The sequence below is a fragment of the Mauremys reevesii genome, linkage group 19 (genome assembly GCF_016161935.1).
Source record: "Mauremys reevesii isolate NIE-2019 linkage group 19, ASM1616193v1, whole genome shotgun sequence".
In the NCBI taxonomy this organism is placed as follows: Eukaryota; Metazoa; Chordata; order Testudines; family Geoemydidae; genus Mauremys; species Mauremys reevesii.
In genome coordinates, this window is record NC_052641.1 from 22,178,238 (window position 1) to 22,320,553 (window position 142,316).

General features: G+C 47.5%; 5 protein-coding genes across 15 annotated transcripts; 2 read left to right on the plus strand and 3 right to left on the minus strand.

Moving 5' to 3' along the window:
* Window positions 1-5,050: 5,050 nt before the first annotated feature.
* NDUFA8 (NADH:ubiquinone oxidoreductase subunit A8) lies at window positions 5,051-10,471 on the minus strand. Its single transcript, XM_039506628.1, has 4 exons — window positions 10,291-10,471; window positions 9,516-9,679; window positions 7,437-7,602; window positions 5,051-5,295 (listed from the first exon to the last, which is right to left on the minus strand). Exons 1-4 carry the CDS (start codon window positions 10,426-10,428, stop codon window positions 5,158-5,160), a joined length of 606 nt encoding a protein of 201 aa, XP_039362562.1. The 5' UTR covers window positions 10,429-10,471; the 3' UTR covers window positions 5,051-5,157.
* Window positions 10,472-10,533: 62 nt separating this feature from the next.
* MORN5 (MORN repeat containing 5) lies at window positions 10,534-27,117 on the plus strand. Its single transcript, XM_039506629.1, has 5 exons — window positions 10,534-10,683; window positions 12,114-12,261; window positions 12,954-13,065; window positions 14,028-14,159; window positions 26,882-27,117. Exons 1-5 carry the CDS (start codon window positions 10,637-10,639, stop codon window positions 26,959-26,961), a joined length of 519 nt encoding a protein of 172 aa, XP_039362563.1. The 5' UTR covers window positions 10,534-10,636; the 3' UTR covers window positions 26,962-27,117.
* Window positions 27,118-27,862: 745 nt separating this feature from the next.
* Window positions 27,863-69,940, minus strand: LHX6 (LIM homeobox 6). Of its 7 annotated transcripts, none has more exons than XM_039506625.1 (10): window positions 69,922-69,940; window positions 67,461-67,532; window positions 66,717-66,908; window positions 66,449-66,570; window positions 47,568-47,788; window positions 38,583-38,683; window positions 38,391-38,486; window positions 35,652-35,826; window positions 33,633-33,736; window positions 27,863-31,710 (listed from the first exon to the last, which is right to left on the minus strand). In XM_039506625.1, exons 2-10 carry the CDS (start codon window positions 67,527-67,529, stop codon window positions 31,690-31,692), a joined length of 1,101 nt encoding a protein of 366 aa, XP_039362559.1. In that variant the 5' UTR covers window positions 67,530-67,532; window positions 69,922-69,940; the 3' UTR covers window positions 27,863-31,689. The 7 variants fall into 7 exon arrangements, with proteins under 7 accessions (XP_039362559.1, XP_039362560.1, XP_039362554.1 ...); XM_039506626.1 differs by lacking the exon at window positions 69,922-69,940 and adding an exon at window positions 68,898-69,069; XM_039506620.1 differs by lacking the exon at window positions 69,922-69,940 and adding an exon at window positions 68,427-68,870.
* A 6,792-nt stretch (window positions 69,941-76,732) lies between these two features.
* On the minus strand, window positions 76,733-94,898 carry RBM18 (RNA binding motif protein 18). Its single transcript, XM_039506617.1, has 6 exons — window positions 94,744-94,898; window positions 94,192-94,310; window positions 86,119-86,245; window positions 84,433-84,519; window positions 80,968-81,053; window positions 76,733-78,892 (listed from the first exon to the last, which is right to left on the minus strand). Exons 1-6 carry the CDS (start codon window positions 94,744-94,746, stop codon window positions 78,733-78,735), a joined length of 582 nt encoding a protein of 193 aa, XP_039362551.1. The 5' UTR covers window positions 94,747-94,898; the 3' UTR covers window positions 76,733-78,732.
* On the plus strand, window positions 94,845-113,159 carry MRRF (mitochondrial ribosome recycling factor). 5 transcript variants are annotated; one of them, XM_039506614.1, is made up of 8 exons: window positions 94,845-94,865; window positions 97,196-97,404; window positions 98,183-98,338; window positions 99,605-99,723; window positions 103,469-103,560; window positions 107,953-108,021; window positions 110,245-110,404; window positions 112,965-113,098. In XM_039506614.1, the coding sequence occupies exons 2-8, from the start codon at window positions 97,221-97,223 to the stop codon at window positions 113,040-113,042; spliced, it is 858 nt and encodes a 285-aa protein (XP_039362548.1). In that variant the 5' UTR covers window positions 94,845-94,865; window positions 97,196-97,220; the 3' UTR covers window positions 113,043-113,098. The 5 variants fall into 5 exon arrangements, with proteins under 5 accessions (XP_039362548.1, XP_039362546.1, XP_039362549.1 ...); XM_039506612.1 differs by having other exon boundaries at window positions 94,855-94,993; XM_039506613.1 differs by lacking the exon at window positions 94,845-94,865 and adding an exon at window positions 95,587-95,679.
* The last annotated feature ends 29,157 nt before the right edge of the window (window positions 113,160-142,316 follow it).

The window sequence follows — 142,316 nt, forward strand, 5'->3', positions numbered from 1 at the left end:
TGATAATTATTAAATATTCCTTTAAACCAAGATGCAGAGCCAGTGCCTTTCACCTGTAGACAATCGTAAAAATGCACCTCACCTTAATCTGCCAGCTCCGATAGAACGTGTTATACTGGGGGTGAGGTGGTGGTGGGGGGAAAGAGGAGTGGTAACAGCAACCACCACAATAAGTAACTTATATTCCACTCATGGAGATGGGGCAATAGTGATATTGTGCTTCAGGTTAGGGCACAGTTGCTCTCTCGTACCTATGCCCCTGCAGCTCAACCAGTGGCCATGTCTCAATCTACACTGCAGTTGGCTGAAGAGGAAGATGTCAAGACCATCTCCTTTCATACAAATCATGGTTTTCCAACATTTCAGACTTGCTCTTCTTATCCCCCCTATCTCCCTCTCTCTCATTTAGGAGAACTAATTTCTTCCCACTCCAGATAATTCCTGCCTTGGCTAACGGACATCGACACAGCTAAGGGAGACTATGTTATTTCCAGCACTTGCTCAGACAGGCAGCGTGCCTCCTTCCTAACCATGGCCTTTATAAGTGGAATGAATGATGTCCAGATGCTCACCCTCTTGGTCTGTAACGAATGCCTTCTAGCCCCTCTTCCAGTGTCTCAGGAGACACATTAACAGTATTGCTTCAGACTGATGAAAATCAAGTTGCAGACATTTTGAAGGTATAAAAGCAGAAGGCCTTGAGGAGGATGGTATTTCTAACTGCTGTGCTCTTCTCCTAGAAATTGCCCTACAATTTTACTTCTTTTATGCCAAGGTCTGAAAGAGTGCAGCAGCTTCTGCTTAATCCAGCATCTTGTGTGGCAAGCAACCATGACACTGGCTCGCAATTTTCCGACACTAATTGTTAATTTCATGCATGTGATTATGATCCCTGGCAAAGCTTACAGCCCACATTATATAACAAATAAGGCTTCTCACATTGCCAGCAGCAGAACCCTGTGCTGAATCTGCACAAGTCTGCTATCTGCCAAAGAAATGTCAGGATACGTCCCTGGAAGATGGTTTTATGGTCCTAACTCAATCTTGTTATTCACCTGTTCTACATTTTCCAAGAAAACATTACAGCTACAAGATGGTCCTGTGCTCAACTAGAGCAATGCAATTATTGACCAGATGCTGCTACAAACAGAACATTAATCCTGCAAGGTGGTGGAAGGGGGCAGGGGGTTCCGAGGAAAAGATACAGAGCCTTTCATTTCTAGCTCCTGCTGCACATCCAGCCCGTGTACATAGTGACCAAAGGTAGCTACCACTCATCAACTTATCTGAAATGAGTTAATGGTCTCAGTCCAGCTCCTTGTGTCAAGGAATCCACATTGTGCATTTCCGCAACAATTAACATCCCTCTTTGCACAAGCAGTCTGGAAGCTCAGGATTAAATCGGCATGGAGACTACACTACTCTCCCACGCCCAGAGTGGAACTCTCAAAGGTCAGGCACAACTACCTCAGCTAATTTCAAACAGAATGATAAAACAAGCTGGGTTTCAAAAGACCCAGTGTCCTAATTATGGGAAACAAATTGTGCTCATCTGCAATTCTGAGTTTTATTGAGGGAATACTATTAGGAAAGGCTGCCTTACTAAAATTCCCCCTCAGATTCTGCAGACTCCCGCAAATTGGCAGTGAAGTACGGTTATGCGGTACTTGGTAGCTTATCATAAACTACATCATACAGAGGTGTCTCTCTTTGTTGAGCCTTGCCTTTTAAGGTAGCGAGCAAGCTGCATACCAGAGCCAACCAAAAACAATTATGAAATTATGGGATATGAATTTATAAAGATACTTTAAGAACAGAAAGGAAATGAAGCATCTTAAATATTCCATTGGAAGTAAGTCACTCTTCTATCCCAAGATAATGTGTAAATTAAGAATTTTTAGTGAATCTGAATAAATTTTAAACATTCAAAAGTTATTCAAATCAAATGTAGCAGAAGTTATGCTGTAGTTCCAGCTCATAATACCAAATCAACTTCCATTTATTATATATTTCCTTTCAGCTCAAAACCTTTGCACCATAAAAGAGCTGAATTCATTAAGCCACACAAAAATGGCATGCATAGATCATTTGCACTAAACTATTAAATTGAAAAGGAACACATCTTGTAATTATATTTCCTTTGACTATACCCTAACCTGACCTCATCGTTTTTAACCCGAACAATTCTTGCACAACAGTTTCTGAATACCAACAGTACTGGAGGATGGAGATGGACAAGTTTTAGTCTTTTCATCTAAGAGATGAACCATGGACCTGAAGTTGATCAAACTTGCTAACTGCTGGTTTTAAAATAGGGCCATCTTGAAATTCAGCTCCAAATTGGTCAACAATATAGTTGGCCAAAAGATGATGCTCAATTTTGTCCTAATACTTTTTCTACCACCTTTTCAAAGCAGAATAGTTAAGGAGGCACTGCTCACGCCCCAAGGTATACGAAGCCTGGCTAGCCTAGCCACTCCTCTATCCTCATGGCCTTTTCGAATGATGGGCCAGGAAAGCTCTGCTGAATTCCTGTTGATTTAGTCACTTCATTTCCCTTCTTCCCTTGGACCTTCTAAAAAGAAAGATTGCAGAGATGTTATGGAGGTACACCACAGCTCAGTAACACATCCAGTGGGCTTCAAAAATAGGGTGATGTGTATAATAGGATGAAAACATGTATGGCCTGTTTCCCCTGGGTACCAGTCAACCTACTCAGGTTCATAGGCTGTACTGTACATAAACTGTTTGCAGGCGAAAATCTATAAAAAGTTCCCATAGCTCCATAGATTGTCCTGGTATGAGTCCCCCCTCAAATCACCCAGAGTTCTCACATGTATTGGGATAAGGACATAAGCCTTTAACAGGACTTTGAAGCAAAGTTATTTTTAAACTTGTTGGGTCCCACAGGTGCCAGCTAGCTTTTTGCATTTACCAAGTGCAACTTCATCCAGCTAGACCATTCAGAAACTCTGTCCTCTGCATCATGGTCCTCTTGAGCTGGCTCCTGTTGAGGTAACCTAGCATGCTACAGAAATAGTATGTCAAGTTCTCCTCTCAGAGTGGGAACAGAAGGCCTAATTCCGTCCTCAAGCACGTCACTGTAAATATGGAGTAAACCCATTAAGTGACTGGAGTTATTCCAGGTTTACATAGGTAGAACTGTAATCAGTCACTAAAGATAGGACCAAATTCTGAAGGATGCACTCAAAGAGTATATATCTCATTGAGGAGAATTAAGGTATTACATACATTAAGCAGCAGAGGAAATCTAGGTTTTTGTTTAGCAGAGGAAGGCTAGTATTAGTCCAAAGCTTCATAAAAAAAATTTGAAAAAAATCTTTATCCAATTATTCAAGACCTACATTATAAAAATGTAGCCAAAAGTGGCAGTGTCTATTCACATCTGTAGAATGTGCTATTTTCCCCCTGCAAACAGAAGATAAAGAAAGCACAAAGGAATCCAATTTGTAAAAGCTATAATCAGTTTGACTTTCCAATACAATATTGATATAAAAATTGGCAGATTCTGAGGCTTGGAAAGAATCCTTACGTAAGTGAATAAACCCATGCTTTACCCACGCTCTCAATGAATAAGGGCAAGATCATAGCCTATCCTGCACAAGGAAGTAGGGGGATGCAAGGTGCCTCTTACTCCCTTGCACTGGAGTTCTGTACCATCGCTTTCTGTGGGCCTGGGAAATCAGGCAATACATTCCTCCCCCCACATGCAGATGGGCAGGAGTGGCCAGTCTTGATTTCACCTCACCAACATATCAGAGCAGCAAGGAGCGTGTGCAGCACCTGTATAGACTCGCTGCAGCTTAATCCCTCTACAGAGGAGACTGTCACTTCAATTCACAGTTCCCCAATCTCCCTCCCAGTCTGCTCCAGCACCCTACCACCCTAGCCTTTCTATGGGCTAGATCGCAAAATGATAATCTAGCCCTAAATACACAATATGGCCTGAACTGTAGTTCTCTGGCTTTGGTACAGCAAGTTACTTTGATTTTCCTGACCCTTGTGTTGTCACAGTTACCATGTGTCTTGTCCCTTGGATGCTGCAAGAGGGAGCAATTAATGATTTTATAATAAGAGTTGGCTGGTGAAAGGAAATGAAGAGAGCTTCAGGTGCTGTCACAGTGAGGCTACAGGTAAGTCCTTGAAGTCAGGATCTCTACATAAAAAGGACTGTTTTGCTATGACACTTCGCACTGGGACGTCTTACATGAGTAGCCACAGGGACAAAAATGCACGTCAGAAAATAATTTTTGAAGGTTCAGCTGTATAGAATAGAATTCTCATGTAACAAATACACTCTCCCCAATGAAAAAGAGCTGATGAAGGATGGAAACAGATAAAAATGACATACATGAAACATGACCAGTCACTTGTGAATTTAAGTACACACATCTTGATATCTCAAGTAATATTGCATTTCTAGCCAGCAATCTTGGAAGCATGGACTAACTACTTAAAAAAAATTCATGTATCAAATCCCAAATTTGAGGTTGAGTCACCAGTTTTTACCTCTACAGATTAGTCACCTTCATAAGAGATTTGTCGGAACCACCACACAGACACACGCAGAGATCATCAGTAGCCTTGAGAATCTAAATTGGTGACCTGATTGGCTCCTATCTGGCTTGTTTGAACTGGAACCTCATAAGAAAGGAGGTGTGCTGGAAAGAAGATGGATACTTGGAGGCACAAGTATATAAGCCACCAATGCAAATTCTGGAAATCTGAACAGTGAAGAACTGGCTCAATTCATTTTGCATTCTCCCATTTTTTAATATTTAGTAAGAATGTAACAAAAGAACTGGACCATACTTACATACGCTGTTTGGCAAATCTTGGCATAAATCTTATATTCTTGTTGCTGAATGACGGACTTTAGAGACAGAACTGGCTGTGTTAAGTGGCTAAAAGGACATTATCTTTTAAGGCCACAAGATTCTAAAAAGCATTTTAAAAGGAAAAACACAATAGTATAGGGGACACTGTTCCTAAGCTCCTGTGATGTATATAGAAAAATCTACCACGCCAGGTGAATTATGGGTTTTTTAATCATTAAGGATTGCATCCAATACACATTGGACAAGATAATTTACATTTGCAAAGAACAGAGCTTACTACAGAGTTGTCGGTCTCATTTTACCAGGCCCAGAAAGCAAACCTGCTGCCAAATTTAGAAGGCTTCAAATCTTCTTCAATGGGCGGATTTGGCTCTGGTCTTGGTCTGGAATGATAGACATTCTCAGGGATAGGTCGGTCTGTCTGCACTTTTGTGACCTAGAAGGAAAAGTAGTACACTGGAATTTGTCTTGTAGTATTTAATAGACAAAAACTACATTAAGCCAACAGCTCAGAGGAGAAACAATAAAAGTGGCTTTAATGAGTCATGCAGCAGAAAAAGAAACCATCCATTAGTAGAATTAATCAAATGCTTACTAATTCGACACACATTGCTTGAAGACTCTGCAAGTATTTAGTAGAGCACCTTACAGTTTAGTGGGCCAAAGGATCATAGTGATAGACTGCCACAGATACATAGGGCACATTAAGGAAAGGACTCAGACACATTTCTATAATCTAGATTAGGATAAGAAAAGCAGGAAGCAGTGACATCACAGAGTGGTCAGGGAAGAGTAAGATGAAGCAAAAACAGTACAATAATGTGGTTACTTAGGAGAACAACGCATGTGTCAAAGGTTACATTATTATTATTATTATTTATTTTTTTAAACTCAATAGCTTAAGCACTTCCTTGAAGGTAAGCTTCTAATTTAAAGTCTAGCTCCCATTTACACCCAATACAACCCCCCTGACTTCAGTGGAGCTACACGCATGTGAGATAAGAATTTTGTCTGGTCAACAGTGGGCCAAAACCTCAGCACCTTTGAAAGCTGCTACTTTGCAAATAAAGCAAAAGTATGCACAAAAAGTTCCTGTTTTAGCTGTTTGAGGTTAAGCACCTGAACTGTCTCAAAAATCAAGTACAGAAAAAACTAACAGATGCTGTGTTGCCTAAACTTGTATTTTTGAAGGCAATTCTTAAGGATTATCCACACAACAAAATTAATATCAAATGTTTAGAAGAAGTGTCCATTTCAAACCCAGCACATCCTTTCCTCCAGTCCAAGGTCAAACATACAAAAGAACCAGCATAAGCAAATGAATGGAACAGTTGTGCGTACACTTCAGAGAACCATCCCCAGCCAAACATTTTTCCTGCAGCTATGGTACCAGGAATTTATTTTGTGTCATTCTGTTTTTTTTTTTAAACTTATTAAAAATTTAATTAATTGAAAATTTACTGAGTTCTGCTGTAAGCATTTTTGTTTTTAAAGCTTACAAGCACTCAAGTACTATTAGTAACAGATCAAGAACAGAACCTCTCACCAAAGCAAGCACACACTGTAGGAAAAAGAGTTCATAATAAAAGATTCTCCATCCCAGAGTGTGCTTAAAGGGCCTCTACAATTCTGCCACAGGCTTCAACAGAAGGTTGAGAGCTCATGAATAACTTGCAGTAGAAGTGGTAATTTGAGATGTAGCATACGATGGGAACATTAATAAAACAGACTGAAGAATCTGGCCATCCAGCTAAGGAAGAGTTGAAAGAGTGTCATGCAGTACACTGGAACATTTTTTCCAATACACTGAACTGACAAATGGAACACTGGTACATGAGAAAGGAAAGCCGAATTCAAGACAATATGAAAGCCACACAGGGACGCAGAAGCGGCCTCCTGGGTTGCCCAGTCAAATCCCTTGCTACACCTATTAAACCAGAAATAAATCCACTGTTATAGTGAAGTTATGAACTATGGAGCTGTATTTATTGCAACACAACATTCACACAGAGTATCCTAAAATGTTTTATGGAACTAAACATAACAGCTAGTTAAAAACAGTAGATAGAAAGAGATGAGGCATATGCAACAGAAAGATACATTTCAGACTAGATTTGAAATGAGACGAAGAAATACAGGGGGGTTATTCCAGATTATAAGAGTTGCAGAGAAAGTTCTTGTATCAAAAGTGCTGAGACTGTTAAAGCAACACACATCATCACTTGCAAATCTAGTCTGTTTAAAAGTAGTTTCAGCTATTATGCGTGAAGAGTGACAAGATGTGAGGCAAACTGGAACAAGTACATAGAATGCTTTCAAAACCTGACAGCACAATTCTGAACTAGTTTCTCAGATAAATGAGAAGCAGTAAATGCAATTCAAGACTACAATAAAGGGGACCATATAGGACCTGGTTGGATAAGGTAATGAACCTGTGTCTCTGTGAACATCAGAAAGCCAGCAGCAGCAGCACTCTGCACATACTGGGGAACAGGGACTTTATGAGGTCAGAGAGAAGGGAGCTGAAATAACTAGTGAGAAAGGAGATGAAGACATGGGGCAGGATTTCCTAATTACCTTAGACAGCTCTCCCAGATCAGGTCTCACCCAGCCCAAGTTCTCCAGCACACAATTATCAAATGCCAGCTGCTGTTTTCGGCAACGACGAAGCTCTTGAAGGTTGGTATAATCAATACAAGTCCAGTATTCAGTAAAAGGTTCTGCACAGTGTGCCTTAATCTTCCTATAAAACAAAGGATTTTAACTGTGTTATTTTGGAAAAGACAAGGTAGCTTATAAGAGCTACATTAGCAAAGCTGGCACTCTCCCATTCACTCCAGCCCAAAACACATGAACCAATTTCCAAATGGTTGCCATTCAGTAGTTATTTACAAAGTTTATCTTCCAGATGGTATTCATAAAATTGTTAAAGTCTGGTAATTTTGAAAGTAATAGATAAAAGAAAGATTAGTAATAAATAAAAAAAATTATGATACATATGCATGGCATTTCACAGAATACTACTCCTCCTTGTCAAGAAGAGCTTACAGTCTAAGCATATGAATTTATAATTCCACACTGATCTCAAGAGAGGTCTGTATTACCCTTTAAATAACTACAGTGCAATTATTAATATGATTGTTAAGCTCAGTCAGCTTTCAGACACCATTCTTACACCTCACTTAGTGCATGCTTATTTTAATAATATAATGTGAATGCTCTTTTCATGATATTTAACTGCTTCCAACTTCAGATTTTAGATTCTGTGACCTCTGACTTTTGCAATGGCTGGTGCCCGAGCTGGGGAGTCCCATGGCCATCAGCAGCAGTTTGGGTGTGTGGGAGGGGGCAGGGGCTTGGGGAATGCGTTGGGACGCTTACCTAGGGATGGGGAGCTCCCTGGGTGGCTCCCACTGGCATGGCCCCCCCCCCGCAGCTCATAGGCAGTCGTGGGGCCGCTTGTGGTGGGAGCAGCAGAGCCCCTGCCACCTAGGAGCTGCAGGGACACAGAGCCAGGTAGGAAGCCCCTGCCAGCCCGTCTCCCCCAGTGCCAGCTGGGGTCCCGGGCCACATCCCCCAGCACCTGTGGACTACCCTCCCCCCCACCCAATTTTAGTCAGGGTGGGTATTTTTAGTAAAGGTCATGGACAGGTCACAGGCCTGTGAATTTTATTATTATTTTTTTAACGACCTGTGACCTATTCATCGTTTTTACTAAAAATACCCATGACTAAAACATAGCCTTATCTATTATTAATATTTATAGTGTAATAGCACCCAGAGGCCTCAATCAGGATCGGGCCTCACCTTGCTGGGTGCTATACAAACACATACAAAGAGGTGCTCTGCCTCTAAGACTATGATCCTCCAAATATTTCTATGCACATGATTTCAGTCATGTGAGGAAAGTTTTGTACTTATTTAAATGTTTGCATCATTGTGCCCCAAGCTGACAAAGGATGGGGAAAGCAACTCACATAACAAATCTGACATTTTTTAAAGTATGGACAAGTTACTGAAGCCCAGATACGCCAGATCATCATCTTCAGACTCAAACAAAGCCAACTTGCCTTGTGGCTGAGCCCAAGCAAGAGAAGTCAATAGAACAGAAAGAGTGTGGGTCACTGTTTTCTGAACAACTGAAAACTATTGAATACTTTGCCTTCCAACCAGCAGAAAGTGTACACTGACACTCTCCATTGAGGAAGCACTGCCTCCAACCCTCAGGAGTTCAAGTCTAGGGAACAACAACAGTACCTCAACAAAAGTTTAAAAATAGCGTGATCATCTCAGCTATAACTAAAGAAAGTTGTTATTGTAATGCTTGTGTAAATGATACCACACAGGTAGAAGCTATACCGGCTGACACTTCAGGACAGATTATCTCCTCCTATGTAAATACCTTAAGCAGACAGGTAGCAACATACAGCACATGGTCACTTCATTACTATACTCTTTTGAAGCACTAATTAAAAATAAAGTGTGTACTGTGTCAAAGTGCTGAAGCATGAAATATATATATCATTTTAATACTTTAATCTTGGTTTTGATAGGGATCACATATGTTACAGGCTACTTCAATGTGAGTTTTGCCTAAGTAAGATGTGCATGATCCAGCCCTAAAACTGGATTTGAAAAGCCACCTGAGATTCTTACCTGAAAAACTCTAGTGCACATTGATTGACTTGCTTCCCTTCCTTTAAGCATTTCCGGGGGTCCTTCTCCTCCCAGCGGCACAGCATGAACTCCTTGTTGGGCTTGTCACACTGCGAGCCATAGTGATGGGCTGCAGCTTTCAGCACCGCGGAGCTGACGCTCACCTGAGGAGTTGGGGGAGGAAGTGTTCGCATCTGTACCAGTGCATAGCCCCAGGGCTGGGCCCATCACTAAGCACCTGGCAGGTGGGACTCAGGCACAGGGTTTCTGGCCCCCCTCTGTGTTCGGGGTCTGCTCTCTTGCACCCTGCTCGCACCACTCTAGGGCAAGTGACCCCACCATGAACAACCACCGCCGGCGCCTGAGATGGGGCGGCGGCAGAGGGCCCGGCCCCAAGTCCGAGCCGGGGGAAGGGCAGGGGATGAGAGGGCGGGCGGGGGCGGAGGCAGGGGGCGGAGACCGAGCCGGGGGCGGAGGATGCAGGGGCCGGGGGTGCGGGGGTGCGGAGGCAGGGGGCCCAGGCCCGGGGTGCAGGGGCCCGAGCCCGGGGTGCAGGGGCCCGAGCCCGGGAGTGCGGGCGGAGGCAGGGGGCCCGAGCCCGGGGGGTGCAGGGGGCCCGAGCCCGGGGGGTGCGGGCGGAGGCAGGGGGCCCGAGCCCGGGGGGTGCAGGGGGCCCGAGCCCGGGGGGTGCGGGCGGAGGCAGGGGGCCCTGGCCGGGGTGGGAGTCCCGGGTCGGGGGGCGCAGGGGCAGACCGCCTGCGGGCACAGCTCTCACCTCCTGCACATCGAGCTCCTCCAGCGAGGGCAAATCCAGCGAGCCCGGCATGGCGCGAGCCCGCGCCCCGGTCTCCTTGAGCTCCCCTTCCGCGCCCGCCCGGCACGGCACAGAGGCAGGCCCAGCGCCACTGCGCATGCGCCACCAGGTCTCACGGAACTAGTGCGCATGCGCCACCTCGGGGCCAGCGAGAAGCAGGTCTGCAGCGGGTGCCCTACGTGGGGGCGGAGCTTGTTCTCTGTCCCCGCCTGCTCCTCCTCCTCAGGCCCCGCCCACCGTCTTGTTACCATGGTGACCGTTTGCTGCCTAGCTGAGCCCAGGCCTGGGCGCGTGCCGGGCGGGCACCATGGAGGTCACGGGCAGCACCTACTTCGGGGACTATGTGCATGGCAGGTGGGGGCTGGGGCAGCCGTGGGGAGCGCGGGGGCAGGGCCGGGCCGTCCCCCCAGGGTGCTGGGCCATGACACTGTGAAATGCGGGGTCTGGCCGTGCCCCGGCGTGAGCCATCGGGCGGGGCGAATCCTGGCCCTGAGCATCCCTGGCTGCGAGAACCCGCCAGCGGGAAAGCCCCGAGAGGCACTGTCCTTGCGCGCCCGCTGGCTCGTGCCCGCAGAATTGCAGGAGCGGAAGTACAAGCCCGGGTTGGCAATTGGGACCCTTTATGCGAGAGCGGCACAGCCCAGGGTGGGGAGTGAGGCGTAGCTGAGGCCTAATCCTGCTCCTGAAACAGCTTCCAGTGGCCCTGGGAAAGTCACTTAGGGCCAGATTTCTAAAGGTGTTCTGGCACCTAGAGATGCACATAGGTGCCTAGTGGGATCTTCAAAAGTGCCTCATCAGCTGTCTCCCCACTCCCATTGAAATCAGTGGTAGTTAGGCATCGAGGTGCTTTTGAAGATCCCACTGGGCACCTGTCTGCATCTTTGGGAGCCTAAATATCTTTGAAAATCTGGGTCTTAACTTCTCTGCATCACTATCTGTAAAATGGGGCTAAAGTTACCATGCTGGGGGATGTGAGGATAGACCAACTTCATGTTATTCATCACTCAACCACACTGCCTTGTTGGAGACACTGGAGAGTGGTAGGAAGATCTAGGACATGTCCTATTAATAACTGTAAATAGTGTACAAACGCTGCAGGAAGGATATTGGTGATTCAGGAGATTACATGCTTCCTTCCAATGCCATAGCCTGCTGATAGAGGGTGCTTTGCTGCTGTCGTCGTTGTCACATTTTGGATGAGATGTAAACCTGACATCTTATGGTTATTAAAGATTCCATGGCAGGTGTTTTGTTTTGTTTTTTCAAAGCTTGGAGTGTTTGTCCTATTGTCCTGGCCAAATTCTTAAAGGCTGATTCAGTTTTGTCTCCCTAGCATTCCACTTGTAATTCCTGTTGCAAAAGGTGTTTTCACATCCTGTCCTAAACTTTTGGGTGATGTTGCTGGGACTGTTAAACCCCAGAAATGGCTGTGGTTAAATGGTGGGTACATTGATCCCTGTTTGTAAATCCAGTTTGAAATGCATTTAGTGGGGGTTGTTGGATGAAAGCTGCCTTGTAAATAACAGCCATTATGATTCACCCTTTCTCAGGGTGCTTAAAAATGGTCATCAGTTTTCTACTGTTCATAGCTTCTGATTTATATTAATTACTATCAACCTCCCCTTTCTTCCATTTGTACATTTTTAAAATTATTTTTATAGGTGCATCCCCTCTAAACCAGGTCAATTTTTTAACCAGTAAGGCCTTCTTCGTCAGTTGTGGGGTTTTGCCTTTTTGGACATCTAGCCAAGTGTTCTTAAACAATTCCTGATTATAATTCACAGGATTGAAGGGAAAGGCCGCTATACTCTCCCAACTGAAACCAAATATAATGGCACAATGAAAGATGGAATGTTTCATGGCAAAGGAACCTTGTATTTTCCTAATAGAAGCAAATATGAAGGAATCTGGGACTGTGGAATATCAAAAGAGGTATTATATCACTAGTCCTTTTGATGTGATGCTGAAGGCTTAGAAACATAGCAATAGAACACGAGGAGGTTGGAAGTTCACCTATGCCAACCCCCCACTGCAGTCATAGGAATCTGATTGGGTGGGAGTATGCCCTTCTTATCTAAAAGCTGATCCCTGCTCTGTACTCAAAAGAACGTTAAAACCCTTTTGCTCCCAAAGGTTACTGCCAATATGCTTTAGGGGAAATTCTCCCTGGTTCAAAGACTGTACATTCAGAAATGTTTGTATCATGAAATAAGTGAAAAAGAGTTCTGGGGCACCTTATAGACTAACAAACATATTGGAGCATGAGCTTTCATGGGTGAATACTCACTTTGACGATGCTTTTACAGATCCAGACTAACACGGCTACCCCTCTGATACATGAAATAAGTGGAAGCTTTCAAATCACCACCTTTCCCACTGGTGGCTTTTTGACTCTCAATGTTGGCTTCCCCTATTGTATGGACAATAGCTATTTCCTACTGAACAGGGAAATGATTTGGTTATGGAATGTGGTTCTTATGGACCTGCAGGCATTATTTCCACCTGCACTTAAATATATTATTTATTCTCAGATAACATGCATCCTTGGTAATGGATATAAAAAATTGTTATTCTTCACTCCATTCATCACACTTATTAGTTCGGTACTTGAATTTGTTTTGCAGGGGAAATACACCTTTGCAGATGGTCTTGAATTCAAAGATAAAAAATGGCATTATTGTGATGGCTATGACAGAAGATTTTATACAGAAATCTGTACCGGCCTAAAACCAGCAGGTACTGTGTTGCATTTGTGTCTGGAAGGATTTAAACCAACAACTGTGTTTATTAAGAGAGATTAATTCACCTACATGAGTAACTTGGAGCAAGAATATTCTGGTTTATTTCAGAACTCCATCCACATGACACTAACAAATGTGGTGAATAGTCTCTTCTTGAGTGATCATGTCATGAGGGCAGGACATTGTTACCTTGCAATTTCTGACATCTGATTAAGCTTTTTAATGGTTTCACATTCACTGCATTCTAGACATATTTTATTACAGAGAACTGGGACATAAAACAAAAAAAGATATATTACCTTGCACTCATAATTTTTCATAATGTTCTAAAGTACCTGAAAGAGTAACAGAAATCCACAAACAGCATGGTACATGAAATGTGTGGCTTGAAAATGACAAATTTTGAGTGGATATATACTTACTTTATGTCCAACCTATAAAATTTGTCTGTTAGACACATTTACTAGTTCATCTGTGACTAAAAGGTGAAAAAATTATGTGATAATCACTGAATAATATATTGGCATAGTGAACTGCAGTCTTACTATATAACATTTGAACAATGGCATGTCTCTTTAAGCCATGGCTAGACTTTCTTGGCTTTACTTTGGAGTTTTCGCTGCATGTTCATAGTATTAGTCTTATGGGCTAAATCACAGGACTGTGAGTAAGGGTAACCAAGATCTCTTCCTTTCTATGCTAAACATTTTCTGAGTGGGCCACTCTGTGCTTCAGTTTCTCCATCTGCAAAATGGTCATAATAATTACCTACCATAGGAGGGATGGAAATCCTAGTTTAGTAAAGTTTATAAAATGCTTTGAGATCTTGTGATGGAAAGTGCTATAGAGATATAAAATAATATATATTTCTTATCATTATTTATTTTGATAAAAGAGTACAGCTGTAAAAAAATGGGATTTTTTGTTTTTGTAATAAATTATACTGTGTCTTTTCAGGTATCTCTCAGCTTACAAATTTAGATCCTCCTAGAACGATTCCACAAGGCTGTTATGACTGTGGTGATGGATTCTATAATACTAATACCAGAGTTGTCATTGATTACAAACTCAGGTTTTTGAGGAATGCAGGTATGTGTTTTATTCATCTTGAAGTACAGTGTAAGTTGACTTTGTTTCACATACATTCTATCATGCATGATTATAGCTGAAATTTAAAAACCTATATTCAAGTTCTGGATTGTTTGTAACAATTAGTTAATTCTAAGGAAAGTTGTATAAACCATCCTGCACATTATATACAAAATTATAAGTGATGTTTTCACAAGCAGATACGAATAAATGCATTTGATTCATATTTAATAGCTTTTAAACCCAGGAAGACTCATTCTCCATTATGATGCCCAGCAAGACAGTGTTTTCAAGATATCTATCTATCTTTTCAATGGGCTCAGTCCCGCAAGGTGTCAAGCTCTCTGCCCTGATCAGTTAAGTATGTGCTTAACTTTAAGCACGGGAATAGTCCCTTTGATTGCAGTGAGACTGCTCACTTGCTTCAAATTAGGGACATATTTAAGTGCCTTGCTGGATTGTGTCAGTGCTAACACTGGCAGGATCATGTCCTGAGTGTGTTTACAAATCCGGATCTAGTGTTGTGGGAGGAGAGGAGGAAAGAGGGGAGACTAAATGAACTGGAGGTATCATCTGCTACAAAATATACCCTGTGGTACTTAGCCTGTTTCATAAATCCTCCATAAATACTGATTTAGATTATTACAAATGGCACTGATCCAAAATACTAGAGTGGGCCTACTGATGAGTAAGATAAGTAAAATGCTTTCCAAAAACACAGGAACCTGCACAGATTAGTACAGGCGGGAACGCCTAGGAATTCAATTTATTGTTTTTTAAATGTATGCTTTGAACTCATTGTCCTTAGCTACATTTATTTCTATAGCCTACAGATTGTATCAATCAATATTCACTAACATCACTTCATAGAATGCAGTCTAACAAGATAATTATAAGTAGAATATGCAGTAGATTATTCTGATCTCTTTTCTGTTAACATTCCTTTGAGAATCCAATACTAGCGTAAAGTTAAATTTGTCAACATGGGTGTGAAGGAGGAATGTATCATGTAGCCATACCCTTCCTCTAAGAACACGAACACAATTGAAAGATCCAGCACTTGTTCGACATCAGAGGAATGTTGACTTCCCCAAGAGAAATAATTCAGGGCACAAGGCCACTGCAGTTAAAAAAAAAAAAACAGCTGTAGGCAGAAGAAACTGAGGAAAGAGGCTGGAATGACAGGGAACAGATCCAGAACTATTCCTTTATAGGTTGGTCAGGAAAAAGCAGGAAAACCTCCAGGCTTCTGTCCAAGTCTTGAAAGCATCAAAAGCAGATGGTAGGAAGCATTCAGGAAGCTCTTACAACAGCTTGACAGGTTTAGCCAAATGACACCATCTTCCTCAGGTCTGGGAGTGGGATTTGAGGATACTCCAGCCCCAGCCTTTCACCCTTGTTTGTTGCGAAGCTGCTTGCTTCATTGCTGATTGAGCTAGCAGGGAAAGGAGGCACTCTGCCTTTAGCACTGACACTCCTGCCAAACAATCAATTAATCAAAACATCTTTCTAGCAAGGAAAAGAGAAGGCTCTATTTGAATTTGTTGCAATTTGCTTTTCTTTAATGCAATGTGTGTACACAGATTATCACAGAGATTCCTGCCTCCATTAGCAGGACTTCAGTTTCACAAATATCAAGGGCCTGTGGCTCATTTACATTAAGGCCCTCACTGCCAAGTGGTTCAACGGGGTCCTAGTGTAATTGAGACCAGGTCCAGGGTGCATAATGAAAACAATAGTTTCATTTCTCCTAGTGTTACTAGTCAAGGATTTCATTTTTTTTTTTAAAGATTTGCAATTATTTCGCAGTTTATAAACCATTTCTTCCTTGGGGATATATGGAAAATTCTGTAATCTGTTCATGTGCTTTTTGGATCTTTTCTTTTTTTTCCCAATATCATCTAATACACAAAATTACAGACATAAAAAGAACATGCTGAAATGCCTATTTGTGAGAAGAAATCCTGCTCACATTTTTCAATCGGTCATTTTGGAGTTAGACCCCGCTACTGCCACTAAAGGAGTATAGCCTTTGAGAACTCATACTCCTGACACCATTTTTATTGAGTGGCCAATACAAAGACCTGAAGATGAATATTCAGAGTTTTGCATCTTTAAATTAAAAGCATAAAATATGAGATTTTAGATTTGCTGTCAAATGGAGAGCAAATTCCAGGGTTAAAGGAGAGCTATGGCATTCTGGGAGTGTAGACACTAGACACTGTAGTTTTCAAAGAGAAATTACAGTTAGAAGAAGACGTCATTCTCTGCTGAGGGAGGTGATGTGAATAACTGAGTGTGACTAGCAGCTCTGCCCCACTGATATTACACCAAAGAGGTTTTTGGTGTAATATGCTTTCCTTCTGCTTCCATCCTCCTGATGCTAACTTACCTGGTGCAACCCCTGCTCCTGCTTCTTCTGGTCTGAGATTGATTCTTCTTTGCTACCTGTTCTTCATGCTCCTCCTCTAGGACTTAAATGGTGCATAGGCCTTGGGGTTGGCCCTCTGCATGTGGAATTGCACCTGATGTACCTTTGTCTCTTTATAGAACATTAGAGAGGAGGGCAGAGAGGAGACAGAGACAAATCCTTCTCTCATTTACACCACTGTAAATCCAGAGAAGGTTCATTGAAATCAGTACGTTAACTATGGATTCACACGTGTAACTAAGAGCACAATTTGGCCAAGGGACTCAAGACAGGCTATTATTTATTGAAAGGAAAGGTTTTTTTAATGCTGGACTCACAAAGCTGCCAATAATCAAGTTATGATTTCGACAAGCCTAGAATCTTGTGACTTAAAGGAAAAGTCCCAGAGTGCTCAAGTGCAGAGTTTCTGAGTAAATTATTACAACCAGCAGAGGTTGTAAGTCAGGAGTATTATTCTGTAGTTTAAACAGCTGTATTTTTAGAACATCAAGAGTTTAATTACGTCACTAATATGACTCTGTAGTGAGGGTTGAGATGGCACTTTGATTCTAAGCCTCAATAATCACATGCTTGCAGCTTCCTCCTAACATTACCCTTGGGACTGAAACTTCTCATGCTTGGTCTGAATGAACCTGGAAATGAGTCATCTTGGAAAATTTGAAGAAATTCCATTTATCTCTTCTGGATCATCCAAGGACAAAATCCATTCAATTATTGTGTAGAAGTGTGTGGCTATCCCTCCCTGTCAGTATCTGAGGGAGGCCATGCCCCCTGACAGTTGGGCCACTGTTCAGGCAAGGGTTACTGGGGAATTAGCAATCTCTGAGGCGCTAGCTCTCTCAGCAGGGCCAGACAGCAAGCCATCCGGGGCTCAGGCTCGGCAGGGCCACAAACAATCTTGGGGCTCAGGCCCTCAGACAGGGCGGAGCACCAAACCGTCTGACGTCCTAGCTTTGGCAGACAGCAGACAAACGCAGGCCTCTTGGCCTAAGGTAGGGAGGCTGTCATCCCAGAGGTGGGGTTGGCAGCAGGAGGTAGGGGGACCCGGGCCCACCCTACTCCACTGGGTGCCAGCCTAGGGCCCTAACAGTGGCAGATGGTTCCATCACTGAGTCAGCTGGGATCCAGCCAAAACACGCTGACCTGGATTCAGGCAACAACACAACTGGACTAAAGTCTGGTGTCCCTGGGCTATTTCCTACACTCCCATCATTGTGTACCTGTTGCTCGGGGTTGTCCTCTATCTCCCTGGGGTATACAGCCCCAAACAGCTCCTTGGCGTCCCTGTCAGCAGGTGGCTCTGGCAGCACCTCTAGGTCCTCGGTGCAGAGTAGGTCTCCGTCGGGCTCATGCCCCAGCGACAGGCGGGAGACATCCATCTCCTCTGTCGGCTCTCGCCCAACTGAGCTGCCTTTTATACTTCCTGTCCTGCCCCTCTGCTTCTGGCAGGTCAGACATGGGTGTCATGGCTCCACCCACCCAGAGGTAGGCATGGGTTCCTCCCCATCAGTCTCTGAGGAACGCTGTGCACTCTTCAGGGGTTTTGCCTTACAACTTAGATGTGGTGTGTACAGAGTACTCAGTGAGGAATGTGGGCTTTGCTTTGTCTGAAGAAATGTAGTTGAGAAATAAAGCCATCATTATCTGAAAATCATGTGTTACTCATGCACGGTGTATTACTTTCCATACTGCTCTTAGCAAGTACCAAATGTGAGCAGATGTTTGTGTGCTCATTCTCTGAGCCACTGGTGACATCAGAATTGGTAGAGGGGCGAGGACTTGGCAATCTTGCAGACCTACGGATCTTTCTAGATATGAGGCAGCAAGTTAAACTTAAAAAAATGTTCTACTGCAGGAAAAGAAGTACTGTACTTTCTGAACATCATTCTCCTCTGATGCTGCCCATTCTATTGATGCAGGTAGTGGGTGAATGCTCTGATTCCAGACTAGCCCCTAAATTTGCCTAAGAATCTGCAAACTCTTTTGGCAGATGCTCTTTGCAAAGGTACTGGAAGAGGAAAGCCCTTCACCACAAAAAAGATAATAATATTTTCATTCTGCGACTGAACTTAGGTTCCTAGTGATTTGAATGTCTACTTATAAGACTAGATTATTTAGTAATTTATATATTTGTTTCTTTTTTATTAGATTTAAGATTCTGAATGTAGATGAGCTCTAGCTCCAGTATGTTGAAACTCTTAAAAGCTCTTTGAATAATTGTTCTATGGATACTTGTTAATCTAAAGAAATCAGTTTTGATCGGCAATAAAAGTTCATGCTATTTCAAGTGCAATGCTACAGCTATTTGCTGTTGTATATTTAATCATTTTGAATTATATGTCATGTAAAAGATTTTAGCTCTGGGGCATTTGCCAGATGGCTGATTCTGCATTTCACACAACAAAAGAAATAATGTTTTTGTAAAGCTCTGAAAAATTGTTGGTAATCAGTATATTCTTCAAGGAATGGGATCCAGACCTGTTTAGAAAAAAATAAGCTTTTGCAGAAATTAATTTGAAGTGCTTAGTCTTTACCTCTGGCCTCTGAACAAAACAAATTGTGTCTATTGTTTGTGGATTTTTTTTTAATCAATTTGACAAATCCAGTGAATTTTAAATTTTACATATTTTTGTGACAAATGCAGTTTGTTTGCAATTCATTGATCTCTCTGCTTGGGGCTGGTAAACTTACTTCTCCAGAAAAACAAGCAAAGGCAGATGAAGAAAAAGTTGTGCTCAGGTCTGTACATAGATATAGGTACAAGCCTATAACCCTTGCTCACACAAGTAGTCCTTGTGAACCTGAGTAGCCTATTGCTTTTTTTCCCCAACAGCTAAAACAGTTGTCCTTGTCATCTCCTGCCTTGGCTGCTGCTCACTCCTCTTTCTGAACGATCTGATATTCCTATCATTCCAGTCTAATCCCGCCAAAATGCCATAGCAAAAGGCATTTTACTTGTCGGCCATCTGACCAAGTTGCTCCCCTTGCTTCCCTTGACCTCAAGGTCTTGCGTAGTTTTACTCCAAACTGTGTCTTTGTCTCCTATTATGTTCCCTGATGTCTCCTTTCCCCACCCTTCTTTTATTCCCACCATTTATCTTCTTCTGTGCTGCCCCATATTCATGCTAATCCCCAATGCCCCACTCCCCCACCTTCCAAAACCCCCACTTCTATGAAGGCCCCAGACAGAAAATATTAGATGAACAAGAGGGACAGAGTATTTGTTATTATAAACCCCTTCCTCTGGGTCTCCTAGTTCATCTCATCTTTCTGTGACTATCTTCTAAACTGTAAGCTTTTCGGGGCAGGGCTTGTCTTAAAGTCTGTCTTGTGCCTACCTGATAGACAGCATTTAACAAATAATGGATATCAATTGACTTTCCGTGGGATTTCGTACAGGAGTAAGAGTTGAGGAATACCACAATCACATCTTCTGCAATACAGGTCTGTCGCATCTTACGCGCATTTAACACGCACAATTTCAGCTTTACACGGTCGGCAAAAAAAAAAAAAAAAAGAGAGAGAAAAATAACAATGTTAATACTGTACCTGTAGCGAGGGTGATTCCGCCCGCCATTACACTCAATGTAATTTTGACTATAGGCGATTTTCGCTTTACGCGCTGACTGCGGAATGTAACCCCAGCGTAAGATGCGACAGACCTGTACTAGTAAGAAACTTACCAAGTAACATGTTTATTTAACTCACTTATTTACCTTAGGAACAAACTGCTCATTTGAGCGGTGAGAAGGAACCCAGACATAGGAGAGCGGGGAGAAGATTGCTGGGATTGATACTGGGGGCTGCTGTGGGGCCAAGTCAAGGGAGCTGAATGGGAAGACGGGGGGTGGGGAGGAATTCAGTGTGTTTAACTTAAAGAGAAAATACCCTTATCTCATATAATGAAGTAGCTGTGTGCCTGTCATCACCCTGATCACTTTGGTTGTATCCCTTCCCCCACCCTTCATTGGCATTGTCTTGTGAGATTGTATGCCCTGTGGTATAGGGACTGTGTCTTCCCTGTGAAAGCATCTAGCCCATATTGGACATGACTGCAAAATACATACTTATGTCTTCCTCACAGCAAAAGGCTGTGCAAGCTACAGCTATAATTGAGAGCTCTGTGCTATATAACCTAGAGAGCATTTTTAAAATTGAATCTGGCTTCTAAGTTTTACCAGTCAATTTACCCCATTCAATAAAGCATTTTATTAACCAGTATGAATGGCCCTCTCTACTGTAGCTAACATGGCTAACATGGTGTTAATATTAATACATGCATCACATTACTAAATTACTGCAATCATTTAAACAACTGTAGCCTTTGCTGATATATTGTTCATTGTGGTTTCCTGAGCCTAATATAATTGTCGCTTTGAAACTTGTGAAGGTTTAAATTCCAAATAGCAGCATGCCAAGAACAACAACTTTGTTTGTGTGTTAGCCATCCCACTGTGAATCCACTTAGAAAGTTTTGACCCAAACAGTATAGGAGCTTGTGTTCAGCTATACAGTATGTGTGAAAACAAATTTTGGAGGAGATGGAAAGTTCATTTTGAGGCCATTTTGGATTTACGCAATTAAATGGAAATGGAAGGGTGAGAGTTTGCGTGTGGAAGTAAAGGTTAATTGGATACATATTTTCCATTTTCTTGCCAACATTGATGTTGTTGAGGTTAGGTGTGGCAAGGAAGGGGGTGCTGGAGATTTTTGGGGAGGGGCAGTAGAGGTGATGGCTGTGATGCTATCACAGATGGCTATAATTGTGGAATGGAAGACCACAATAAATTGCACCATGGGTGATAGGAGGAGTCAGGTATGTGAGACAATGAACAGCTGTTATTTACGGACCACTGAGAATATGCTTGGCACTAACATAGATCAGAAGAAGACATAGTTTCTGTTCCAAGGAGCAGGCAATGCGAAGGCCCTCTTTTGCAACCTTTGCTCAAGGCAAGTAGCTCTTACTTTGCTAGTAGTCACGTTAGCTTCAGCAAGACAGCTCTTGTGGTTAAGGATTGCAAGATCAGGCCCTAACACAGATGCAGACAATCAAGTTCTAATATATAGGATGTATAAGGGAATAGTGCATGGCTTTCTCCGTGTAAGAGTCACCAAGTATTAACGCCTTGGGAGATTAGAGAAAGATCCAAATAGGGTTAGCAGAGTGGTGGAGGTCTGTTGTTGGCTTGTAGCAGACTGGAAGGTAGAGTGTTGCCATTTGGATGGAAACATAAAAAGGCACAGAAATAATTTAAAAGAATCAAATGATGTATTCCAGTGGCTCATCTAGCAAGACCTCAGTTTGCCTCAAGACTTCAACTGTATCTCATGCAAATTATCAGATTTCACAACTTTAGAACAACAGAGCATTTATTAAGCAAACTTGGCCGCCTTGGATTTTATCAATGTTTTCATACAAAGCAATTTCCTTTATTTTCAAAAGCTGAACATGAAAGTAGCCCGTTTTAGCAGAATATATTTCATGAATGAATATTCTACTGCGGCCGCTGAGGAAAATGGAGAAAGAATAACCTTTTAAAGATAAATGAGCTGAAACAAAATTCAACACACAATGTGAAGAACCGCATACTACCCAATTGTGCCCAGGATGATAATTTACAGTTGATTAAAGAGTTTGTGTTTAAAAAAAAAAAATTAAGGAAAATTACTTCTGAAGGTGAAGATGTGCTTGGACAATCATATTAACATATTCAAACAATCGCAGTTTGTAAAATAGTAATTACAACAAGCTATCTGGTAGCATTAATCAAACGTCAAGGTTTAATTCCATTTTAAATATTGATGAAATGTGATTCTCTAGTCTAACCCTGGTGTTGCGGGGTTATGGAAGCCGCCAGCGACAGAAAAAGGGGAACGTGTAGTTAACAAGCAGCTGCCACAAAGACGGATCGGCATCTGTGATTTAAATTGTTAGCTGCACAGTCAGGTAGAGTGTAAAAAGGGTAGTCAAGAGGCTGTTAAGTCCATTGCTGCCAATTATTAACAATCAGGGAGGAGCTTTAAGACTTGTTCAGTACAATAAACCCAGTTTGTCTTGTTTCAGGGGTTACTACTGAAGAGGTTGCAGCTGCACTGATTCAAATAGCCCTAAAACTACAGTAATTACCAACCAGTCTTCTTTAGTGTGGCAAAAGTATGTTTAACCACAGCTTAACTCTTTCCGTTCTAATATTTCTCTGCCTCCTTACACATAGCTAATCCCTGGAGCCATTCTGACCTATATTTCTGTGGTTCCTCTAGCTATCCTAAATAGGCTCCTTCATTTTCCCTTACCTCAGTCTAAGGAATATTTGTGTGGTGCCCACCAGTTGGATAATAGTCCTGGAGGTTCCAGATATTTTGCTCAAGGTTGTGGCTATGGAGTCCCTGTTCCTTTTTGTGGCTCCGAGTGCATTTTAACCACCTTCCAGGGCTGCAGCCTCATCAAAGACAATGATTAGAAGTCAGTGGGACAGTGAGCATGAGTGGAATTACGCAGACAGCGCGCTGCCAGCTCACTTCCACTTTCTTTTCCACTTGGGTTAGTTCTCAACTCCGTATGCAGTTTTCAGCAAGTTTTTCTCTTTTTAATTCAGCTCAGCTGTGAATAAAACATTAGGAGGCATAAGAAAATAATACTGAAAATATGCCAGCCTTGGGTAACATTTTCTTCTGGGTGAGGCTGTAAGTTCTGATCACCCAATCTCAAAAAAGAAAGAGGTGTCATCCGTGGATGAGTGCTGAATCTGATTAGAAATACAGAAAGGTTACAGTGGTTTTGTTTGGAGAAGAGACAAATAAGAGAGGACATGATAGAGACATACAAATAATGAGGTATAGGTAACGTAGATCAGTTGCTCCTATATATCCTTTTCCCATAATGCAAAGCATGGAGACATGCAATGAAACCGAAAGGCCACCAACTTAAAATAGCCAAAGAAATGCTTTTCTACACCATGCCTAGTTAACTGGGTGACCTCATTGCCACATGATGTTATTGCAGCCAAAAAGCTTAGGAGGATGCTAGGCATAAGTCAATCGCTAAATGAGAGTGGGTAGGAAGACGCTTTCCCTGTGTACAGATTATTGCATAATTCTTCACTATGGGGTTTCTTGTGTCTGCCACTGTCAGAGACTAAAACCTGGTTTTGTAAGCTCTTTGGGACAGAGACCAGCTTTTTGTTCTGTGTTTGTACAGCACCTTGCACAATGGGGTCCTGGGCCGTGACTTGGGCTCCTAGACACCACAGTAATACAGATAATAATAGATGGCTCATAGGTCAGCTCCAGTGGGGTAATTGCTATATTCCTCTGAACGAAGCAGGGAGTGCCCTAAGGTAGGGCAATGTGCTGTAGTCCCTTCACCAGACAGGCTCTTCTTTCAATTCAAAGTGTGAATTGGTAATAACTGACTCCATTGGGACGTCTCCTTACAATTCAGCCTCTGTGAAAACTGTATGAAGTCTTCCTCAGTGCTTAGTTGCTGATACTTACTGTGCATCGAATCAGATCACTGCATGAGCTGAGCGATGGTGGTGTTGGGCCTGGATGAGAGACTAAAATCCTTAGAAGAAAAGGCTTAGGTGCATGTCGTCTACTGGAAAATGTTTCCTTCTGCATCAAGCTGGATGGACCAGGCTCCTGTTTAAAACTCATGAACTGAAGTCAAAAACATCTTGTGCCTTTCATATTGGTCAGCTGAGCACCAGAATTACATGACCAATGCAGATTCGTTACCAGGAAGGCAGTTTGCTCACTTCATGGAACTCACCTGAGCAATACGATCCTTATCAAAGGAAGCAATGGATACAGGTGGTGTTTAGCACGTGGAGTTTTTGATTGATTACCTCATTTTGACAGAAACAGACAATTTAATTTTCTTGCAATTAGTACAAGTCCAGAGTAACAACTTTTACATCAAGGAGGTACATAATCACAGAGACACTAACCGTCTGGACACTATCTAGCTCATCTAGATAGTTCACGGCCTCATCTCGGTAATATCGGAGCATCTGGAGTGCAGAAATAGAACTTGACATGCAAAATAATCACAGTTTGCACATGATTTATTGATACTCCTGTCCTGGGCTTTGGGACCCTCCCCCCTTGCAGGGTCTCACAGCTTCGACTCCAGCATGAGCCCAAACATCTACATTGCAGTTTTATAGCCCCACAGTCTGAGCCCTGCAAACCCGAGTCAGCTGACCTGGGCCAGCCATAGGTGTTTTATTGCAGTGTAGACATACCATAGGGGCCAGCTTTGCAGTCCTACTACAGCTTTAGTGGGATGTGTCCACCTAAGGACTTCAGTGTCAGACCTTAAACAAATTCAGTGTTTTTTCTCTTCTTTTTAGTCATCCTTTTGAAAAAGTTATTCTGGTGGTGCTTATTTTCTCCTGGCTTATTTCCTTCGAGACAGACAGAAAGAACATTGTAATTGTGTGTTTTATTAATGTCGCACTCATGCCAAGGAATAGAGCAAAAGATGTATCCTATACCTGCTGAGGTGGACAGAGAAAGAAACGTATCCACTTGGGGTATTTTGTCAAAATGATGTCACTGTATCATGCGTTATAGCAGTTAAAGCACAGCTACAGGCTAAACTAATGAAAGTCTTTTCTACAGCCCTGCTCATAGCAGTAAGCTTTTACAAAACATCATCCCTGCGTGTGCAATTGTGAGAGAGGTGACAAGCACAAATAACTGCTGTGTGTATAATTAGTAACGGTGTGCGGAAGAGTAACACACAGTAGTGTGCTCTTGGGGAAAACCTCCTCCAATTCACAAGCATCTCTGACTGCTGTTTGTAAAGGGTGTTGTGACAAGTGGGACAGAAACCTGGGCACATGCTTTGGGTAAGTCTATATTCACTAGTGCTCTAGCAGGGCTCAGCATGAGAAGCACCCCACAGGCCGTGACTGCCTGCACTTGTTTCACTTGACCATGAATGAAAAAAGATGCTAAGATGGCAGGGAAAAAAGGAAAGGGAAACAGAAAAAGGAAAAAACAAGAGCAGCTAGGGTTTGATCCAAAGCCCGCTGAAGTCAATGGGACTTAAGAACAAACCTAAGATTTTAGTGAAGGGCACTTCTTTGCCATACACGCTTTGTTTGCTTCTCTCCTTCTTAGACCAGCACAGCTGCATTTATATGACTTTTTAAACTTAAATGTTGCTATAGAAACATAATAAAGGCCAACTCATAAGCAGACGTCTCCCTTCAAAAGCTGATTCCTCACTAGCAACGTTTTTTTTTTTTTAATCTATAATTGACAAGGTCAGTATGTTCTCTTTCAGGTAAGCATTGCTACAAAATCCTTGACATTTGGAACCAGGTTGGTTAGAAGCACAAATTGCAAACGTTGATCAGAGTTTGTAAAGATGACAGTAAACAGAAGTAGCTCTGCTACAGTATGTGTCATTTGAATAAGAAAAGAGAAACTGGTACTGTGCAAAGCAATATAATTAATATTTTTATCTGATCTACTACACAGATTTTTTCAATCATCAACACAAGTAAAAGCCTATCAAACATGTTTTTCAGACAGGCTGTTTCAGACCCTTCAACTGAAAGACCCTAACTACTACTGTTTATCAAGTTATAATTTTCTGTCATTATTCAAAATATTTCTATTCCCACTTTGCTGGATAGGTGCTTTCTCCAAATTGCCTTTTTGGTTTTCACTTTTCACACGGTCTCTGTGCTCTGACAGATAACATGACAGACATTGAATAATTGTGGGAGGTATAGAAGATTGTCTAAAGTACTTCCGTCAGCTGCTACATCAGCTTGTTGCTATCTGTTATAATGTGGCATTTTTGTATAATTATGTTGGAAGAAGAGCTGTAAAAAAAAAATCCAAATGAACTGGGGCTTTGACTCTGGACTTTTCACCAATTGCAATTTTCATATACTGACACCAACATCAGTAAAGTTTTATGTCCTCATTATTGGTACTGGTATCCACTGTAAATGACCATGAGGCCAGAAATTATATGATATACAAGGAAGTGTTACAATTTTTTATACGAGTTCCAAACAGTTAATGTGATGAAATGGCCTAATGATCAGATCTATTACCATAATCCCTATGTCGCGTCCTTCTGTTATACATGTTTGAATCTTGGCAAATGCCAACAAAACTGTACACAGGATCTGTTGGCTAAGCAAGAAGTATTTTAAAAATGCATTTATTCCTCAAAGAAAATACTCTTTCTGATCTGGACTCCTCTATGCAAAGAGCAGATCTGAATCTGTAACATCTGACAATTTCTTTTTCTCTCTTTCAGATGATGATGAACATGAATGGATCATTCGCACCTGCCGGAAAGGCTGGGATGAAATAACTGGATTTAAACCTAAACAGTGAACACAGCTTTAGCTTCTACCCTGATTTTGGAAAACAACATTTGATTCAACCTTAAGTCTGAATGTCTTTGTGGATTTAGATCAGCCCATACCATTATGTGATTGTAGTTTTATAGCCTTTGTTAGCATAATAAAACTGGAACCATCATTTAATCAACTGCGTTCACATGAAGCCATGGAAATAAGCTTACTATACTTATCCTAATATTCCTGAGAAGTGTGCAGTGTAGTAGGATCAATATATACACATTATTAAGCCTTAACATACAAAAAATTTACTAAAGAGACTGTCTCAAATTCAGTGCTGAAGGCATTCAGCTCCATCTTAGCATTTTTTCCCCAGTTATCTGTCCGGGTGTATTTCTTTACCCTCCTTTTGCTCAGTACTTTGATATTGTAATAACGTACACCAGTTATTCTTTAATGACTGGCTTGCTAACTAGGAAATTATATCCATTTACCAGGAACATTTGTTGAACTCACCTTCAACAAAATAATAAAAGAGAAAAACTGGGTGGGTTGCTGTTTGATTAGTAAGCCAGAAAATATTTTAAAATCAAATAAAGTGGAATTACATCATTTTCTTGATGTAAGTGCCAGCACTTCTACTTGCATGAACTTTATTTATTACACAAATCAGACATTTACAAAGCACAACATTAAAAGTATGTAACAAAACAGACATTGGTTTTACAAAAAAGTGCTTACAATTTAGTTTTTGTTTTTTCAATAAATACTAGTCTCGACTGTCCACTCATTCAAAAGGATTTTTTAACCATTGTAGCCAAGACATGTGTAATTGCAACATGCTACAACAAAATGATCTGCTTTTGAAGTAAAATTCTGAGAAGTGTTTATAGTTGGCCTCGTATTACAAGGTCTGAATATATCAGTGACAGCAGTAGTGCTATTTAGCCCCCACCCCGAGCATTACGTTGTGTAAGCATCATTAGCTAGGGCAGTGGGGTTAACCACCATGAGCCAAAAATCAACAAAATGTTTTGGGAATAAAATTTTAAACCACTCCATTTTCAGTCCCTCCCTCCATCAGATTTATTTATCGTATTAAATTCTAGTGGAAAGTTCATCTTTCACTGGCTAACCTCACTGGGTTTAGTGTATAACATTTTCTGTAAATAGCCATTGGAATACTGTAATACACAGAGTCTGCAGTTCTGCACCATAACCCATTTGGCAATTACTGAATAACCTAAGTAAATGAGAAGGATTAAAAAAAAAATCTACAGAGAGGAGATGAATGCGAATGACCTGAGATAAGGTTTTGTTCGATGGCAACAGCCAACGTGCAATGCATTGTGAAACAAAGTATTGAATAAATTAGAGGATTTCTTACATTCTTGGTACAGTTGAGTATTTTCCATACACAATATTTAGCTCTAAAACTGCACAAGCTGAATTGCTTCCAGTTCTTCCAAACAATTTGGGCTTAATACATCAGAGTCTGATTTCTGCAAAGCTGCTGTGGCTACTTACTGAAGAGATCTTCCTTGAGCATGAGTTGTACAGTGCAATACTCTCTACACGGCTAGTGGTGACTCCACTTACACTATATATATTTGGTCAGAAATGTCTACACATTAGCCCTGTGCTTTGCATTCTGATCCTGTCAGTGGTAACGTTAAAATAACTTTGATGTACAGTACATATTACAAGTCAGATTTGATCAGTAACTAAGTAGTTGTTTAGCAGACATATTCCGCAGTCTCCCGCTCATAATGCTGCTGAGACAGAAGAAAAATGCATCAAAGCTTTGTCTCCCTCAATAAAACCGGGTTGTGGAAATCTCAGTTACCATGGTGTGTGGGGTCAAGTTACAGTCTGGAGTCTCATCCTCACAGTCTTAAACTGAACATCTACCCATTACTGTATTACACTAATTCCACAACAAAACAGTCATTAGAATGAGCAAGCAGAGATGGGGGAGAAAGTGGCCCTTCCAAGCAGCATGTCACTATCAATGCCATTTCATGTGGACACAGACCAATTCACTACAACCTCGCTGTAACACATACCAACAATCTGAATGCTCAGCTACAGCAAACAAAAGGCTGTTGCCGTTCTCTCACTCATTGTTACATACAAAAAGAAAAAAAAATCTGGCTTATCATTGACTGAAAACAGATGCAAATTTCTACCAGTCACCTCCTCAAAGGGGCAATAATACCAAGTTCTGGAACAACATTAACCAATCAGACCACAGATGCAGATGGGTAGACACCAGTCTCATGATGGTTGAAGTCAATGGAAACTATTCTTAATCTTTCAGGAGGTGAATAATAGTATTTTATGGACTTCTAACTTCATCTGCCCTTTCAAATGTTAACTTAAAGTGTGGATAAAACTTTTAGCTGTTGGGTACAATTGGCCTAGATGAATTATCATAACAATGAATATATGCAACGAGACATACTGACTTGTTATTTCAGCAAATCTCAAGATGTGTTTTTGCTCTGTTACTTCTCCAGTCAATAGATCTTGATGTTCACCGCAACAGAAGTCCAGAGCTGCTCATTATGCAATTTACTTTGCGAAGTTACTTGGGTGAACACCTCCTCCCCACGAGCTAGACCCACATGCCCAGAAAGCTTTGTTATCGGGAGATAATGGGGTACAAACTAGGGAAAGTGCTGCGGTGCTGGAAATACTCACTGCCTAATGCTAGTGTGTTGGCTGCCATCTTGACTGAAGCTGGAGATTGGACCAGGGACCTCCAGAGCTAAAAGCAGGAGTCGCTGCAGCTTGAGCTATAAAGCCAGGCTGTCTAGCTGGCGGACTCAGCCTCTGCGGATCAGGCACAGAGAGGGACAGGTCTCACACACTGATTGGGTCACATTAGGACCTCACATTCTTGGAAAAGCTGCCTTCAAATCTCACCAGCAAGGTTGGCTGGAGCACTCACAGGAGAGAGATTTTGTTAGGGACCAGCTACTAATTTCAAATATTGTTTACCTTTTATTACTACTATCTAGGAAGGATCTTTGCAGTGTTTCTTTCCTGGCTTGGAACAGGGTTGTTGAGCCCTTACTCAGTGGGTGCAATGAGGCTGCTCGTGACAGTAAGCACTCACCAGAACGGGGTGAGCGCTCCGCTGCCCGGCCCTTTCTGAGCTGTCATTTTGAATTGTGGCTTAGTCAGAGCATTGTGCTCCCACCTCAGTGAGCATTAGCCAGGAGTAGCTGGGAAACCCCGGAAATGGGGTACAACATAAAGACCAAGATAATCATAAAAAAGAAGCTGCCAGATTTATTAGCATGGCCTTTATCACACGCTGTCCAGGCCTGCTGCATGAGCTCAGCCGTTGCTTGTTCCTACTGGCCCCGTGTGTGCAGGTTAAACTAGTTAGTTGCACTCTAACTATATTGAAAATGTAAAGCAAAAGCTGTAAAGTGATCGCTTAGAGTTACAGGCTTGATTTATGCACCACTGGGGCCAGCAGAGGCTGATGAGCGCTAGGGGCTGAGTCACAGGAATCCCTCCATCAGGAATTCCACCAAGTAGGGACACCTTTGACTAGCTGCTGGGCCACCAGAGGAGTCCAGCTAGTGGAGGCTGCATAAGGGATATGCTGAGTCCTACCCATTCTGTTGGACAGTGCCCGTTTTTGTGTGGATGCAGACTAGCTACACCACCAGTGGAGCACTGGTGTACAGAGACCTTGTGACCCTTCTCACTGGCTAAACTTTTGCTACTAGGGTTCGTCTGCTGGGGTCTGTGCCAGTGTGAATCAAGCCCAATGTATTTAAGACACATCTTTCATTTGGAATTTTAGTAGTGAAATGTGTTGTTTCCCAACCCTAGTTGGTGCAGTGGCCAGCAGTCTGGTGCAGATACACTCCTGGGATCACTCATTCAGGAGTGAAAAATGACTCCAAGCAAAAGGCTGCCAGGAAACAAAGATGTAGCTGATGGTCCTTGGGATGGAGGTGTGTCTAGCACGCTGAGGGCAGGAATAACAGTCAGGAACCTCTGAGCACTAAGCATGGCTGTGACACCCACTCCCTTTGTGAGCCTGGGCAAGTCATCAGACTCTGTCTCGGTTTTCCCACCTGTAAATTGGTGAGAAGGAGATTTACTTACCTACCTTGGGGGGAGAGTTAATGGATTAGTGGTTCTAAATCTCTTTAAAGATGAAGGGCCATATTTCAGGCTAGCATAACTATTAACTTCAGTAGAGTTACAACCAGCAGTCAGTTTGGCTCAACGAGTGCTAAGTGGCTGAGCTAACGGGCCTGATCCAGATCTCATTTACACTAATGTACATCAGGCGTAATCTAATGGAATCAACAGTGTTACACTGGAGCGAGTCAGAATCAGGCCCAACTACTTTGCTCCTTCCTCTCTTTGTATTGTTAGGTAATAATCAACACCACCTCTGGCTCAGCATGTAATGGTCTTTTCCTGTTCCAAGATGCTGGAAGCAACGGTGAAAGTGCAGTAGGTTCACTAACTTGGGCTGTGCATGGCAGTGCCTTAGGGACTCATTGTCATTGTGCAGGTCCACAAGAAACAAGCAAAAACCATGACTGTTGGCAGTGCTGCTGGGAGGCAAGAACATTGGCTATCAGATGCTGTCGGTGCGAATAACAATGCTGAACTGAGTTTCTCCTGCGTGACCATCAGAGTTGCCTTCGATTGAACACCGTGTTTCAGTGACTGAGGGGCAGCGGTGGTGGGAACGCTATGGACAGATGAGGAAGAGTTCGCGCCGTCAATACTGAAATAGGATGACCTAGCAGGAAAAAGGTTAATGGAGAGTTAGCTACTTACAAAGACAAGCCAACGCCTCAAGAGAAACATGTTTTCAGGGAGCCCTGGCAGTCGTGTTTCCCAGCTGGAAACCAGAGGCTTGCTCAATCAAGGATTTTCCCCATCAACCAACTTTTAAAAAAAATAAAAAACATGGTTTGAACTTAAGCTTTAGTGACCCTTTCTACAGAACAAAGCCACTTCTTGAAAGAAGAGTTGTCTTGTGTAGATCAGGAGTCAGGAACAGGAGATGATGGGACTATGTTAATAGCAGCCTTCATTTAAATGAGCTTTACCCCAAGGGCAGATCTTTAGCTTTTCAATCATAGTACACCTCATGGGAGCTCTATGTCAGTGGTGATTTTGTTTGCACCATAGAAGCCTCTCATACAGCCAGTCACTGAGGTGTTTTGGTTTTGAAGAATAAGATCAGGACTGTAACCAATTTCTTTTAGTCTGTCTACTCAAAACAACAGAGCAGCCTGGCGCAGCAGTACAATCTGAGTGTGTGCACACATGCTCCTCTTCACTGCAAATGGAACCAGGGCCCTAGCTTTATTTGGGTAGGGTCCTCCATCATTTTTTATTGCCAGTTGAATCCTATTACAAACCACATATTTGGAAAAAGACATCACTTTAAAGTGACACGGTGGGGGAGGCAATATATTTTGTTGGACCAACTAAAAAAGATATTACCTCACCGACCTGGTCTTTCTAATATCCTGGGACCAACAGGGCTACATCACTTCAGAGTGACTGTTTTAAAAAGGTAAGTAACATTTGGGACAGCCCTGTACCCTCAGCGTCTGAGCCTGAGACATTTCTTAAGCAAAAAGCAACAGAGTCCTGTGGCACCTTATAGACTAACAGACGTATTGGAGCATAAGCTTTCATGGATGAATACCCACTTCGTCAGATGCATGCAAGTAAGTTTAAGTGGCAAGTAGTTTAATTGAAACCAGTTGCACTACCGGTACGAGTAGAGTTTGCATGTGTAAGGGCATCAGAATTGTTTATCAAAGAGTTTGATAATCCAGGGTTGCCAAACAAAATACTGAACACTTAGAAAGCACAGAGCTCAATGTCTTCAGAGATGGGTGTTGAAAGCTGAAACCAACGGGAACCGAATGCCCCAGGCTTTTGAAAATCAACCCACCATTGAATTGCCTAAATAAAGCTTAGGAGCCTAACTTTAGACACACATTTTTGAAAGTCTTGGCAGGAGGTAAAATGTTTATTTGAACAGTAAGCCACACACCGGACATGGTCAGTGTTCAGTTGAACCATACTGGTTCATATCCAGTAGTTTTCTGTTATTGTTTCGAGACGCAGTAGCCTAGTATTTAGGGTTTGGGGTTTTTTGGGTTTTTTTTAAGTGATGCCAGAGTCTCCAGGAGAGTTTCTCTTTCATGTTAACTCATGGAAAACTGAAAGGTCAGTGGATGGCAAAGGCCCTCTCTACTCATAGTTACTGTGAATGCCTCTTTACCACAAACCACATGGAAAGCTGGGTAATGAAGCATGAGAAAATGCTCCTTACTACATGGAAAGAGGAGAGACCAAACGATTGGGTGACGGTGGATCAGGCAGGACGAATCAAAAGACTTCAATAACTCTAAGTGCAACAGGCCAACACATCCCGAGAACACCAGGCACGGAAAGGCATACAGACGACAGATATTTTGTCAGCGGTTGGTGAGTAAATCCAGGGTCACCAGCCATGGGATGAGTAGGGATGAGTTGGTAGCAGCTGGGGAGATATTTGGATGAAGCAGGGATGTTTGGTGGCACCAGGGAACAGCTTTCATCTGACAACAGCAGCACAAGGCTGTGGCAATGATATTATACACAACTTTACTACAATTCATGCTTGGACTCCAAGCCTGGAACAGGGACTACATTTACCTTCTCACCCCTATTAGATAGTGGTCCTTCCATGTCTGCCTTGAGGTGCACTGGTGGAGCAGTGTAGGGAAGTCTACAGTGCACTGTCCCACACTGTACCTGACCTGTGAATGAGAAGAGGGCTTCAGCCTCTGTGACCTTCAATCAATTATTCTTTGTGCCAGAACTCAATTAGCTGCCATTACGCTATAAATAACACCCTCCCCTCTAGGCTAGGCAGCCAGGATACTGAGCAAGAAATTGGACAGGACTGAGCAGTAGGAGGAAGGTAAAGGAAGAGTAACTTGTACATCCTTGCTTTGTTTCCATCATGCTGATGCTTAAAAATTAGCTTCTACCAAGATGCATATGGATCAAGGGAGGGGGAACCTTCTGATTTTCTTAAAAGCAAAATAATCCAGTGTAGTCATTGTACCCACCTTAGCAACCCATTAATGAAGTGGGTGTTCTGGGACCCACCATTCACAAATGATTAATCAGCACTTAGAATGATAGGAAGAAAATTGCTGATCCCAGTCATGGGAACAAGACCACTCAATCTCCAAATAAAGTAATAACTACACGGTGATTAGCCATCATCCCCGATTTACAAGGAAAATGGAAGGAGGAATAATGACCAACAACGTAAAGCCAATACGATGACCTCAGCTGAGGATGAGGGATTCTATTGAAAGAGACCATAACTATGATTTCTCCTTTATCCATTCCCTTCTCCACCTCTCTGATTCTCTCCACCACAGCTGGCATTAAGCTCTTTGATCTGCTCGGCTGAATAGATTCTTCAGAAAGCCCCAAAGGCCAGAGTTTTTCCAAAGGCCTGTTCTCTATAGGGAATCAGGGCCTCCCCGACCATGGTCCACAATTAATAAGACGTCAGACCGTGCAGAGAAGAGTATCTGCACCATTTCTGCACTGTACATTCACAAGAAAGTTCTTGATCGCGGGTGTCTATGCCACGGCACCATTAACTTCTTTGAACAGAGCGTCTCTTGCTACAAAGCCCTTACTTTCCCCAGCAGTTGGGTTGCCAACTTTCTACTCGCCCAAAACCGAACACCCTTGCCCTGCCCCTGCCCCACCCCTTCTCCTAGGCCCCACCCCCACTCACTCCATCCCCCCCTGTGTTGCTCACTCTCCCCACCCTCACTCACTCATTTTCACTGCGCTGGCTCAGGGGGTTGGGGTGAGGGCTCTAACCAGGGGTGTGGGCTCCAGGGTGGGGCCAGAAATTAGGAGTTCAGGGTGAAAGAGGGGGCTCCAGGCTGAGAGAGGGGGTTGGGATGCAAGACGGGGTGAGGGCTCTGGCTGTGGGGCCAGGGATGAGTGGTTTGGAGTGCAGGAGGGGGTCTGGGCTGGGACAGGGGGTTGGGGTGTGTGGGGAGTGAGGGCTCCAGCTGGGGGTGCAGGCTCTGTGGTGGGGCCAGGGATGAGAGGTTTGGGGTCCAGGAGGGGGCTCAGGGGGCTCCAGATTTGGGGGAGGGGCTGAGGGTTGGGGCACAGGGTTACCTTGGGTGGCTCCCGGTTGGCAGTGCAGCAGGGCTAAGGTAGGCTCCTTGCCTGTCCTGGCTCCCCCCGGAAGCGACCAGCAACAGGTCTGGATCCTAAGTGTGGGGGGGGTGGGGTCATGAGGCTCCACGTGCTGCTCTCACCTGCAGGCACCGCCCCCAGCTCCCATTGGCCATGGTTCCTGGCCAATGGGAGTGCGGAGCCGGTGCCCAGGGCAGAGGCAGCACGTGGAGCCCTGCGGACCCCCACCCTCCACCTAGGAGCAGGACCTGCTGGCCACTTCCAGGGTGCAGCGTGGTGCCAGGACAGTTAGGGACTAGCCTGTCTTAGATCCTCAGCACCGCCAACCGGACTTGAAACAGCCTGGTTAATGGTGCTGACCAGTGCCACTAGGATCCCTTTTCAGCTAGGTGTTCTGGTCAAAAACCGGACACCTGGCAACCCTACCCAGCAGGCCCAGCTCCCTTTCTGCCCATCACGTACACTACACCACATGGTGTGGTTGACACTTACTTTCTATGTATCCGTGCAGGGTTACCATCCTGGCCCTCTCAGGGCTGCTAAAGGGAGAGTAGTGGATGTCATCAGAGAGCGACGAAGGGATCCGGGACTGGGGGGCTCCAGAAGGCGGCACCGTGTGCTGAGGCGTGTGCTTTTTATGGCGTGCTCTGCAGTTTTGAAACCAAACCTGCAACGCCAACAGAAACCAAACCATTTGGGTCAAGCAAAATCTGAACTGAGATTTGACTGATCACAGAGACCTCAACAGAACTGGGACTTCCTTAGAATTCTTTGCATTGGGAAATCTTCCTACCACCACACTGTGCGGGCCTCGATGGCTTTATTTTTATATGTTAGAGCAGAAGTTTCAACTCCGTGAAGCATGAGCACCAGGGCTCTTTGGCTGCATTTTTACTATTAATTTGCCTTGGCTAATAAAATGACACAATCCAGCTTTAATGCAATGATGAACCTGTTGGGCTTGATGCAGGAATCGGTGGGGGAAATTCCATAGCCTGTGTCATACAGGAGGTCAGACTAGATGATCATAAAAGGTCTCCTCTGGCCTTAAAATCTATCAGTTTTTAATGGAATGCTACCAACTGTTATCTTGGTCTTTCAGTGCTCAGAACCAAGCTCGGTGGAAGCACTTGGTAGCAATATTGTAACATCTTGGGAAGTTCCCCTATTATGTTCCTGACCAGGACTTTGGAACAATCAAATATAAAGACGTTCCCCTTTGCCAAGGGTCCATCCCGGGTTTCACACCAGTGCAGGCTGAGAAACGTGTCTTCACTACAGAGTGAACGTGGGTGACTGGCACAAAATCTGAGCCCCCAGGTTAGACTAGCGCTGCCTGAGTTTAGTGTCCTCAGTGGTGCTGCATTCACCTGTGTGTGTCACTAGAACTTCTGGGGGCATATCCCAGGGTCCTTGGTGCTGCAGCAAGCTGAGCTGCTCTATGAATCCTCCTCAGTGAGTCCGGGAAAAACCTGTCGTCTTGTCTTTCTGGGCACACGGGGAGAATTGTGGGAAGGCTTTGGACGACTATCAATACTTGAGTGCTCCACTGCAAAGCAAGTGGGTTTCCATTGTGACTCAGGCTCTAGGTCTGTGTGTGTGGATGGAGCATTAGGGGCAATGCCTGGGTTAACTCTGCAGTGGAAACAGACCCATACTGTACAGCCAGGCAGTACAGACCTGTTCAATGAAGCCAAATGGGGTGGGTGGGGGTGGGTGGGTGTCTGTCTCATTGCTTGGATTAAAGAAACACCCAGTAACTTATGGCTGTAGTTAGGATGCGGAATCCTGCTTTTTCTGCTAGAGTAAGATACACATGAATGGCCATTTTAAAAAAAGTGCTAAAGTATGAATTTTATTTCTTGCTTTAAAATTTTTTTTTTAGAGGTAGGTCAGAGTACAAATGTTCCATGACTCTGAGAACCCCTCTCTTTGGTGGAGAACATGGATACTAGATCTCAGAGAAGGAAACACAGGATTATTCCTGACAAATTGTTTCCTGATGAAAGGTCCTTTTTTAGAAAAAACAATCTGCACATGGAATCATCCAATGTATAGTCCACTTGGTCTTGGGCTTATTAAAGAGCCTTGTAACTGAGGTTTGAGCTGGATTTCGTCCTACTAGACATTTAAATTTGCCTTTGGCCGGGCAAACATTCATAAAAGTTGCAGGTTTGTTTTAGACTTTCAGGTTTTTCTTACTTGCAAAAATATGTCAGTGCAACGTTAAAGCTGAGAATATAAATGCACCAGAGAGACAGGAGGTTCAAGGTGAGATTCCTACAGGAACTGTACTTACTGCTTGCAAAAGTAACACTACTTCGGCGTTATGTACAGCTTTTCATCCGCAGATCTCAAAGTGCTTTATAAAGGATGTCAAGCAATTATCCCCAATTTACAGATGGGGAAACTGAGTCAGAGAGAGGCAGTGACTTGCTCAAGGTCACCCACCAGGCCAGAAGCACAGCCAGGATCAGACTCAAGCTCCTGTGTGCTATGCACTGGGCAGCATTTCTAGCTTACTCTCTCTCGGTATTACCGTCACTGCCTCGTGGCACAATATACACAACGCACCCTCACTGTGATGGCTTCTGCAATTTCCTTAGGTATTTTCCTCATGGCTGTTGAAGTCCCTCACGTGTTTTAAAACCTCACCCGTAATATTTTCCAATGTTTCACTTGGGCTGCTCCTTGCTATCATTCTAGTGAATGAAATTCATTGAACAGCTAAAGCTTCTTTGTACTGAGGAGTGTTTGTTCTTGGGGAAGGGTGCTCGGTTGTCTGGTCTGATTTTCAATGACAAGGTAAAGTGGATGGTGACAATATTAAAAGCAGCTCCCCCCCCCCTTAATGTATTTGCATTGGCTTGGAGCTAGATTTCTTTGATTACACAAATTTGAAAAGAAAAAAGAAAAGAAGGAAACGGGGTTGGGGGGGAAGAGCGAGAAATGGAAAAAAACCAAAACCAGTGCTGGTATAATTAATGGACTCTTCAATCAAACACATGCACCTGGGAGTGGGCACTTGCTAGATCCAGCTAATCCAGCATGGCAGTTCCCAGCAGTGACTCGGTGATGGTCACTCCTACCAGTCATAAGAAGAGTGTGGTGATTTAGACTAATTTGATTCCAATGAATCTCAATGTGGCAAAATCCCCAGTACAGGTACAGCATGGCAGTAAGTGACACTGCAAAGCATCAGAATAGCAGAGCTTCTCCCCTGACTCTTACCTGAATGACTCTCCTACTAAGTCCGGTCATATCTGCCAGTTTCTGAAGGGTCTGTGCATCTGGGTTGTTATCCTGAGCAAACTGTGCCTGCATGACCTAGGGCAGATGGACACAGGGAAAACAATCACCTTGACTCTCATCCAGTAACGTAACCCCACCTTCAGGCAGAACCCCACCCCCAGGCCACTTTACCTGCAGCTGCTCCGCGGTGAAGGACGTCCGCGCTCTCTTTGCTGGCTTGGGTTGGCTGTCTTGCTCAGACGGGACCGCTCCTTCTAGCGTGATCCCATTGCCTACAGGGAGAGGGAACAGTTCTAAGCACACATCGCTATGGTTTGAGGCTCAGTCTTTGTTTGCACATGTGGTTCCTGTATACGGTGGAATGCCAATTATAGCCCACTCATGGAAACCCAGAACCAGTCATCTAAGCCAAGGAGATTTTCTCATACAGCCAGAGCAGAATTAACCCCCTCCCCATAGAACTGTCTGGGGAGGTCACTGAAAACAGGAGCTTGCCCATAAGGGAGAGTTCAGTGTTGATGGGATTTGGGCAACTAGTTATTTTAGGTTTTGCAAAGTGACTCAACCCCCCGGGACCTGACCCGGTGCCCCATTATTCAAGCCAGCTCCCATTGCAGAGAATAGGAGTTTGGCCTGGCTGCAGGATCAGGCCCGGACCTCAATGCACAGCCCAAGCTGGGAAATTCGGGAGGAGGAGGGTGGGAAAGAGAAAGCATCAGGGCTGGAGCAGTCACTTCGCCTCTAGATCTGCCCCAAGCAACACAGACCCTGCAGCCCAGCTTCGTGCCAGAAGCCCCCTAGAGCCGGGTTCCCTGGCATACCAGGGACGTGCACTTCCTGCCCGCTCCCACGTCCCCCACACGGGGGTGTGGCTCCCTGCAAAGCCTCACAAGGGGACAGGATTCGCCCCTGGGGGCGTTTAAAATGTGCAGAAGTCACGTGCATCAGGGCCAGCTCCAGGGTTTTTGCTGCCCCAAACAACAAAAAAAGCCGCCATCACAATCAGCTGTACTGCCGCCGCTCCAGTCTTCGGCGGCAAGTCGGCTGCTGGTCCTTCTCTCCGAGAGGGAGTGAGGGACCTGCCGCCGAATTGCCGCCGAAGAGCCCGATGTGCTGCCCCTCTCCGCTGGCCGCCCCAAGCACCTGCTTGCTGGGCTGGTGCCTGGAGCCGGCCCTGACGTGCATGCAAAGCTGAGTCGTGCGTTAGCGACTGATCCTGGCTGGCAATTAGCACAAGCACCAGCTGCAATCTACAGCCAGGGGGAGACATTTCCCTTCCAGCAGCTGCAGACAGAATTCCTCAAAAGGAAACAAAGTTCTGTGGTTCAAACAGGTCTCAAAGCAGCATCCTGCCCAGGAGCGTTAGCAACGCACGTCCTCTCCTCACACAGGACTGAAGAATTGTTGTCTAATATCTCTCGGAAACGTGGCCCCTATTTAGGGTGACCAGACAGCAAGTGTGAAAAACTGGGATGGGGGGTGGGGGTAATAGGCACCTATATCAGACAAAGCCCCAAAAAATCAGGACATCTGGTCACCCTCCTCCTGTTGCCAAGCACCTGACAGGATTTATCCTCCCGACAACCTGCCAGGGCCGTTATCCCCACCATACAGACGGGATGGAAGGCACAGAGCCACGAAGGTACTTGCCCAAGGTCACACCCACTCTGTGGAGGAGCAGGGAACTGAACCTCAGTCCCCTAAGAACACAAGGTCCGACCCAGAACGGTCACTCAATGGTCCGTCCAGCCCAGGATCCTGTCTTCCGACAGTGGCCAATGCCAGATGCCCCAGAGGGAGTGAACAGAACAGGGAAATAATCCCGTTGTCCAGTCCCAGCATCTGACAGTCAGAGGCTTAAGGACACCCCGAGCATGGGGTTGTGTTGCTGACCATCTCGGCTAATAGCCATTGATAGATCTATCCTCCATGAACTTACCTAGTTCCTTTTTGAACCCTGTTATACTTTTGGCCTTCATAACAGCCCCTGGCAATGAGTTCCCCAGGTTGTGTGAAGAAATACTTCCTGATGTTTGTTTTAAACCCGCTGTCTATTACTTTTATCGGGTGACTCCCTGGTTCTTGTGTTATATGCAGGGGTAAATAACGCTTCCTGATTCACTTTCTCCACACTGCCCATGATTTTATAGACCTCTGTCGTATCCCGTCAGCCGACAACATTAACATTGGCACTAAATAGTTTGAATAACTCCTGCACCAGCTTTGTATGGGCTGGCAAGTTCCTAACAGAGCAACACCACTTAGCATTGACAACCTCAGCTTGGCACAGAGCAGGCGTCTTTGCACCGTCTCCCCTGGCCCCAGGTACACGTCTGATTTACACAAGGCTGGTGCCTAGGAACCCCAGTCCGGATCTGTTGTGCCAGGCGTTGTACAAACACAATGTAAAAGGCAGTCCCTGCCCCAAAGAGACCCCCCGTCTGATTAAGACGCAGCACAAGTAGGTGGATCAGGTAACAGGAAGGAAGGGGGAAATGCAGGACAAGGGGAACAGGGAGAAGCATTTAGGCACCAAACCAGCCGGTATCAGTAGGCACAGCAGAAGCAGGTCTCTCCCTTCTGAAACTCTTGACTCTGGGCACTGAATCCAGGCCCCGCTGAAGTCGTTCAGGGATTAACCTGGGCTGGCCCTGGACGTTTTGCTTCCTTGCGGTACCTATAGCTACTGCGCCAGCCTGGCCCAGGTGGTGGCACTTTTACCTCTGGGATAAACTATGGGGGGTTCAAATCCAGAACCAAGCCTCAAACGCATGAGCAGTGGTGACCCTGCAGTGCCGTACTCAGGACGTGCTGCCTGGCTACACCTGCTGTCCTTCAGATGAGACACTCCAGCAAGGGCCATTCCGCTCCTCCCGCTGACTGTCCAGCCGGACGACAAAGGTCTCATGGCACTTTCTGAAAGAGGATAAACCCCACATCCTGGGCAACATTCCCTCCATCAGTGAGCAGGTTCTAGCACTCCTGGCTGTTCCTTAAGGTATAATTGTTACCCCACTGCAGTTATAGCCACTGCCAGGATCTGCTGTCACTTTTGAGTTTGCAAAGTCCTTTGGAATCACTTTGCTTTAGAAAACCTAGTTCTGCTCTACTGATTAAGGTGGGACCCACCGCAACAAGAAGGCTCAGTGGGATCAGAAAAGCCCTTTGTTAGCTCTCCCGGAAACCTGAACATTGTTAGCGAGTTAAGCAAGTGCCGAGCGTCTCGTGAGGGGGATGTGGCTTTACTGACAGGTAGCCAAGTCCCCAGCTACACAGCAGAGGAGTCCCTGTTTGGGGTCTCTCAGGGTGAAATTCCCCAGTATAAAGCTTAGACACCACTCAGGTCCCATTGAAGCGTAATGGGGGGTGGGGTTGGAGGAAGTTCATCCTGCCAGCACGCAGGGATCACATCTTCCATTACCCCTGCCCTGCACCCTCTCTCGGGTTAAAACTAGTCATTTCTGTGGCCTTCTATCTGCCATGTAAGTAGCTTGCAGGGGGTCTTTCCAGCTACTTCTGCCCCCCAAATCCTCCTCCCACCCGAGGAACATAAACCCCTCAATCTAGGATCTAGGACTCCTGCAAATGGGCAGTGAATCAGACCTGTGGTGTAGGCCATCTGGGTTCCCTGGCCTTCCCGGCCACTGCGAGGTGCTTCCCTGTGGTGTATTTCCCAGGACATATGCAGCTAAACCACTGCAGTGGGGAAAACACGAGAGGAAAAGGATATTGTGCGTTTGATTCGTGCGCGTTCAGTTTGCATCTGAAACGCAGAACCAGGCTGTGCCTTGCCAGCGCCCACCCAGACGCCCTAAAGAGCTCTAGGGAGTGGGGCTGGGGTGCGAGGTCAGGTCAGGCCTCCTGGGAATATTAAAACCTTCAACTTCCACAAAGTCATGGAAATGGCACCCGCTATAAGACCTGCTTCCACCGAGTGATTCCTGAGCGCAGGGCTCCCTCCAGGGTCCTCGGGCACGCTAGGGCTGGCCATTCTCGGACTGGCTGGTGAAATGCTGGTGAGTACCCACTAACGGGGGGTGCCTGAAGCAGGCTCAGCAGCTCCCCCTTCCCTGCACCAGGAGCTGTTTGTTTTGTAGGCTGCACCGGGCTCCGATTGTCTTGGCCCACACTGAAGGGCTTTCTCAGCCAGTTTGACTTGTTCCTGTAGGATGATGAATGGGATTCAGGCTTCAGCTACATCTGTTTATTTTTCTTATACATAAAACCTCATGTGCAGAAGAAATTGCTTTGTAATTACTTGGGGGGGGGGAATGTGTGGCCCTCTGCAATTCTCCAGACATTGCTCCTCTCCACACCCTTCCCGTCCTCTCTCAGAGCAGCCAGCGCTCGGGAGGTGAGCTTTCAGATGCAAGGTTTCCTTGTTTGGCTCTAGTGCAGGAAATGCTGGCCTTAAGCTGCAGAATCAGGTGGCACAACCGCTCCACCCAGCTGCCACTGGGCTTCTCCCTGCTGCTTGCCCCGCACGGCTGGTGTGATCTCCATTTGGGAACGACCACCCTGTGCCTAAGCAGCAGGAGAGACACAGCATCTCAGCTGGTGTAAAATGGGGAAGCTTCAACCACTCCAAGAGAGCAATGCCCATTTACGCTAGCCAGAGAGCCGACCCATTCCCGCCAGCTGGGGATCTGGCTCTCAACACTCAATATCCGCACATCAGCACAAGTGACATCTTCCCCCCTCAGTCCCCTTCCCACCAAGGGCTCGTCCGAGCAGCAATACACCCGCATTGTTACGAGCATCACTTTACCCCAGGCATCAGTCTGCCATATGGACTGACGTCCAGCAAACAAGCATCCCAGAGTCAGGACCCTCCCAAGATGATTTGACAGTTTGTTTTCATCTCGTTGCTGAAACCTTGTAAACACACTCTGATTATTTGCATGTCGTTTTGGGTAATTGTTTCCACATGCAGCCAAGGATGGTGCATCACATTCACATCCCTCAACAGCACATCCGCCCAAGTTCAACACACACCAGCCTCCCCAGCAAACAGAAACAGGAACCGCACTTAGCACTTCGGCGGCGCTTTCATCTGCAGAGAGCTCGGATGTTAATTAGAGGGTAATACATGGCAGGGGAAGGGACTGGGGACAAGACTAGCCCCCCCCCATGTGAAACTCTCTTATTTAACTTCTCTTCCCCCGTCCCCCTTCCTCCTCAGCCTCGTCCGTGCTCCAAGAGTTTGGTGGAGAGATATGAGAGTCCATGATCTAGGCAAGAAACAAGCAGCCTGTGATCTCTCCTATTCCAGTCTCGTAACGATCCTTGCGCACAGCTCTCCCACACAGGCTCTGTTGAATTAGCCCTTTGGCCTCCTGCACAGAACAGCCTTAGCTTCTGCAGCACTGGGGAGGCCCCAAGGTTCTGCCCATGCCAGCAGAAACCCTCACCCTAGGAGAAAGTTGCACTTCATTCAAAACCACCGTAGCACAATGCAGTCTGGACCACGTGATTGAGCTAAGCAAGTCCGCTTTGATCAGCCAGCAAGAACTCCAACACCATCCCTCAGAAAAACGGGCCAGCTGCATGAGGTGACGTGTGGAAACGGGGGCCCGGTTAGGCCGTGATTCCTGACTCCCCACCTGCACTGTACCCTGGGAAGGGTTCCTCCCAAAAGGGTCTAGTAAATGTTTACCTGTGCAGACAGACGCAAGTGCGTCTCTCCGTCTCAGTACAGAGAGAGGCCAGGGCTGGAGGAGACCTACCAGACTGAGCCGGCACAGAACCCAGCAGATACGACACCTGGGGCCAGATCCTCTACTGGAGTCCGTCTCCACTGAAGTGGGGGGCCCGCTGCTCTGCCCTGTGAGACTGACCAACTTGCTTTCCCAGCCAGCTTTGATCACAACCAGTGTGCCCAGGGGCATTTGACACCCTGGAAGGGCTCAAGCAGGGATTTAAAAGCCTTCACATGCCTCCTTGCACCCAACAGCACCTCCTCTGAGCCATTCGTATGGGAATAACGGTCTGTCAGCCTCACGGCAGGGGTTTAGCTTCACACGAGCATTTAGACCACAAAGCCATTCCTGCACCCTGCTGATTCCTGGGACCACTCCTTCTCCCCTTTCAGAAGGCCATCTCCACAGGTGTAGGTCTTCTCCAGTGATAATTTTGTTGGCAGCACAATGACTCTGCAGGTGTCTGCACCTCACTCCATACGAGCAGTCAAATAACAGAAGCAAACATCCAGCATGCACCAGGCCCCGTCTCAGTTTGCAGGGACAGACACTCCGCTCTCATGCTGGGGCAAGAGGCGACAGCAGTCCCAGATTCAGCATCAGGGGAGGCAGTTGTTGGGACTGGCCGTGGCTCCCTGGGGGGCACTAGGGCCTGGTAGAGGAGATGCCACTGCTGCTGCTGACCCCTGCCATTCGTCTTGACTAAAGATAAATCCCTTGTAATGGCACGAGCACTCGTCACCTTCACCCATTCTACTGGCCAGGGACACCGTGAGGCTCACGTTATGGGCCTCACATCTAGCGAGCTTTCCCAGGGCATTTCCTCCTGCCTTTCTGCATCTGGGCCATTGTGTTACACCTGGCGTCTGTCTGACCTTGGGTGTGAGAAAACTCCTGGCTTATTTGTGATAACTGCAATGTGCAGCACCACCTGCAGACAATGCTGTGGGCAATTCTCCCAGGCCATCTGAGCGGGACGGTGTTCTTTGTCTCACTGTATAAATGCTCATTATTATATGCCCGTATTTTCTCCCATAGCTGTATTATCGCCTAACCCTTGATATGCCGCATAGGTCCAGAATGTCTGAGACTGGGGTTTTCGCACACGTAATGTGCATATCTGTCAGCCGGGCACTAGCAAAGCACAGCTCAGCCCCTTCCACTCTGAAATGCCCGGCCATGGAACAGTGCATCAGCTCTTATTGAGTTGGGAAGCTGAAGAAAAAAGCAGGACAGTGCGAGGATCTCTCTGGCGTTGTGAGCTCATGTCCTCTCCAAAGCATTCTAGAGCCGTCACCAAAAACGTCAGCGTGAAAGCAGCTTAGATGATTTAATCAGCACTAGGTTTAATGGCAGTAACCTGTGAAATTGCTACAGGTTCAGGGACACAGACAGTGTCCCTGCACCTGACACTCAGCCAGCGTCAGCAACAAAGCTCGCGCCCATGGCACAGTCACAAAGCAGCATCTCACAAGACTTGCTGACATCAAGGTGAACTCATCAGGGACCCAAATCCTAAAGCTGAACTTCGTCAGACTCCAAACATCCCAAGTCACCCACCGACCAGCTGTGCGTAATGCACGGGAGCGAGGGACGGTGCTGAGACAATCCAACATTTCCCCTTGGGCCTCTCATTGGACTCCCCACCTGGCCAGCTCCTCCACATCATTCAGGCCTAACTTCGCCATTCCCATGAGAGCCTCTTCCACCCCAGCCCAGCTGCCTTGTTCATTTCCAGCAGCGAGTTCTTATTGTATTTTATTAGTATATAAAATATAAACACCAGCACTCTCCGCCCTGAGTGCAGTTCAGCCCCCCACTGCCCTGTCTGCATTTAGCTCGGCCATTCGGGTTCTCTCTGTGGCCATTTGAATGTTGCCACTCAGGAAGAGGGAGCTGGAATTAGTTCAAGGGGAAGGGAGCTGCTCCATTTTGCATTTGACCTCTGCTGCTCCCCGAGAGGTGTGGGACTTGATTGAGAAACCAGATCCTTGCTGTCTCACTCTCAAATTGTGCTTACAGTAAGGGGAAGGCCAGTGCACAGCCCAGCACAACTGGGAAGTGGCGGGATCCGTGGGAGGGCAGGGCCGGGCCAGTGGAAAATGAGGGGAATGTTTGGTCTGACTGCCAGGTTTCCCACCTTCTAGATTTATGACTCATGGACTCAAAATCCCTACTGCTTCCTGCCCCGCATGCTACAACGGGAGACCAGCAAACCCAAGCAACTCATCCAATCAAAGCTGAGACTGGGGCCTCCATTTCCTAGAGAGAGAGAGAGAGAACTAGCGGTGCCCAGGCCCTCCCACGTGTTTGGGGGCAGCCGTGACCACAGAATGACAGCACCACCCCTCCCCACTGCTTAGCGCTACTGCGAACTCTTTGCCAGATTAGGCCCCTCGAGGCCACCACTTTGGATCCTGCAGGGATCCTGGTGGCCCAGCAGCTCTGGGGAAATGTCTGCCTCAGCTCTCCTGTAGGAAGGCCAGGGAGGAGGAGAATAAAAGGCTTATTTAGCTCCCAGGAGGCACCTAAACATGCCACCTACACAGGTAGAGCCACAGGGCAGCTGGGAAAAGCGGCACCAGACAGCATGGGGTGGCTGTTAGCAGGGGGGGGGCACTTCTCACCAAGGGCAGCAGCAGCCTGGAGCTCAGCACTGCCGGCGGTACAGAGACTAGCAAGGCTGGTGGGAAACAAATAGGTTAAATTGGCCACACCACCCCAGTGGGAGGTTTAACCCTTTGGAGACTGTGGGCACATCCCTGCAGTATCTGGAAAACACCAGGGCTCTAAATCAAAGGCTCAAACTCTGCCCTTGGGCACGCACAGACCCCTGTCCACTCTGGACACATCTGAGGGTAGAAATTGGCCCACAAAGAACATGCCCACCAGGGATGATGAGGTTGGTGTTTGCTGCCATCTGGGCTGCCCAGCCATCCAGGTAAACATCGTCTAGTCGGGGCGCTGGAACAGTGGGGGAGCTGAGAGCCATTGAACCAAACTGCAAATCCTGTATATGATGGAAACCACTTCAAGCCAGGGGGTCCCAGCAGCACCCCCAGCTCCTGGAGGGGGGGTTCCAGCAGCACCCCCAGCTCCCGGGGGGGGGAGTTCCAGCAGCACCCCCAGCTCCCCGGGGGGGAGTTCCCAGCAGCACCCCCAGCTCCCCAGGGGGGGAGGGGGTGTTCCAGCAGCACCCCCAGCTCCCCGGGGGGGGGAGGGGGGGTTCCAGCAGCACCCCCAGCTCCCCGGGGGGGCGGTTCCCAGCAGCGGGCTGTTTGAACTGGCCCTAGCACCAACGCACACAGAGATGGGCTAGCACTATGGCTTAGTTACCTAGTAAAGGAACAGGAGGGGAAGGTGGGGAAAATCCGCTTATTCGGCCATTCTACTAACATGGAGGGTGACATTCTCAGGAGAGCGCGGTGCCAGCGAGTATCCCGGAGGGTCTGCATACCATTTTCAGCTGCTCGCTTCAGGTTCTCTATCATTGTGTCATAGTGAATCCGGCACAGCACTTTCTCTTCCACCAGGCCAAACTCCTCGCCAGTAGACAGCTGCCTTTTACAGGAGAAGCAGGCAAAGCAGGCAAGATGGTAGGCATTGCCGCGGGCTCTCCTTACCCAGTCGCTGGCATAGATCTGCCTGCCGCAGCGGGCACACTTTGTACCAAATCGACTGGAAAAAAAAAAAAGACACAGAGAAAAGGTGAGAACTAAGACAGGCTGCCGCACTGTGATTGTCATTCATCTGTATCAGTGCTACATGCCGCAGACACAGCGTCAGAGACAGCCCTTCCCTCAGAGAGTCCCGCTCTAACCAAACCAGACAAAGGGTGGGAGGGGAAAGCGCTGCCCAGAGAGGCCGGCGGACTCGCACACAGGAGGTTCGTGGCATGGCTCTTGACTCCTGGTCAGTGTCTTACCACCTCCCATAGTTCTTGTGAAGGGACGGCTCTAAAGACAGGCCAGCCTCACGCGGACTGGAGTGAGCACCACTTCCCTAAGCTGTATTCAGTGTTATTGTCACCGTGACAGTCCCAGGATATTAGAGACACAATGTGGGGGAGGGAATATCTGTTACTGGACCAACTTCTGTGGGGGAGAGAGAGCAGCCTTCGAGCTTACCTGGGTCAGAAGCAGAGCTCTGCGTAGCTCGAAGGCTTATCTCTCTCCCCCACAGAAGTTGGTCCAGTAACAGATATTCCCTCCCTCACACTGTCTCACCACTGACCTAAACCTTATCACCTGCTCAGCACGGTGCCACTGGAGTGCCCAGATGTCACGGGCAATGCGCTAAGAGAACCTTGAGCTAAGAACAGTTCACGCTGCATTAAGCCAACCAACCAAAGCAGAGGTCCAGGAGTTAGATTTGTTTTGGGGTCTCACAGCCATTAGTAGAGATGAGCGAACCCCACCTGTATTAATCTGTTAAGAATTCACAAGAAATCTCAGCCCTCTCCCCAGGAGACAGGGTCCAGGCCAAAAATCCACCATGGACACTGGCCATCTCAGCAGAGGGGCCAGGGATGGGCCATGGAGACTCAATTCTCCCCTCTCCCCTCCCCCATCAGGGTTTAGGTGCACTGCCAGAGAGGGGCAGCATCTATGGTCCTACCTGGGCCACCCCTGTTCTGGGGACTGAGTCCTTTGTTCCCCCAGGCTGCCAAGCCAGCACCTTTCACCATATTCACTGCAAAGGACCCAAGAAGCACATCAGAAGCTAGAGAAGGTAAATGTTAGAGGCATTGAAAGCCCTGTCCCGGGGGATTGAGTAGGACAAGTGCATCTGGCATTCAGAACAGGCTGTGCCACCAGCTGGGGGCAAGGGATTCCCAAAGCACTTAGTGTTGGCCTGACTCTGCTCTCATTGGAATCAGTGGGAGTGAAGTGGAGAGTTTTGGAAAACACCTTCCCCCCATGGTGAAATGCTGACCCCGTGGAAATCAGGGGGGTTGCCCATGGCTCCAGTGGCTGTCACCCGTCCTGCACACCATCACAAAGGGCTCTGGCAAGAGTCAGTCTCAGGAGACACTTAGAATTATTACATCCAAACAGTTTAGTGAAATTTAGAAAGTTCCAGCCCTGTGAAAGCCAAGCAAAAGGGCCAGGCACGGTAGTGACCTCAGTAGGTTTCTGGGGGTCAGAGACTCAGAGGCACAATCATAGGACTGGAAGAGACCTCGAGAGGTCATCTAGTCCGGTCCCCGGTACTCATGGCAGGACTAAGTATTATCTAGACCATCCCATTTGTCTAACCTGCTCTTTAAAATCTCCAATGATGGAGATTCCACAACCTCCCTAGGCAATTTATTCCAGAGCTTAACCACTCTGACAGTTAAAAAGTTTTTCCTAATGTCCAACCTAAACCTCCCTTGCTGCAATTTAAGCCCATTGCTTCTTGTCCTATCCTCAGAGGTTAAGAAGAACAATTTTTCTCAGAAGGAGAAATAGCATTAAAGGTCTGATCCAAAGCCCACTGAAATCAACTGAAAGATCCACCCCTGGTTTTGGATCAGGCATTTGCATAAGAGCTGTAACGTCCGCCTGTGGCAATAGCCTAATGGATGATAAATTCATAAACAAGCAGTTGAGGTAACGTGGTTAAATGAATCATCTTTCAAGTCTGTGGGCTTTTTATTTTGGTCTTTGTCAATGTAACATTAGGGTGGGAAATGTGTAAAGCTGGTCAAAAAATAGTTAACAAAACTTTTTTCCTTCGAAATAAGCCAGTTTTATTGAAACTGAAATGTTTCAAAAAATGTATCCGTTTTGGTGAAAATTTCCTTGGGAAGGTTTGCCAGGTCCAAGATGGAATTCCTGTGGAGGGGAGAGGGGAGAAACAGAGCCCAGAATAGTCATATTGCCTAGTGGTCATGACAATCATCTGGGGCGCGGGAGACTTAAACCTGGGTCTCCCACATCCTGGTTGAGTGCCCCCATTACCGGCTGTTCTGGAGTCTGTCTCTCTTGAAAAACTTCAGAAGGGCTGCACTGAAACAACAACACTTTGAAATCTCAAAAATTGTAGCTACATGGAATTATTGTTTTCCAGCCAGCCCTAGAAATTTGTTAGAGCCGTTTTCACCGTTCCAGTGAACTGGACCATGTTATTTTCAAATATTATACACATCATTTGCTTTTTTTAAAAAATGTGTAAATAAAAGTCTTTTCACTGATAGAGGAAGAAAGTCAGTTGATTAATTTATGTCAAAAATGTCATTTCATGTTATGTCCTTGAAAAAGCAACAAAAGTTCCCAAAGCGCCCTCTGTTCTGTGCTGTACGTCTAGGACTATTCTTAGGTTTATGCAGAACCCAGAATGTCCATTGACATCCATAATGCCTGATTCTTGCAAGTCACTGTTGCTTGTAAAGGGCTCTATAGTTTACAAGAGAGAATCAATGTGAAATCCTTAATATACAAATGTCCCAGTCACCTCCCCAGAGAACGGGAGGCTTTTTGGGGACTATTACATCCAGCTCAGTGAAATCTAGTTTGCATTTTCCTTCTGATTTTTTTTTCTTTTAAATGTATATTTATTGTTCTTTAACAAGTAAAAAAAAAAGCCAAAGAAAGAAAAAAAACCCAGCAGCAATGAAGCAATGGAACAGACCATTTTCTTTTCTTTGTGACAACAGAGTTAATGTCAGTCCTGAAATTATTCTAGTATCAGATAATGTTTCCTTCACCTATAATCTAGCGATATTATTGGGGTGAGATTTGTTGCCTTTGTCTAAAGCACCAGCAGGAGACAAAGGATACAAGACTGATGGGCCATCTAAATCCCTGTGTTATAACCCCAGTGGAGATCTGGGATCAGATGAACTGCTTGTGTGTTCCGGTTTTGCTGTTCCCATTTTTCAATATTTGAATGTGGCAGGTTGGCCATGCCCGAGCCCAGACAACCTCTTTTGCCACTGGCCTACCAGCTAGGAAGGGCCAAGAAGGTACAGAACACAGTGCTTCGTGTGTATGTCAATTCAGTCTCTTACGTCTGCACAGCTCAAACTTCCTTTCAGTTTTGTTCAACACTCTGAAAGCATCGGCTCAGCGTCAAGAAAGCAAACAATGTCAGGAATGATTAGATAATAAACGAGAAAATATCATGCCACTGTACAAATCCATGGTACGTCCACACCTTGAAAACTGTGTGCAGGTCTGGTCACCCCATCTCAAAAGAGATATTATTAGAATTGGAGAAAGTACAGAGAAGGGCAACAAAAAATGATTTTGGGGGTATGGAACAGCTTCCACATGAGGAGAGATTAAAAAGACTGGGACTGTTCATCTTAGAAAAGAGATGGCTAGGTGGGATATGATAGCAGTCCCTAAAATCATGAATGTTGTGGCAAAAGTGAATAGGGAAGTGTTATTTACCCATTCAAACAACGAAAGAACCACGGGTCACCCGATGAAATTAATAGGCAGCAGGTTTCAAACAAACATAAGGAAGTATTTTTTCACACAACGCACAACCTGTGAAACTTGTTGCCAGGGGCTGTTGTGAAGGCCAAAAGTATAACTGGGTTCAAAAACAAATTAGATAAACTTGTGGAGGGTAGGTCCATCAGTGATTAGCAGCAAGATGGTCAGGGATCCAACCTCACGTTTTGGGTGTCCCTAAACCTGACTGCCAGAGGCTGGGTCTGGACAACAGGGGATGGATCACTTGAAATTGCCCTGTTCTGTTCATTCTCTCTGAAGCATCTGGCACTGCCCAAAGTTGGAAGACAGGATACTGGTCTAGATGGACCATTGGTCTGAACCAGTATGGCCGCTCTTATGTTCTTAATCTGGGATGTTTTATTATTACTTCATCCATTTTTATTCCCAAAGATTTTTGAAAAACAAAAACCATAAGACACTTGCAAATCCTTCATGTTTCCAGACTCATCTTATGGCTCAAAGCAATTTCAACCATTTCAGCCATACAATATAAACCAACTGTTAATTTAACTACAAACCCCACAGAGCTACCCCAGACTCACCACCCCTCACCTGAGCATTGCAAAACTAAGCAACCTTCCACACTCTGTGCCACCTAACGCATTGTTTCCAAGTATTCTAATGGCCCACATGCTCATCTCACTCCCTGGAACGACTCCACTCACTTCAACAGAGTTTGTTCCCATTTACACCAGCATTAGTAAAAGGAGACACAGGCTCTCCGTGTCTGAATCCCCGCAGAGCTAGTGTTGAGACACTGGTATCGTTAGATGGGGCAAGACTGGCATCTATTCAGATTACTGATTACAAAACTATGAGAGGAATAAAAATGTCTAAATTTCTGAGTCTGACCATAACTGACCAGAAAAAAAAAAAGCAAAAAAGCAAAGAGGACATTTTTGCACTGAAGTTATACAGAGATCTGACTAATGTACTTCAGATGGGAACATTGTAAACTGACTTCTTGCCAGTCAGTTTATATAAAAGCACAAACAAATGAACTGTATTAATTATTTTTTTTATTATTTAGAACTAAACATCTTTCCTGCAACTTGGGTTACTTGGAACAACGTGCTATGTAAACAAGCTTACACTGAACTGTAGAGACAGAAGGGGAAGGGTCAAGCTTAAGCCAATTCATAACACCCTGTAATGCCACAAGTCTTAGCACGTCTCACCACACTTCTCCTCCAGAGCGCTCGAAGCGCTTCCTAAAGCCAGGAGAGTTTCATTACCCCATTTTACTGAGACAAGGGGTGCGAAAAGAACTTGCTTCCTGGCCTGGAGCAAGTTCCTTTCGCACCCCTTGTCCCAATGCATTGGAAGGCTCTGCCATTCGAAATTCAGGCAACTAGCCAATCAGTTACCTCCCCTGCTCTGCCCAGCTGCTAAGCTTAAAGACCACCTGGTGTAATGGGTGCAACCCTGGGAAGCTGCAGCGGAGAGAAGAAAACCTAAGGCTCAACCCTGCTCCCACTAAACTCAAGGAGATTTCAGTAGCAACAAGATTGGGCCCCTTAGGCTTTTCCATGGACCTGCTGACTTTTTCTGACCCCCAGCCGCAACGTAGGAGAGGTTTGATTGTGACATTCCTTTCTCACCACACCCCTGCTTCTCCTCATCCCACCTTAATACGAACTGGACAAAAGCAAACTTGATACTGGGGACAAATGTGCGGGGACAGACATGCCCAGTTGTTATTTACGCACCAGGCTCATGCAATCGTTGGGTGATTTAATGCACTCTGCAGGCCCCATCCTGTTCCCACCAGGACTGATGGGGCCGCCAATAGGAAGAGGGTGGTGTCCCTTTGTATAGTCTGTGAGCCCTCAGTGGTGCTCACTGGGTTCTGTGTTTGTTTAGAAACTGCCCGAGCTGCAGTGTGTAGTCGCACGTTGTGCACAGCTAGCGGCCATGATTAGCTGGAGCCTACGCATTCCCTCACGTTACGTTTGTCGTGTAAAGTGACAACAGATGGCAAAGCTCCCAGGCGCTTCAATGGTGAGGGCACAGGGGCTACAAATTTAACGGAATTTTCCATACTGGACTCCAGTGCTCTGCCAGGCACTCAGCTATTAGGGCGTGATGGGGTCTGCTCAACAGATGGACAGACCCTCACGCCTTCAAAGGGCTCTTACAGTCCCTTCTGCCCATGCACTTACATCAAGGAGTGCCAAGCCCATGTACCAGCATAGCCCTCTGCAAACGCCGTGATGCAGGTGTGTTTCTAAACCAAATCAATCAGAGCCTCTTAAAAAACAAACAAACAAAACAAACACACACACACACAGCTCCCCCCTCAAAATACTGAGAGAAGGACGTTTACATTGTGCACCACAGCCCCTGTAAAAATCCCTAACCTTGGGGAAGCTGCATTCCCGGAACATTCATGGGAAAAACTGTTTGGGTTCCTTTTGTCTGCGATTAGAAATCCAACACCCTTGGGAACTGAATGGCTCCGGAAATTAGTAATGGGATAGGAAGCCTTTCACCTCTAAGTCACCAGTCCTGGCTGCGGTCAGCAGTAACCAGAAATGACTGGCGTTCGGTCGCCTACATGGAATGAGTTAGCAGTTTCAGTCTAGCTCCCAACAAACGGGCCCACACCAGCCAGCACGTCCCCGTGGGGCAGCCTCAGCAGGAAGGGGCAGAATGGAGTGGGCCGTGGAGGCTGCATTCCCCTCCTCCACCTTGAGCTGGGTGGCCGGAGAACAGGGCTGTCGCATGACGCAGGAAGAGGGAGAGGAAACTTGCACTGTCACTCTCTGTGCATACCCGGTCTGTGCATACCCGGCTGTGAGTCCAACACCAGCACTAAGGGTGGGGGGTGGGTGAGAGAGAGAGAAAATAACCCCTTGCTGGGGCTGAGGCCAAATCACCAGCTCTCACTCAGAGTGGATTTTAACAGCCAGCCCAACGGGCTGCTCTGGGAAATGCCAGCAGGCCTGTACCTCTGGTGCTGCAGCAGCCCCAAGGACAAGGTCCTTTCTGATCTTCTCTACCGGATCCTTGCTGTAAACAGTGGAATGAAAATAAAATGGAACGAAATCCTCTGGGCGTTGTCCTGTTACCACCTGGGCTCCAGGAGAGCCAGAAAAGGGGACTTGGCTGTAATCTCTGCTCCAGGAACGTCCCGTCCAGCATGTACCGTAAGGCAGAGAATGCCAAGCATTATATAACTGCTGCTGCATGGGATTCAAGCCAGCCACTCGGAGAGGAGATGGGCAGCCATGGACATGCTATAAGAGGAGATAAAAGATACAAAGCCGGAGGCTTTCCCAGACAAAAGGTCATATTCTCCTGATTACAGGCTCAGTCCTGCATCTCCTCACCCCCCGCCATGTAGCAGCACTGGCTTTGATGGTCTCTTACTATGCGCAAGAGCTGCCGGATTGGGTCCAGCAGCGCGTGGTTTGTGGCTGGCTGACTGACAGCAGCATGCACTCCATCACAGCTAACAGGAGATGGACAGCGGTGGTGACATTCCCAAATCTCATCTTGGCCTTTGCAAAGGTGGATGTAACATCTGGCAATGGAAAAGTGCAAACTCCACTAAGAACCTCCTTTTACCAGCAGGCTCTCTGCACTCTGTTACACAACCCTGCCACGCTTTAAGATGCTGGCTGTCACGTGGCACCGTGCTCCTTGGGAAGGCAAGCTGGCAGCTGCAGCAGGGACCATCCAGCATCGCTGAGTGTGTATAAAATCCCGGCCAACGGACTCAGGCCCATGCCCAGGCCTCATGCCCTCACAGAACAGAACATGCCATGTGTCTGATGATGTGGGTATTCACCCACGAAAGCTTATGCTCCAATACATCTGTTAGTCTTGAAGGTGCCACGGGACTCTCTGTTGCTTCTCACAGAACAGAACATTCTGCTCAATGCTGTCAACATCCAGTTTTGCTCCTGAAGAATTAGCCCCCAGGTCACTAAATGCAATTAATTGACAAGACACGGGAAGAGGCAACAATTTTGCAGGGAAATGCGTGCGAGGCAGCCTGTGCATTGCTCACAGCAAGGAAATCAGCCGTCTTGTCGCATGTGTGCTCACCTAAGTGAGGAAAGGGGAGGCTGGGGGTGACCAGAACACGTCATCTTAATGTGATCTCTCTTTACTGTAACAGGGATGTCCCAGGAAGGAGAGAAGCTCTTGTCCCCTCTCTCGCTAGGGATTTACAGGCCACACTCAAAGTAGCAGCATTCTCCCCAAGTGTTTACACTGCACCTATCACTGTTAGCTGAGGGCCTGCTTAGCTCTCTGCCTTTGGGCTAAAGGATGCATTTCTCTGCAGGGCTGGGAATGATCCGCTGGCATTTCTGCAGGTGCCTGTTTACCATTATTCCAACAGCTGGGCTGGCCACACAAAGGGCAGGCCAGGTTCAGATCAACATGTGCAGTTGACATGATACATTCGGCCTGTGGAAAACTGGGGGGGGGGGGGCGCATCCTCCCACCCTAGCAAAAGGGAGCTGCATCCAGCCTGGAGCCAGAGACTGAGTGTGGCTAAACCAACAAACAAAGCTGGTTTCTGTCTCCCTCTGCTTCGCTCCTATGGGAATTGCTTCTAGTCTGGTAAAGGCAAATGTGAGCTGCATTCAGAAACGCATTCCCCAGCCCCTTGCTCATCTGCCTTGGCTTCAAAATAAATGCTTCACCTGGAGCAAATGAGGAAAATATTAAATGCAAAGACCTGTGTTTAAAGGAGACAGCTGTAGCTACGGCAACATGCAATGTGGAGATCCTGCTGCCTGAGCTCACACAGCCCGTGCAGAGGGGGCTGCAGCCCAATGTGCAATCTGACACGTCATCTCCCCAGGGCAGGGCTGCCCACAGCCAGCTAAGACATTTAAAAGGGTGGCAAACACTGGGGTGCAAAATGAGGTTTAAACATGGGGTTTAAAATGTGCCAGCTGAGAGGTTTTAACACCACCACATATTCTCCTAGTCTAGAAAAACCAAGACTGGATCACTAGCCCTCGTTAGCGTGATAAAATAAGGTCAGGAAACATTAAAACTATTGAAATGAAATTTTTAAAGAAGCTAATAATACAGTTATTTTGCAAAGTGAAAGAACATGGGAGGGGGTCAGACGCCCCAAACTTCAAACTCCCCAGAGTTACTGGTAAAACTGTAACAAAGAGATTTGTCTGTTAATGAGACCTGGGGCTGCTACATTCCCAGCAAGTCACCCAAAACCTGGCTCTTGGCTCGGTAACGTTCACCTAAACCAAGACTAAATAATAAAACAACAACAATAATTATTAATTATAATGTATTCAATTAATTCTAGTATACTATAGATTTGTGGATGTTTCAGCTTTGGGGGACACTAGTGCTCTTTGATTTGAAGAAGCGACTGCCAGTGGACACGCACACTGTACGTGCGCGCGCACACACACACACACACACACACACTGTGCCTATACACACGAATAGTCAAGAAACAGTCTTAAAATACTAACCCCCTGGGAATCATTATTTGTGTGTTAAACCCGCCCCATCAACAGAAAACTCCTGTTTAATACGGTAATTCTCGCCTCTGCTACAAGACCGTAGATTACTGTTTATCTGGCTGTTAAAATAACTGCGGAGCTGCCTATCCAAAGCTCTAGGCAATCTCACACACACACAACAATTGACATCTCAGCAGCGTTAGAACGATTAATTCAGCAGGTGCTCAGCCTCCTACCGAAACCCTTGTCCGCCCCTTCCTGGCGTACGAAGCCCGCCTGCCCCTAGCCCTCGCCAACGCCCTGCCAAACCGACCGGGAGAACCGCACACGCGGGTCCTTCCCTTTCCTTTGCACCCGGGTTCCGCGCTGTTGTGCGCCGCGCACTCCGCGTGTGCAAAACCGGAGCGGGTTTGAGCACGTTCACTTCGGTCTTTTCAGTATCCGGTTCTCGAGCCTGTGGCTGGTTGGGATCAGAACGGTACCGGGCGCTGGCTACAGAAATAGAAGAGAACTTTGCCTCCCTTCAAAAACCAACCCAACCCCAGCCCCAAACCCAGGCCCAGCCCCGTGCTAAAACCTCTCTGAACACTGCATCGTGTAAAGCCGGCAACCCCTTTCGCTAGAGCTCGTGGAAATCGTTTGCCTAAAAATTCGCAGAGTGTTTTCAATCGAAAACAATTGTATCGTGAACAAAATATTTTCTACCAACATAGTCTGGTTCTTGTTAAAAAACAACAACTGTTTTTTGTTTTGTTTTGTTTGTTTTGGGGTGTTTTTTGGGGGGGAGGGGGTTCAGCAACCGGAAACCAAACTTGTTCATTAAAAAAAATAAAAACTGTTGGTTTTAAAACTTAAAAACCGTTTCCGTTTTCGATCGCCAATAAACAGATGTTTTTAGTTTTCAAAAAAATCCAACATTTGTCAAAGCTTTTTATTTTTTTTAAATGAAACTGACACTTTTATATCAAAAAATTACATTCGAAAAGCCCCAGCCAGCTCCATCCTCCCCTCCCTCCTCCCGCTGTATTTACTGATTGTTAACAAGAAAACAGTCTGCGTGCTTGGCCTGAATCGGGGTCCTGTTTGTTTTTTAACAAAGGAAAAGGAGTTGGGAGTTGTAAGGAGCCCTAATGACTCCTGAAGTGATGCCTGCTCGTCTGCTGGGCACCTGCTTGTGAACAAGCGTGTGATCACCAAAGTGCATCAGCTCGCACGCCCGTGCCAAAGCCCCGCTGAATGCACCGCACGGACACTGCGGAGCCACCTTCTAGCACATCAAACAAGCGGCGGGTTTTCCAGCCCTGGGACGCCAGGAATTGGATCTGCACCACTGTCCATTTCCTCCTCGCGGCACTGTCATATTAACCCCGCAAAGCCCGTAACTCTGCTCGCACCACTACTGCCACTGACTTCCCCTGGGATGAGAACAGTGTCCGCCCGTGCCTGGCCTGAGGCGCTGCTGAGAGAAACCGAGTTAACCAGGCGGCTTTCAGCGCCGTGTGAACGGGCGCGGGAATCTGGCTCTGTAACGAGGATGCTGCTGCCCGTGCGCCTTCCCCCGCGGGGCTGCTCGGAGTGTAAACGCCTCATTCCCCTGGGCGCGGGCAGGGGTGACCCACCCGGTGCAGCTGCTCTTGCACGAGGCACGTCGGACCAGGGGCGAAAGAAAAACGCGTCTCTTGTGAAGTCAGTGGCGCTGGTTTTGCACAGGGGAAGTCCCGGGGCGCGGCTGGCCAGACGCGCTCTGTGGCTCCTGGGAGGGGCCGGGAAACGGGCTGTGTGCGGAAGGGGTTTCCCCACCCCCGGCTAGACCCGGGCGAGGGGTGTCTAGCCCAGGCTACGGGGGAGCGGCCCGAGACCAGCCCCGCTTCTCCCCGCAGTGCCCGGAGCGGCCGGGAGAGATGCGCAGCTTGGGGGCCTGGGGGGGTTTGCTTTGTTGGGGTCACTCGACCTGGCTCTGATTGCTGATGTGCGGGGAGCAGCCGGGAAGCGCAGGCACCTGCTGAGCGGTATTTTAAAACGCGGTGACTGCGCGAAGCCCCGCCCGGCCGGCTCCGCTCCCTGTCCACACGGCAAAGACTCCGGCGCAGGGACCCAGCGCGGAGCAGCGGCCCTACACCGGGTCCGGGCAGCGACCGCCCGCTGAAGGGCTTCGAACGGGCCGTCTATCGCCAGCGTCTGTTTGCAGCCACCCCCGGCTGGGTGCACACCGCCCTTCCCCTCCCTGTGTCTGGACACACACGGGCAGGAGGGGCTCGCAGCCCTGCCCCCCCCCCCTCACACACACACACCGGCAATGACACAACACGCGGGTGTGTGGGTCACTCGCACAAACATACACAGCACGTGTGCAGAACAAATGGGGGTGAGAAACACCCCCCCCCACTGAAATACAAACGTGTGAGGAGAGCTGTGGGGAACCACCCCCCCCCAATGTAGATGTAATTTGAATTATACAATTAATGTCTATGTAGCGCGGTTGGGTGTGCGAAATAACATGCGCACATTCACATTCAATCCAGGCAAATGGCACACACCACAGGCACATCTGAAACACGTTACACACACGTGCTACATTCGTACCGACAGGAATATTGATTCCATCAATAGCGCCAGGTCCCCCCACCCCGCAGACACCCCCAGGCAACCCGCGCCACGCAGCTCCCTGGGCCCGGGACTGGGCCGGCACCAACCCGCTCCCAGCTCGCCCGGGTTTTCCTTCTGCCCAGCGAGCCCCAGGGCCCCTGTGAAAGCGCCTTGGCCGGAGCCAAGAGCCGCCCCACAAGCCACAGCCCCTCTCCCATGGCGCGGCGGCCGCGCAGCGAGGGGGCTGCGCAGTTTGCACAAAACCCATCGCTCCGCTCCCGGAGCCCTAGTGCCCCAGCAACCCGCCCCCCCCCCGCGAGCCCCAGGCGAGGAAGTACATTGTCCCCCCGCTGGTGAACCAGCGCCAAGGAACTCGGCCTGGCCCCGGAGCGGATCGCCGCTACCCTGCGGAGCTGCGAGACAGCGGGTTTGCGCGTTTTATTCAAAGCCCTGAGAACAGTGAGTGGGGCTCCGCTGTTCGCAGGTGATTGTGCAAACGGCCCCGTGACTCACTCCCCAGGCCAGAAGAAGAGCCCAGATTTCGCAGGCCGGCAGGCAGAAAAACCAACCGCGCCCCATCACTGATATGGGAACGTGGGCGAAGCAGTCTCACAGCACAGTGACCGGGGCAGGCGGAAAGGGAGTGACTTCGGCGTCACCTGAGAAGTGGCTTGTTTAGTCACCCCCTTTTCACCGTGACACCCAAACAATCACACAGCAAAATCCTGGCACCAGCATGAGGTTTGCCCGCAATTTTCACTGTTCCGCCTGTTTTCCAGTTACTGCCTCACCCCTGCGTCTGTCTGGTCTAGTCACACTGGAAACTCTTCAGGACAGAGATTAGATCTCTACAAACGGCGTGTCCGTACAGCGCCTGGCACACTGGGGCCCTGATCTGGGTGGGGGTCGCTGGGCTGCACTGACACACACTGACACACCCACACTCACTCACTCTCTCTGCAAGACGGGTCGATACAAATCCGACCCGCTGAAGCAGCAGAGCGAGAGCCCACCTGGAAATCTCGGGTGCCTCCCGGCCAGGGGCCCTGGCTGCGGACTAGAACTGCCTCTGAATGCCCAATACTCGTCCCCCGCCCTGGCACCACAAGTTTGTACCACATCCTCGGAGGAACCAAGGAGGTTTGACTGCAAGAATCAGCGGCTCTCCTGGAGTTAGGCTCTTCCTCCCCATCCGCTCACACACACACCCCCGCCCACGCCGGCTCGGGCGCCCAGTCTAGTTTGGATAGCAAGCTCTGGTTAACTAATTGGCCTGCGCAGCGCCGTGCACACGACTCGTGCCCCGCTCCGGCTCCTGCACAGTCCCGCGAACCCCCTTCTGCTCTCAGCCCCTCGCGGAAAGGAACGGAACCAAACGACACGTCAAGAAGCCAGACAGCCCAAGTGTCAGCAAACCCTGCCCCCTGCTGCGGTCCAGCCCCGCCCTCCCCTGGGGCAGCCCAGTTTCAAAGATCTGCTCCCGCGGCTGCCTGCCCCATAGCGAACTGGGCAAACCAGCCAATGCCCCTTGAAATCTGGCCCTACCCCGTGCGCTAGAAGCTACATCCAGTGCGCGGTCCCCTGTGCCGCTCCTGCCCCCCGGATCAAGGGACCTTCCCCTCCACAGACAATCTCCCCGCAGCGGGATACCTGCGCTCGCTCGGTACGTTCCGCCTGGAGAACGGAGAATATCCGGCAATTCTCTAGCGCCCATCCCCTGCCAGCCAAGGATCCCAAAGCGCGCCAGGCCCGGGGCAGGCTCGGGCGTTTGACAGCCCCGAGCTACCCGCCCTGGCCGTCGGGGCAGAGCGCTGCACGCCGCATCCAGCGGCGGGGGGAATCGAGGCACAAGGGCTGGAGTTATGGGAGCCGGAATGCGGCCAGGACGCAGCAGGCAGAATTCCTGCCCCGGGCTGAGGGCGAGGCCAGGGCCTGGGCTCTGCGGCTCCCCTGGCAGATGTCACACGCTCGCCGCTGGCCGGGGCAGGGACCCTCTGCTGAGGTGGGGGGAGAAGCCCGCCCGCACCTCCCGCTCCCCCAGGCAAGGACCTGCTCTGCACCCAGCGCGGGCCAAGGGGCGGACAGGCGCGGGAGAGGGGCTGTTTTGAACGCAGGTGCCGATTGCTTCGTATGGCCTCGGAACCGGCCTCAAGCAGCCGGCGAGGGTCCGAGCAGCTGCTCCGCAAAGGCGGGGGCAGAGTCACGCTCAGGCGAGTGGGGCAGGCTCTGAAACCCCCCGGGGGGGGGGCCTGAGCCCTGCAGTGACTCTCTGGTTTGGGGGAGCTGGGGCGAAACAGCACGTGGCCGACCTCCCCCCCCCGGGCGGGCAGCTCGGTCCTGACTCCGGTCCGGAGGGATCCCGCAGCACGTTACAGCCTTGAGCGGATACACATGAACCCTGGGCAGGAGTCACTTTCTTCCCCGCTGCAGGGAATGACACCCCCGTCCCGGACAGGAAAGGGAGCGGACTGCCCCAGCCACGTGCCACGGGGGGAATTTGGGGAGGTGAAATGGGAGTCTCAGAGCTGGGGCTGGGCCGGGACGCCACGGTTCATGCTCCCTGTTACCCAGCTACTCCCGGAGAGAGCGCAGCTCGGCTGCAGCCATGAGCGGGGGTAAAACAGATTTCAGGGCACAGCACGATAAACGCTTCCCAGACCGGTACCCTCCGCCCGAGATTCGCCTCTGGGGAGACAGGAGCCGGGCCGGCGCTGCGCCGTCAGGGTGGGATTTCCCCACCTGCTCGCTGGTGACCCAGGGACGCTTTGCCAGTGCCTGTCATGGGAGCGGAGTCAGCTCCGACAATCCCACTCGCCCTCCAAATGCTCGGCCAGGCGCGGCCCAGAGCACCGGGGGGGCGGGGGCTGAGAGCCATTGAACCAAGCTACATACAGGGTTTACAAGGGAAACCGCTTCAAGCCAGGGAGCTCCAATGCAGAGCACTGGGGCCTCGTCCTCCCCCGTACAAGTTCAGAGTAAAGTTACTACTGTGAAATGCCTTTAGTTCTCAGCACCTCTCTCCTTCAGCAGAGCTGCGCGCACACACACCCCCTCGGAACAGAGACCCGGCGAGGGGTTTTTACCATGAACTCTCTGGAACGGTCTGTGTTAAACAAAGCGCGTCTGAACATTAGTTCTTCAGAAACAGCGGAGCGGATCTTCCTCACCCTGCCCGGAACCATTCACCTGAGGCTGGGAGGAATATCAGCCCAATCCCCGACGGGCAGCAGCGTCCTGACTCGAGAGGGCTGGGAGGGAAGGGGCCCTCAGGATCAGCCCAGGGTAAAGCCACAAACATGTGATGCCGGGCACACGTTTACGGAGTGTCCACACCAGCCTGTACAAACGTGTTAGCTTCCTCCACTGAACTGTCAAACCAAAGAGCCGGAGGGGAAAACACTCTAGCTGCAGCCAAGCCCTGAGCCACAACTATTGCTGCAGCAGCGCTAGGAGGCCGCACGAAACCAGACTCGCCCCAGACATGCACAAAATTAAAGTTGTGAAGATTCGTGGTTAAAGCTCTCGCACATCCCTGGAGCCCCCTGAGAGGGTCCCACTCCTGCAGCTCCGACTCGCACGAGTCACGCCGCCCGAGAAAGGGGTTCCGGATCAGAGCCCATATTCCCAAGGGGCATAAACCCCACACCCTGCTGTGCCAGGCACTGCCGCTGAGTGCTGTCTCTGTCACGTGTGAGTCACACAAAGGGAGCAGGCGGCCAGAGCTGCCCGGCCAGCAGCGCTACCAGAATCCGAGAAACGATTCGCTGCAGGTGACCCCAGACAGGCGGTGATGCCAACACTCCTCTATGGGCCATGCAATCACGGGGGACAGGAAATGACAAACACAAATGCCAAAATAACTTGTTTTCCACACACCATCTCCCCGCAGCCACCTTTCCGAGGAGACCTGACAAACTGGGGGGGTTTGGACATGACATAGCCCAGGCGGGCACTCGGCCTAAGAGAACGATCTCGCTCAGGTCTCTGGCCACAACTCCTCCTCCCACCGGGGCCATTCAAGATGTTGGTTATCACCTGGCTGCCCGCCCGCCGGCTCCCCGGGGGTGGCTGCGTTTGAGAGGCGCTGCGCGCAGGTAGGTCCGTGATCCCACTGATTTCAGAGGAACGACTCACGCGAGTGAAGTTCCTCACACCCAGCAGAGTTTGCGGGATCGGGGCCACAGTTTAGGCCATTCGTTGAGACCGTTGGAATAAAAGGCATGTCAAGGATCACCACGTTTCATGGCTTCCCCAGCGCCAGCCCTGTTCCAAGGCCCAGCCCAGCCCCTCTCCCAACACGCGAGGAAGCGGGACTCTTTTGCGTGCGGCTTTTTGCACGCGGTCATTCCCATTTCCTGCCTTGGGTTTCCCCGTCCTCCTGGGGGCAGACAGCAGCGGGCCGGCCAAGCTGAGCCAGGTGCTGCACCAAGCCCCAAACCCAGCGGCGGGTCTGGACGTGCTCATTGATGGAGGCCCCCCGCCCTCACTCCCCCGCTCGTTGGGTGTCTCAGTCGCTGGGGCACTTCGATTCAATTCTAGTGTAAAAATCCCTCTCTCGCTGCCCGGGCTCTGACTCCTTGTCAGCCGAGGCTAGAGTGTTTTCCTGAAGCAGGTCGGGCTCGAAGCCCGGCTCCGCCGGCTGTTGGGGGTTTTTAACGTACCATCAAAGACGCTGCAGGATGTCTGAGGGCTGGAACACAGAACTTAGGGATGCCTTAAAAACGGAGCCTGCTTAGCTATGGCAGTTACTAAGCTCTGCAATTGACCTTCTTTTGCAAAAGCCGGGATAGTAAATCCGGTCCTGTCACACTTCACACCCCAAGGGAAAAACCAGGCGGCACGAATCCAGCGAACTCCTTTAAGGGTTTTTTTAAATCTCGCCCTATGCAACTCCCGGTTCATACAACGAAAGAAACAGAAGCCGGTGGAAATCAGCCTGCGCAAATATCTGGGGCTGGGGGTGGGTCTCTCTCTAGCGGCTTGCGACGGGTACAGCTGAGGAACGCGGCCAGCGGGCCTCTGGGGCCAGGATTATGCGCGAGAATTTCTTCCTAATTTAGCAGTTTGGGTTTCTGGTGATTTGCTGCTAGCAGGGCCCTGGACGCTAAACAAGTAGGAGGGAGAGAGCGAGACCCCGAGTGCCCCCGGCCGGGGTGCGGGCAGCCGCTTCCAGGGCGCCAGAAAAGGCTGCAAAGACCCCCCCCCCCAACCCCCGGCCGAGGAAGCGGGATGGGAGCGAGCGGCGCGCAGGTTGCCAGGGGAGGGAGTCCCAGAGACGGGGACAGGTCTAGCAGGGACCCGCGATCCATGCGCCCCACCTGTCCCCACCACCCCTCAGTTTTAGGTTCAGGAGCCGCAGCGCCCGTCCTCCCCGGGAGCGCAGCGCGCTTCCACGGAGCCGGCTCCCACCCCGGCTCTCCCCCGCCCCGGGAGCATGTCCCGCTCCGCGCCAGAGGCTAAGGGCGGCTCGAATGTACCCCGTGTCTGCCCTGCAGCTGGGGTCACGGGCGGGTTAGTGCCGGTGCGGCTCCTACCGACGTTACTGCGATCTCTGGGTCTGCCGGGGAGAGGCGGCGGCGTGAACCCGTCGCTACACCCAGCCCGCAGGGGAGCGATCCCGGGACAAGACACACGAATGACTAGTCGGGAGCCTCCGGCATGACAGGGCTCTGCCCCCACCTGGCCCCCTAAGGCGCCGGGTCCGGCCTGGCCCTGCTCTTACACCGACAGGAAGCGGCGGATTCGTTAAGCGACGTCGGAGGCGCCCGAAAAACGGGTTTTGCAGGATTTCCCCGTTTGCACTTGCGTGGAAATGGGAGGCTATTTCCAGCGGCCGGGGGCAGGGCTTACGGCTGGGGGGGGCTTCTTCCCCCGTGATCCTTAAGGAATAAACTGCCCCTGGGCCTCCCTCCCCAGCCTAGGAGCACTGCCCGGGGTCACAGGCCCTTGCGCAGGGCCAGGCTGGGCGCGGAGGCTTTGGGCAGCTGTCTGCGCTCCGCGGACCCGCCGCTGGCAGTGCCCGAGCCCAGGGGACTCTCCCCCAGACGCAGGAAGGCACCAGGCTTCGGAGAGGCTGGTTCTAACCCAGGGACGGTGCCTCTCCCCCCCCCCCCAGCGCAGAGGGGTTCCCTGCGGGGGACAGATCCCGGCTACCCGCTGTGGCTAAGCTGCCCGCTCCCGTTCTGTGCGGGATTCACCTGCCCGGGACACCCTGCTCCTCGCCGCGGCTGGTGGGTAACGCGCCTGACCTCCAGCGCTTCCACCGCACTGCGAGGCAGCGTTTACACGGGTCGGCTGGTGGTGGTGGACAACCTGTCTCTGTACACCCGCCTCATCCATCCATTCCTGGGACACTCGAGAACAAGCCCTGCCAGGCGGCTGGGCGCTTCGCCCTGCTTAACCCGCCGAGCCGCCCCGCGGGGACTTCAGGGGCCAGCCTGGGTGTAATGAACCCCCCACACCCGCCAGCAATTAGTTAAAGGGAGCCGATCCCCTGGTCTCTTCCTTAGAGGACACTTGTGCAGCTACCTGGGGCTTTTACGGTAATTAGCGCAGGCCCCCCCTTGCTCCAGGAAAAAAATCCCCGTCGGGCCAAGGTCTGGAGTCTGCGGGAGCCGAGCGCTGACCAGCCCGCCTTCCAGGAAACACACACACACACACTGGCCCGGGCCCGTTGCTACTCCGGATAAGGACAAACCGGCCCTACGCACCAGGCCCCGTTTACACAGCGAGTCTGCAAACCGAATCTGCCCTGTAACGGCACAAACTGCCGAAGGGAGCCAGATCCCTGGATTCAGAGCTGGACTCGGCCTGCCGCACTCGAGATCCCCGGCCAGCCGGGCTCCTACCTGAAATAATCCATTTTACAGAAGATCTCCTTGTTCTTGATGTAGCAGCTGTTCTGCTGGCGCAGGGAGGTCCGGCACACCGAGCACTCCAGGCAGCGCACGTGCCAGATCAGGTTGTTCACCTGGGACAGAGAAGGGGCCTCTGTGAACTGGTCTTGGGGCCAGGCATGGGCCCCCCTGCTCCGCCCCAGCAAGTCCCCTCGGCCACCCACCGAACTGGTCCCCGCTCCCCAAGGGAGGGCCCCATTCCGCCCTGCCCGGCGCTCACCTTGAGGAGGTACCTGTCCAGGATCTCCAGGCCGCAGCTGGAGCAGACGTTCTTGCCGGCGGAGGGGATGGAGGACGAGGAGGAGGAGGAGGAAGGCGGGGAGCAGACGGACGGGGTGGACGGGGTGCTGGGAGCCGAGCGCGCATCTTCCTTATCCAGGGTGCTGGGCAGCGTCTCTCCGTCCGACTGGGACTGCGGAGAAAGCACCCCGAAGCGGTCAGCCAGGGAGTCCCCAGCGCCCCGCGGGGGCCCCATTCCTCCCCCGCGTGGGGCTCCTGGGGGGACCGAGCAGCAGCACCCCAGAGCCACCCCCTGCCCTGTGATTCATTCCCCCACAGCCCGGCTCTGGAAGAGGGAGCCGCCCCATCTCCCCGCAGGGCCAGTCCCATGGGGCCGGGCCAAAGGAGTCGGAACAGCGCGCACCAGAGGCCGCTCCTCTGGAAGTCAGCGGCAAAGCTTCCGCGGGAGCCGGATGAAGCCCTACGCGCCACCCTGGAGCTGGGGCAGCGCGGCGGCCGGTGCGCCCTGGCTGGCCGCTGCGCTCAGCCCTTGGCCGGGTCCCGGGGCGCCCAGGCGGTTCTGCGGAGCCCGGCGCGGCCAGCTCCCGTCTGCTGTCGGTGAAGCCCCAGCGCCCTAGGGACAAACTCCCCAGCTGCCCCATGACAGGGGTGGGTGCCTGCGCGCCCCAGCTACCCTGGCTCCCAGGAGCTCGCTACCTCCCACCCAGCGGCCCTGCAGCCTTACCATGATCTGGGGGTGCTTGCTGTCCGGGCAGCGGGAGCTTCCCTTGGAGAGGGGGCCGTCCTGGGCCATCACCTTGAAGGAGAGAGCGGGAGAGATTGGCTGGGGCTCTACCCGCCTGGGCTCTACCGCCTGGGCTTCATGGCACCCTATATAAACCAGCTCAAAACAATAAATAAGAACTTTCTAGTGGCCATTTAAATCCTTTGCAACAAAAGCTGCGTCTCTTTAATGAAGCAATTTGAATGTGGATTGAATTCTCTCCCTGCCTGCACTTAACCCGGGCCTCTTGAAGTAATCGCTCGGTTCCCATGCGAGCCAAGGCGCTGAAAAAACACAAACTACCTGCAATTAGAAATTGCCGTAAATGCCCAAGATAAGAGGTATCCAGAGTGTCAATTCCAGCTGTCAATCAGGGAATCCATCAGGCCACCCAAAGAATTGCAAATTTGATTTTTTTAATGGTAGTAATTAAAAATCGAAATTCTTCCCCCCGCGCTCTGAAACGCAGAATGCAGCAGAAAGCGCCTGGATTGAAAATCCTCCCCATTCAAGTGAGGGGGGAAAAACAAACCCACTTTCTGCTTCCAGGTCTGGGCTTTAAAAACCAGCGCGGCTGCAGCTGATATTTAAAGCGCACAGAGGGCAGCAATTTTTGGATTCCTCGCCTCTCGTCTCCCCCCCAAGCCCGGCCCATTTGCGGCTATTAAGCCCCTATTCAGGCAGACAATGCCCAGCGCTTCCTCCTGATTTGCCTCTGTCTTTGCTAAATCGCTTTTTTTCGAAATTCCTGAGCCATTTGCATAAACGTGCGGGGCTCGGCGGGTCGGTGCGGGCTCCGTCTCCTCGCCCGGCGCTCACCTTCCAGCCCCCGGGCACGGAGCCGTTCGCAGCTCCTCCGAAGCCAACGAATGGCAGCCAGGCTCCGCACCCCGGGCCCCAGGCTCCCCTGCCCCGCTCCTCGCTCACCTTCCCCGCGGGGGCGCCGGCGGCCAGGGGCTGGCTGCCCGGGCGGAGCGGGGCCAGCGGCTCATTCTTCCAGTACATGGACAGGGCGGAGAGACGCGTCCCGCTCGGAGCCGGGGCTCGGCGGGGGCAGCGCTCGGCTCTTCCTCCTCCCGCTGCGCTCGCCCCGGGAGCTCAGGGGGGCCCGGGGCCCTGCCCCGCCGGGGAAGGCCGGAGGCGGCGGCGCTGGCTGGGCTGGAGCTGCCGGGAGAAGTTTCTCCAAATTCTTCCTTCCACTGTCCCCGGCGGGCAGGACCAGGAGCAGGGTCCGCCCCGCGCCTCCTCCAGCGCAGCCCGGCGGGTGGGGCGCGGGAGGCCGGGGCAGCGCTAGGCTGCCGGGGAGCCCTGACCCCCAGGGCCCGTTAGGTTCCCCCGGGCAGGCAGCGCTGCGAGCGGCTGGAGCTCCCGGCGGTCCGAGCCGGGCACTAGCCCCACCTTCGCCGCCCTCTGCGCCCTGGGCGGGGCAGCCACCTGCGGGGGCAGCGGGCCGGGCACAGACACGTGGCGCCGGCTCAGGCGCGGGGACTGGCCCGGGCAGGGGCAGGGGGCTCCTCGCTGAGCCCTGGTCCCATAGGAGCTGCCGGGCTCCGGCCCGGGCACCGCCGCCCTTGGGAGACCGGAGAGGACTGCGCGCTCCCGCGCGTCTCCCCAGCATTATAGGAGGCGAGGGCTGGAGGTGACGGGGAGGGGCCCGGAGGGTTCTGCTCCTCTCTCCTCCTAGCTCGTCGGGAGCCAGCCAGAGGCGGGGCAGTGACCTTCCCTCTGTTCCCAGGGCCTGGGGTCTGCCGCCGCCGCCCCCTCCTAGGGCCTTGCGCAAGGCCCTGCGCTCCCCGCAGCCAGCCCAGCCTTCCCCCGGGGGGAGCCGGTTCATTTCCAGGGAGCTGCCCCAGTCCTGACCCCCCTGAAAAGCGGCCAGAGGCCGGCTCAGGAGAGCGGTGCCGTGTGGATACCTCGCCCAAGGGGGAACAGCCCTGCAGGGAGTCGGACAAAGATAAATTAACCGCCCCCCCCCCCCAGGTAAGCGATTCTGTTCAATAGGTTCCCAAGCCGCCCCGGGGCGCGGGCTTTGAAAAGGCTCCCGAAGGAGAGACTGTGAGATCGCCGGTCCTGTAGGGGAGACAACGCCCTGTGCAGCCAGCCTGCAGCCGGGGTCCCGGCTAAGGGCCCGTTTAAAGGGGGCTCCTTAAAACCAGCGGGCTCGATCCTGATTAATGCTACTGCGGAAGCAGTTAGTCTGTTCATTACATGATGCTAAATAAGTGAACAACAGCCTCTCACGCTCCTAATTAGATTGTGGTGTTAATTTACTGAAGCAACCGTAGCTTTTTCTGTACACAAACATTGCACCAGTTTAACTACAACATTGGTCTGTCGTTTGATTCAGTTTAACCAGTGCACATCCTCGGTGTGAACGCGCTTAAATCAGTTTACCAGGTACAACTAAACTAGTTTGTGGCACCTTCCGACCGAAGGAAGAGCATCTAGGCGAGGTGGCTGCATCAATGTAACGATGAATCCCCACGTGCTTCTAATGACATTGGTAGAATTCTCCTGTGTAGACAAGGCCGCAGGAGTTACTCATTTAATCCAACCTTGGGGGCTGGAAGGCTAGGGTCAGACACCTGTGGCTTGGTTAGAGCCTGAGCTCCACACCATTGAACTGAAATGGGTTTGAACCCAACTTGGTTAAACAGGTGCTAGTCCGTGCACACACTCATTTGGGTTTAAGTGGTTTACTGCAGATTAATTTAAACCAATTCCTTTACACAGTGATGTGAAACTGCAGCAAGCCTGGGTTCAATCACAAGAAGCACAGCACACAGCAGTGTAATGACATCAGTTTAAAATCACACCTTTAGTTAACCTCCTGCAACTTTCTTGTGTAGACAATGCCTACAGGTCCCAAATAAGGGGCCCGCTCTTCAAAGGCACTGGAGTTTTCACTGAACTTTAAGAGACTTTTCTAATAATAGGCTAATAGCATCATGTCTCCATATCTGTTTCAATGGCAGCTCCCCCCTGAACAAATATGGGGACATGGGCCCCACTCCTTCAAAACACTTATCTATAATATTGAGCATTAATGCAGCACCACTGACCCACTTTACTGCTTCCTGGAGAAGGTTTATTTTGTTACTTTACTATCTGCTTAGTTACCTAACTTCAGGCACCCCCGTTTGAAGATTGTGGATTTTGTTGATTTCTGCTAGGAGAACATTCACGTTGGAAAGGAGACAGCCCCAGCTTGGCAACACCCCACTTAGCTTTTCCATTGCAGTTGTATCTAGCAATCTTGGTTTTAAAGGGTTTCATTAGTAACCTGATAATTCTAGAGCAGAGCACCAGCAGCAGTTCCACCATGAAGTAATTCTAGGAAAGTAACATGAGATGATGAAAGCTAGAGATGGATACTCCTGGTTATTAATTTTGACAGCTAAATTGGTAAGCAAAGGGGAAATCAGATGAAAGTCATTTTAGAGTAAATACAAGACGTTACATTTAAACATTCGGGTTGTGACAAAAACTGAGGAAACCAAGAAAATTCAAACGCAAGATGACTAGTCCACCCTTCCCTCATCCCTTTGGGCCTCTCCACAATGACCTGCCAGAAGAATAAAGTGGCAACAGGAGCAGAGCAAGTGCAAAGGAACCAACGCTGGAAAGAACTTAGGCCACTTCTCCATACTTACGGGTTCTGAATTAGCTGGGAATTCTTCAGAAAGGGAATAAGAAAATGTGGGGGAAATAAAGAAACTGCTCAGGACACAGCAATGAGACTTTGCGGTGTATTACGGAGATGAAGAATAATGCAGAATTAGAATGGCCATAGCATAAAAACAATGGCTAACTGGAGTTTTTCTGTATTCGCTGTTGTTGTCTGTGGAAATCAGGAGTGGACTCAGCGCAGAGATTGGAGCTTCCAATTTAAGCCTGGTTTATACTACAAAGTCAGGTCGATGTAAATCACCAGGTATCAACCTAGTTATGCAGGTGTCTACACTCAACTATGCCTCCCACTGTTGTAAGTGTCCCATTACAGCAACGCAGTAACACTACCTCCCGGAATGGTGTTGAACCATAGTCCATGTGCTGTGGTCAATACAGTGCGAGCGCAGATACCGCACTATGTCAACCCCAACAGTCCTCCTGCAGCTGTCCCACAACGCCTGACAGCGGCTGCTCTGTGACAGTGACAATTGTGAACTCCACTGCCCCAGGGTCACGGAAACCAGGTGCCACTCTCCTCCCCAGAAACTTCCCCATGTATTTTTGGGATGCCTTTTCCTGATGGTTCACCTTGGTGAGCACACCTAACAGCTCTCCTGAACAGCGGGCTCCTGCCGAGAGTAGACATGAGATATTGGATCTCCTGGACCTGTGGAGAGAAGAGGCAGTGCAGGCCCAGCTACAGACCAGCTGTAGAAACATGGACATCTCTGAGCAGCTTGCACAGGACATGCAGGAGAAGGGGTATCACAGGGATCAGCAGCAGGGCTGCAGGAAACCAAAGGAACTGAGGCAGCCATACAATAAGGCCAGGGAGACCAACAGTGAGCTGGTGCTGAGCTGCAGACCTACCGTTTTCACAATGAGCTGCATGCCATGCTTGGCAGAGACCCCACCAGCACCTTGCAGACCACCATGGATACCTCTGAGGCACCTGAGAGACAGACCCTGCCCTGAGCAGTGAGAAGGCAGAGGAGGATGAGGGACCTGTGGCAGGAGGCTCCAGCTACACAGTGAGCCAGGGTCTTCTGGAGATTCCACCGCAAACTAGCCAGTCCCACCAGCCAAGCCTGGATGAAGAGGAAAGAACCTCAGGTAAGTGTGTGTGTGCATGCTCTCTCACTGTTTAAATGGGACAATGACGCCTGGCCCATCCCCAAGTTAGCAGGACTTTGCTTTACTTGTATGAGAAGTGGAAGTAGAACAAAAGGTAGTTACCCGCTTTTCATTCCCCTGTAGGGTTAGGCAGGGCATGTGAAGCAGAGTGTTTATATCCATAGGGATGTGCCTTGTATCCTCCCAAGAGGTCTTGATGAAACTTTCCTAGAGATGCTCTGCAGTCCTCTCCCAAATGTTTCTAGGGATGGCTGCCGTATTGCTTCTTCCACAGTAAGACGCTTTCCTATGCCACTCCGTGATTACTTTGGCAGGCACCACTGCAGGAAACAGTCTAGTGGAAAATGGTTAGAGGCCGCTTTGGGGCACCAGCACAGTTCTTTGTGCCTCTGGAGTGAGGTAGTAGCTAAAATCACCACAGTCACGGATCCACCGGATCAGTGTTATGGAACAGTCTCTCGGAGGAACCCTTTCAGCGTGCCAGCCCACGAGGGGTCTCACTCTTCCTCCAGGATGAGCCACTGGTCCTTCAGCACCCCAGCTTCACACCATGAGATCCATTCAGTGCATCCAATTGAAACAGACCCCTGAGGGAGACTTGTACAATTGAAGGGAGCAATGCGCCTCCTCCGTCACCTCTGCAGTGACGCCCAGCCAGAGTGGTCAAACAGAAGAGTTTATTAGTCCACTGGAACACAGCACAGGAAGTCCTTGGTTAGCACAGAGTAAAGAAAGTTACAGCATCGTCCATCCTGGTCGGCACAGAGCCCAAAGCCCTGTCCCTCTGATCTCTCTTTTCCCAATACAGGTGTACCCCCAGAAGCCCTCAGCAGCCAACCCTTACCCAGCCCCCAGCACCTCCTCAGGACTTTGTTCCCCAGCTGGACAAACACTGCTGGGCTTCCTGCTTAGAGGTGGGCCATCCGTGGTCAGTGGTTGCTAGGTATCAGAGTCATGGTGATTGGATTTGTCATGGTCTTCTCAGATGCTCCATTGATATGGGATCTAAGTTCCAGACAGCTGGAGCCGTTCACACCTGTGTCTCTGAGCCTCTGCACAGGGCAGATGATCCTTTCCACCCCCTAGGTAACCCTGGAGCACATAGGGGAAATTGAGGCACAATGGATTCATTAACAAAATTACAGAAAATCCCACTTCATCACAACCACTCCCTGTGGCCAATAGTGACAGTGCTCAGAACCATTGCCCTGTTCTTGGACGCAGGGAAATAGGGGCTGGATTTTATTGTTTTATGCAACCAAACAATTATGGTCTCATTTCCCTGCTCCTCACCCTCTTGGCAGGCCATACTGACCACAGCGGTGGCAGTAAAGTGGTGCTGTGCAGAGGTGGTTCAAAGTTGAAGTGGCAACAAGCATGTCTTATTTAAAACTCTAATGAGCCTAAGGGTAGGGAGTTCTGAAAATTATCTTTTGCCTTCCATTGTGACTGTAAATCCAATGATAAATCTGTGTTATCCGTAGGTGTTGCCATTGCAACCTTGCGGGGTGACCCCTCTGCACCATTGGAATGCCTGACCCTGACGTGGAGGAGAAAGCAGCAGACTAGGGAGGACATGCTCTTAGAGACCCTGCAAGCCAGTGCTGCATCAGCTCAGAGGGTGTGGAAAGTAGATATACCAGACAGCCTGGAGAGGGAGAGAGTGGACAGCAGAAAGGCCCAGGTTCTCAGCAGGAAAAGAAGATGGAGATGCACCAGGAGAAAAAGGGGCTTCTCAGGAGCAAAGGCAGAAGCTGCAGCTGACCTACAGGTCCAACAGGCACAGGCTGGCCTCTCTTTGCAGTCAGTGGAGAACTCCACGTCAGCACCTGCCTATACCACCCCCACGTAGCTCACAGACAACGCGCTCCACCATCGGCAGCTGGTCTGTGCCAACCACCACCTTGGATTTTTTTCCCCCTACATCCCTTAGCAATCTATCCTCAAAGAAACCATATCCCCCAGGTTTGTGGTATTTCCTGTGGCTCTGCAGACACCAGAGGGTCATTTGGTCTGTGTTTTTAATATTCATGGCAACAGTGCAGAGCTGCACAGGCTCCCTGCTTCTGTCAGAGATGGCAGACAGTGACAAGTGCTGCACATATTTGAGAGATTTTTAAAAACATGAAAGTTATGGGATAGGGGAAAATTGCACAATGGGAACTTAACCCCTCGGTCCCAGCCCCCTCTGTGCAACTTGTGCATGCCCCAAAACACTGCGAAAATTCCCCAAAGGTATTGTGCCAGAGGGTAGCATGTTGCAGTTGAATACCTACCCATGATGCGCCACACTTTGTGTCGATAAAAGCACTCCTGGTGAGTACACAAAGACCGACACAAGCAGCCAAACATGTATGTACACAAGCAATATACTAACCCTGGTGGCTTTACACTGGCTAACTTGCATCGACCAACGTTTGTAGCATAGACATGGCCCAAATCTCTGTCACGACCTTAATCTGTGGCCTTAGGACCAAACCTTCATTCCTTGGACACCCAAACTCCAGCTATTGCTTAATCATATTCAACCCAGGATCAGGGGGTGGATCTCCTCTGAAGTTTGAGTTACACACATGTACCAAAAAGTGGCACTATTTACCTATGGCTGGTGAGGAATAATGTCTGTCCAGTGTTTTAGGATTGCAAAACACTAATTGTCAAATATTAGTAACTTTACTTCCTTTCTTCTGTCCTCAAGAAAATCAAAGTTGGATCAGCTGTGATGGTGGTAAGAGCTGATTGTGTCACTCAGCATAGTAGCTAATATTGTGTGAGATTTCTAGAGTAACAAGGAGGTGAGATAATATCCTTTACTGGACCAACACCTGTTGGTGAGAGAGACAAGCTTTTGAGCCACACAGAGCTCTTCTTCAGGTCTGGGAAAGGAACTCCCAGCACCACAGCAAAATGCAAGGTGGAGCAGATTGTTTAACTGAAGTAAGGTGTCTTGTGCAGTCTCGTGGATTCTCTTCCACAAAAGGACAGTGGCTCATGAGTGTTATATATGTAACTAACCTTTCACACAAGTATGCAGAGTCATGGGTAGGTACTCTTACTCGTTGGAAATATACCAACAAATACAAATTCTGAGAGTTGAAAGACAACAAAAGTTAAATCCCAGCCCCTTTGCATATGGCATTCATTCTTGGTCACTCCATCTCTAAAAGGGCAACCCAGAAGCAGTACATTGATGCAGGATGAGATCCCTGAAGAGGCAAGATTACAGAGCTCTAGAAATGAAAAAAAAATGGACACTAGCTTCACTGATTTCAGAACAAAGTGCAAAAGCCAGTCCTTTTCTTCACAATACCATCCGTGCCATGGATTCAACCCTCCAAGCCTCTAAGGTTATGTCTGTGGTGTACAAAATGGTTGGTTTTTTTTACATCTAATAGCTAATATAAAATTCTAGTGGAGACAACAGGTTGATCTCACCACCAAAAGAGAACTATTATCTTCAGTATAAAGTGTGCGTGTGACATTATATGATCCATAAAGTTCTGTAGTGCTCACTTCTAGAGAGAAGACATTTTCTATCGCCCTACCATCCAATGCCACTAGGATATTAGCAATCCCTTGTCTGAAAAAACCCCAAAATATTAATTTGAAATAGTTTTAAGTCTGAGGTACAAAAACTCAAACTTACATTATTTTTGCTTTTGTAGAGTTTACAAACTCCTTGATTCTATTCCAAATGGCAGGCGAGGGCCAGCACCTCAGAATTAGAAATCCACTAAAATAATTGTAATGGAAGCACACAGACACGCTTACCAGTATATTCTTCTATCAGCCTTGAATTGTGGCAGAGAATAAAAATATCCACGGGCATGGTGAAAGGTGTCATGTTTATCATTTAAAAAATAAACGTTAGTTGGAGATGTTAATCAAACGAATACAGTTGCTTTCAGACTAACTGTTGAATTATAAATCTATAAATGCTGAGAGCCAACTTCCCTTCAGCTTGTAGGGGAAGGGATTTGCTGCAAACAAAGCACTCACGCCTGTCAAGATGCACTACCAGGAGTCCTATTGAAGTCTATTGAGGCCACTCCCTGGTAGTCAGCCCTATTCCAAGTATGTGTTTGCAGGATTGTTCCCTAAAAAGCTAGTTAGAAGTAACAAGAATGAGAGACACAAGGTAATTTTTCCCCCTTATCCCATCATCTGGAGTTGGGTCGTCATACTAGTATCCACCATCTTCATCTGTGGAGCAAAACTAAGGTCCCCCTGCTTACCGAGGGTACGGTAAGGTAAGAGCCCTGACATGGTGACGGGTGTCAATCGATAACTGAATTATCATACAAAGCTTTTTTCTACCAACAGTGCAAACAGTTCCATTTACATCAGCACAGCCCACCAACTGAAAGGTCCATTTACTCCAGTCATTCACCATCCTAGGTTACTGGTTCTAGTAAAGAACAAATACATAGCTTAGATGTCTATTTATTCACAAAGAGCTGCAAGAGCCTCAGCAAATGATCGTATTTTAAATACAAATAAATATCACAGTAGCTTTCGAAAGGGAACACAACAGCATGCCTGATTCAAATGTAGCTATTTCTAAATTCATATTAAAAATAGAATTGACCAGCTTGTTTTAAATAACAAATTTAAATCCTCTGAGGACTGCAAATGTGAGACCATATCACAACCTAAAACAAAACAAAGATCCAGTCAGCAAAATTTTTTAGCAGACAGCATTGTCATTCATAGGAGTGCTAAACCTAAAAGGAGGCTCACTTTCTTCATATACCTGGGTAACAAGATAGAAATCAAACAATTGCTATAGACCTACTTTTACACAATGATCCATTTCAGGCTTTGAAAACAATGCATCTCTCATACAAGTAAGAAACTATGCTCTAGATAGATAGTTTAGAGGCTTTAAGGACATTTTATACAGAACTGTAATTATAAATTGCATTGTAAAATAGGTGAACAGTTTTAAGCATACAAACCTTAGTTTGCCATAAAAATCAGAAACATTTGGTCTAGAAACCCTGGGCAGTTTAGAGATAATTATCTCTTGTTTGGAAATGTACTGGTTATCAGTCTGGGTAAACCATTCAGGCCTGACTGGCAAGGCAGAAAACTATATTACGCTTATAAGAACTTGCAGGGAGAGATTGAACACCGTGGCAAAATAGAAGTACATCTACTGTACCAGTGCATGAAGCTGTCTCCATCACAACTCCCACTTGTCACGCATATCCAACACTATATTGTGCACATAAAGGAACTAAACGTTTGCAGTTTTATGGATCTTTTCTCAGATCTTTCGGTGTTGCAGAGAATGTTTAGGGAACAGGATGCTCTTTGTGCTGTTAAGTGAAATGCCAATCCGTTAGAGATAAATTAAACACTTTCTAAAGCAAAGATAATCCCTACAATACAGTAGCACCGCTATGCCACAGATCCCTGTCACTCACATTTTCCTAACAGTCATAATCAATCTTTGCTAACCAATCAAAAAAGGAATTAGCCTAGTTTGGGTGGATTTCTGAGGTAGTGTTTCTGACAGATCTCTGGGGCAGCAACATTTCAGTGTCACACTGTCACATCTGGTTTATGGAGAATAACTTCTTAGGGGGATTACATTTATGCATGCTAGATATGCTACTGTAAAAACTTTAAACAGCATTTTCACACCATAAAATTCTACTGTTTTGCACATGAGATTTCCAGATACATATTTTAAGTGTTGCTATTTTAGAAGCACAGAGTAAAATTCAATTATGTATAATAAATTAATAATTCCAATGCACTGAGACACACACTTGGATTTCTACAACTGTTCTGAAATATTAACATTTCAAATCATTTTGCTGTCCCATGGTTAGATCTGGCTTTAATTTAACAAATCGAGGTGCAAAACAGATTTGCTGCCTTGTGTATAAATATTGCATGTATATTTGCTAAAGACACTGAAAAACCCATTTAAAGTTAGTTGTATGGAAGATGAAAAGGACTTTTTACGGTAACTAGTGAATGTTTATCAAAACTCAGTATTTTCCCTCTGCTTAAAAATATTTAAATCAAGCGGAACACTTCCTATGTTTGAAGGGAAAAAAAAGGGTGCTTTCTTAAATTTAACACAGAATTAAAATGGAACATTCCTTTGTTTTTGCTTTTCTATCTGCATACTGGCTAATGTTTCTGGTCTTACTAATGAAACCAGACTAGCAATGGATTGTCTAAATGTTAGTCACAAGTTTTGGATGGAACCTTATTTTTTCTGGACAGCATTCAATTCTGTGCATACACTGAGTTATCAGAAAATTTAAAATGTTATAAAACACTGTAGCATATACAGTGAGATTGGGAAGGACAGTGCCAGCTGAGCACAATCTACAAAGTACAAAAGCACTGGAGGATTTCAGAGGTGTATAAAACAGTCTTTCTTGCTACTATTATCCATTCATAATCATCATCTTCTAGATTTCCAGGCAGTTCTGGAGTAAGGAGTAGTCCTTTTTTTATCGGGTGGTTTGAAGTAGGAATAAGCTGGTGGTGCTGGATATTCCGCATCTGGATTCTCTGCCATCATTTTCAGCTTGGCTTCAATGGCTTTTATTTTTGCACTGACGCTAGAAAGGGGAAAAAAAAGTGGAAGAGATAAAGTCTAGTTTGTCTTTTACCAAAGACTGAACAATGTTCTCAAATAATTCAGTATCTCTTGCATCAGAATATTCAGATGTGTCAGGAGTAGTTAGAAGGTGGCTAATGCTACCTTCAGAAAGGGGGTAAAGGTGGTAACCAAGAATCTTCCAACATAAGGACTGATCTACACTTGCATTTTGAATGCTTTGCACGTTTTTGGTGGTGGGAGATTTAACCTGCACTACTGCAAACAAAATAAGGATCATCCCCCCCCAGCAAATAGATGTTCTCGTTTGCTATGAACCAGAAAAGCATGCCTAAAGTCTTCTCGCTACACGCAAGTAATGCTACTTTACAACTGGTCTGAGCAAGTTGTGATACCACCCTGGAGTCAGCCTCATACAAAGCCACTGGAAGCTGCAGGGAAAAATGCAAGCCAGGCACTTCCTTCAACCTCAGACTCAATGGAATTTTCCAGTCCTGGGTTCCAGCACAACTGTGCTGCCATTAATATGGAGAGACTGTTTTTCCAGCTTTGTCAGAGCTCCTTGCAAAGGAAGAAACAACTCCTCTGCCCCATCCCAAATTCCCAGAGCCCTCTGTCACCAACACCCTCCTACTAGGTAGGGCCAGGACAGCACTCCCTTCTTCAGCTCACATCAATGCAGCTCCTCAGTCAGAGCACTGGGTGTTTACTACAACTCGTACCTTCAGCCAGTGAAAACAGTCCCAAGTGATAGTGACCAGCAGAAAATGGCTAGTACTAGTGTGGATTTCTATAAGGTGCAAATTTCTATAAATTTCAGCCTAGTTTTCTTTACTTACTGGCAATTCAGTTATACCCAGTCCTAATCCCCATACAATGCTTCATTTATAGAGTGCAGAATAATCATATACATTTATATAAAACATTTAATTCAAGGGTCACAAAGTGCTTTAAAAATATTAAATCTCACAGCTTCCCTGTGTAATAGGTAAACAGTAGTTTCAATTATATGGTTTCTCTTAGTGGACTATAGAGTGACCTCTTTTCTCACTTCTTTATCTGGAGTCTTTCCTCTTGAATCTGCTCTTTTAGATCCAATCTTTTGCAACCATGATTCAGAACTGTTATCTGATGAACAGAGCATAAAGTTATCTGCTAGTTTATTCCTTTGGAGATGTTTAACTTGTAAATCATCAAGGAAACATCTTAAGAGATCAGGCTAAATCAAAAATAAGTAAGGGAGCATTTAGGTGTATAGTTTTCCCATTGGTGTAACAAAGGGAAGTTCAATGTGATTAACTCTCTTTCTTGACTCTCATCGTGAAAAACATGCACAAGTCTAAAAGGACAAGCTCTCTATTGAGAAAGAAAGAGACAGGTGGGGAATTCAAAGATCCATAACAGCCCCTCCCCGAATACTTTCTGGCACTGAATGTGATGCACAGTCCTCTACTCCTGCAGGTCTCGCTCACTGCATTTCTCTTCAAGACCAGGGCTCTATCATAACGAGAAGTGTTCAGTATTTTTCTAATCCAGAATTTTCACTTTCATTTTGGAGATGACAGGGAAACTGGAACATGTTTTTCTCATCTAGAATGGTCTTCTAGAACCATAAGTGAGAGAGGTTGGAACAGTTTCTAGGGCAGCTGAAATTGCAGTATTCAGAATATTGCATGGTGCACACTTTAATCAGTGTTCCTACTGTGGCTACCAGGAACCGAGAGAGACAAATGGCTATTACTGAAATACATCTGGAAAATGTGGGCATCATTAGCCAGGTGTGGTCATGTGATTGTGATGCATTTTTTTTTTTAAGAGTATCAGGGATTTTATGTATCAATAGAGAGAAAAGTTAAGTGTCAAAATTGTTCTGCATCAGATCAGTTATTTTGCAGCCTGACCCACATTCAATAAGATACAGTAGTTATAGTAACTGTTTTCATTAGGATCCAGAAAACAAAAACACAAAAACAAAAAAACCCCAATTATGGGCCCATTTCTGCTTCCACTGAAGTCAAAGGGAGTTTTACCCCTGGTTGACTGATTTGGCCTTATTTTAATTATGGAGGTTCCTACCTTAGGTTAGACTGGGTTGGCTCAGTGCTGGAAGACGGTTCAAGACTGATTGGAAGAATTTTTTCATTTTTATTATGATCATATCTCTGCGGGTGAGAAAAGAGACTTTTAGTAATGATATTGCTAAGGGAACTTGAATTAAAGACAAAGGCTCAGAAACACCAGGTTTGCCAATGGACACACTTCCAGTCTGGATTAATCTCACTTTATATTCTGCTGGCAAGCAAGAGTCCGTACAATTTTTACCAAAAAGCCTTTAGGTTAAGCCACACAGTAAAATGTAATGGTCCTAACGAATGTATTTGTTTTATTTGAAAATACTTCTGTTTGGTGTTCACATGTAGCTAGGATGCTGTATGATTACCATGTGCACTTGATTTTGGATCATTAAGGCTTATCCTACCACCATTTAACATGCTTAGAGTTGCTTCTTATGAGCACAGTGTGTGATGGTGGGGAAATATTCGAAGTGCGGCATGTAACAAATAGAGCCATTGGCCCAAGGCAGGGGTTCCCAAACTTGGTTTGTGGCTTGTTCAGGGTAAGCCTCTGGCAGGCTGCGAGACACTTTGTTTACCTGAGCGTCTGCAGGTATGGCTGCTTGCAGCTCCCAGTGGCCACGGTTCACTGTTCCCGGCCAACGGAAGCTGTGGGAAGTGGCGCGGAGCAGGCAACCGCTTTCCGGAGCTTCCATTGGCCAGGAACGGTGAACCACAGCCCCTGGGAGCTGCGAGCGGCCGTAACTGCGGACACTTAGGTAAACAAAGTGTCTCGCAGCCCGCCAGGGACTTAGCCTGAACCAATTTTGGGAACCCCTGCTCCAAGATAAGCCTACCATAGGGTACTAATAGATATGACCTTTGTAGAAGCACAGCGTAGAACCAGAAGGGAACACAGAGCGCTTGTTTCCTGTACGAATGCAGTCATTTGGAATTCCGCTGTGGAAAAGGAACGCATTCAACAACAGTTCAGAACCGGCCCCCTTCAGCAGAAGGCAGTTTGTGAGCCTCTCTTTTCTGACAGCAATGGGCCTCCTGAAATATTTTCAGTGTGTTCTGCTTCCGTGTTTCGCTTGGCACAAATTCAGGTTTGTTTTTCTGTAGAACTGCTCAAAACGACAGCATCTAGTAAGGTTTTTTTCTTTTTAAAGCCTTTGCTGTTCATCTTAAAACTATGTAGCGTGGTGCTGGTATTGCCTAAAATAAACACTTGTCACAATAGGCAAAAGCCTCCTGCAGTTAAATCTTTCCATTCAGAGAATTGCAAATGCTGTTGCAAACTGAACTAAGGTATTTTGCACATTATTTGTGATACTCCCACACTGCTTGTGCATTAGGTTTTTCTGCAGAATTCCTCTCTAAGCAAACATTTGCTGTACTGACAAATTCCATTTATGGTCTGACAATTTTTCATGTCTTCTGACAGTGGCCAATGCCAGGTGCTTCAGAGGGAATGAATAGAACATGGCAATTATTGAGAGATCCATCCCTTGTCATCCACTTCCAGCTTCTGGCAGTCAGAGGCTAGGCCGTGGTTCTCATCCTGCGGGCCACTTGCAGCCCAATCAGTATAGAGCTGCGGCCCATGTGACATCCTCAGGACCAAAAAGGTAGTATTGGATGTGGCAGTGGTAAATAGGTTGAGAACCACTGGGCTATAGACACCCAAACATGAGGTTACATCCCTGGCCATCTTGGCTAATAACCATTGATGGACTTATACTTCATGAACTTATCTAATTCATTTTTGAACCCAGTTATACTTTTGACCTTCACAACATCCCCTAACAAAGAGATCCACAGGTTGGTTGCGCATTATGTGAAGTATTTCCTTCAGTTTGTTTTAACCTGCTATTAATTTAATTGGGTAACCCCTGGTTCTGGTGTTCTGTGAAGGGGTAAATAACACTTCATGATACACTTTCCCCAGACCATTCATGATTTTAATAGACGTATATCATATCCCCCCTTAGCTGTTTCTTTTCCAAGCTGAAAAGTCCCAGTCTTTTTAAATCTCTCCTCATGTGGAAGTTGCGCCATATCCTTCATCATTTTTGTTGCCCTTTTCCAATTCTAATATATCTTTTTTGAGATGGAGCAACCAGAACTGCATCCAGTATTCAAGGTGTGGGAGTACCATGGATTTATACAGTGGCATTTACTGTCTTCTTGTACAGAGGTGCTGACTTCCCCAATTCCTGGGGATGCTTGACCCCCACTCTGCCCCAGGCCCTCCCCCCACTCCACTCCTTCCCCCAAACTCCCACTCGCTCCCTGCCCTGTTCTGCCCCCCCCACCTCTTCCTGCCACCACGCCTCCCCCTCCACCCAGTGCTTCCTGAATGCTGCTGAACAGCTGATCCGTGGCAGGCAAGAGGTGCTGATCAGCGGGGCCACCAGCAGGAGGGCTGGTGGGGGGAGGAGTTGATCCGCGGGGCTGCTGGTGGGTGCTGAGCACCCACTATTTTTTTTCCAGGGGTGCTCCAGCCCCAGAGCATCCACAGAATGGTTCCTAACATTGTTAGCTTTTTTGACTGCTGCTGCACATTGAGCAGATGTTTTCAGAGATCAACTATGACTCCAAGATCTCTTTCTCGAGTGATCTCCTTCAAGATCTCTTGCTAATTTAGATCCCATCATTTTGTATATATAGTTGGGATTACATTTTCCAATGTGCATTACTTTGCATTTATCAGCACGGATCAACCTTTGCAAGTAGTTCTTACTACAGTGCCTCTCAGTGCAAAACCAACATGTGTCAAAATGAAAGGTAAAGGTGATTTGTTTTTAATAAGAAATGTGTTGCTTTATAAATCAGAAGTAAAAGAATCTAGCACCTGCAGTGCTTTAGGAAGCAGAACAGAAAAACTAGGAAATGCAGAATCAATGACATACCCTGTCCAAAACACAGTACTGGAGGAAGAAGTGATCTATATCCTCAGCTTCAGGACATAAGCCCACCACTAGCTGATCTCTTGTGGGCAAGTTATTATGGAGATTCTAAGACCTTCTTCTAAAGTACCTGGCCAGAACTGTAGACAGGACGCTGGCTTTGATAGATCACTGGTGTATTCCTGTGTGCCAGTTCCCATGTTCCTAAATTTGACTGGGATTATATCAATACAATTGATAAAAATCTGATCCTTAATATTTAGCATGTACAACTGATTATGACAAAAGACAAGAAGTCTGCAGAAAACATTCAGTACACAATTTCTAAAGGGTCAAAATATTTAAGGAATAAGATGGGCAGCAACGTTTGTATACCAGGATATGAACAAAGTAAAAGCTGAAAATAAGATCACACAAGAAGCTTACACAAGTTCCGAATGCTGAAGTGAAAAGTTAGAGTACAGAGAAGGACAATTATGCAACTCTCCCTGTTTTTGATCTAGCACAGAGAGAAGATTTTTGTTTCAAATGATGCATCCTCATAAGGCTGCTGAGGTCTGCAGCCAAAAGCTTACCTTTACTTGTGCGTGTGCCCATCGCACCACCAGCTTCTTGGAGAGGGCCAGCTTACCATTGAGACACTGGATTGCTTGTTCTGCTTCCTGCACCGGAAGACAGTTCAGAAAAGTAAGTTGGTTTATTTATTATCAAAGTCTGTCCAAGGACCCTTTCTTCCATGTACAAGACTGATTTACAGAGACAGCTGACTAACACCATACAAACAATCTATGCTACTGTTCAGTTAGTGTTTCTGGGAATCCCAAACACCCATGCAAGCTACAATGCCCTCATAAACCATTTCAGAGATTACTCACAAGGAAAACTCCTTTACTCAAATCAAAATAAAAGCATCACAGAAACGTCCAATGAACCTGATGTAAGGAACATTGGAACAGAGTTTCAAGGAGGTTTAAAATTGCTCTGTTTCCTATGGGAAACACCTGCAATTCACTATTTGTATTTCTCTCAGTATTGCTCGCCTAAACTATTGACTTTACACTGGGACTCTGTTCAATAATCACTATTAGAAAGATTTGAGAATGAGACAGAGATAGAATATGAAGGTCAGCCACAGACCACACAATACATCATGGATTTCCAGAATCCTTAATATTAACTGGCTGATCCAGACCAGGCCCTACTGGATCTTGCTATTTCTTCCTATCCAGCTAATCTGTCTGTAGCTGCCTCTGAAAAATGAGCTTCAAAAGGTTCAATTAAAGTAGGGGAGGAAGACGATCGTCATTAGTATGTTGTTTGCTTTAACTTTGAGTTAATTTCTTGCTCATTACTTTAAAGAGCATGAAAGTTAGAATTACAACAGCATCTTTCACTTATTCTGCTGCCCCAAAGTGCTTCTATGCAGTGATCCCGCTACTGTTAGCAACCTTCATTGCAGTATTATTTTCCTCAGTTCCTCCCTTCCATGCATCAGTGCTCCAGTGTTACTTCCTGAGCCACAAGGGAGTGATATTGAGCTGTATGTTGTGGCTTTACCCCACCTCCTTATTGGTGATACAGCAACAAAGGAAGAAGGCTGCACCAAACACACACACTTTACTTGTGCACCTCCTCACAGCTACACCCAGTCCTAGTGGAACTGTGACAACCTTTGTGACTATGATATTACAGGTAACCCAAATTTCAACCCATGCTTTATAATGTAAGATAAACCGCACAGGGATCAGAAGGGAGTATTTCTTCCCCACACTCCCAACAGATGTACAGCATTACACAGGTGGAGAATTGTAGGAGGGCAGGGGTTTGGGTCTTCCTGAAGCATCAGGGGCTGGAAGAGTAAAATATAGGGAGGAAACAGCAGCAGTAGTCCTAGGTTTAGTATGCTACACAATCTGAAACTAAGAATGTATATGGGTTCTCAACAAGTGCCTTAGTACCCTATTAGACTGCCATCCAGTAAATCTAATGGCTTGCCCCCCATTAGCACCAGTGTCAAAAATCTTTAACAAAACAGCCCCAGGGAGGCGGTGGGGGAACCATCACTGTTACTTCTGGGGACTACACCACATGGGTGGGGTGAGTATGCAGAGGAGTTTATATATCGCAAGGCACTTGGGCACCTCCTTTTCCCCTTCGTTATTGTCTTCCATCTCATCTTTCAGTTGATGTAGTTAATTTAGGCAGTAAAGGTAATCAGCCAGTCACAAGGATCAAATGTTAAGAGAAAAAAGCCAACATACCTGCTTGGTTTCAAAATTCACAAAACAGTATCCTCTGGGCTGCCCCTCCAATGCACCTGACTTATGGAACAGAAAGTCAAATTGCTTTACTTTGCCAAATTTCTGAAGGAGTTTGAGGAGATGGTATCTGAAAAGAACAAACACAACACAGACATTTATAGGCAACCTTGCACAGGAGGTTACAACAAGGAAATTTAAAAAGCGTTAAGAAGTCACCACATATAATTCAGTGATTTAAATCCTGTCTCATGTGTTCTCTTAAGAGTATGCACCTACTTCCATATATTTGCCAACCAGTCTAGTATACAACATCCCTCTGATATTCACATCTCAGAGGTACCCAATGTCATTGGTGGCTGTTTTGTCAACTCATGGCACAAAAGCCTTAGAACTTAATCCACCCCCAGCAGTGCCATCTGAAGGATTTGCAACCTGGACTAAGTTGTGAGTCAGTCACATTTGCATGACACCAAAATCAGAGAATCAGCAACATACTGGAGGACAAAACTCCACAAAGTGACTGAGAAGTGACAGAAGACCAGATATAGAAGGTGGTCAAATTTCCCTTTTATGTCAGCCCAGTGAGCTTTTATGTCAGCCTAGTGATATGTTTCTGGTTGAGGCATACAATCATTGACATGCGCTAACCGTTTAATTTCAACTATGGATGTGAAGGTTACAGGCACGTCGATTTAACATTATCTTGTACTATTAAATGTGTTTTGTTAAGCAAAGTATAAAAACCAGCCACACAACTGCACATACTGCTACGATTTTGCACTTGATTTGTCTGCTTTGCAGGCTGGTGCACTAGACACACAACATAAGGGCTAATATTGTTGGTTGAGTTAAAGCTGTTTCTACAAGTTCTCTGAACTTTTGTTGTTTCCTTCCACCAGTCTCTGGATGATGGCAGCTGAGTTGAGAAGAAAATAACTGGACCACACTTCACCTGGCTAGACTTCTTCCTCCATAACAGGAAATATTACCTAAGAGTTATAGCAGGGAACTGAATCAGGCCTCTTGGGAGCCAATGCCAGGTCTAACAGTGACTTGCTGTACAGGATTAGCAAGTCACCTGACCTCTCTGTGCCTATTTCCCACTACGTTAAATGAGTAGAATAGCTACCTCTCTACCTCACACTTAATGTTTGCAAAACACTTTGAGATTCTTGAATGTAAGTAAAAAAAATAAATAAAAACCAGCATATGCCCAAACTCATAAATTCAGTGGTTGACCCACAACTGCCAGTGTGTCAAGGACCTTCAGCAAGACACATGAATCGCAAGAGTGCACAGACATTTCCCCTAATTAAAGCCCATTTCAAACTACAGGTAAGGAAGTTCCAGGAATCTGAGTAAGCTTCCAGGACTGGCCAAAGTGGACATGCAGGATGTGTGGTGTTAGAGCAGGGGTTCTCAAACTGGGGTTGTGACCCCTCAGGGGGTCACAAGGTTACTACATGGGGGGTTGCGAGCGGTCAGCCTCCACCCCCAAGCCCCACTTTGCCTCCAGCATTTATAACAGTATTAAATACAAAAAAAAATAGTTTTTAATTTATAGGGGGGGGGTGGCACTCATAGGTTTGCTGTGTGAAAGGGGTCACCAATACAAAAGTTTGACAAACACGGTTACAGGGTGAAGGTGCAGCAAATCTTCAGGCCAGTGGTGGATGTGGAAGTTGTTTCTGACTGGATTAAGCAGATTTTAATTGATTGCACAGATGAAATACTGATTTGATATTTCCTACACTATATTCTTCCAAAAGACCTGTAAACACTCAATCGCTGCTTAGGGTAATATGAACAAAATAGACATCAGAAAATATATTGAAAATGTCTAAGCAAAAATGGAGGAATTAACAAGATGCTGGCAAACTTCACCACTCCCTCCCTTCCTGTTGCATCCAAGACTATCCAACCAACAAATCCAGACACAATTTAACATCCATTTCTAGGATGTGGACTCCTGAAGTGCTAAATTCCTCAAGATATGGAGATCATTCCTTGTTGAGTCCTCCAGACCCAGGAAACATTTTGAAATTCCAGGGCCTTTTGAAAGCCATTTTCAGGTAATTAAGTAATGTTTTATTAGCTATTTTTAGGACTATGAAAATAGAGCCCTGACCAAACTGTTCTTTCCCCAAATATTGTTTCAAAGTAGAAGGAAACAATGTTTCTGAGCATATTTTGTTCAGAAACAAAAACACCCCTAACTTATATAGCTACCTTGCCAAAGGGAACAGAGTTTGTTTTTCTTGTGAGAACCCACACATCCAAATAGTGACTATTTATTTTTACTTTCTTGGCAGCAGAGTGGTAGTTTGTAACTGTCCTAAAAATACAATAATCTGGAAGATATCTCCAGCAGATTACATTTAGGTCACATTTGACACAAACACCCTTTATCATCAAGCCACAATTAGCCAAATTTCTAGAAATGCTGGCTAAATCTATTCTGGATGAACTAACCAGAATTGCAGTCGTGTATGAGTAAAAAATGGCAGGCTCTGTAGATGCCTCTTAGCTATTGATACTTTTAGATCATTAATAATAATCAAAAGTTTACCAATGAGGTTTACAAGTAAAATGAAATTTAGAAGTGAAGGAAGACCTGCCAAGGAAGTCTGTAGTCTGAAAAAAGTGGTCTGTTGTAAAAACTCCGTGCTTGAAAACTTTATTAGATCAACCACTTGGGCTACATGGAGCTTTGAGCTAGTCACACAGATGTGGCCCCCTCAGATTTCTGCAGCCAACCTCAATTTCCACTTCCTGTCATCTGATGTAAATGTGAGACAAACCAGCAGCTCTCCCATTTCCTTTTCCTTTGGCCTTCCTCCTGGCACCCTGAGCGCTATTCAAACACACTCAGGGCTTCCTCTGAACAATGCTATCCCAAGGATACTGAAAAGGTACCGGGCCACATGCTAAATCTATTATTACTGGGAATTTTCCCCCATAGGGAGCCAGTAAATGTCTGTAACAACAACTTATGTACACATTGTTTTCTAGGTAAAACTCATCAGGTTGGAATCTTAGACAAGTAGCTGCACAGTGGAGGAAGGAGAAAAACATACTCTAGAAGCTTACACACAGAGCCATTCGATGGCCACTAAGAAAATGGAAGTCATACGTGTGTAAGTGTGTAACAAAGTGTAACACTGTAAATACAGTATTTGCCTTTCCAAAATATTCTTCAAGTAACAACCTCAGAATGCTTTGCAGACAATAAGCCTCAACTGCTGTGAGGAAGGCAACTGTTACACCCATTTTACAGATGAGTAAACTAAAGCACAGCAAGATTAAGTATCATATCACAGCAGGTTAGTGGTAGAGAGCAGAATCCAGATGTCTGAACACCCAGGACTTCACTCTAACTCCTAGAATAAAAGTTCTCAAACTGCGGTCTGTTAACAATGGTTGGTCTCCAGAGGACTTGCTGATAGTCACAGACAGATATCTGGTCACGTGACAGGGTGGAGAGAAAAAAAAAGGATTTTTTTTTAAAAATCAGATTTGTTTTAAATTAAATACATTTTTCTTTTAAAAATAAACTAATTTAAAATTAATGTTGAAGTTATGACAGCCTGTATTAAAGGCCTACATTTACTATAATCTATTAAAATCATTTAAATAAAAATAATGTTCAAGCACTACATTTGTTGCCAAAGTTTAAAGAAAGTTAAATCACTGAACTGTTGGAAGTCACTGGCTAAGCACCTACAACCAGAGTTTGTTGAAGTGCTAAACTTGCTTTTGACAGCAGTATACTCTTCTGCAGGTGCAGAATATTTGTTTAATTTCAGTTTATTTTACTAGTTCACTTCAATGACTAGGCCATTTAAAGCTGAGAAACTGATCGTGAGCTGAAAAAGCAGGAAAGCTGGTTTTCGTCTTCCACTCTATGAATAAAAATGAGGTGAGAGGATGAGAGCTACTAGTTCTAACGTCTAGACTTGGTGACTAGAAACAATCAGTTCAGTTCATTAATTACAGATACTTCCTTTGCTTAATAAATCCATGAGTTTTTAAAACAAAACATGTCTTGATGATTTTTTTCTTATGTATGCATCAAAACTGAGGTAGTTTTAACTAAAAAATATTTTAAAATGCTCTTTTTGTTCATTTGAGCTGAATTCCAATTTTCATCCAAATATAGCTTGATACAAATCATACTCTAGTAAATAAAAAAAATGTCATTCTCCATTTTTTAACAAAAGTTGTGGAGAATTCAGAATCTGAATAAATGCACATGAAAATATATAATTGCTTAAATAAATGTGGATAGTTATCGTGTATCCTCCTGGTTAGAAAACAGAATAATCAAATTTGGCATAAAGACTCCATTTAACTGAAAGCAACATGATTTTATGGTTACCAACCAGTAAGAATCAACCTCTCCTTAGGAACACTCAACCCACTTGATGCTAGTTTACCCCCTTTCCAGCTGCTACGCTGCATTAGACACTTTCCTAATACAATTTTTCCATGTAAACAATTGCTGTAGTTGCCACTGAGATATTACGAAGGAGAGGAGGAGAGGTCGTGCAAGTATGACTGGGAGATATGTCCATGGGAATCTCACAATGAAGATGCAGTACAGACCACGAAAAAAAGAGAAATTCTGTGTGAGTCTCCTAATAGAATCATGGCCATGGTATCTGCCATGCGATTCATTTTTGCATGGGCAATAGTCTCCTGATCTCCACATACTGGTGATTAGTAATCTGTGGGGAGCAACACTCCCTATGCTTAATTTACAACTTTTTAATATTCATAATTGTACTGAGATTTGTGCTCAAACGTGCACATTTTCTACTGTCTTTACAGCACCCAATTTGTGGCTATGGGTTGCTCTTTAAAGGGCTTCATGACCTAAGTACTCAGTGTTTGGACCTCCATTTAAATAAATAAATTTAAACCCAGTTCTTGAAGGAATAACACCAGCTATTGGCATCAAGATGGTTTTACTCAATTATAAAAAGATGCAACATACAAATTCCAGTGGGCAATTCCCAGAAAAAATAGGGATCGGCTGTAAACAAGGACTGACATTTAGTTTTGACATGTATTTGTCCTCCTGATTGGTAAGCACAACTAGCATCCTATGACGGGCAAGTAAAAGCACATGTCGGACTCTGAAGTGATCAAGAAAAGGCAGGAGCCAAGAGATCTTTTCTTATATGTAAACTTTTACTGAAGTGACATGAAAGATTCAGTTTCTTTACTCAGCACTGATAGTTCAAAGTGAAAAGAGCGCTGCAGAGAAGTAAACAAAGTTTGTTTAAGCCCTGTAACTGTAAATGACTTTGTCCTCTGCTGAAACGATTTTTAACTGTACAGTATTACTCAGCAAAAGACTAGCAATCCCTGTGTTTCCTACTGCAACAGTACCCTGGGTTACAGGAGGAACTACAGTACTTTTCTTCTTTCACTGTTAGTGAAAATAGAATACTCCCACAAAACTGTGACTCAGACCTTTGTTACGCTAACACTAGAATACCCATAGGTCTTAAACCAGAATTACAAAAAACTTAAATAAATACAATTCATTTAAAAACAGATACTGCCAATAATGTGCAATTTTTTAGTGACTATTTTAGTGCTGAGAAAAAACTCCTCATCACTGGTACAGAATGAGTAGCAGCTGTGCAAGAATCACGCACAACTACTTACCAATATGTTTCAATTCTGTTATAGAAGGACTGCCTCCGAGGGTGAAAGTGGAATTCAGCCCTCTGCCTCAGCTGAGACTACCAACAAGTGGACCAATTAATGCAAAAGTAATAGTGCTTTTTTTTTTTTTTTTAAATGAACATCTGATCACCAGAAGGAAGTGGTCTGAGACACACCAAACTAATTTCACATAGGTCACCTAAGAGCTGCCAGATGTAACAACGTTCAGCCATTATTGATCTGCGCTGGATTTGAAGTGATGATCTACAGTAAGAGGCTCTAACAAAAGGTCTTAAAACAAGATGTAAGAACATCGCAGGAAGGAATGCCAGAGGAAGTTATATAGCCAATCTATTTAACAAGCGTATTATACTCCTTCCCTCACACTGACCCTGCATCCTGAATCCCCAAGGACTTCACAAGCAAATATTTCCAAGAGGCCGTATATCTAATCATGTCATCTTGTGCAATTATTGAATGCAGACAAACCAAAGAAATACAAATGTGGGGCAAAAAATGGTAATTAATGCAAAAGAGGTGGCAGTAGCCCAGAGCTGAACAATTGAAGAGGACATTACATTAATGATGGACTCCACTTAGAGACACGATTAGAACTCTGCTTCCTCAAAAGGAACTGCACTTAGAAGAAAAATGTAGCACTTGCAAAAACATAAGGAGCAGAACAAAAATTGTTTCCATGACTGAGACACATAAAATAGTCTAGGAAAAAAACCCTATTTTCTTGAAGTGTGTAAACCCTTGATTGTTCTATAAAAACTCCCAAGATTTTTAGTGTACAGGCAACTAGCGTCTAATATTTTATACAGCAATCCACCTACCTCCCTGAGATTTTAACTGTACACTTCAAATGTTCAGATTTGTTACCACAACATTTAATTTGCATTTAATCATTCCAAGGCCAGAGAAATGTGATGCTTACACATTTATTATAGACAGAAAATGTTAAGAGATTAGGGTCATGTTATATTCTGTATAGCAGCTGTTCAATTACTACGTTAGTTAATTCCCTGGTTAGTCCACACCCAACTGCTGACAAGGACAAGATAGCAAAATAACCACATGGATCTTCCTGCAAAGTGTCCCAACAAGTCTAAAGTTCCTGAACACATTTTTAGAAAAATAAAAGGTTTCTTTTCATCTCCAGATTTCCCGTCTCAGAAGTGGCTCTGGGAAACTTCACATCAAATGCACTAGCAGTGGAGCTACATGATCTCTCACAGCACAACTGTGCAGCAGGAGCTGTACTCTATATCTGCTGTCCATCTCTGGAGTCCTTTCTTACTATTTCACACCTCTCTCTAGGAGGTACTGAATCATGGTGGTACCCAAGTACTATCCTGGCACCCAGTGTGATCCAAATGAAAACAAGTCAGCAATTCAGGCTAAGCACATTGTTGCTCTAACTCAATGGTTTTCAACCTGGGGTCTGCAGACCATGTCTATGATTTCCAAAGGGGGCCACACCTTCACTTGAAACTTTTTAGGGGTCCGCGAATAAAAAAGGTTGAAACCATTGCTTTAACTCATTAATATTATCTTCTAGATCACTTATGTTATCAAATCAGAAAATAGAGAAGGGGGCTATTACACTATTTAAGATACCATCTTGATGGGATGTCAAATGTCAACTCTTTAGTATCCTTCTCTCCCATAAAAGGGCCAGGATGACTCATCCACTGTACATTTGTAAATCTTCAATGTTGTTTTCAGATATCGCAGTTACTTATTTCAATGTCACTTGGGACTAATTTTAACACTTCAGTATACAGTGGGTAGTGCTGGGTAAAAACAACTGGCAGTCAGCTCGATACCACGCTGCCCTTTCACTGGATGGTCTGTCTCTGATTTGCATTAGTCACTAGATACTACCCAGCACTCTTAGTTTACCGCATCCCAAGGGAAACAGAATGAGCACTTGTTTGGAGGCAATTAAATTAGGACTTGGCAAAGCATAAAAAACTGCCAAACTCTGATGGCAAGAAAAGACTGACTTCATATGTTAGGTGCTTTAGAGCTGTTTTTTAAAGTATCCTTAAGCAAGTCTGCAGCAGCTGGAAATTTCTAATCTAACTTTTACCAATATGGTGGGAATAGAGGAAAGAATCAAGGGTCAGGAAACAGGCAATGTTTTAAGCACAATATATTAACCTTTTTATCCACAAACTCTTTGCCAAGATACCACACAAGGCTCTTAAGGATTAACAGCTCCTAAATATTGCAGATATCTCCAGAAATAATCTGCCATACATTATTGAATGCTGCTGATTTTAATGGATAGCAGAGGAACAGATGCTGTGGAGTCAACACATTAAGACTTGAAATGCCCCCAGGTTATCGGCGCTGTGATTTGTGGAAGTTAAAGCAGTTCAGACTTACTCCGTTATCTTCGGGTCCAAGTTCCCAATCCACAGCCGATGGCCCTCCTGCAGCGAGCCCTCAGAGAGGATGGACGCATTCTCCAAGGGCAGGGTTTTGATTTCCGCCGCCATCAATCTCTGCACATGAGACAGGAGATACTGAAACATTCAGCGGCTGCTGAGAGGCAGCCTGGGGGGCAGAGCCGCCGCCGCTTCCCTCCGACCTCCCCCTGGGCCCGGGGAGGGGGTGTTAGTGAGACAGGACACGTGGCGGGGGTACAGAAACGGGGGTGTGGGAGAAAGGGGCCCTGGGCAGGGGACAGTGATGCCACCCCCCGGACCAGAGACAGACCCGGACTCGTACCGGGACGCGGGGGGAGGGTACAGAGCAAGGCTGGGCTGGGGGCGCAGAAGGGTTTGCAGGGGTCCGGAGGCCGGGGGCAGGCGGGGCGAGGCCGGGGCTGTTGCCATGGCCAGGCCGGGGTGACACAGGCCAGGCCGGGCCGGGCCGGGCCAGGGTCACAGGGGCGGGGCGGAGAGGCCAGGCCGGGCCGGGCCGGGCCGCACTCACCATGGGTCCGGCACTCCGGACCGGCGCAGCCAGCGGCGGCGGCCTCCACTCCCTTAGGCCCCGCCCCCTCCCGGAGTGTAGTGACACGCCACGCAGACGTCTGACGCAAGGACGTGTCGCAGGTGGGTGACGTTGGAGCAGCGTGCGGGGCGCCCCTTCGCGGGGCTGAGCGGCGAGTGGGAGCGCGGGGCCCAACTACGGGAACCCGGAGACCGAGCAACGGCAACCAGAGCAGTGGGCGGGGCTTAAGGTGCGGGGCGGGGCTGAGCGAGCTTGGGGGCGGCCTGAGAGTGGGGGCGGGGCTGTGTTAGCAGCGTGAGCGCAGGGCACCTGGGGGCGGGGCTCGGGAGCCGTGGGTGGGGCGGTGGGGCTGAGCTCCGGCCTAGGGGGTGGGGCAAGGGGCGGGGCTTGCATCATGGGGCGGCGCTCCAGCGGCAGGGGGCGGGGCAGGGGGCGGGGCTTGGGGAGGTGCTCCTGAGGCCAGGTGCCCTCTTGGTCTAGGTTTCTGACATAGGGCTTCATCGGGGTGCGTAAGGGTCATGGAGGTGGGGGAGTCTGTTGCTTGAGGTGCCTAGGGGGATGGCTGTAAACCCAGCCCCTGGCAGCCGGTGGCTGGTAAAGATCCCAAGGCATCGATATCACCGTGTGAACTCCTCCCCAGAGCCCAAAACAGGACACGATCTTCTGCCTCCCTAATTTCCTATGGCTGTTTTTAGCTGGGTGTGGTATGCCTCACTTCCTGTCCCAAACCGCAGGGCAGCATTGCTGTGTGGTTACTAACCTGCCGCCACATCCTACTCTGTCTTTCCGTCTTTAATGTTGCCAGTTCTCACAATTGTTCGATCTTGCAATAGGTGTTATTTTTACATAAGTCTCAGCTGCTGGATTCGTGTGAATACAGGAGAATCCCAACTGTCACTTAATTTTTTGTAAAAGGTTCGTGGCCCGCCTGGTTGCAGAAAAATGCTTGAAAATGTGACCTATCTGTACCCTAGAGGTTCAAAAGCAAGGTGGCAAAGAAGAAGAACCCCACATTTATTATTTATTTAAAAAAATCAAGTTAATCTCATAATATTCAATGCATGGAGTTGGCAGTAGTGTATTATTATTCACTTGTTTTGTGGGAGCATTTCGGAAGCTCGGACAAACGGTCCCTGTTGTATTGTGTGCTGTAAAGACAAGACGACTAACAGAGAAAACAGTCCCACTCCCAGAGAACTTAGAATCCAAATGTCACAGAGGATGCAGAAGTTGGACAAAACAGACAAAAGAAACATAAAAACAGCCATAGTGGGTCAGACCAATGGTCTATGTAGTCCAGTATCCTGTCTCTGACAGTGGCCAATGCCAGAGCTTCAGGGAGAGTATACAGAACAGGGCAATTATAGAGTGATCCACTCCCAGTTTCCAGCAGTCAGAGGTTTAGTGTTGCCCTGAGCATGGGTTTGCATCACTGACCAGCGTGGGTAATAGCCATTGATGGACCTACCCTCCATGATTTATCTAATTGTTTTTTAAGCCCAGTTATACAATTCGCTTTCACAACATCCCCTGGCAATGAGTTCCACAAGTTGGCTATGTGTTATGTGAAGAAGTACTTCCTTTTGTTTGTTTTAAACCTGCCTAATATAAGGGGTGTGAGTGAGTGGGAGGATGAGGTAACAAAAGCAGTTTAATGCTTGCCATTTGTCTAAGCAGTGCTAGATCGTCATGATTTGTGCACTTTACAGCAGAGGTAGGGTTTAATTAAGGATTTTTAAAAGGCTAAGGAGGCAGCTTATAAGGCCTACATTACCTGAGTATCTGAGCATCTCAGAGGTGGCTGCATTTCAGTGGTGGGTGAAATGATTCCTGTGTGTAGCAATAGGGGTGAATAAGATACCACTGCCCGTCATGTTGAACAATATTGTTTCTTTGCTCCACCATCTGTCTATATCCACCTGTTGTCTGGTCTTATATTTAGATTGTAAACTCTTTGGGGCAGGATCTTGTTCTGTTTAGACGGTGCCTAGCACAATAGGGTCCTGGCCTAAGTGCTACTGCCATACAAATAATAAATAGTCATTATTTTAAAAACAGGAAGGAGACTGAGGGATTCTAGTCTCAAATTTTGTGCCCCTGAATTTTGTGTTTAAATCTGTATTCAACTGACATATAAATAGAGCATCTTGTCAAAAATGTGGTTTCATACCTGTGTTTAGAGTTTCCTTCTTAACGCAGCCTCCACACCTCCTTGGCAGATGTCGATATTAATGCTATACGAGTATATTGGATCCAGTCATCCTGCCATTGAAATCAGCAGCAAAACCGACTTGATTTATTAGGACCAGAAGCAGGCCTGTTGTCCTCTGATCTTTATCGTGGACTGACAGTTTGATACTAAACTTGAAACCATTTTTACACGATGATTGTAGAAGATTGTTCTTGTATCACCTATTTTTCCCTTTGTCAGGTGAATGAAAGAGTAGTTGTATGCCATGGCCATGGCATTAAGGTGGCTCCGTCAGCTACCTCCCCTGCTTCATAATTCTTCCTCGGGACTAGTAAGACCACCCCTACGAGTACCTTTGAGGCATACAGCCCTGATGCTGAATGGCTGCAGGCAGTGTGTGGTCCACCAGACAATGCTGACCAGACATCTAGCTACCAAGAAAGCCAAAGGTAAGAAAGAAGCCTCTTTACTAGAATTTGCAACTTCTAATTATGTATCCTCTTCCACCTCTTTTTCTTTGGGAAGTACCTTTATTCTGGTGACCAGAACATTTTATTTTCTTCAAAACTCTCTAATATTTTTAGTCCTTGCGCAGCTGAAATTTAATTTTAAAATGGTAACTTAGCACTCTTGTTGCTGGCAAGGGGACTATTTGCATGAGAAAGGCCATTAATCCCTGATCCTGACAGGAATCCCGCAAGAGTTCACACCTGTAGAGATCTTTGCAGGATCAGGTCATTAATTAGCAATCTTCATGTTCCCCATTGGAATTAGTGTTACAAAACACACAGAGCATGATGTGCAAATACATTTTGGATCACAGGCTCATCATTTACCATCTTAAAAATATATTTCAATTTATGCTAAACTCCAGTTACTAATCTGAAAGTAGTTGCAATGGCATCTTTTTCTTTTCTAATGTGAAAGCAGCAAAGAGTCCTGTGGCACCTTATAGACTAACAGACATATTGGAGCATGAGCTTTCGTGGGTGAATACCCACTTCATCGGATGCATGTAGTGGAAATCAACTACATGCGTCCGACGAAGTGGGTATTCACTGACGAAAGCTCATGCTGCAATACGTCTGTTAGTCTATAAGGTGCCACAGGACTCTGCTGCTTTCACAGATCCAGACTAACGCGGCTCCCCCTCTGATACTTTTCCAATGTGATTACTCACATGGTATTGTCAATGGTACAGAAATTAATTGTGTGTTCAATTTTCAGCTAAAGGGAAAGGGCAGACCCAAGCCAGAGTGAATATCAATGCTGCCTTAGTTGAAGATATTGTCAGTCTAGGGGAGGTAAATGGCGAAATGCAGGCAGTGGTGGAAGCCCTTAGGGAAGAATTTGGGAAAAATCTCACTATAAGAACCTCACCAGGTCAGTAACTTGCTTGTATAATTCTTAACTGTCTATAAATAAATCCGCTGAGCCTGTCTAGCCCAGATCTGTGTCTTTCATTTTCTGCAAATCGATTTTCTTTTTATTGAGTTACTCAGTGGGCACCCAATTACTGCAACCTTGAGATCCCCAACTAAAGACTTTCTTCACCCTGAGCTTGACCAGGAAGAATCCATTTTTGTTAATAACTTCCTGAAAATGGCTTTTGTAAGTGGGCAATGTCAAAAATGTCTAACTGAACTGTTTGCAGATGTGATGAAGAAGCAAGTTGTCAGCTAATGGTGCAGTAGGGCAGGAAAAATCCAATTGCCATTAAATTAGCCTTTTGGAAATTGCCATCAGGCTGGTGTCTGGCATATGCAGACTTCTTCTGCAATGCATATTTGTGGTTAGTGACCTTTACAAACCCTATTCACTTAGTGAATTTTGTGTTCATAAAGAAACGTGAATATATTTGACCAAGCTACAGTTACTCTTGCACACTGAATACACACATTTGTAACATGTATCCAATTTCAGGGAGAAAACTTAACATTAAACAATGGCCAAATACGGATCATTCACTATCCCTAACCCAGTCTCTAATGGACTTAGAAAGTGCAGCTCAATTGCTTAACTATTTATTTTAACCTCAGGTTTGTTTTTTTTTAAATCATACTGATAAAGTGCCCTGTCTCCCTTGTGCTTTCTGGCCTGTTAACATTTTGCAGCAGAAACTACAAAGCAGATTAAGGGGATCTTAGAGTGAAATAAAATACTTTAAATTAGACAGTGAATTGCACCTCCTGTGGGGACTTAGTAAAGAATCTGGGGGCATAGAGGAACACCGCCAGCTTAAAAATCATATAAATCTCCTTTACTTGTGTTATAAGAGCTTAGATCATTTATATTGCAAGAATTTTAAATACATAATTTCCACTTTACTATTTATGTTCGTTGTTTACCTTTTTCATTCTGGCAATGAAAATGAACTAGTGAGTTTCACTTTCTGGTTTTCATGCACTAGCATAATCCAGTGAAGTTTGGATTGCAAGGATGTATAAATACAAATAGGACTGCTTGTTCTGCAAGGGAAGAACAGACCTATTTTAAAAATATATTGTCTTTTCTTCTAATGTCTGTATGCATAATATGAAGAAGTAGGAGTATGAATGCATATTGTAATTGCAGTGCTGTTCTGTTTTTTTAAACATAAAAGTGCTGTGTAATATTGACATGCTATTGTTATTTTGGTTTATTTTTAAGGCGCTCTTGATCATATAACTGTGACAACAAAAGATGGAAAGTTTCCATTAAACCAGCTTGGACAAATCTCACTGAAATCTCCTCAGCTCATTATAGTAAATATGGCTAGTTTTCCAGAGGTACGTGGACATGATTGAAGGGATATGAAGATCCAAATGGAAGGAAAAGGGGACTGAGCAGCTCAGAGACATAAGCTTTTTATCTCCTTTCAAAACCAAAAGGAGTATAATTACTGTAGGAATAATAGGATGAAACTGAGCAAAGGAAAATTTCGACTGAATGGGGCAAATTCCACCCCAGTAGAATTAGCACAATTCTTATTGACTTCATTCTGCATCAACGTCACTTCCTTATCTGACAGTAACAGAACTAAATGTTTCACTACTGAATGTATGTGTTGACTTTCCTGTGCTGTCCTGTGTTTAGAGTACCTCACCTTTGAAGCAGCACTGGAATGTTGCCATTGCTACATGATGCTTAGATTGAATTTGGCACAGTATCAGGGGAAAAAAATCCTGAGAGAGCTCTTTTAGCCTTGTGGAATAGTCTCCTATCACTTGAGTCATTTAAAACTGGCCTGAATAAAGCTAGAGATAATATAATATAGAGGAAAATTCTGCTTTGCCATGGCCTAAAAGGTCTTTCCCTCTCCAGTATCTGTGTCACATACAGCACTCTTTGCACACATACAAACCTTCCATTGACTCAGGAATTATGCATACAGTAAGAATACTAGATCTGTCCTGCTATTTATGCCAGCCCAGCTCCTGATGAAGACTAGTCTATATCATGAAACCATTACATGGTGGTAGAGGACGGAAATGCCCATGAAAGTTATTTGTCTTTCACTTGTGTCGATGGCAGCCTCTGAAAGTTTGTGGCAAAAGTAGCATATCCACTTCTGAATAGATTGTGCCACTCCCGTAGGGGAGCAAAGTTGGGCATTTAATTTCCACCATTATCAGTCCCACAGAGAGGGCTTTTGCTCAGAAAAGTGACTGTAAAGTGTCTCATTGGGCTCTACAGATCCTAGTTAGTATGAGCGGGCACAGGGTCAGCCATTGCCCCAGCTTTAGAACTGGATATTTTCCAACATTTATCCATCTTTATTTTTCAAAGGCTTCTCCCAATTAATTAAGCCAGCAGAGTCTCCAAGGAGGTTGTTACAGGGCACTTGATGCCACTGGGCTTCTTAAAACATATCCAATGCATGATCACTTTCAAGAACTATGGGTCCAATCCTGTCAGCTGTTCAGATCTAGGTCCCAACTAGAGCTGAACCCCTAAAGTTTACAGGTGAGAAGGTTTGAATAAGTCATTGTGGGACTCAGCCCTTCTGCAGTGAGGAAGTGAGAATGGCTTTGAACCAAATGCCTAGAAATGGAATATTGTTCTCTGTATTATCGCCCCAAATCTAGTTATTCCCCAAACCAGGTACCACTTAACTTGAACACCAGCTATACATTTCTCTAGCTGAGGTTATGTTATCTGTTTGATGGAAATAACCTGGGGCTACTGCTTGGATGTAGGAGGATGGGGTAATGCCTAGATAACTTCATGCACGTATTGACCTGGATGTGTTGTTTACAGCATCTGTCTGGTGCTTGCATTGTATCAAACAAAGAATAAACATTATGTCAAAAGAGCACGTGAGAGAAAAGCACAGTGGAAATGGACCCCCTGGGCCAAACCCCCTTTGCCTTAGTCATGTGCAAGGTTTAGAAAAAACAGATGTTTTGTGAGATTTTTTTTGTTTTTCTAACAGGAATAGTTCATTTGCTGGAACTGGGTGGGGGTAATGTTGTATTTTTCCCTTTCCTCCGTCTCAGCCAATGTATATGTTAAACAATATTGCTTTAACTGAGCGTTTCCTTCCCATAGCCCAGACACTGGTTTATAACATCACATGTTTATGGCTTTAAAATGCTGAGCTAATCTACTAGAGGTTTTCTCTGTTCTCAACGTCTTTAGCATTTCTTAACTTTTAAATCCACTTAAATGCTAGCAGTTGTGTTTTACACCAAGTTGACATGATGCTCGTTTGCCTGCAAATGCAGCACAGTTTCAAGGAGCGCCTTGATTGATAAATGGTGCATACTGTAACTACAGTCTAGTGGTGTAGCCTGCAGCTAAAGTTAACGATAGGAAAAGAGGAACAGAAACAGCAGCACTATTTTAAGAAAACTTAATACTGTTAGAAAAAAAATCAAGGCTTCTGTTATTGCCCATGTTAAAGAATGAAATAAATTGACTGGGCATGATGGAAGTTTGCTACCAAAGTGTCTGATAAAATGACATTTTAGCTATAACATGACCATAGTGTTTGACTATATGATCAGAAATTGCTGAACAATGGAACCCAACAAAAGTCCAGTTTGGGACTGATCGGGTTGCTTTCAAATGGGACAGTTAATGCTTGCTGTTTCTGAACATGATCCACACTCTTTGCAGCCTTCCTCGATAACATCAGATCTCCAAATGCTGTACTAAAAAAGAACTGATTATGTGCTTTCCAAAATGCCACACCACATCTCATGGGATAGCGAGGATTGTAACCAAGCCTTGCATTTGAAGGGGATATTTTTTGTTAAAGAGGCAGTTGGTCTTTCATGGATCATACAGAGAGAAAATGAAGCAAAAGATGTATGCATTTGAGAATAACTTGTGTAGACAGGGATCTGTGCTCTGATGAGGCCAGGCAGCTCCCTTTAACATTATAGTGGGTCCCTCAAGAAGTTCTCTTGCAGGTGAATTTGAATGTGGGAGATGGCTATTACATATAGTGTCTAAAGCCCTGATGCAGCAGAGCATTTAAGCACATGCTTAGCTTCAAGCGCCTGAGTGCTTGGGCCCATTCTCAGTGTTTTTCTCTCGTGCTCTTTTGACTGGACTTTATTTTGCATTTGAGACAATACAAGTACCAAACAGATGCTGTAAAACACCACAAACAGGTCAGTGAGTCCATAACACTTAAATGCTTAAGTACTCTGCTGAATCAGGGTCTAAATGGATGGTTAAGCCCTGTGTGCCAAATTCAGCTCTGGTGTTGAACCGTTGAAGACAACTGGATTCATCCCCATCAGCCCCAGTTTCTTTAGGTAACATATTAACCCTGTTTGTCTTTACTCCAATAATATGTGACGTGGAAGCTGTTGGGTAGGTTTGGATCACTTTGCTGTTTACCAAGCGTACCTGTTGTATTGGGCCAAGCGACTTTCCAGGGCTGTCCTTGCCTTCAGAGCAGTACTGGAATGTTGGCATTGCCACATGATGCTGGCACACAGCAGCTACCAGGGAAAGAGTTATAATAAGTAAATAATAAATTATGAGACACTTAAATAAATACAACTGAGCCTGGTTGTAAAAGCACTAGTTGCATTCCTCAGCCACAAACTAATGTCTGGATTTAACCCAACTTGATTGTAGTGCCGCATGAGTTAAATTAGTAACTTTTCTAAATTGGCACTATGCAATTTCTAGTGTAAAACATTCAACTGGAATTTTTAAAGGCAGAGAATCTTTCATCTCCCTTTTCCCCAGTCCAGGCTCTCCTATGGGGATTTATTGTGGTTTTGATCTGCATTGCCTCAAACCATTCAAATAGTTTCAAAGAAGCAAAACTGTTTTCTTTTGTTGTTGCTTTCTCCCCCTCCCCGCCCCCTAATACCCTGGTACCAGGAATGAACATAGTTTGCAATTCCATTTGATCAAAGCACTCTGCACCAATGAAACTTCCTGATCGTACTGGTAACAGAACTAAATGTTTCCATGTTCTGGTGAGATGGATTGCCAGCTATCGACAGAGTTCTGGCATCTGGTAATAATTATTTACTAATTCCTTTTACCTTTTGATCTGGTTTACAGAATACAGCTGCAGCTATCAAGGCTATAAGGGAGAGTGGAATGAACCTGAACCCGGAAGTAGATGGAATAATAATTCGGGTGCCAGTTCCTAAGTAAGTAATTATAATGACTGACTGTCTAAATTCATGGTTATGTGAGATGATGTAAGGGGCTGCAGTGGATTTCATTTGTGATCCTGGTGCATATACTCCGGAGGATACGAATGCATGGTTACTATAAGGTCTTGACACAGTCGCTTTCCGTATTGCTACATCTGGGGTTTAAAAAAACCCAAACCTTTAAGAAATATCTGATGGAACCTCTTCCAAGTGTCAAGCCAGAGGTTTCTGCGAATTCTCCAGCATTCCAGTATCCATTCTTTTGATACATGGGGCTCTGCCTTGCTGTTTTCCAGTTCCCCCTGCACAGAAGGGAGCTAGGCAGTGGGTGGCCGCTGCATTTAGGAAGGCATCAGAGGCAGTGGCCAGGCACCTTAAAGTCTAACTTTCCTAAGAGAGCTGAATTGAGTACCCAGGTCATGGCCTGATTCACCACTGCCTTACTGTAAATAACTGGAGTTACGCCAGCATATAACCACATTGATGCAATGATGAATCAGTAACATAGAGATGAACCGTCATCCAGCTGCCGAAGGAGTGGCAGGAGAGAGTGACGGCCAAGAAGGCAGGGAGGGAACTTGTAATCATCTGCTTCTTTCACTATTTCCATTAAATTGCTATGCAGTATTGCTGTGCAGCTGTTAAACTGCTGTCAAGTTCTACCCCAGAGGCAGCTGCATTATAGTGGTGGCTGAAACAGTTCCCATATTTATAGCAGTATGAGTCCAGAGTAAGTCCATTAACTTCTGGATACAAACCAATGTACGGAGTGTGAAAATAAGAACGGCCGTACTGGGTCAGATCAAAGATCCATCTAGCCCAGCATCCTGTCTGCCAACAGTGACCAATGCCAGGTGACCCAGAGGGAATGAACAGAACAGGTAATCATCAAGTGATCCATCCCCGTCGCCCATTCCCAGCTTCTGACACATCTGTCATTGTTATGGGCAGATATCCATTGTGTACCTGAGATGAATTAGAGTCTGATCCATCTCCCATTGAATTCCACAGTCACAGAAGAGCTGATGCTGGGAGGGGCGGACATCAGTGTATGTTACAGCCTCAGCCCGTCAGGATGCTCTGAAGATTAGTGATGTATCTTCATTTTATTGGGGATTTAATTATGCAGATTACATCACAAAAAAACCCAACAGGCCAATCAGAGCATGGCTTTATTTTTATTCATTCTGACTTCCATAAAATGCTTCTCCACAGATGTAGAGATGTGGTTAGGTCACTAATCTAGTACTTGGGAGACCTGGGTTCAAATTTCTGCTCCGCCACAAACTTCGTGGGACCTTGGGCAAGTCCCTTAGCCTCTCTGTGTCCTCGTCTGTACAATGGGTATAACAGCCCTGCCTCACAAGAGTGCAGTCAGGATTATAAATTAGAGATTGTGAGGCACCACTGTCCTATGGAATGGGGGCCAGATAGGTACATAAGATAGATCTAAATGTTGCAAAAATACAGACAATTGGCATTCCAAGCCCAGTGAATTAGGGCCCACATCTCGGAGAATGGTCTGGAACAACTTGCATAAGGGCCCCTGATGGAATCCTACCGTATATTATGTGTATTTCCAAGTAGGTGACTTTGGATAAGAATAGACAAACTAAAGTTTGCTCGCGTTACAGGTCTGCTTAAAGAAATTACACTGCGTTTCAAGTATTTCAGTCAGAGAAGTCTCTAATTGCTGCTGTCTGTTGCTTTGAGGGAAGCCGAGTGGAATTTTCATTCCATTTGCTGGTTCTTTTTTTTTTCATATGCTCTCTCCCCTTCCCGCTTTCCTAAGGAGTGGCAGGACGGAAGAGGAGGGCACTATTATCTTCATAATTGCCTAGGATCTTGGGTTGCCACGCAGTAATTTGATTTTTAATGGGCACTCAGGTCACCCTTGAATATGAATTACAGGGGAGGCGAAATCCAGAAATCAGTAAATACTTTTTTTTTAAAAAAGGTTGTCAAACAAGTGTGTATGTTCTGTCATTTTCTTTTGTGGTGCTGCAGATGAGGACTGCAGTCGTGCTGCCTGCCTACCCATACAGTCAGCACTAGGAAATGTGTCCTGCTTATTTCATCGTCCCCTCTGGGGTATCACTTCTGTCATTCTTAGTTTCATTTTTCCTGGGTGTTTGGCAGGTCAGGGAGTCCCAGCTTAACAGAACACAGTCTCTCTCTCTTTCTCTCTCAGTCCTAACTGAGGACAGATGACCAGCAGGTCGCCACGTTAGTTCAGATTCAACGCCGTTTCCCACCTGTTCTCTTGTGACAAGACTAAATATTAGCAGGTTCAACTAGCCTTTAAAAAGGGACAGCATTAACTTGATGAGTTTCAAAACAGTTACTTTTTTTAAAAATCAGTTTTTGATGAAGGTACCTTTTTAAAATAGATTTTTGGATTTTTTAAAATTCTTTAAGTTTTTATAATTTTTTTTCTGCTTCTTGATATTTACAAAGGAAAAACTCACTGACTAGGCTAGAGAAACAGCAGCAAAATTGACTTTGCAAAAGTGATGTCAAATGTGCATAGTAAAAACCCCGAGATATTTTTCTTTTATCTTTCTTCAGAAAGAGCAATTTTAGGTGTTGTTTGTACCTATAGTGAATACACCACTTTCCACACAGAAATGTGATTGATCATGTTTGACAGTGTCCCTTTAAAGTAATGTTATTGGGCTATGAATCATTTTGAATAAAAATCCAAGTACTCTGCAATGTCAGGTGGTGTTGATAACACATCACGGTAATTTCAGTCCTGATCCAGCAACCAGATACATATGGGTCAAACTTTGCATCCACATCGATCCAGTTGCAAGATCACGGCCTGCAATTATTATAACAGAGAAAAGTAAATTAGATTGCGAAACTGTTCCATGTATTCTATTTGTTTTGTTTTTGTGTTTCTCTCAGCTTAGACAATAAATAGAGACTAGTCAGCTTTATTTTTGTCTACTTTCACTTTCATGTCAATTTCCCTTTTAGGGCCTCTGGCACAAACCGGCTTCAGTGTTTGTGTTGCAAACTCTGCATGGGCAATGTTTATTTGTATTAAAAAAAGTTTCTGTTCAAGTTTAAAAAAAAAAAAAAAAGAGAAAACTTCTATCAGTTTGATTTCTCAGCCAAATCTGACCAGACATTGTGCCCTTTGTGGTATTGCCTCATGGCTAGGGCCATCTCTTTTTAGATCTATTGTGAGAGACTGGATGTTGTTTACAAATTAGTAATATTTTTACACACACTTGACTGAAAGTCCAGTGAGTCATTTGAAAGTTCAGTGACTCTGCTTTAAATCTTTTCTTTAAGAAGTAGCCACAGTCCCCAGTATGGGGCAAACAGGCTCATGCAATGTCATTTAAAAAAACAAAGTGTTTTGGAACCTTGTACTCCAATTCTTTCATCCTAACAAGAGTACGTCGTTCTCACCTGGTCCTGGGTAATTCATCTTGCACGTTGACTTTCAGCATGTATCTCAAATCATACAAGCAGTGTATCCAGTTGCGCCTCTGTACCTGTATCTGATCCCTCTCGCTCACAGGAAATTCCTAGCATTTATGATACAAAACCATTCTTACCAATGTAAATGTCTTTCAGTGGAGATCAGAAGTGGCCCGCGTTGTTTTCCCTCTGTGTTTGTGCATGGGCCTCACGCTCATAAGAGAGCATTGAAATGCGGCCACATTTGGATAACTGGCTGCTGACGGAAAGAGACACAGAGGAGACCTCACTAGCAATCTGAGCCCTGTGCACTTTAAAAAATATTGGGTTTAAATAGCCAGGGTTCAGTCCAGGTTATCTGCTCGCAGCTCCATGTTGGTGGTGATGTGAAGCGGCACCACCCCAGCAGGAGCCTCCGGGAGTTCTAAGGGTGGGGAGTGTCCACACCCCAGCATAGAGCTGGTTCTGTGGGCTGGTGGGAAAGGGAAATGGAGAAGGCGCAGGCACCTTGACCCTTTTCCCCACTTCTGATTAGCTACCTCAGGCTTCCCCTGCAGCACTTTGCTTTAAAGAGGAGACAGGGACAACAGTTCCTACATCCAACACGAAATGTGCCCAGATCAGCTGTGAGGTTAACAGAGCTGGTGCCAGAATCGCCATGTTCAAGGGGATGGATGGCCTTTAAAACCAGCAGCCTCGCATTGATGGATTCCTTAGCAGGAGCAGTGTCTGCCTGAAAGAAATAGACATTTTTGTAGCATTATTGGTGGTAGGAGCTCAGAATGTACATATAATCTCAGTGGAATGTAAAACCCACAAAGAAAGCTCTATGTCACTACGCATTGATAAACAGAAATGGGCATTAATAAAGACAGACAAGGAGGTGTGTGACCTTGTGCCAAGAAGCATAGGAAATCTGGCAGCACTGCATAAACAAACATTTCCTTAAAGGTTCAGCAGCCCTGAGAAGCCGAGCGATACCCTCAGCACGATCCACAAAACATTCACACATGTGAGGAGGTGAGCAGCAAATAGCAAACTGGATCTACCACACGTGGGGAGCTCTAGCCACAGACCAACACACCCTCTGCCTAGCAGGGAAGTAAGTGAAAAGAGTCATGTAGAGATTTCCAATGCCCAGAGATGCTCCCCTAAAAATGCTGTCTGGGAACCTGACCTCATTGACCCCTATTTCCGAACAGTATCACTAGATAAATTCATGGAGGAGAGCTCCATCAAAGGCTATTAGCCAAGATGGTCAGGGATGCAACCCCAGACTCTGGGTGTCCCTAAATCTCCAATGGTAAGAAGCTGGGACTGGACAACAGAGGATGGATCACTTGTCCGAAGCAGCTGGCATTGGTCACTGTTGGAAGGCACAATCCTGGCTAGATGGACCATTGATTGGACCCCTATGGCTGTTCTTATGAACAGACTGTGCTGTTTTGGTATGTGGCTGTTTTCACAGGCCATAAGACTTCTGGTTCATAATTTTCAGAAGAGAAGCCCTGAAAGGATTGGTGTTCTGATGCATAGTTTCTCACTCCTAGGTCAATGGCTCAAATGCAGGCTCAGGTCTAAGATGACAGATGTTTGCCCTGTGTGAAATAAACTGGGTCATCATCCAGGCATCTCCATCACCCTTCCCGTGCTCACAGCTCAGCAGAGGAGACAAAGGGCTATGGAGACAAAACGCCTGCCTCCAGACCACAACTGCAGCACGTTAACAGAGCAGTGCGGTCATGACGCTAGCACTGCCACTGTCTGCACTGGATCTGTCCTGGACTACGGTCTCTGGGTCTGTCAAATCCTGCACTTTTTACAGACACTAAATTCATTCCTAATAATAATTTAATAATCAGCTCTGGAAAGTCCTTATTCCCTCCTGCCAACCTGGGGTAGAAATAAATGAATGAGCCTGTGATTGGTCAGCGCCTCTGCAAACATCTGCCTTGAGCAACTCAGCTGCTGAGCGAAGAAATCAAAGAGAATGTGACTTATCAGACTGGGAGCAAGCTAGGAAAGGGTTCAGAAACTGCCAGGTAATGAAAGACTCTTTGTAATTAATACCCGCAAAGAGGCAGAGCTAACATTGCTGTGGGAACCCTAACTCCCCATTTCCTGATTTCCGTGCAGGAAGAGCCTTGTCTTTAATGTTGCAGTGACCTAGCCTGTTGCAGTCAATTTCTAAATACTCCTGTGAAATGTTTATTCTGCAATATCTCCCCCTAGCAGACAGGCATTCTCTTGCTAATGATATGTAGCGCTTGCAACAGGCTTTTAATCTTCAAGGCACTTGGAAAACATTAGCTAAATAATTAATCCTCACAGTAGGTGCTGTCAGAGCCCCGTTTTCCACACCAGGAGAGTGAGGCATCGAGAGATTAAATGACTTGACCAGGGCCTCTGAGAGTGGCAGTGTCTTTGCAGCTCCAATGCCCTATTCTTATGCTCAGGAACCTAGATGCCTCTCCTTTCTGATCTAGAAAGTGAAGCTACCGGGGAATCATGGGAGTTTTCCCTGTGTTTGACTGCAGCGCCTGACCCACTGTGAGGAGCTGAGTGTCTGAATTACAAGCCTGGTTTGAAATCTCAGTCTGCTAGAGTTGGATACAAATAAATTGAAATCATTATTTTAGAAAATTTTGCAGTATTGGTCTCTTCTCAAACAGCATGTTAAATACAGTGGAAATACCAGTCTAGTTCCTGCATGCTAGTGATGACTGGAAAATGGGAGAATAAAGAGATTCACCCTGTAAGCTGTATAGCTCCCAGATCTGTTTTTCAGACTATTGCAGTTGCAAGGAGAGGAGAAGGGGTTTCCTCCTGCCCCTTCACAGCTTTACAGCAGGATTACACTTTTCAGCTCAGCGTCTCAAGTTTTGAGGTTGATATTCCCTCTTCACTCTTGCAGATGCCTTGGCAGCACAAAAAAGAAAAGCCTAAACATTTCAGCATGGCTTTCAGGCACTGCACAGAAAACCATAAACGTAATAAGATCTGATCCAAATCCCTAAGCTACTGCCATGCTTGTTGCCTTCCACTCCAGCCCTGAGACTTACATGACTGACTTTGAAAGGTGGCGGTCCCAGACCAGGAGGAACGGTTTGAAAGAGGCCAGCATGGACAGGGTCAGTGGATTGTACTTCCGCAGCCTGCCGGTTTATCCTGCACACACACAACATCACAATGAACAGATCAGGGCCATGCTACCCCTAACGCCCTTTACTTCTCCCTGATCAGGGTAACAAGGGAACACCGTGAAAGCCTGGCCAGACACGCCAGACAGCTTACGAACAAGGCTAAGGACTCCTTGCGAAAGGTCCGGAGTAACGCCGTGAACCAAGTGAAGAAGGCCAAGAGCACAGTGTCTGAAGACACCATTAAGCTGGTAGAAAAGCAGGTATTTTCTCTCCCCAGGAGTGCGTTGGGTGTGTTTCCTAACCTCCCCGATGGCCCTGTCCCATGGGAGAGATCCAGGTGTGCCAGGCTTTGGTAACAAAAACGCAGATGTCAGGAAACCCTTGTTAGGAGCCGGGTTTGAGGGGAGCCTGGGGCTGGGGTGGGCATGGCCCTTTTTTTGTGTTCGTTTTTTAACAAGTCATAACTGCTGCTCCCTCTGCCTTCCGTGGAGCAATTTTGGATTTGTTCAAACCTGAAACTCAGAGTCAACTTTGGGGCATGAACCCGTGCAAATTGAAGGGGTCCGGGGAGGGAGGTAGTAAAGGTTCCCACAAACCTTCAAGAGCCTGACAAGCCTATCACAGCAGCATGTGCCAAATACCCGGCCCAGCAAGATGGCCAGAGTCCCACCCTGCTGCTTGAATCTTCAGGGGCAGTTTTATCATCGTCATTTATGCAATGCCGGAAGTGCACATGGACTTTGCAAAGCACATAGGGCCAGATCCTCAGCTGGTGGGAGTCGACATAGCTCCATTGACTACAATGAAATGACACTAATCAAACGTTCGTAACCTTGAACTCTGCTATGTCTTTCTGGCTAGATTCACCAAGATACTCCAGCACATGCCTAACTTGAAGCATATGGGCAGTCTCACTGAAGTCAGTTACTCATGCTTAAGATTAGGCACATGCCTAAGTACCCTGCTGAATGAAGGCCTTGTTTGTTAGCAGTAAGCTCTAGGAATATAGCAGAGAGCACTCCTTTGCTTGCTCGCTGCTGGTAGACGTTAACTTTAGCTACGTCTACACTATGAGCGAGGGGTGTGATTTCCCTGCTTGGGCTGGCGTGAGACCAAACAGCAGTGCCGTCGTGGGAACACGGGCCATGGTGCTGGAAGCACGGCTAAGCCATGGGGAATTGTACTTGACAGGGCTCTGCTGTGCTACTGCACTTACTCTGCTATCTCTGCTCGCACGGTTCCATGAGCGCTAGTGTGAGCACATGCACAGGAGCAGGGAAATCCCGTCCCTAGCTCCTGGGGTAGACAAAGCCATAGTAGCATTAGCTCTTGCGGTGGAGGGGATGCTTTGGTGTTAAACAGGAATTATCTTTTGAATGTGTCCATGTGCCCAAAAGCTGGTGCTGTGGGCACCTTTGATAAACACTTCCTGGCATAAAAGTTTGTGCAAGCAAAAAGAGACGGCATGTTATAAACAAACCCCAGTTCTTCCAGAGCAGTCAGGTGGCTTCTTGTATTTGTGGGGTTAGTGTCTCAGATCAGATTTTGCTTGTGCCAGGGATTTTCAACATAAGGCAAGTTCACCTCCCATGTACCTGGGATCCTAAAAAACTGTGGACCAAATTGATACCAGACCCTTCTAAATAGGCCCTGTAAGACTGTAGCACGCAGACCCCAAATTTGCACACAAATAGCGATGGTATGTGCCCAGCAATCACCTCTACCTGTATTGCACATGCAAATTCCCATTGCACTCTTACACATGGCTGTTGCACCCAAATAGGTGCGTGCACAACTCTGGCCGGCACAATTTAGGAGGTTCCTTTGAAATTTTGGCCTATCTCCGGCCTTATTACCATGATCCTGGATCACCAGGCTGGGCTTTTGGAATAGTGCTGCGTTCCCCATGACAGAGGGGAGTAAATCTGTCTGGTACTTGATCTGCAAATAAAAGCAAAAGCTTCCACTAGCAGACTGCACAATTCATTTACAACAGCAGGAAGGTTACGTCGAGTAAGGAGACGAGTCCTTTACATTCTGGCTCTGACATCAGGTGGCCTCCAGTTTCACCGGCAGTCTGTCCCACATTAGGTCAATTACATAAGGACTTGGCAGAGCAACTGGTCAGTCTCAGCCAAGAGCTTTTCACCAGGAGCCTTTCAGAGACCAGAATGAATTGTACGGAGAGTAGGTTAAATGCTGCGTGTGTGGGGGTGTGGGAGATTCAGCCACTGACGGGATCTGGCTAAGGGAGAACTGGATGTTGATGGAGGAGTCACGCAGGTCACTGGACGTACCGTGTGGTAATGTTCAAACCCATATCAGCAACACTGGGCACTCCTGTGGTGAGTTCCATGTCAGTGCCCTTTACCAAACATTCATCACAACGCGTCTGTGCTTGAATAGGTGCTATCATTTAACAGCTGGGGAAATGGAGGCACAGAGAAGTGACTTGCCCAAGGCTGCAGCAGGAAATAGTGTCAGAGCTAGGATTAGAAATCAGGAGATCCTGCTTCTGAGACATGCGTGCTCAGACCATTCCTCATGTACCTGTTACTGTGTTGGTGGGAACATGCATCTGTCAGGGGTTTTGACAGCTTGTGAAACATATTTCTGATCTTCCACACACAGTCAGTTGGCTTCCCGTCTCAGTTACTCCAAGAACAAGAACATTCCACTGACTTCAGAGGAGTGACTGGATTTACACTGGGAACAGAATTTTGCCTGCGGGGTTGCTTTGGAGCTGGGGCTTTGCGTTAGGAATTGCCTGTGTCCCATCTTTACAAGGATCTAACTCAAGGCCATGTTATGTTGCTACAGATCCAGCAAATGGCAGACGACACTGCAGCAGAGATGGACAAGCTCCTGGCAGGGAAGACCAAGGAGCTCCTTGGCTGAGTGCAGCTTGGACAGACACACAGTCAGCAGTGACTATGGACTGCAGAGAACCGCGGAACAAATGTTCCATGCTCGGTTGTAGCAGCTTAGTGTGACTGTCAGGGCAGACTGGGTCATACCTCATGAATAGAGTTATGCTGTGATTACTCAGGGGATTGGCCCATGATCATTGTTGGGGCTGGAGGAATCTAGTCTGTATTTCATTGATTCAAGCAATGTCAACTGAATGTGGATAAAAGAAGGTTAAGAGGAACTGAGGAATGGCTCTTAGTTGTCAACCTTCACCATGGCAGCAGCCTCTCTCTGCCACTGGCATTAAAGCACTGAGCGGTGGGGTGCTCCGATTAGTGAACGTTTGTCCCCTTTGCAGATCTTTCTTACGCTTCCTGCCATGACATTCCCACTTAGGGCCTGTCTGCACTAGGGTCAGTTTCTCTGGTGTAACTATATCAGTGTTGCTAACCAGGTATAGACAGGGCCTTAAAGTCAATAGCAGCAAGCAGGGCCACCTGGCCATAAAGCCTGCCCTTCTGCAGGTGTCTCCCCCAAGCAGCTTGGCTGAAACTCATGCATTGGACAAGGGCACTGTATAGATTTGTCCCAATGGAACAGGAGTGCTCAAAAAACAGGGCTTTCACCAGCTAGAGTCCAGCCATACTGAGCAGAAGGTTGGTCTCACAGGATCTGCCTTTCAGAGAAGGCCCCATGTACCTCTCAATTCTGAAGTCTCTGCCTAGAGCCTTCCCAGACTCCTTTGGGTTCCAGCTACCCCTAACCATAATGCTGGGGAAGAAAGGGAAACTCACATGTTCATTGCCCTGCTGGGAACCAGGTCATTTGTTTTCAGCTAAAATAAAATCAAACGGAGATGTTAAAAAACAGACCAGGCAGTTCCCTGTTACTCCATCCCCTTCCCTTTGCAGGAGAGTTTACGTACCGCTCACCTCCAGCCTGGCCCCTGTTCACGCAAAGGCTCCCAGCATGGTGTGTCGGACGGGTTGCAGCACACCTGGCAGAGCAGCCCAAATCTAGTGGCTGAATGAGGCTGCAGTTACGCCTAGCAAAACCACAAAGCTCAATGGCTTGCGTGACGCACGTTGATGGGCTCAGGCCAATCCGCAGTGGACCAGTGTGCACATCAGGGGCAGGTTGCGGGGGGAACAGCCTCATGTTTGTTGGCACCCTTAGCAGAGAGGCCAAGGAGACTGGCTGACTCTGTACCCGTTCAGGCATAGAGAGAGTCACGCTGGGAGGGGTGGGGCAGGGAGGAGGGTATTTCTGTTGCCCAGGCTGTAGCAGTTTCATGGATACAGAGAAGATTTGAAACTCCCGAGCTGTCAGTCCAGCAGCTTTGGCCAGCACTAAACTCACCTATCGAGAACTCAAAAGCACAGTGCTAGACGCCTCCTGAAAGCTACATTCTGGCCCCCAGCCTGACTGCAGGGTCTCAGTTTCCAATGGGAATCATGTGCATGGTCTGGGGCACCGGGGGAGCAGAACTTGCTCTAAGTGCTGGATGCTTTGTAGCAGCTTCCTGCCCCTCATTATCGGCAGGTATGTCCCAAGAACACAGTTTATCTTTATAAACAGAGGAAATGATGAATTGGGGAGTAACCCTGCTCCAAAGGCCGTTTGGTTCTGAGCAGCGCCGAGTTCTCTGTAGTCTCTAAATAAACAACCAAAAAAAAAAAAAAAAGAAAGTTATTTTGTGCACAGACCAGGGGGCGGGGGCGGGAATGAAAGATTTTCTACCCTTGGGCCCCACATGTCAACAATTTCTCTGCTTTGTGTATTTTGGCCGAAAGCGTCTATCATGATAAATGAATAAAGGAAAATGGTAAGCCCAAGGCGGTTACGCGGCTCAGCAAATTGCTTTCAGCTGATTACTTTATTTCTTTTGACATTTATCAAATAGTTTTTTGGTTGGTTTTTTTGCCCGTTGTCAAGGCTGCTGGGCTGCACCAACAGAAGAGCTCCCCTCGTACCTGCATAGAGGTGACTGTGGGGGAACGATGCCCGCGCTCTTAGACCCATCTGTATGTGGAGCAGATATGAGAGTTCAGAAGCACTTGCACGAATTGCAGCACGATTGACCCCGGCCTGACATTCGAACGACTCTCACCTACTCCAGGGCTGGCTGTGCACGCCTCATCTACTGTCCTGCTTAGAGGAAACCTGTGGGGAGAGAAAGGCATTGTGGGGTCGGTCACAGGCTCCTGCTGCTGCCACCACATACCTCCTAAGGCCGTTGATGGAGCTCCAGACACTGCGTGTTGTTTCTGGGAGCCATTAGGTGGAGAAATTCCCTGGAACATATACTGCTGTACCAGCCCCATTACCATAGCATTTAGCTCCACCTCATTAACTAAACTCATGACACCAAACACTACCAGACAGGCTGGGCATGGTTTGTGCAATGGCCAGTGCATCTTGAGCCACTTGAGTGAATCCCTGAGCCTGTGCACCTTACGGTGGGTCCTGAAGGCTGCCGGCCTCTGGCCAAGAATAGAGGAAATTGGTTCCATCAGCAAGGACACAGACATGGCCAGTTCCACTGGATGGATTCTCTTCCATCAAACTGGACGTTTAGGCAGAGTCAGTCAGCTAATGAATTTACTAAGCCACAGGCAGTTATTTTCAGATCATGGCAAGGCAGGGTGGTGCCAGAGATTGGGGAGAGGGCGTGAAGGGAGGGGAAAGCAGACGTGGAGGCCGATCTTTAACAACAGGAAAAAAAGAGCAATGGCTTTGCAAGTTAGAGTAACCAGCCCTTCGTAAAACAATGGCACCAGTAGTGTGAGAACTAAAATCTGCTTGAATTCTCCCCACGTAACTCCCTTGTGGTCACTGCAATTAGTGCCCAGCAGAATGGTAACAGCAGGACAAGTGTAAACAACACGCACCTATAAGGAACACATCATGCCAGGCAATGTGGATCATCACCCTTCCGTTCACACAGTTAGCCAACGAGGAACACCAATTGGTGTTACCCCTTTGGACTGCAGGAAAGCCTCTGACGCAGCACTTCGCAAGCAGCCCTGGAAACCTGGATTCGCACAGGCACTTGTGTGGAGAACTGGCTGAAGGGGTAAATGAGTGGAAATGATCAGAGGTCGACTTGAGAAGAGAAGGCCTTGGAGGTGCAACAGAAATCACTGTTCTGGCTGGTTTTCAGAACCATATTAATCACGTGGCAGAGGCAATATAGAGCAAGTTAATTACACCCGCTGCAATACGGAATTTGGGCAACATTGTGAGGGCCTCAACTGGGCTGAATCTGCTTTCCCCTTTCCTGGGTGTAAATCTGGAGTAACTCCAGGGGAGAATGGAGAGTACAGTCAGATCCTCCATGGCCCTGCAGGTTACATGGTCATTTGCATTAGTGCAAAGTGAACGTGAGACGCTACCCTTGTGGTATGGCAGCATTTTGTGCCCATTTCTATGGGAATGATGGCACAGGGCAATACTAAGTCTGGTGCCCAGCTTTTAATTCAGTTCCTCCTCAGGATTAGGCCCTTAGTGATATGCTGAAAGTAGCAGCAAAGACAGAAATAAGAGAGGGTGTTGGAAAGACGGGGGAATCCTGGCCCCATTAATGTTAATGGGAAATCTCCCATTGACTTCCCTTGAGCCAGGATTTCGCCCCCAGTCAGGCAATAACAAAAGGCAACCGAGCACATGCAAATGCCAGCAGATAAACGTTAGGAAAAGATCATCCCAGCCACGCTAGGAGTATTGGGAAATCAGCAATGGCATGAGAGTTGTAGGGCCAAACAGACTGAGTGTAAGAGAACGACGCCGTTGACTGCACTGGGCTGCCACGGCTGTCCCCAGGGTCTGATTTGTCATTTAGTTGCAAATGACAGTGGGCAGCCAGCTAGCTACGAGATGGCAGTAGAAAATAGCATGTAAAAGAGGAAAGTTGCTGCCTCTTTATCTTAGCAAACCCAACAGCCCAACATTGCACTATTCAAACCCTATTGTGTGGTGTTCCCATCCTGGCAACGTACGTGTCTGATCCCTTTCCCTTACCTGCCTGTCTGACGTTTAGGGTGTAAATTCAGAGACAAGGTCTGTGCCTTCCTTTCTGCTTGGAAAGCACCAATATTAGGCTCCACCAGAAACAGCTCCAAGATCACTCGAATGCCATTGTGCAGAGGCTGCTGCGTCTGCTCCACAGCACTGCAAGATGGTACCTGCTCTGGTTTTGCTTGGCTGTGGAAAGGAAAGCCGGGGCATTGATTTTAAATAACCTGGGAGGGACCTTTCCCATTCAAGTTAATAAAAAAAAGACTAAAGGTAAAATTCACCCCTCTGCAGAGGGCCAGCATGAGGCCTGGGGGCTCGCGTAGCTCAGCGATGGGTGCAATACAAGGCCCTCACTAGACCAGGACAGAAATGCCTCCAGAACCTCAGAAGAGAACGAGGACTGAGGTGGGACAGACGAGTGATGCAGAGGCCTCATGTTGTGTCTGTGCATGAGGTGTTTTCACCCCACAGAGGGACATCCGCGGTCTTGCTTATTGAGAATCCCTTGGTTAGGTCTGTGCTATTGAATTCATAATTGTGGCAGGACAGCGGCCATGGGTTTTGGAGCGAGGACCAGGGGAAATTCCAACCCCCTTTTAAAAGAAAAACCCACTGTGGAGACAAAATGCAAACTGGAAACAAAAGGAAGGAAAAACTCTGAGGAATCTGCAAGCTCTCAGCATAGTTAAAAACCAACACTGCTCTTCAAAATAGATGTGATTGCGCTCCTTATGAGTCATCGAGCAGAGCCACCAAGATTGCTTCGCACTGAGGACGAGCCTGGGCTCTGATTGTGTGCTTCCTGGATTTGTATAAAACAGAACATGGATGGCATGTCAGAGTTTACAACTTGCATACATTTTCGACAGTGAGCTTTGCAAAATGTATCAGTGTAATCTCTGCCACCTATATTCAGTGTTGATTAGACACGATTTCTAGCTGGATTTTCAGAAAGCTCAAGTGCTTTTTTAATCACTACAGAAGCTCATTACTGCTTTCCAGTGACTCTTATGTCCTTCAGTTCTCCTTTCCGATTAGAGTCTATAGTCAGATGAATATTGGATGATTTCATTACATACAAATGCAATCAACAGTTTTGCATAAATTTCTCCTCTTTTCTTGAGTTTCAATTGACCTCAGCACCCGTGGAGGCCGGTGCAATACACATGTAAATGAGCTGGAGTTGCTGCAAAGCCCGCGATGCAGAGAAACAAAATCAACTGTGGGATAATATTTGAGCTTTTAAGAAAGACCAGAGTACTTCCTACTTGTCCAGCCCAGCAAAATGGCACCTTTAGCTGACCGGGAGTTAGGGGCTGCTGGGTTTGGTTTCTGGCTATGAACAAAGGTCCAGGAGAGGGACATAAAGGCTTAAGTAGAAAGAGTTCAACTAAAAGACAGTTTGGGTGAATAGGTGTAACATGGGTGGGGGGTTAGTTTAATAAGAAAACCACATTTCATAACTACAATGGCGTGTAAGTAGGTGGTCAGCAGGCGTAGAGCTGAGCAATGGAAGCAAAATAATGTCAGAGTTTTTCTAGGGAGCAGGCTGATACCTGGTTGCTTTATGGAATTCCTTCCGAACCCTAGGTTAGGTTCTTACTCTTCTGGAAGGTGATTCAGTCCTGCTACCTGTCTAGTGTGCTGCAGGCACGGTGCTCTTGGAAATGCCCATTTCACCAGGCATTGGGGCCAAGAAAGGGAAGGAATGTCTAAAACCTGGACTTTTATAAAGAGGGGGAGCAATAAAAATGCAAGTGCCTGAACTAGCAACATGCTCTCGTTTCCGTCGCCCCGCCCGGGACTCACAGCTGCGCTGGGCGTGTGGCTGAGCACACTGATGTCTGCTGGAGAGAACGAGGCCGGCTCCAGGGCTGGCGTGGATCCGTCGCAATGTCACCCCTTTAACGGCTGAGGCCTGGAAAGGAAATGTCACCCCTCTTCCTCCTGACCACTCCAGCACCGCAGTCCCCTGGCTGGAGGCCGGTGTTTGGAGCAACGTTTCTCACGCTGTAGGTACACCATGGGGGCTGCTGACACTACTGCAGGGGTAGATTGTAGGCAGGGACTGTCTTTTTGTTACAAGCGTGTGCAGTGCCTAGCACAGTGGGGCTGGCCGTGGCCTCTACATGCTACCATGACACAAGTCATCAATAAGCCTAATGTGTGCACAGTGGGGTTACCACCCGGCTGGTATTTGACCGGCCTGGCCTGTTTTTTTATGGATTTTCCACTTGCTGGAAAAATAATGTAACCTGCAGGGTTTTTTTAACCTGGGTCTAAAGATTTGCATTATTCTCACACGACACTGGGATGTTAAAAGTTTCTGTGCCCAGCTAAAGATCCTGCAGCGTTCCCACTTCTGCAGTTTAAGCAACAACGGATCAAAACCGTTGAAAATACATCAGCTGTCCGCCGACCAACATGCAAGCGCACCATGCGGGTGTGAAAGAGGGCTTGAGTCACACGAGAGGGAGGAGACATGTGAGATCAGGGCGATGGTGCAAGTGATCCTACTACACCGCCAGAAAAAAAAGCTCGCGTCAGAAACTTCATATTCAAGGATAACTGGCAAAAGGAAACAGACTACAAAGACTGGCTGGCAAAATGTGCTGATAAAACAAACACGGGTTTGTTATCAATCTTATCTATAGGTGTTCTTTCTCTAGCTACTAGAAGTGGCTGATTGGGGGTGGAGGGGGGAGATCGGGGTTGTGGCCAACTTGCCTTGTGGGGTGGGTGGTTTTTTTGCATTTCAAAGGTGGTAACCTAGTGCACAGATGCTTACAGAATCCTCCCTGCCAGGGAAGGCAGGCTCTCAGCTCCCTTAAAGCCACAACTGGTGCCTAGAGAAAACATGGCTTCCCTTTGGATAGCATCGTTCATTCTTCCACCTCAGCAGTGTCCCAAAACGCTCCATGGAGCACAAATCACAGAGATGAGTAACGAGAGAGAGAGAGAGGCCCATGAGACTGGGAAAACACTGAAGGATGGCGCAGTCTGGAGAGAGACGAGAAGGAAATTATCACTTGTAATTTAGGAGGCAGGAACAGAATGTGGGGGGCAGGGGATTGAAACATGAAGCCCTTGCAGGTTTGACAGTGGGGCTGGCTGGGGTAGGAGAATGGGCAGGAAACATCTGCAGTTCTTGCTCCTCTAGTGTTTTTTTAATGCAGTTCCCAGTGCATGCCCAGCCAGCAGGATCCAGCTACGTTCATGGTCAAACTCGGATGCTGGTTCCATGGTTCAAAGAGATATATTCCTCCTGGAGAAGGAAACTGTCAACATTGCACTTCTGTAAGCTTGTGACTTTGCACCGGGGAAAGAGGCTGGATTGCTTGGGAAGTGTCACTCTTCGGGGCCGGGTGGCTGATTTCAAGACTCTTGGGCTGTCTCCAGACATCAGTGATCTCAGTTCCATTTGGGAAAAGCCCCCCGGCCATACTACTCCCAGAAATGCAAGTCTGTTATTCCCACAGGTCAGCAGAAGGATCAGATTCACACAAACCATCACTCTTCCTTGGCGCAGATCCTCATTATTGCTTGGGACAACGGGCCTACAATAAATCTGAGCCACCAGGGGAAAGTGAAAACACCTCTTCCAGGGAGAACCACAAATGAACTTCCTCCACTGGAGCGTCCTAGAGCCCTGTAGAGGTTGGTCTGGCTGCCCTGCTCTGACTGGGGACCCCAGTTAATTTCCCAGAAGCCCTCACTTCCTCCTGGACAGCAAAGCAGTTTTGAAGGGCTGAGTTCTTCACTGATGTGGATTACATAACCCAAGCCAACCCTTCTATTGTGTTACACAACTCAAATCCCATTGACCCTGCTCAAATTCAGGACAAAAATCCTTCCCCGTGCGTTCAGTCCTTCCCCGACTTCAGCAGCAGCCAACCTCGGGAAGTGAGCTGTTTGCAGAGATTAGGGTGAGAAATTCCTCCGCTAACCTGAACTCCCCATGGGAACTTCACCCTGGGGCTCAGCGGAGCCGTGCTGCAGTTGGCCCGGATGGAGCTCGTGTCTGGTGGTTGTGGTGGCGACCAGAGTGGGCAGAAAAAGTCAATTATTTTTTCTGGGAAATTTTGAAAACTTGACCTCCCTCCGCCTTCCCCCTTTTTATCAAAATCGCCTGCCAATTTTTTTAAAAATTAAAAACTCCTTTTTCCATTTTTTTAAAAAAAGAACAGAAACTGACTTGATGAAAACATTTCCTCTTGCTCCGCTAGCTCCACCCTTGAAATCCAGCTCTGAAATGAACAGTCAGCCAATGAGCACTGGAGCAAAGTAACAGACACATTGTTGACCTTTGAGGGGGTCAACAAGCCTGTGGACCAAGGGGGATCCAGTGGATATAGTGTACTTAGATTTTCAGAAAGCCTTTGACAAGGTCCCTCACCAAAGGCTCTTACGCAAAGTGAGCTGGCACGGGATAAGAGGGAAGGTGCTCTCATGGACTGGTAACTGGGGTTAAAAGATAGGAAACAAGGGTAGGTATAAATGGTCAGGTTTCAGAATGGAGAGAGGTAAATAGTGATGTTCCCCTGGGGTCTGTACCGGGACCAGTCCTATTCAACATAGTCATAAATGATCTGGAAAAGGGGGTAAACAGCGAGGCAGCAAAATTTGCAGAAGATACAAAATTACTAAAGATAGTTAAGACCCAGGCAGACTGCGAAGAGCTACAAAAGGATCTCTCAACACTGGGTGACTGGGCAACAAAATGGCAGATGAAATGTAATGTTCATAAATGCAAAGTTATGCACATTGGAAAACATAATCCCAACTATACATATACAATGATGGGGTCTAAATTAGCTTTTACCACTCAGGAAAGAAATCTTGGAGTCGTGGATAGTTCTCTGAAAACATCCACTCACTGTGCAGCAGCAGTCAAAAAAGCGAACAGAATGCTGGGAATAATTAAGAAGGGAATAGATAATAGAACAGAAAATATTATATTGCCTATCTATAAATCCATGGTACGCCCACACCTTGAATACTGTGTGCAGATGTGGTCGCCCCATCTCAAAAAAGATATATTGAAATTGGAAAAGGTTCAGAGAAGAGCAACAGAAACGATTAGGGGTATGGAACGGCTTCCGTATGAGGAGAGATTAATAAGACTGGGACTTTTCAGCTTGGAAAAGAGACAGCTAAGAGGAGATATGATTGAGGTCCATAAAATCATGACTGGTGGAGAGAAAGTAGATAAGGAAGTGTTGTTTACTACTTCTCATAACACAAGAACTAGGGGTCACCAAATGAAATTAATAGGCGGCAGGTTTAAAACAAATAAAAGGAAGTATTCACACAATGCACAGTCAATCTGTGGAACTCCTTGCCAGAGGATGTTGTGAAGGCCAAGACTATAACAAGGTTCCAAAAAGAACTAGATAAGTCTATGGAGGATTGGTCCATCAATGGCTATTAGCCAGAATGGGCAGGGATGATGTCCCTAGCCTCTGTTTGCCAGAAGCTGGGAATGGGCGACAGGGGACGGATCACTTGATGATTCCCTGTTCTGTTCATTCCCTCTGGGGCACCTGGCACTGGCCACCTTTGGTCTGACCCAGTAAGGCCGTTCTAATGTTCTTATGTAGTTATAGTGCACTAAAGGAGCGTGTGCCAGAAGTCCCCACCCACACAGGATATCAGGTTGGTACAGCCATAGCTGCGCAGCCTGGCTCTTTAGCTCACGCTGTAGCAGCTCACGCTTTTAGATCTGGAGCGCCCTGGCTTCACCCCCAATGTATCAGCCATCATGCAGTGATCTGCGACATGAAAGACGTCTGCCAGAATGTCAGAGTAACCATTGCTTTGTCCTGGGAGGGAATCGCTGAGGGGCTGCAGCCAATTCACAATCACTATTGCACAGAATTAGTGCTGAGAGAAAGGCACCCAAGCAGCAGGCTCGTCTTGACATCTCCACCAGGGGTACAGCACCGGCTTTCCCCACACTGCCCTGCCTCTGCCAGGGCTCAGAGAACAGTTCCGGCTCTGGCCCGTTCACGCCTAGTCTCTGCCGTTACTCCCAGCTGTGGTGGGTTTTCAGACAGATTGAAGCCACCCAACATTCACCACGCAGGCATTGTGTGCATTACCATAGGGCCCAGGAGCTGCAATCTAGGTACAAGGCAAGGGAGTCCAAGCAAACAACAAGAATCATGGCAGATAGTGGGCTCAGCCCACTGGCATCCTGCCGGACCATGTCAAGTAGGCCTCACGGCATAGGCGGCAGTAACGACTTTTGGGTGCTCCTGACGGCGGCTGGTTCTGAACCGGCGACTGAGTGGGGAAAGGCCCCACATGGCCCACCAAGCCTCTCTAGCCGTCCAGCCCCAAATACAGAATGAATCGACCACAGGAGGCCACAGAGCCTGTTTGGGATGGTAACATTCCTCCCCTTCAGCTCAGGGGAGGCACATGGGAAGGAGACAGCTCAAATGTATTGTAAGCTGACACTCCACAGTAACAATCAGGGCTAATTTAAACAAACTATAATTAAACTCAAAGGACCTATTGGTAGGGGCGTGGGGGACTTGTCAGCACGTTCGCAGTGGGTAGTTACTTTGGCTATAAAGCCCTTACCTTTAGTGGAATAATTTCAGTAATAATGCATGTGAGCTGGCATGCCTACGCTCATGCTTGGGGGTGGGGGCAGGAGGGGAAAGAAATTCTTGGGTTTCTTTTGATGCCTTTACACGCTAATCGTCTTAACAGATTTTTAATTAATGGGAATGGAGCACTTTGCCTCGGTGAACTATATTGGTATAATTGACTGGTGGATTAGTTCCATTATACACACAAATCACTTGTCTCCAGGCTTCCCGGCCCCCCCCCCGGGAGCTCCCCTCACTGGACATGCCGAGCAGCCCCATTCTGAAGCAATTTTTATAAAATAAACTCTCTAATCAGGTAAATAATTCCATAAGGTAAATTGCTCCCTTCCCGCAGCTCCCCTCCCCCGCCGGGAACCTGTCTAGTTTCAGGGGAATGAAACGTGCCTCCAATTACAGGCAAATCTCAGACTTGAAAACCAGTTTGGGAGAAGCCTGCAGCACAGAAGACCCCTTGAAATGCAGCATCGCAAGAATTAAAGCATTTAAGCTGTCAGTCGGAATATGGGAGAACCCCTGATTACCTGGGGTGGAAATACAGTGTATTTAGGTTTGTGTCTGTTGCAATTTCCTGGCCCCCAGCATTGATCCTGAATGACTTGTGCTTATGTCAGGTTTCTGCACAGGGTCCCTCAGACACGTGGGCTGTGGTCTCACGGATACTGACCTTTGGGCCATTAAGGATGTCCAGAGCGTAATGAACCTGGAGAAGTGGAAATGTGCAGTTGCCTGGGGTTGGTGAATCTCAACTGCTAAGCACGTATGTTCTGGTCCAGCACAGCATTCACTGATGTTTTAAGAGGGGATCGTTGTCTTGTGGTTAAAGCAGAGGGCTGTGCGCCAGGACTCCTGGGTTCCATTCCTGACTCTGTCACTGACTCACTCTGGGAACTTGAGCACGTCACATGTTAAGTTCTGCTGGGCCTCAGTTTTCCCATTTATGGACCCTTATTCAGATAATGGCCTTCTAACTCTGGCCCATGTCCTGTGGCTGGGGCAACGAGGTCTCTTACCAGCGCTCCTGTGCATTATGCTTGTTAGAGACTCCCTCACTGGGCCCAGGCTGCTGCCTGCAGTGACAGAAGGTCCCTCAGAGCCAGGGGCATGCATCAGGTCAGTGCAGGCTACCTGCAAGCCTTGCTCTGCCAGACAGTGCATGGGGCTGATCCCTCTGGAGCACCAGAGAACCCTCAGTGGCAGGAATTACTTAAATTAGAGGGGAGGAGGTGAATGCCATCTCCAGTGCAGGTGCCCCCATGGGTGCATGGTAGTCCCCCTGTATCTCCCCCCATGCTCACAGGATGGCTTGAGCCCAGAACATGCAAAGCTGGGAGAAATCTCACTGGTTTTGCTTGCAGTGGGTATGGAGATAGTCCAGGGGTAGGCAACCTATGGCACGTGTGCCGAAGGCGGCACGCGAGCTGATTTTCAGTGGCACTCACACTGCCCGGGTCCTGGCCACCGGTCCGGGGGGCTCTGCATTTTAATTTAATTTTAAATGAAGCTTCTTAAATATTTAAAAAACCTTATTTACTTTACATACACCAATAGTTTAGTTATATATTATAGACTTATAGAAAGAGACCTTCTAAAAACGTTAAAATGTATGACTGGCACGCGAAACCTTAAATCAGAGTGAATAAATGAAGACTCGGCCCAGCACTTCTGAAAGGTTGCCGACCCCTGAGATAGTCCATGCATGGACTGCAGATCTCTAGGAGCTGGACTGGGCCCTGCCTTTACACAGCTGTGCTGGGGAGTACAAGTACCTGGCCCTTTGCATGGCACACACGAGGGCCAACCACAATTGCAGCCCTGGTGCCTGTGGGGAGCACTGGGGATGCATCCAAGGGGCTTTTCCGTGGGCCAACTGCACAGATGGGGCGGGGTGGGGGCAAAGGGCACAGAAAGCCCTGGCTTTACTGTCCTCACCTGCTGCCCACCAGAGTTGGCCATGCTGGGGGTGGGCGGGGGAGGATACACTGCACCCTTAGGAGCAGCGCAGTTAATTATTCCAGGGGCCCCAGCTCTCTTGGCGCTCCATGTTCAAAGCACGATCTAGCCAAGCCGTGTTATAAGTTTCAGTGCATCAGCATCCATAACAGAGCAGCAATCTGCTATCTCAACAAAGTCTGCTCTGCCATCGTGCATGCTGCCAAACTGCTCACAGGCCAGGAAAAACAGCAAGGAGATGAACCACATATTGCTTATGGGGCCAGCTACTCAAACACAAATCACACTGCCACTAGGGGTAGAATAATTCCTAATGGGCTGTCCTGGGAGTATGAGGATCACAGAAAGGTTTACAGACAGCCTCCCACACGCCCACTGGATTATAAATGGCTCAGCATTCATCACTGCAAGAGGTTCCAGATCTGCTCAAACAGGCCGAGTTTAGTCTGTCACATGCAAGAAGCCTGCTCATACTTTCTAATCATCTTCTCGAACAAACCCCACTCTGTATATTGGAGTCATTCATAATGTTCCTGCTCAGAGAGATCTTAGGAGCAGAGCCAGAGCTGTAATTAGCCTCATGGGCCATTCTTGTCTAGCAGACAAGATTTCCCATCCCGTCTTTGCACTGTGCCTCAAACCCACCCCCAGGGGTCAGTGCAGCCTGTTCCACTCTCTTGCCCTCTTCTCCATCCCCTGCAAATGGAAGTTGGACACTCCACGTAGCGACAAGTGTCCCAAAGACCTCCAGAAGAGTGCCCCCTGGGAATTCACCCAGCTGCAGCCGCAAATGGACACGCCATTGCAGTTGGGCCACATGCACAGCTGGGTGCATTACAAATATCGCAAACACGTTTTCTGAGGCCCTTTAACAACGTGACGTGTATATGGAACGGTGCTTGCCAATGCTTAGGTCAATTAATATCATCCCAAAGGTGAGTGGGGAGTAGTGAGAACAACTTATATTTCTATTGCATGTCCTCCCAGGGGTGAGGAAGTACACGCTTCATCCACGGACAACTAAATATAAACACCGAGCCGACCCTGCAGGCAATTCCTCCTGCTCTCGCTGAATGTCAGTGTGCACAGGGTAAAAACCCACGTGGCAGGGAGCCTTCGTCAATTCAGGCCCTACAACAATTAGAAACATGCTCACTCAGAGCAATTCCTATGGCTGGAAGCCCAGCACATGTAACACGATGCCACTTTTTGCCTGGTTATTATAAAAATTGAACAGAAATGTTTTTTTAGAAAGGCAGGAGAGCTGAAATTACTGTAAGGTGGGTGCACAACTGATTGAAATACAGTACTCAAGGAGTAATTCTCAGTAGTTCACTGTCAAACTGGGGGGACATAGCTAGTGGGGTCTCACAGGGGTCAATCCCAGGTCCGATAGTATTCCATGCTTTCGTTGATGACTTGGCTAACGGAGTGGAGAGTATGCTTACAAAATGTGCAGATGACACCAAGCTGGGAGGGGTTGCAGGCACTCTGGAGGACAGGATTAGAATGGAAAACGACCTTGACAAATTGGAGAATTGGTCTGAGATCAACAAGATGAAATTCAATAAAGACAAGTGCAAAGTACTTCACTTAGGAAGGAAAATTCAAATGCACAATTACAAAATGGGGAATAACTAGTTAGGCAGTCGTACTGCTGAAAAGAATCTGGGGTTATAGTGGGTCACAGACTGAATATGGTCAATAATCTGATGCAGCTGTGAAAAAGGCTGATACTCTGGGGTGTATTAACAGAAGTGTCATATGTAAGACATGGGAGGCAACTGTCCTCTTTTACGCAGCACTGGTGAGGCCTCAGCTGAAGGGCTGTGTCCAGTTCCAGGCACCACACACACGGAAGATGTGGACAAATTGGAGAGAGTCCACAGGAGAGCAACACAAATTATCAAAGGTTTAGAAACCTGACCTGTGAGGAAAGGGTAAAAACATTGGGCATGTTTAGCCTTGAACAAAGAAGAGTGAGGGGGGACCTGATACATCTTCAGATATGTTGAGGGCTGTTACAGCGAGGAGTTCTCCATGTCCACTGAGGGTAGGACAAGAAGCAGTGGGTTTAATCCGCAGCAAGAGAGATTAGGTTCAATATCAGGAAAAACTTTCTAACTCTAAGGCTAGTTAAGCTGTGGAATCCCCATCCCCGGAGGTTTTTAAGAGCAGGCTGGATAAACACCTGTCAGAGGTGATCTAGGTTTAGTTGGTCCTGCCTCAGCACAGGGGGCTGGACTAGCTGACTTCTTGAGGTTCCCATCCAGCCCTACAGTTCTAGGAGTGTGTGCTGTTCCCCAGGGGACAGGGCTGCACTTCGCTGATTTCACCTGGGACACACACGGAGACCAAGAACCACCCAGAGATCAGAGATGGACCCACAGGGACAGACTGCAAAGGGCCAGCCCCTCAGTGGTGCTCATTGGTATTGACTTCAGTGGCAGGGCCGGCTCCAGGCACCAGCAAAAGAAGCAGGTGCTTGGGGCGGCCAATGGAAAGGGAGGGCACATCTGGATCTTCAGCAGTAATTTGGCAGTGGGTCCCTCGCTCCCTGATGGAGGGAAGGACCCGCCGCCGAACGAAGCGGCGCGGTAGAGCTGCCACCGAAGTACCGCCGATCGCGCCTTTATCTTTTTTTTTTTGGCTTTGCCGCTTGGGGCAGCAAAAAAGCTGGAGCCGGCCCTGTTCAGTGAAGCTGTGGGGACTGACACTGAAGTGCAGTTTTTATTTTCATCCAGTGCAATTAGAAATAACCCCTATCCTGGATTTAACGAAAACCCTGTTCTACAACACTCCCATGTCCCTGTGCACAGTGCAAGCGCAGGAAGGGAGCAGCCCTGCCTCTTCCATGCAGCGACAACTCACCTACCTAGGCCAGTATTAGCGCAGGGATCGACCATCCTGCCACACTGTGGTTCTAGCCCTCTGGCTTTAGACTGAAAAGCCCAGATCCCCTGTAGTTATTGGTCTGAGAGGGGCTGGATAGAATGTCGGACGCTTACACGTGCCAGGGTGCACGTTGTATGTGTTCACGTGGTGTTGTGGCAATGGGCATCGTGAGAACTATGTCCTTGGGTAAGGTGCTGTGCACCCTGCCCTGCCATTGACTTCAGTGGGAATTCAGGGCACTCAGTGCCAGGCAGAATCAGACCAGGATGGAGGCGCTCTCTCTCTCTCTCTGCAGTGTCATAACTTCCTCCAAAAATAAACAGTCACCCTCTGCTTCAAGCTCAGCCCTTCAGGGTATTTGTACAGGTGGAGACGTGTAAGGAACCCCCTCCTCCCTTCGGGCTTGGACTGAGCATGGAGAGTTTTTACCAAGGTTTGAGAGGTCCAGAGACGTCTGGAACATGGGAATCTGGGTTCCCGAATCCCAGCTTCCTGGCACTGGTGGGTTCGCTAACTGGGCGAACGACACTGCTAACACTTCCAGCTAATAGCATCATTCCCCTCCCTGATCCCTCTCTCCACCCCGGCTGCTCTCCCTCTCCAGCAGTCAGGGAAGGGAGCCCAAGCATTGGTTAGGACCATGGGGTATTTGTAGGTAGCCACACAGAAAAAAACCAGCCATGGTGGCGGAGGTCAGGTTCGGTTCAGATAAGCACACAGAACTTCAGTGGCTTCTCCAGAGCGTATCTGAAACTCTTGGGCTGCTGCTCTACCCCGGCGGGATGTTTTCTGGGAGATTCCCAGGGCTGACTTCCCGGCTTGCAGGAGTTCGAGGTGGAAGAGATCCGGTAGGTCTGCCATGGTGTAACAGATCTCACCAGCAGCAGGACAGTCACCTCAAAACATTCCCCTTTCTTACGTTTCACCGCATGAGTCTGTATGGTGCTCCTGGCACTGACTCTTCCCACCCCAGCCAGAAACCCCAGGAGAACCACCTCTCCATGTGTGCCGTGCTATTTCCAGAGAGGACTAGAGAATAAATATGGAGGCCAGGTCAGATCAGCTGTGCCGAGGCAGCTGCAACAAAGACCAGTGTGGAGCGAGGTGGTTGAGCAATGGCCCCTGAGCTCTGCCATGGCAGAGAACTCGCCATATTCTGTTTGTTACAGCGCTGTCCTTGGCAACAACAAGCCCGGGGAATCCTACACCACGGGAGTAATTGACATCAGATGCTTCTTTGACCTACAATATCTACCAGAGAACCTGGAAGCATTTATTTGTCTGCAAATATAAATATATCTCCCTCTGTAGGAAGCTTGGAGCTGGGCTCCGTGAGGCTAATGAGTCTGAGCTGCAAGCCCGTGATGGATATGATTGCTGAAAGCATTTTCCTGAGTTCTTCTTTCCTGGGTATCGAGTTACAAGTTACCAGACTTCCTGTCCAGCCCATGCTTTTCATTTCTTATTTGTAGCCTTCTAAACACTGTCTGTCAACTCCCAGCGTCGGCGGAAACGGCTCCATCCCTTCCCTACCCACCACAATGGGAGAGCCCGAGAACCCCAGCCCAGCAGCTGTTACCAGCTCCAGGCTGGGGTGGGGTTGGAGATTATAACTCGGCCACCTACCAAGGCTACAGACTGAAACGGGGCCAAGAAGCCCCAGAGGGATTTGGTTTTATCTTTAGCACATTTCAGTCATTTCCACCATGTAGGAGTTGGGCAAGTTCTGCTTTACTGGTGCTTCCAGACTGGCACGTTGCTTTCCCAGCAAGTGCAAAAGTATTTAAATATGGAGCCACCAAGTAACCTGCAGGTTCTGGTGGAAGGGCCGTGGGCCAGGGACGCAGGAGCTCTGGAGTCTGGTCCTGCTCCTGCCGGATAACTTTGGGCCAGTCATTTCCCCTCCCTGCAGCTCTGTCTTCCCCATCTGTAAATGAGCCACTTTGTGAAGTGCTTTGAGATCCATGGATGAAAAGCACCCACGGTACGAGAGCAAGGTATTAACGTTCCAAACGCCAGCTGAGCCCAACCAGGCTCTTGTTTCAAGCCGCCTTGCCTAGGGTACTTGCTCCTACAATCCACAGGCTTGCCAGCGGTCAGCATAAAGCGTTTCTAGTCTGGCCTGGCCAGGACTGCCCATTGTGGCCTCCCTCCTTCACCCGCTTTTCCCTTGCCGACTCTTTTCTTTGGTCTGATTCTCCCCCTCGGTGGCTTTTATCCCCCTACTCACTGGGGCATCTAGCAGAGCATTCCCCTTCCTTCCTGGCTCTGGGGTTGCACCTTCCCCCAGACAGACACTGGCTCAGCAAAGTCAGTCCCCATCCCTCCAGCTCCTCCAAATGGATCCGGCAGCAGGTAACCACCGTCCGAGTCAGAGATGTTACACCCTTCGATGAGGCGTCTAAAGCATCGTGCAAAGGCAGATGCACCAAATGGACTAAGGGGGCCCAAGGAGAATTAAGCCCCCCACCCACCCCGAGAGCTCTCCACCCCAGACAAGGACTAAGGCTTGTGGATGCTGCACAGGGGGAGCAGGGAAGGAGGTTGGATGTTATCCTCCCTCATCCATTTCCCACGGGTGGTAAGTGACTCAACAGCGGAGCTGGGAATAGACTCCAGCTCCCTGATTCCCAGCACTGGGCGTTAACCACCTGGGGATGGTTGCTGCTCCCCCAGCTCACGCCAGGGCCTGTGTGTGTCCGTTGCTATGGGGATCATCCCAATCTGCAGGCGGGCCAGGTGGAGTTAATGCAGCACAAACTTCAGGCCAGTCTCTCCTTACACACAGATAGGAAGCTGGGGTGTCCGTTTTCTGTCAATGCCAGTGAACCTCACAGCAGTCACTGAGGCAGGGGGCCCCATTTCCCCCAAAAAACTTGAGGCAGATCTACTCAGCTGTCTTTAATGCTCAAGGATTCAGATGCACACAGGGCTGTGTGAGATTCAATAACCCCCAAAATACTTCCTCTGGGCCAGACCCCACCAGCCTCCACCCACCACTGTAGCCTCCAAGGGTGATTCTCACTGCAGACAAAAGGGCCGCAGGACCAGCTGCTGCATTAGCACAGGGGTCAGCCCTGGCACAAGCCACCAGCTGCTGGCATCTGGCCCATGGAGCTGAGTTCCAGGCCGCAGGAAGTTGCCTTGGGGTCAGGTCCACCTCTGGTTACCAGAGAACCACGTAGGAAAAACAGCCCCTCGTAGTGAGCACTTAGCCGCCATCTGGAGCTGTGCGCACACACGTGGGAAGGGTGCCGGGGAGCCCACCACTGCCCAGCCAGCTTCCCCGCGGTTTGAATCCGCGTGGGGAGGTCACTGGGAGGCAGTTTGGTGCTGTCAATAGAGAGATGCTCGAGGGGATTTCAGCCTCTGCCTCCCTCAGCCGGGACTCATCTGCCCCAGGGTTCTGAGGCCTGGGATCCAGCCCCAGACCTATGGCCAGGCAGGGCTCACGCAGGTTCGCCCTGCAGGAATCCCCCGGCTTGTCCTGGGTTTGAGGGAATCCCACCCCAGAGCCTCGTGCTGCCTGAAACACCCTCCAGAAACTCTCGCCGTGTGTGTTCCTGGGGGGCGGCGGGCAGGGCGCACTAGACTGCCAGGTGCTGGGGCAGGGAACCACGTCTGCAGGGCAGGAAGTGAGAGCTGCTCCCTGGGCCAGGACCCAGGGCATTTGGCATAAGCAGGTGGCTGCTGTCAGAGTTGAAGTGGGTCAGAGAGAGGGAGGAGGAGCGCAGAGCGGGGCAGGGAGATGGAGCACAGGAAGGTGAGAGCCTGGTAGGAATGGAGGGAAGGATGGGGGCAGTGCAGGGGTGCGGAGGGTGGGGTTTGAAGAGCACATCTGAGAGCTGTGCCAGACCCAGCGCGGTGGGGAGGCGGAAGAGGAGGGACTATGGGGCAAGGGGGAGCAGAGGATTATTCGGCCAGAAAGGGCCCCCCCAAATCATCCAGCCTACGGCCTCCCAGACACCCGCTCTCCAGCCACAGGCAGCCACTGGACTGAGCCAGCCCAGCTGCTAGTGCCGCCCAGCTAAGGGCTTTGCTAAAGCCAATGGGAGATTTGCCTGACTATGGACCAGCAAGAAAAGGCCATGACCAGGTCAAGGCAACAGGGAGAGCCCAGGAAGCAAATCCCTTCCTCTGTCAGGAAGGCGTGACCCTGGCAGCCGCTTGCCCCAGCTCGGAGCACTGGGAGGGCCAACGTTGAGCTCGTGTCTGGAGAGGATTTCCAGGGAGAAGGCTTCTGTGTAGCTAGAAGAAGGGGCTTGAATGGCCCAAATGACCAGCCACCAGGGCCCATGGCTGTCACTGCCAGGAATCCCCCCTGCCCTTTAGCTTTGAATCCCCAAGTTCAGCGCAACCAGCGATGAGGTCTGGGATCCAACAGCATCTTGGGTGATGAGACCCCAGAGAGGAAGACAAGTATCAGAGTGTCTGACACACACGCACAGCCCAGGGAGCTGCAGCAGAGGCTGGAGCCAATGACAGTAATACTGAACACTTTACAAATAATCCCATCATAGCCCTTGAAGATGCAAGTAAATTTCAGCCCCGTTTACTCAGAGAGGTAAAGTGACTTGGCCAAGGCCACAGAGGCAGGGGCGGCTCCAGGCCCCAGCATGCCAAGCGTGTGCTAGGGGCAGCATGCCGCAGGGGGCGCTCTGCCGGTCGCCGGGAGGGCGGCAGGTGGCTCTGGTGGACGTGCCGCAGGCGTGCCAGCTGGAGGTCCACCAAAGCCGCGGGACCAGCAGATCCTCCGCAGGCACACCCGCGGGAGGTCCACCGGAGCCGCCTGCTGCCTTCCCGGCGACCGGCAGAGCGCCCCCCGCAGCATGCCGCCCTGCTTGGGGCGGCAAAATGTCTAGAGCCGCCCCTGCACAGAGGGAGTCAGTGTCGGAGCCAAGATTAGACCCTACAACTTCCTGGCTCCCAGTCCTATGCTCAGGTCCTTCCTGGCACTAGAGCTGACATGACCAATCAGGTCTTCTCCATCTCTGATTCCTGGGAAAAATTCCTAACGAACATCATTTATTTTTCTAAGCTTGCCCATGCTGAGCCCATCAGTTCAGTCTCAGGCTCCCTCAGTGACTCCTTCCCTTGACCCCATCAGAGCCTCAGGTCGAAACCCTTCCCAGGATCAGTCAGGCTGGGTGCTGTGAATGCCCATTCCAAACACCCGGCATAGTCACCTGCTCCCTCCACCTCCACGCTCCGAGGCAACTGACGCCTTATGCACATTAAGCCAATGCAACGGCTTTGACCTCCAGCGCCATTCACTCCATCCCCGCCACCACGCACGGCTCTGCAGAACGGCACCGGAGCCCCATGCCGGGGTCCCACCGTGGGTAAGCAGAGCTCTCGAGGTGGGCAGCAAGCCCGGGAGTCTCCTCCGTGACGTGTGAAACACAGCAGAGGGGACAGAACTGTGTTCGCTTTGTTACAATCCAGGGAGTAAGCAGCTGGCCCCACGCCATAGCATCCCCTCTCTGGGCACGGAGGGTGTTCCCAGGCTCTGACTGGCCAGATGGCCATAGGGGTTGGAAGTGCCATCACGGCTAATCGAGATGGGCGTGAACCAAGCTTTGGGGAAGTTTAGTAGCGGGGCTGGATCCAAACCCTGGCTCCAAGGAGCTGAACTGACCCATGTGTGGTCAGGAGAAACAGACGCACCTTCTCAGGACTCACGTGAGCACACCTTCTGCCAGTAAAACGCCCAGCAGGGACGCACACAGCACAGGCACACTGGAAAGCTTGAGCAGAAGCTGAACCATGCGGCCCGAGGGGTTTCAGATGCTGGGACTGGTGAACCTGTTTGCGTGTGTATGCGCAAGAGACACAGCAGAGGGCAAAGACACACAGTGACACAGGGTCAGAAGCTTGGTGTGGCCCAGGGAGAAGCCTAGAGAAAGGCTTGGGTTAGGGGTGCTGGCTGATAGAGGGTTGGCCCTGCGAGTGAGGATACCGTCTCCTGTTGTTTGGTTCCTCCTATGTCCAGGGAACAGGACCTTGCACATTCTTTGGAAATAAAAACACTGCCCCAGAGGAGTACCTGCCTGTCTCCAGTTTCTCCTCCAACCTGGAACAATGACTCAGTTTTTGGCTAGGTGCCTGGATCAAGAGAGGAAACTGGACAACACCTCCCAAAACACCAGGGAGAGAGAAACTCATTTGAAAAAACACAGCGGGACTCTCCCCACGGGGCAGAGAGCCTTCTCCTCCGCAGCCCCGCCCTGGGAACAGCTTCCCGGAACTCTGCCTCCGGGACCTTTTCTCTCTGCAGCCTCCACGGGCACAGGCTGCCCATCACACACGAGCATCTGGTGCAAATCGCCCCCTTAGCACAGTTCACGCTGGGGAGCGCAGCTACGAAAGGGGCCACTGACCTGTCCCAAAGCCAGCAGCTTCCCATCCCGGTGACATCAGAGGGAAGGTTAATAGGACTCTGGCCTTGGCAGAGAGCGAAGGTTCTGGACAGCAGCTCCATCAGCCAATATTCTGACGAATTAACATCTGAAAAGAGCAAAGAGGAAAAACATAAGTCATCTGTCGAGCCTGAAAACAGCTGGGGGAGCCCCGGACGCACTGGGCTAGGCCTGGCCCAGATTGGAGCTGGCTGGCTGGCTTCCCCCCCGAGCCTTTCTTCTTTTAAGGCTTCACAGAAAGGTGGTGCTTTGCTGCCACCCCGTGGGAGATGTGGATTAGCAGGATTTTCGCATGTGCTTCATTTCCCACCAATTCCTTCTCCCTGCTAGTGGATTTTCCAGCCAGAGTTTATTTCCTTTATTTAAAGAAATGCATGTGTGGAAGCCCCCTGGAAAAGGTCCCTCTCAGTTTTACAATGGGGTTACTCCCCTGATTTAAATGGAGTTACTCCTGATTTACTGTGGTGTAAATGGGATCAGAAGCCAGACACAAAATGTTCACTCCAGCTAGGTAGAAATTTATTCAGAGGGCAAGTTTGGGAAATGCCAGTGTCTGGGGAGATCTGAAATACGGCCCTAGACGAAAGACTGACCATTTACTGCAGGAACACTAACATATAACACACAAACAACAAGGAGTCCTTTTGGCTCCTTAGAGACTAACACATTAATTTGGGCATAGGTTTTCGTGGGCTAAAATGAATGGTTAGTCTCTAAGGTGCCACCAGGACTCCTCATTGTTTTTGCTGATACAGACTAACATGGCTACCCCTCTGAAACATATAATGCAGGGGTCGGCAACCTTTCAGAAGTCTTCATTTATTCACTCTAAGGTTTCGCGTGCCAGTAATGCATTTTAACGTTTTTAGAAGGTCTCTTTCTATAAATCTATAATATATAACTGAACTATTGTTATATGTAAAGTAAATAAGGTTTTTAAAATGTTTAAGAAACTTCACTTTAAATTAAAATACAGAACCCCCTGGACCGGTGGCCAGGACCCGGGCAGTGGGAGTGCCACTGAAAATCAGCTCGTGTGCCGCCTTCGGCATGTGTGCCATAGGTTGCCTACCCCTGATATAATGCATAGCCACCACAGGTGGCCTCACCAGAACACTTTTGCTAGCTGTGCCTATGCGTTTGTAGGATAGATTGGAGAAGGGGAAGAGGAAAAGTAGAGAAAAGAAACTCTCCGAGTCAATCACTGGAGAGGCAGCAAACCCTCCTCCTGCTGCTGTTCCCCCCACCCCCCAAGTGCTCATGTGCACTCTGCAAAGAGCTGAGAGAAAGTGAACCGGGCCCAAGTGTTCACTCACTCACTCACTCTGTGCAAAGGGGGAACAAAAAGGAAGTGAAAACCAGGAGATTGTGTGTGAAAAATCCAGGTGAAATGAGGAAAAGGTGCCAACTCAACTGAGCGCAGGCTGGGGTATAAATCTACCGTGCTCGAGCATGTCACCTGCTAACTCACCAATGGACCCTGCTTCTGCCTGTTTAGGTCAAAGCACACTACGGAGCTTTAAGTGCGTGGTAGCAGGACCCACATGGCCAGTTAGCGTGTAACACACTAGAGAGCTGCAGATTTAGTGCCTGACAAGCTGGGATGTAAACCCTAAGTCGAATGCCTTACACAACTCTAAGTACATTACATCTACTCAGCTACCTTTATCAACCAAATGTATCATCTCAAAAAATGAAATCAGGTTTGTTTGACAAGGTGTAACTTTCCATAAAACCCATGTTGATTGGCATTTATTATATGCCTATCTTTTCATTCTTTATCAATTGAATCTCATATCAGTTTTCCATTATTTTGCCTGGGATGAATGTCAGACTGTCATCCCACATGCTCTTTTTGAAGAGTGACACAATATTAGCACTCTTCTAGTCTTCTGCAATTTTGTCAATATTCTGAGACTTAGTCAAAATTATCAGCAGGCCAGAGATCTCCTCAGCCAGCTCTTTTAAGACTCTTGGGTGCAAGTTATCCAGGCCTTGGTGGTTGAAATGCTTTTATACCTAGCAGCTTTACTAATGGACTAGGAAGTAGTTAATCATCCTCATGTGATAGGAGTGATTTCATGGCATGAATTAAGGCAGCAGCTGTACCTGTCTCCTAGGAATTCTCTAGTTAATATTCCTAAAGCATTTTATAAGTATGATGCATTTCTCTCTTCGGCTTTCCTAGCCGAGACATCTACTCCTCATCCTTGCCCAGCTTCCAATCCCCAACATGAGCATATCCCTGCACTGATGCTTTTGCTATAGCTAAACTGCATGAATTGGTGGTTGAATAATCTACTAGTGTGACACTCCATATCTCAGGGGAACACTCTGCACCCCCGTGTTCATCCTTATAATACAATTGTGTGTATCCAATACAAAGTTTGTCATGCAGGGTGTCTTCGGAAGGCTCATGATGCACTGAGCATGTTGTTATAGTAATGTTATAGGTTGTCATTTAATGTATGTAGTTATGAGGCTGAAAATCTGTCCTCGTGGCTTAAAACAAGCCCAGGCAAAACTCTCCAGGAGCACAGGGGCAGTTCACACCTCATCAGGGTATGTATGAGACAAACCCAGCCCAGCCTCACGGGAACAAAGGACACTGGCCTAGGCAGCAACAAAGGATCTTTTGGACTCTCAAGTGAGTCACCCCCCTTCCTTTGGTCAGTTTGGGACTATGATGAGGTAACGCTCACCTGACTCTGAAGTGGGGGGGGGGGGCAAAGCCAAGAGGGAAGAAAAGACATGATAAAAGGGAGAGAGGTTTGCCATTCTCTCTCTCTCTCGTCCATCTCCATCTACAGACACCACCACCAAGCAACTAAAGCACTGATCAAAGGGGAGAGCCTGGCTGAAGGGCAACCAGCCAGCCTGTGGTGAGAAGCATCTAAGTTTGTTAGGGCACCGAAAGTGTTAAGAGCAACTTAGAATGCGTTTTGCTTTTATTTCATTTGACCAAATCTGACTTCTTGTGCTTTGACTTATAATCACTTAAAATCTTAAACAAATTTATTAACTACAAAAGATAGTTTATTCTACCTGAAACAATGCATTTGGTTTGAAGGGTGTCCGAGACTCCCCTTGGATAACAAGCCCAGTACATGTCAATTTCTCTGTTTTTGTTTTGTTTTGTTTTTTAATTGGAGATATACCAATCTCCTAGAACTGGAAGGGACCTCGAACTTGACAAACTTATACAAGCTTGCAGCGTCCAGCAGGAATAACTGGACACTGCAAGACGGAGGTTCCTAGGGTTCGGTCTGGGACTGGAGATATTAGCTAGTGTCATTCAGTTGCACAATCCAAGCAGCAGCTGGCCAAAAGTGCTTACTCACGTAGCTGAGAGCAGCTCGCATGCTAGAGGCTGTCTGTGAACAGCCCAGGAGTAGGGGTTCTCACAGCAGAGCAGGGGAAGGCTGGCTCCCAGAGTCGAGGACTGGAGTGACCTAGCAGATCACCAGTCCGGATAACACCAGGAGAACGTCACAACTAGCCTTGGCTCAAACTCTGCCTCCACTTTCATCCGTGCAGCCTTCATCAAGTGTAATAGAGGGAACAGACACAGGCATAACTGAGTGGGGAGCTTGGCCTCTGTTTTACTTTAATAATCAACTGCCCAGCTTAGTGATGCGAGTGTCTTTCCTGTGCTGTGTGCGCAGTGCTGGACAATCTGTGCTTGCAGCCAGCAGCTTGACTCAGTGGAAGCAACAACTTCACCACCTAGAACAAAATGGGGGGGGGGGGTATTGCCCATTATTCTCCCCACCCCCCCCCGAGTTAAGGCCCTAGACTCCAAACCTCAGCCACCCTCAGCACCATTAGAATCCCCAGCAGCTTGTACAGTTCATGGAAGTGTGTAAACAAGGCAACCTGTCGCTGGAACCACTCACAAAGGCTCCACTGGGCCAGGAGTGAGTGGATCAGCAGCTCATCTAGCGACTGGAGATAGAACGTAAGCAATGCAGGCAGTATGGCAGCATGCATCTCTGGGGGAAAGTCTTGCTGCAGATTCCAGCTCCTGAACTGTCCTGAGGGAGAGCAGCTTACCATCCTACGCCATCCAGTTCAGGAGCCTTGTGCCTTGCAGCTCCATACCGGGAAGAGCTCCCACACCATGGGACCTGGCTAACCCCTAACCCGGTTTGCAACATAGTGCAGGGTTTGAAGTGTGCTCCAGCCCTGCAAACATGGCTAAATATGCCACTTGGTCCCAGCTGCTTGTCAAGACCAGACAGTGCTGTGTGGAACAACTGGGTCCCACCTTAGCAGCTTCTCACAGAGGAGCTGGGACCGTAGGTGTGTTTGCCAGCAACATCTCATCCGCTTAGACTCAAACATCCCATCTGTACAGCTGGGACAGCACCAGGGAGTCCTCCACACTAACCCCCCCCACACACACACACACACACACACGCAGCACTGCAAAGTGTGGGTGGGCTTGGCCTACGGGAGGGTCTGTTAACCCACTGTTCCCTTTGCTCTCCCTTCATCCTAGGGCACGGGACAGCCAGCATCAGCTAGTTACTCACGTGCGGTGCCCAGTGCTGCTTGAAGAGGCGAGAACTCGAGCAGTACAGCGCACAGGACCAGAGAGGAGCCAGGGAATTAGTGATGCTTAACAACTTCCCCACCATTGTGCTCCATGGCTCCTTTCAGCCCTCATCAGTATCACTGCCTACCCCCATCTGCCTGCCAGCTCCCCTGCCCGTGCGATGCTTTAGGGAGAGGGGTGCATGTTTTTTCCAGTGCAAACCAGGAGCCTCTCAAAGTGTTTATACATTCTGGGGCCTGTACTCTGCAGGCTGCTGAGTTAGCGACAGACAAATAACCAGGGCCGTTAAGAAACGTGCTCTTTTGTTGACACATTTAGAGACAGGCCCACCAATGCCATTCACCTTTCACACCCCCACATCCTCAAACACACCCCACAAAGTCCCCATTGCTCCCCCACCCAGCCCCGCTGGCTCCCCCAGCCTCACAGGGAGAGAGTCCTGTTTCTCCTCCTTGTAGGGAGGAATCAGACAGAGAAGCCTCTGGTGGACCACCCAGCTGGAGCAGGAGCTCAGCTTGTTGATACAATTAGTCACTTAGTGCCTAAAAACTGGCTTCTCCCTTGCTATCAGCTGGAATGTGCCCTCTCCTGACGCAGGTGGTGCTGGCCCATTAATCAGCCCTGTGTCAGCACAAGTCTTGCAACACCAATTTTTCCTCTTCTTCCAGCTTCTTTTTAGGCAGGTGCAACTGTGCTGCCTCAGTTTCCCCTCCAACTGGTTGGATAGTTAAGTTGTCCAGCCAAATTGAGAACTCCACCTCCCTGGAGTGACCCAAGTTCCGAGCAAGACAAAAAGCAGGCCATTCCACTCCCCCGGGTCTGCGTGACATCCTCCCCTCTTGCTGTATGGGGTATAATCACACCACCTCGAGCTGACTCTGAGACACAGGGGAATTAATTCCCACCTTCTATCAGGGGCTGCACTTGGAAGCCTAGACATCTGCCCCAGCCTCACAGACCTTCCCCAGAGCTACCTTCTTCATCTCCCTCCATAGCAACTGTCAAGGAAAAGCCCCTCTATGACCAGCCCCCAGCTCTATCTGCAGCAGTGCTCTGTACCAGCATCATCCCAGGAATCCTTACCCTTCCTCTTCAGCCTCCCCCAGACTCTGCTGAACCACATGCACCGTCAGACCTGGGCGCCCTGGCTCTGTTTGGCCATGCCCACACTCCCACAGCTGGCACCACTGAAGGCCCAAACACTAATCTCTCTCTCAGAGGAGGACTGGAAGCTTATTTATAGTCCTGCCCTCTTTCCCAGCATTCCTTGCTGGCGCAGGCCCCTCTAAGAACTACAATCCCCAGAACGCCTTGCAGTTTGAACAGGGTTGTACCAAGCTTTACGCCTGCCTTAAAGGGCCAGAATACTGGTTTCCAAACAATTCCCTCATTTAAAAAAACATATCATGGCAAAAGAGTTCAAGTTGACACAGTGTCACTCAAAGTCCCACCTCCCAGAAGAACTGGGCCCTGAGGCTGCTGGAAGAACAGGGCTGGGAACCTGGGCTCTGACTTACATGCACATACATCCCATTCCTGAGGGCATAAAACCTGATAGTGTGTTTCCTTCACCTCGGCAGCAGGGTGGGGTTTGGGCCACTCAGGCCTGGCGAACCTGTGCAGGACCAAGGAGGGGCCTGTACCCTCTGACCGACCAACCAACTCAAGTGAAAAGCACCAGCATGCTCGAGTAAAGGGATTTGTCTGTGTGGACAGGACTCAAGATAGAGACAACATTCAGATTATAACTCGGGTTAACATGGCCGTGGACACAAGCCCTCTATGTTTGTGCAGCTCCTAGCACAACAGGCCCCTGATCTCATTGGCCTCAGGCACGACCCTCATACCAATCATTTCCCAGCATGTACAGCGGGAGTAGGAGCCGGCCCCTCTGGCTGCCTCTTACCACTCAGGCCTGGTCTACACTAAAAAATTAGGTCAACCCAGCTACATTGCTCAGGGGCTGAAAAATCCACCGAACCCCTGGTGCAGACAGCACAAGTCAATGGAAGAATTCTTCTGTCGACCTAGCTACCGCCTCTTGAGGAGATGGATTCTCTGTGCCGAGGCGGACAGGAGAGCCCTTCCCAGCGGGGTAGAAGCACTGCAGGTGTGCCGCTGTAGTGTTTCACATGCAGACACGCCCTCAGAGAGGGTGGCAAGACTTTGCTAAGCACTGCTGCTCAGGGGTGACAGTGTTAGGGTGACCAGACAGCAAGTGTGAAAAATCGGGACAGGGGGTGGGGGGTAATAGGAGCCTATATAAGAAAAAGCCCCAAATATCAGGACTGTCCCTATAAAATCGGGACATCTGGTCACCCTAGACAGTGTCCAGGCAGCTGCAATGCCAGCGGCCTGCACCTTGCTGCAGCCTGGTTACCATCACACAGAGTCCCAGCAGCTGTGGGGAGGGAGCTCAGGAGAAATACGTCAGCTGGTGCACGGCAGGGCTGGCTCCTGGGCTGGTGACCCTCGTAATAAAAGGCCTGGCAGCAAGCCTTGGCTACAGAGCCACCATTAGTGCTCGGCAGCCTTGCAACTGTCCCCTTGTTACTCAAGAAGGAATTGAACAACGACCCTTCCTTCTTGCATAACAGCACGGTTGAGGCCTCAGCTGGAGAATTGTGTCCAGTTCTGGGCACCGCACTCCAGGAAAGATGTGGATGAATTGAAGAAAGTCCAGAGGACAGCAACAGAAATGATGAAGAGTATGTCTACACAGCAAAGAAAAACCCACAGCTGGCCCGTGTCAGCCAACTCAGGCTCATGGGGCTCGGGGTGAACGGCTGTTTCATTGCTCTGT

Excerpts from the sequence above, each read along its gene's own strand:
- MORN5 (XM_039506629.1), top strand. The coding sequence starts at position 10,637 with ATGGAGGTCACGGGCAGCACCTACTTCGGGGACTATGTGCATGGCAG. Across the intron at positions 12,262-12,953 it reads ACTGTGGAATATCAAAAGAG|GGGAAATACACCTTTGCAGA; the intron begins GTATTATATCAC and ends TTTGTTTTGCAG. Across the intron at positions 13,066-14,027 it reads TACCGGCCTAAAACCAGCAG|GTATCTCTCAGCTTACAAAT; the intron begins GTACTGTGTTGC and ends GTGTCTTTTCAG.
- NDUFA8 (XM_039506628.1), bottom strand. The coding sequence starts at position 10,428 with ATGCGCAGTGGCGCTGGGCCTGCCTCTGTGCCGTGCCGGGCGGGCGCG. Across the intron at positions 9,680-10,290 it reads AGGAGCTCGATGTGCAGGAG|GTGAGCGTCAGCTCCGCGGT; the intron begins GTGAGAGCTGTG and ends CCAACTCCTCAG. Across the intron at positions 7,603-9,515 it reads TGTGCACTAGAGTTTTTCAG|GAAGATTAAGGCACACTGTG; the intron begins GTAAGAATCTCA and ends TTTGTTTTATAG.
- MRRF (XM_039506614.1), top strand. The coding sequence starts at position 97,221 with ATGGCCATGGCATTAAGGTGGCTCCGTCAGCTACCTCCCCTGCTTCAT. Across the intron at positions 97,405-98,182 it reads AGCTACCAAGAAAGCCAAAG|CTAAAGGGAAAGGGCAGACC; the intron begins GTAAGAAAGAAG and ends TTCAATTTTCAG. Across the intron at positions 98,339-99,604 it reads CACTATAAGAACCTCACCAG|GCGCTCTTGATCATATAACT; the intron begins GTCAGTAACTTG and ends TTTATTTTTAAG.
- RBM18 (XM_039506617.1), bottom strand. Across the intron at positions 86,246-94,191 it reads TTGGACCCGAAGATAACGGA|ATACCATCTCCTCAAACTCC; the intron begins GTAAGTCTGAAC and ends TGTTCTTTTCAG. Across the intron at positions 78,893-80,967 it reads CCAACCCAGTCTAACCTAAG|CGTCAGTGCAAAAATAAAAG; the intron begins GTAGGAACCTCC and ends TCCCCTTTCTAG.
- LHX6 (XM_039506620.1), bottom strand. The coding sequence starts at position 68,504 with ATGTACTGGAAGAATGAGCCGCTGGCCCCGCTCCGCCCGGGCAGCCAG. Across the intron at positions 33,737-35,651 it reads CCTGCACGGATACATAGAAA|GTCAGGTACAGTGTGGGACA; the intron begins GTAAGTGTCAAC and ends TCTCATTCACAG. Across the intron at positions 31,711-33,632 it reads TATCTAATAGGGGTGAGAAG|GTCATCCTATTTCAGTATTG; the intron begins GTAAATGTAGTC and ends TTTTCCTGCTAG.